The sequence below is a fragment of the Ixodes scapularis genome, unplaced genomic scaffold, assembly GCF_016920785.2.
Source record: "Ixodes scapularis isolate PalLabHiFi unplaced genomic scaffold, ASM1692078v2 PGA_scaffold6__148_contigs__length_123643588, whole genome shotgun sequence".
NCBI lineage: Eukaryota > Metazoa > Arthropoda > Arachnida > Ixodida > Ixodidae > Ixodes > Ixodes scapularis.
The window spans coordinates 116751890-116894292 of NW_024609881.1; the positions used below are offsets into that span (position 1 = coordinate 116751890).

General features: G+C 45.6%; 7 protein-coding genes, 1 long non-coding RNA gene and 1 pseudogene across 11 annotated transcripts; 7 read left to right on the forward strand and 2 right to left on the reverse strand.

The window, feature by feature from the left end:
* Window positions 1-704: 704 nt before the first annotated feature.
* LOC115332909 lies at window positions 705-15691 on the reverse strand. Its single transcript, XM_042294542.1, has 6 exons — window positions 15650-15691; window positions 14349-14364; window positions 13150-13200; window positions 10503-10635; window positions 2476-2860; window positions 705-932 (listed from the first exon to the last, which is right to left on the reverse strand). The coding sequence occupies exons 1-6, from the start codon at window positions 15689-15691 to the stop codon at window positions 705-707; spliced, it is 855 nt and encodes a 284-aa protein (XP_042150476.1).
* A 10152-nt stretch (window positions 15692-25843) lies between these two features.
* On the forward strand, window positions 25844-27851 carry LOC121838385 (annotated as a pseudogene).
* A 3743-nt stretch (window positions 27852-31594) lies between these two features.
* Window positions 31595-41510, forward strand: LOC121838335 (venom peptide Pc-like). The gene is made up of 3 exons (XM_042294526.1): window positions 31595-31757; window positions 36086-36197; window positions 41336-41510. The coding sequence occupies exons 1-3, from the start codon at window positions 31652-31654 to the stop codon at window positions 41433-41435; spliced, it is 318 nt and encodes a 105-aa protein (XP_042150460.1). The 5' UTR covers window positions 31595-31651; the 3' UTR covers window positions 41436-41510.
* Window positions 41511-43967: 2457 nt separating this feature from the next.
* On the forward strand, window positions 43968-53931 carry LOC8029403 (U-scoloptoxin(16)-Er6a). Its single transcript, XM_029969743.4, has 3 exons — window positions 43968-44100; window positions 51316-51427; window positions 53695-53931. The coding sequence occupies exons 1-3, from the start codon at window positions 43995-43997 to the stop codon at window positions 53894-53896; spliced, it is 420 nt and encodes a 139-aa protein (XP_029825603.2). The 5' UTR covers window positions 43968-43994; the 3' UTR covers window positions 53897-53931.
* Window positions 53932-62822: 8891 nt separating this feature from the next.
* On the forward strand, window positions 62823-63788 carry LOC8029402. The gene has a single exon (XM_002404817.5). It carries the CDS (start codon window positions 62909-62911, stop codon window positions 63395-63397), a length of 489 nt encoding a protein of 162 aa, XP_002404861.4. The 5' UTR covers window positions 62823-62908; the 3' UTR covers window positions 63398-63788.
* A 151-nt stretch (window positions 63789-63939) lies between these two features.
* Window positions 63940-75078, forward strand: LOC115311085. 2 transcript variants are annotated; one of them, XM_042294577.1, is made up of 3 exons: window positions 63940-64066; window positions 71144-71263; window positions 74804-75078. In XM_042294577.1, exons 1-3 carry the CDS (start codon window positions 63975-63977, stop codon window positions 75006-75008), a joined length of 417 nt encoding a protein of 138 aa, XP_042150511.1. In that variant the 5' UTR covers window positions 63940-63974; the 3' UTR covers window positions 75009-75078. The 2 variants fall into 2 exon arrangements, with proteins under 2 accessions (XP_042150511.1, XP_029825546.3); XM_029969686.4 differs by lacking the exon at window positions 63940-64066 and adding an exon at window positions 68558-68714.
* Window positions 75079-80450: 5372 nt separating this feature from the next.
* LOC8025862 (histone H3.3A) lies at window positions 80451-84830 on the reverse strand. 2 transcript variants are annotated; one of them, XM_029969689.4, is made up of 3 exons: window positions 84649-84830; window positions 83190-83477; window positions 80451-81482 (listed from the first exon to the last, which is right to left on the reverse strand). In XM_029969689.4, exons 2-3 carry the CDS (start codon window positions 83469-83471, stop codon window positions 81354-81356), a joined length of 411 nt encoding a protein of 136 aa, XP_029825549.1. In that variant the 5' UTR covers window positions 83472-83477; window positions 84649-84830; the 3' UTR covers window positions 80451-81353. The 2 variants fall into 2 exon arrangements, with proteins under 2 accessions (XP_029825549.1, XP_002399568.1); XM_002399526.4 differs by lacking the exon at window positions 84649-84830 and adding an exon at window positions 83961-84120.
* Window positions 84831-85014: 184 nt separating this feature from the next.
* On the forward strand, window positions 85015-85861 carry LOC121838377. 2 transcript variants are annotated; one of them, XR_006078482.1, is made up of 4 exons: window positions 85015-85123; window positions 85274-85436; window positions 85551-85625; window positions 85774-85861. It is a non-coding gene; the product is annotated as an uncharacterized LOC121838377 (long non-coding RNA). The 2 variants fall into 2 exon arrangements; XR_006078481.1 differs by having other exon boundaries at window positions 85015-85436.
* Window positions 85862-90293: 4432 nt separating this feature from the next.
* Window positions 90294-111790, forward strand: LOC8025867. Its single transcript, XM_040213507.3, has 10 exons — window positions 90294-90472; window positions 92085-92907; window positions 94447-94649; window positions 96515-96651; window positions 98466-98582; window positions 100050-100151; window positions 101625-101732; window positions 108502-108563; window positions 109673-109773; window positions 111606-111790. Exons 1-10 carry the CDS (start codon window positions 90313-90315, stop codon window positions 111647-111649), a joined length of 1857 nt encoding a protein of 618 aa, XP_040069441.2. The 5' UTR covers window positions 90294-90312; the 3' UTR covers window positions 111650-111790.
* Window positions 111791-142403: the final 30613 nt, after the last annotated feature.

Sequence of the window (142403 nt, forward strand, 5' to 3'; positions counted from 1 at the left end):
TTTTCGTGTGTAAGGTGTGAGTGCTGTTTGCTATAGTGCGCTGTGGTGTGTGTAATCATGTGCAACCAACTCGCCCAAGCTGCTACGTTAACGAGGGTAGGGGGTTGAGTGGCATACCCTTCCCTACGTACCCTTCTCTCCTCCTCCTCAAGGGCTGCGCTCTAATTCGGCATTACAAAGAATTCCAGTCGTCTTTAATTTCTTTTTTGTTTTTGTTTTAACGGAACCGGCAGAACCAATTCTCATTGCTAGTTATTGGACTATGTGCGTCAAAACAGTGCCAGGCAATATCTTTTTCTTTCTTTCTTTTTTTTTTTTACTGCTTTTCCAGGTTTGAGTAGCTTGGCGTACGATTCTGCTCGTTTACCTTCTAGTCGCACATTCCCAGAACAACTCATTTGTTACCATTAATGTAAGCTGCCTATCGTGATGTTCTACAGAAAAGAAAAAAAAAACAGTGGTGTTACAGGTGTAGTTAAGGGGGTCTCCTTTTCGTGTTTTTTAACGCCCTGGGTTTCTTATATTGACAGTGGCTATACTCACTATGTATTTGTTCTTGGTCATTTATTCGGCTGGGACTCCTAAACAATCCATTGTTTCTCCGATGATCCGCGTTTTGTAGGCGGTGTAATATGTGATCGAGTACATGTATGTATACCATAAAGTTGAACATTGAATGAAGGAACGTCACTTATGGGCTTTATTCAACGGTGATGGTGTTTTTCTCGGGTAACCGTACGACTGGTTTTGGATGTCAGACCGTGAAAAGTACCTCGAGCGCGAAACAAAATTTCGTCATGGGCTCGTGTCTCCACATCGGGATGTCGTAGCTCTCCGATACCGAAGTGCTCCCAGTATTTTCCAACACCGTGTTTCTCAAAGTACCCTGCGAAATATCCCTTAAGGGACATGGTAGCGCTCCATGGAACGTCCTGCAATCGGTAGAAAAAGTGTGCTGTTCGAAAACAGATGCAGCCAAACGCTCAACTGGGCGACAATTTCGCAAATTGCAACGCATTCCAAACTACCCAAAGCTTCCCCCTAATCAAACACAACATATCACAACGCGCGCGCGTAATCACCACCCCCCATAGAATAATCCACGCCTCTAGAATTCTGACGTCATCACAGCGAGATCGAGCGAAGACGCGGATTGGGCACGAGCGCCACGTCATCGTTGGGCTCTTCCTCGTGTCCAATGAACGCGTCGAAGGACGTTCGGCATCGGGTTCGAGTTCAGCTGACGCCATCCAACTGCGATGGCGTTGTACGGAGAAAGAGCAGGATGTTCCCAGGCCTCGATTATTCGATGGGGGGTTCATGTAAAGCACACACGACACATTCTGCGCTATCCAAGTTCATGACATTAGGGAGTTCTTGTAGATGGTTTTCGCCGTCCCGCAATGGCTCTCCGCAACCCACTATACGATACCCGGAAGTCTACAGTCAAGGCTATCGGCGCACAGGCACAGCAGCGGCTTCTTCGTTGCGGGGGGGGGGGGGGGGGGGAGGTTTAGCGGAGGGGAAAACGCGGTCTACGAAAACTCTCTAACGTTTAAAGCGTGAAATACTTTTTTAACGGAACCCTCCCCTAAAATCCTAAAATCTTGTCATTCCGTCCGCACGTGCCCGTTCAATTTACGCTATTTAACGGGGAAATTGACGTCACGTAACCTGACATCAATTCAGGCTCCACGCTAAATTTTCCAAAGAAATTGACGTCGCCTGACCTTACCAGCAATTCAGTTTTCCACTTCTAGATTTGCGGGAAAATTGACGTCAACCACTTATCCCGCAAAGTTTGTGGAGAAAACTGATTTGCGAAAAATTGACAACCTCCGATAGATTTGGCTGGGAAATTAATGTCATGACCTATGTGTGCATCAGGTAAGTTTTCTCATTATGCTTAGCGCTCAAATTGACGTCACGTGACCTATACGCAAATTTGGTTTACCCGCTATATTTAACCGGCGATCACATATCACGTGACTATGTACCGTCAGTTTGCTCGCTAAATTTAGCGGGTCAAACTGACTTGATGCATAGCTCATGTAACGTCAATTTCTCCGCAAAATTTTATACTGCATAAAATAAGGGTTACTCGGCACTCCCCGAAACGAAAGCTTAATATCTGCTGAATAAATTCTAACTATCACCCCTTAAATGCAGCATTTCATGCATTACTCGACTTCGGAGACAAAGGTCACCGCAAATATATTAAAATGTTCTTGTACATTGACTATCCACAGCATTTTTTTTTTCAGAGTTAGTTCCTGCCTTATTTATAAACATTGTGTCTAATAGACTGTCCACCCGAAAAAAAAAATTATGGCGATTGTCTAAAGTAATCTAAAGATTCAAAGACGGCATTCCCTTGGGTTTCGCTTTTGGCAAATAAAGTATGGGGAAGATTGAACCCCAAGCGTGATGCCACTTGTTCCCGGATTAAGAAAGATGGGCGTTCCAGAGACTCACCACTATATCTTCGTTTATGACCAAGAGAACTTGCACAGTCGACTCCGGCAGTATGGTGACTACCTGGTTTAGAGAGTACGTAGTTTCCGTGGTTTCAGTCTTTGTGCTTCCCCATGACGTCGAAAATTTGACCGAAATTTCGGATGATGCCCCGACCATGTCTGGTATCCCGGCGCTCCAAGTTCCCGAGAGTCCGGTGTCTATTCCCCTTTCCACCGCGTACGTGTAGGTATTGTGATGTTTAAATTGTTTGTTAATGGTCGCAGTCTCGTTGCGATCTGGCTGCCCGTTGTGGAACAGCTGGGTGTAGGCAACCAGGGGATTCGTCGAAACTGTTTCGGCTGGTTCGTAGGTCAGCGGCGACATCTTTGCTTCAACAGGAGGACTGCGTATAAAAAAACGTGTCCCTTTAAATATCTTTTCAAATTTTGCTTCCGCTCGTTCTGCCACTTGATCAAATAAATCATAAGATATGATTTCTTCACAGGCAAAACTGTGATGGTCCCTGATTTGCCTAAAGATGGTTCAACAAAGCAATAGACATGGTTAAAGTTATTGATTTTTTTTTTTTCACATTCTGTTATTTGAACTGAAAACATCTACTAGCAACACTAAAAACGTGACGACACATGACGAAATGTCTTTAAACAGCGGACGTGGAACTGACAGAAGAGCCAACTGGCTAGATCCAAAATCCAAAGTTCTGTGGTCAATCCATGCAAGCTTCTGGAGGCAACATAACGCCACCAGAGGTGAATTCGGGCGTGACTACTCATTTGGAAAAGTCACCTCTAACGGTGACCAAAACTTAAAAAAAAAAAAAAGAAACGACACTATTGGACGGAAAGGAGAGCCGATTTGGCGCCAACGGCTGTTTTAGTCACCCTCGGGGTCGTTCCCACGGTGACCGCGACTTCTACTTTCGGTTTCTCATCTGGATTTTGTCGTTTGGCTGGCTTAACCCGGTATGTCGCATCCTCTCCTTCCTACCTCCATAGGTCAATCGCTACAAAGGATAAGCCGAAGATATCCAATCCATCTCATCCAAGCCAATGATCTGGTTATGACAGTTCGATTTTTTCCTACGGTTTGTAAGAAGCTTGATGTGTGAAATGCAGTGGTGGGTAAAGTACATCTAAAAATCGTTCAGCCTTTCCACTCTCGTGAAGAAGGAAGACCAGCGGAGCTGTACTCGATACACTGTGTGCTTCTTCTTCGTCGACGTCTGTTTTTCGCGCTGTTCCCTACGATGAATTCCCACCAACGCGCCCAACTATCCATTCTTCTATTATAGCTGCAAAGGTTGGCGCCATCTACGAGCGACGGCGGAAACTATACTGGTTGTACTGAAGTACAAAGTAAATTAGAGGTCATTAACTTGAAGCAGACTTGGACGTAGTTCAACTACTCTACTCAAACTACTGTAGTTTAACTACTTTTTCGAGTAACTTGGTAACTTTCAATTACAACTTGATTTAAGTAATTAGTAGTTCAATTTAACTACTTTTTTCAGGTAACTTCTACTCAAATTACTAACTACTTTCAAAATTATATAGTGCTAATTTTGCCCATCACGAAAGTTTGAGCGCAGAAGTGAATAAGACGCCGGCAGATGAAATGGCATTCCCGAACAAGGGGCCCCCTTGTTCGGAAATGCGTCCTTGGGCCAAGGTGGCGACGAGCAGCCAAAACATAACACCGGCACGCACGAACGCAGGAAGAGATGCTTAACAAGCCTTGGTCGGGTATTGACCTAATCTGGTAATGCCCGCAGGCGCCGCGTTTCCAGCTGCAACCGTGAAAGACGGGGACACTCTGAGAGTTGCAGTTGTTTTCGTGCTGTCTGTCTTTAGTGAGTTCCGACTGGAATGACGTCGCAGCCGGGCGCGTGCTCCCATGGTCGCCTTGTCGTCAGCGCATACGCCTTTGCAAAGCCGGACTCTCCCGCGCACAAACCCTGGCACGGATAATCCGTTCATGGGATCACGTTCCCGCTTCCAGCTGCAACTGTATACGAGCGACGATGCTTGTTCACGTAATCCTTCGCGTCCTTCCGACCATCCATGCCTGGGAGACCTCCTTTTTGTTAAAAACGATTTACTTGTCAGGCGCGTCAGAATATTGTAGTCGCCGGCGAGGATTGCGAGCTACCCTTGGGAGATACTTTTGTTGGACCCGGCATCAGCGGCGAAGTATACTTCGGTTCATATTTTGTTAAACCAAAACAATTTTTTTTTTTTTAGTAGCGTAGCACTAGCACTACAACGGGACCCGCAGTCGTCCGGATGATCTCATCGTTGTGGCGCGAGACTTGAACCCTGGACGGTCTGGTGCACCCGCTCAGCGTACTCTCAGAGCGACGTCGGAATAAAGAGGGGCCATTCATAACAATCTCAACTTGACGAAGAAAATAAAAAAAAAGGAGGAAAGTTTGTTATAAAAGACCCTCCTTCCCGAGGCAAACCTCACACGTTTCGTCATGGATACCTAAGATGCCGACATTCGCTTACCCGACCCTGCACAGACTGTTTCTCAAATTCAACGCTGCCGTTCAATCCAGCCCGTCGGTGGAACGTCTATTTAGCTTGGCTGGGGACGTCTTTAGAAGGAAACGGGAAAGACTTTCCTATCAATAACTTTCAAGTCAATAGCTTCTGCGAGCGAATAAACTATTTTGGCGAAAACGCAAGCCATAAATAGACTGCATTTATTTTAGGCTCGCAGGGTTTTTCGTTGATCAAAACTGCTGTTCATTTTGTTACCACAAAAATATAAAAAAGTAACTTCGAAAGTAACTTCGAAAGTAACTCGCTACTTTTTACAGTAGTTAGTAGTTTACTCAATTACTATTACAAATGCGTAATTTCTACTCTACTCCAATTACTTTTGGCGTCGATACTCAGTAACTTAACTTAACTACCTTTTTTGAGTAACTTGTACATGTCTGACTTGAAGCAAAGTAGTATGTACACCGGGCGCAATGTATTTAGATTAAATAACTAAAAATGCAATGTACTTTCAAAGTAAACTACAAGAACTTTTTTACAAAAAATTGGTGTGTGTGTGACTGTATGTTTATACAGCCGGAAGTTAGTCTGCCTTGCCTTAGTGAACCATTTGTTTTTCACCTGTAGATGAGCAATTTAGCCAGTGCGGTACAACCGCTAGGCTGGGGTCTTTAACGTGCACCACGCAGTTTTGATCCCCGACCACACGCCGGTTCGATGCTCATCGATCCAGATCGAAACGGGCAGGGGTGGGGATTTAACCCAGTATCCTGGGTACGTTTTAACACAGTCTTTCATGGTGCCCTTTCATTCTCTTATTGGCTGCCTGCGCGAACTACAGGGGGCGCTTTCCTAGCTATCATCATCAAGAAAACTAGGTATTTTCTTATTAACTGATGGCAAGGGGGTTTTTATAGCCTCACTTTCTTTGCAGTGCGGAGTGAATATAAATTTCACATTTAAATATTCTAAGCTTAAATGGTAAAACAAAAATGGCTAGGTGGCGTAAGCTACCGCCCGATCCAAAGGGCTCAGTCGGATTCATCCATCCATCCATTGATCATCATCGTTTGTGACGTAGCGAGTAGGTGAGAGCAGACGACGGCGCAGGTTCTTGGGCTCGTCAGCTCGCTTCACGTGTGTTCGGGTAATGCTACATTACCTATATTTCACGTGTTTCTTTTTTTTTTAATTATTATTCTACAATGTTTGTTTTATGACATTTTATCATTGTTTTAAGGCGTGGCACTAGTAGTAGTCGTGACAAGCAAGCATTTTTGTTGGTGACATACTCGTCGCCAGGGATGGGCAGTATTTCAAATACAAGTATTTGAAATACGTATTTAAAATACTTTGTGTATTTTGTATTTGTATTTAATTACAAATTGGGTGATGTATTTGACGTGTGTATTTAAATACTAAAACGTGGGTATTTCAAATACACTTGTAATACAATTTTGTGGGCGAAAATACATCCCTCAAAACTACGTTCTGCACCGAATGCAGTGTCTCTCAATCAAGCACGAGCGTTTAGTGACTTTGTGATTACGGTGCTAGTCCAGGGCAACAATAGTGACGAAATCGACGTTCACAGGCAGACTGTTTAAATAAGTGCCTGTGACAAGTTGTGATGCTTTCCAGCCTGATTTCCATTAATATTTTTGTCTGGAACATTCTAAATGCGCGGGCCGTCCAGATTTTCGTAACTGGTGCGAGTTGCAACAATAAAAAATTCTCTAGCTAGTGCAGCGCGTCTTGGTCGTCTCGGTTCTTTGTTGGTCTTTACCAAAATGTAATCGACAAAAAAAGCTGCTTGAAGCTCTGTACTTTTTTCACCTATTACGTCCAAGCTGATTAAATTTTTTGTGATTATATTTCGATTACGTTACTAGAGCCTCGCACACTAACTCCCGAGTGTGCGATTCAAAATTAAAATGAGATACCCAGGAACCCGTTGCAGGTGCCCTGAAGTCGCTGACGCAAATTTCGAGGAATGTTTTCGGAAAAGTATTTGGAGTAGACCAAATACATTTGGTTGTATTTGTATCTTGTACTCAAATGCTTTTTTGGAAATGTAATTAGATTTGTTATTAAATACATTTTGACGAAGTATTTTGTATTTGTATTTCGATACATATTTGCATGTATTTTGCCCATCCCTGCGAGTCGTCGCTATGAAAGAACGGAAGCGCTGGATAAGGAAGAAAATCTATCCAGCGTTTTACCACAGTCCAACACCTACCAGGGTAAGCAGGCTGTAATTTGCATTATTATCTCAATGAGGAAACAATCTACCTAAAAATGGGCAAGCCGTCGACGAGGGTAAGATAAACTCGCATTTTTAGAGCGACCTCCCCCACCCCGCTCCCCCCTCCGCCGTTCAAAATGGCCGCTGCTCAAACTTGACAAGCCCACCAACGCCTCAGCCAAGTGATCTTTCCGACGTAGAAATAACACCTGACACAGACCGGGCGAAATTATGCGTACCACGGCGCCCATGTCGCAAATAACGAAGACGTCCGCGTTCGGCACCGTCACATACCTTTCGGCCGCGTCGAAGCAGCGGGGCACGGACAGCGATTGCCAGCGGTGGAGTTCGCATTTCTGGTACGACTTTAATAAACACAGAGGCAACAAAGCATAACTTGCACGGTTGTTGCCTAATCTCTTCTTGCTTTATTGCGCGGGAAAACGCCGGAAATATGCAGTGTAAAAATGTAAACAATCATTGGCTGCAGAATGAACAGGCCTAACCTTGCGTCTGCCTCCGGCTTTTCTGTCGTTCTTTTTCTCGTTCTTCCTCTCACGATCACAGATGTCAGCGCGTACCGACTTACCACGCTTTACAGTCCTGGCTTTTTATCCCTGATCTACGCGAGGTAAAAGCGCTCGAGCCGTCACAATCCCACGTAAACAACCGAAGCACACGAACAGATCCAACTTGACGATCCGACCGTGGCCCGACCGGCCCGCCGCGGCGCCGACCTCGCCGCGCATGCACACTGTGGATTTAGGGGGAAATGACGTAGGCGCTCTGTCAACTTCTGGAAAAATCTGTGAAATCCCGCAGAGCAAGTTCGGCGGGGTTTGAGCAACACCTTGTAGAAGAGAAGGCCGTAGCACTCCGAGCAGGCACGTCACAATGGCGGAGGAAGGAAGGCCATGGCGCAACTACGTGAGGAAATGCGCTGTCGACGCGTATCGGCGCATTAATGTTCGTGCGCGATTATCCGACATTAATACACGTTTTAAAAGCGCAGTCTTGTACAATTTATTATATATATAATAAAAACGTAATATACAACGCGTTACCAAGGTTGAAAGTACCAAATTTATATTTATGATTATCCCCGTAACCGCGGGACTACGCGCAGTCCCGCAGCTCCCCACACTTTTCGAATGAACCGGCTCCGAATTTCCGATGCGACATCTTCCCTCGTACGGGCTGATTCTGGTAAATTCACGTTGCGTGTGAGCTGCTGACTGCATGCAAAGGTACGCTGAAACATTTCAGAAGGAAAAGGAACCGAAAAAAATCCATTCATCGCCGCTGGGAGGGAGCGCACACGAGGAAGAGATGGGTCGACCATGTTAACCCACACTGCTGCTGCTGCTCTCGCGCGTGTGTGTGTGTGTGGTTTTGTCCTACCCATCGTTTTTTTTTTTTTTTTTTTGTCGTCACCGTAGTCTCGGGTAGATTTTTTGTGTGTGTGTGTGTTCGCTTGATACTACGGCATTTACGTGGATTCGCAAAACAAGTACTGCTACGGTTTGAGTGACGTGTGTGGCAACTAGTCAACGATGACACTGGCCGATGACCTCTTTCGACAGAGAGACTTCTTAAAGTTCGTGTTAAAATTTTTTTGTAATGGATCGTGTGGGACGTATGGATACGATCGACAGGTGAGGAACAACTTATTTACGGGCTTTCTTGGTCATGTAAGACGCAAGTAAAGTGCTGCAGTCGATTTTTTTTTTTTTTTAAGATCGTGATAGAATGGAGTTGTGCTCTTCGTCATTATCCGTTTGCTATTGCGTCGACATTTATAATTATGCGTGGTAATATTCTAGTTTTTACTGGAAGGTGAATAACAAGTTTGTGTGATTATTGAAAGTGCGTTGTTTGTGCTTATGTGTTTATTTATACTAAAGTTATTTTGTTGCCTTTACCGCGTTTATACTAGAATCTTAACTGTATTAAGGTAATAGTATTATTGTATACACAATAGGTTATATTTTGTTCTTAGGCACCTCAAGCCCATAGGGAGAAGTAAATTAGTTGACTGGAAATAGTAAGTTTAGTACCCTTACACACGGAAAAGTTAATATATCTTGATTAAATAATACGGGATTTAATCAGCTCGCTGTTTTGAGTGATTATATGAGCGTCGCAAGCTGATTTGTCGACCCCATATTTTCATTCGATCGAAATTACATTACTTTTGCCATGTGGCCGGGGTATGATGAAAGAATTCAGTGACTGCGCGCGATAATATCGCTTACATGATCGTAAGTGACATTCCTCTAGCCGTGTCTGCGTTGACTACGTCTACCTGATTTTTCAATGTGACCTTTTTTTGCTCTGTCCAATCACTGCGTGTCTTGCCATTTTGTCGAAGTATTTCTGTGTAAAATATGCAATCCTGCAGCAATAATTGCGTGAATCAATGTTTTCTCTTATACGCCTTCCTCGTACCATTTCATACCGATCACTTAGCGGTGTAATATTTTGCCGGTGTAATGAAATGTTTTCGAGACCCGTTGCTATGTGCAGCTTTCAATTTAGCTAATAGGGCACGCGTATGTGACTAAAAGCACGTTACGACGATCGATCCACGCGCGTTGCCTTCGCTTCGCCGCGCGCCCCCGATGGCCTTCCCTCGCGACGTCACGAGTAGAGCGCTACGGCCTTGTCTTCTAGGAGGTGTTGGTTTGAGGCGCTCCGTGGAGCGGGCGTTGCCACAGATCTACGAGGGGAAGATGGCCAGGTCGAGCCAGATCTGCGAGCGGAATATGCTCGCTCCAAATGGAGCGCTTTTGGAGCGCTCGAGATCTGCGAGCGGAATTCACCATCGCTATCTCTGTCTCAGCGCTGGAAACCTCAGCTTTGACGGGTCTCTCATTTGATTCGCTGAATAACCCGTTCGTTTCTGGAGACAGAGATCCCTGCAACTTGGCCACTGACTCAAAACCAATGCGTATACTGGTTGTGGAGCTGTCAGGCCTAAAAACAACTTGGAACAACAAGTAAATGTAAGACCTGAGTTTCAACTAACATACTATTAGTTTTATAAACGAGAAATAAAATAGTAACGCTTCTATGTTCACTGAACGCTGAAGAAACACAGGGCATGGTCTATACGCTCCTTGCTTCGTGGATCGCTCTTCGGCGTTCTTATCGGCAAATTCTGCAATCTCGTTGGCTGCGACACGATAAGAAGGCGCACAACACTCGCCAGGTTTTGGGTTTCTTAGGCTGGCAACGACTGTACAAGCAATGAATTAATGGCAGGTGCATACTACTTATTCTTTTCCGGACGCGCGGAGTTCGCTCCCATTACATCCAAATCCCATACGTTGGCTCCTATTTTCTCGGCATGCTTGTACAAAAAGTCCAACGCCACATCATCTAGATTAAACTGCAGTTCCTTTCCTGAAATAAAAATTTGTGATTTGAATTAAAAATTAAACTCACATCATAAAAATGTACACAACGAAACATGCACAATAATTGTATCGTGACACTAACAGATTAGGAAACGGAATGCGTGACATATTATAAACACGCTCGTTGCTTCGTGATTTGTCACTTGATGTTCTTATCGGTTGATGTTGCAAGCTGATTCGCCGTGGGACGATAATAACATGGTTGTGACTCGCGAAGCAATGCGGTTCTTAAAGGTATGCTGAACCGAAATTTGGAGCTCATAATGCAGCGATATCTCTAACGTTTGGCCGTACTTTAGAAAAGTGCGCGATTGAACAGGGCCGACGAGGCCGACGAGACATATGCCACGCAGCGACCCCGGAACCGAAGGGGGGGGGGGGGGGGGGGGGGGGGGGGGGGGGTGGCAACGGAGGCTTGAGCATTCGCTGGCATTTTCCAGGGGGTGCTGGGCAGTATTCTGAGCCCCGTGCGTTTGGCTCATCGCCTACTGAAGAATGCTTGCATTCTCCCCCCCCCCCCCCCCCCCCCACCCTCCGCCTCCCCTTTGTGCTCCCGTTGGCACGTGACTGGCCCTTAGTCACGTATTTGGCTAAGGGGAAGCACGTAGCTATGTTTTTGTTACGGTTGTTTACCCACCAAATCACGGCACAACCTTCGCAGACGAAATTCAAAAAAATATATGAAGTAAAGCGATTAGTGTCAGTAAACCGCGGACGACGCGGCACCACCAAAAAAATGGGGAGGAAAAAAAAGCCGGCGCCTGAGGCCTGCGTAGCACAGTCAGGGAGATCTCTCTTCCACTGCTTGGTCGTTTTCCTGGGGCCCTCCTATACTGCACTAGCGGGTTGGCCGTGCGGGGGAACGCGCAGCAAGCTGTTTTTGTCCACCCAGCCAGTCGGCTTCTTCATTTTGCTTCCATTTTGAGCAGTGACGTTTCCGAAAGACCTCAAGGATTTCTTCAAGCTTTATTCTTGTTCTTGGATCTACGCGTTTCAAGTTGCTTTTGTTTTTGTTTTGGCGGTCTGAGGCAACCACAAGGGTCGTGTAATTGCTTCCGTGGGGAGCGCCGAAACGCAAGGTGGGGAGATGGTCCGCGCGAGACGAAGGCCTATCTTGAACGAGGGACTGCCTACAGATGCAGCAAGTGAAGAGAATAAAGTATCCCAACTCCCAAGGCTAGAGTAGGCCTTAGCAGGCGACACAGTTTGTCAAGCGAGAGATCGCACTGCGGTCTGTGTTGAAGCACCGCTATCATGGCGGTCGTCGGAGACATCAAACAATCGCGGCATTCTCGCCTCTATTTCTGTGTCTCGCTTTTAAAATACCATATTTCGTTTTTGGCGAGTCAGCTTGCTATGTTCAGGCAGGCACCCTATCATACACCCAGACGGTTTTACCTTCTTTTCTAAGACGACCATAATACCAGGAAACATGCTGAAATAAGAAAGGACATCGCCAGTGAAGGTTTACCACCGAAGGACGACCGCGTCACCGGTGGTGAAGTTGTTTGAAATTTTCGAGAATGCATTGTTATAACTTTCCCGAGGAACAAAGCTGCGCCAAGAAATTTCAGAGGAATGCATTCACAATTAAAATACACCTTCGTTGAAAATGTCAGCTTTCTACGCGTAGGCGCCCGATTTTCGAGAGCATTTTACATCGACACCGTAGATCGATGCCGCCTCGTAGCTACTACTATATTCGATCAGATTATGTCAACATCTCATTGCTTCGTGACAGGAATTTTGGATGAATCTATGGACACACAATAGGTAGTGGTAATAAACCTTCTACAAACAGTAAAATCTTAGTAATGTTTTTTTTTTATATTAATTTTTTCATTCCCCCTTTTTTCTTTTATTTCAACCGCCCAGCCCCCCCTACACACACATACACGTAAAATACCCTTCCGGGGTTACTGCCTCGTCACGATTCTAATTCCATTTCCTCTTCGCTTCCTTCTTTCTTATTTCTTCCAGGAGGATCGTTACGACATAGTCCTCGCTGGATCGCGCCCTTTTTTTTTTCCAAAAACACGGCCACCCGTTTGATATATCGATGTATGAGAGATCTTCTGGCGTTTGTAGCGTCCCTTTTCAAACCTCTTGCGGCCTTGTTTTGCGAAATCCAAATTTCGGTACAGCATATCCCTTTTAGCTCTCAGTATCTAGTCGGGAAATGCTTATCGTTTGCTTCGGAACATGCCTGATGATTCTTTGAATCATTAGGCACTTGAAGAGAAGCATGATCTTTACTTGCTGTTTTTAATAACAAGCTATGGAGAACCTTCGAAACAGCTTTGGCCTTTAGATGAGTTATGAACTTTTAGCTGATTGTAAATAAGACGACTGGAAAAGCATAACCTTGGAAACCTGTAGATACACTACCAGGTAAAACGTATACACTTATTCTTATTTATTACCGGAGTCGGATTGAGCGAGTTTTCACTGGCATGGTAGCAGAAAGACGGTTCCGTAAACTCCAAGAAATGACACTTACCCCGGATGGGCTCATCCTTCGTTCCCGTGGGAAAATGTGAATGTCCATAACCTGCATGAAAGGAAAACACTATACGGACAGCAAGTCGTCTGCTTCTTGCTCAGGATTGGCGGTGACGTCAAAACGACGTTGAGCTCTCATTGGCTGATTGAAAACAAATAGGGGGTAGACCTCATTGCTCGATGCCTTGAGGTCTACCCACCATTTTTTTTTTTTTTTCAATCAGCCAATAAGAGCTCGGCGTTGTTCTGACGTCACCGCCAATCCTGTGCAAGAAGCAGACGACTTGCTCTTCGCATAGCTTTTGACAGCATAAAAAAGCTCAGAGTGACGTTTATTACGTTGATGCGTCTTGCATTGTGATTGGTTCTCCTGCGTTCTTATCGGCTAATGCGGCAATGAATCTGATTGGCTGCGGAGAGATAATGAGATGCATGGGACACAACAGGCCCAAGATTTGTTAAGCCGTCACTGGCTACGGTGCTCGCGTGTATTGTTTTGAGATGTTCCCAAAGCCTGATATTTTCAAATATTAAAGAAAACCTAACGTACTGTGTAAGAATACTGAAACTAATATTTTCTCGAGCAGCCAATTAGTTGAGCCAAGATTGATACTAGAATCAAATAAGCGATTATTTTATCACTACCGCTAAGCAGTGATAAAAAAAATTGCAGTTTATCACTGCCATTAAGCAGCATCGAAAGTAAACCCGAAAGATTTGTTTTTGAGCTTTCGCAACACTTTTAGTAATTATTCTTTTTTATTTAATTTCTTTTTATATTTGATTGTTCTAAGTGGATTTTATAAGTTTCCAGCAACTTTAGGTTTGAAAATATTAAAATAAGAAGGCATTTGAAATATTTCAATTAATTATTTGAGAAAACTTTTGTAGCCAGTCGTTAGAATAGGTGGTAGCAGCGTGTTAGATGTGAGAGTGTTTAATTCTGCTACGCACGTTCCAGCGATTAATCTAAGTTTGACAAAGACCTATTCAAAAAGAGCAGCCACACGTTCAGTGGCATTTTTCAGATGTTTGTTCTTTTCTCGTTTTATTTTGCTTCCTTAATACGCGTATCTAATCTTGCTCACTTACAACCTCGCGTCTGTATTCAGACGCACTCACTCTTTTCTATAAGCAACAACTTACTTCCGGTCGCCTGTTATGATTTTATGCGGCAAGATGTCTGGACACACTTACCCTTCACACATAGAATCTAGAAAGCGGAGCAAAAAGAACAATGATGTCTAAGAACAATCATATAACCACAAAGTTAAACTAAAACCTCGGCTTTATAAGAAAACCCTGCACATGGCCAATAGGTACACGAAACACGTAGCCTACATCGACCTTGGTGCTCCCTCAGCTAGGATACGCGTCAGTAATATGGGACCCTCATCAGTCTCATCTAATAAAGAGTCTAGAATCTGTCCAAAACAAAGCCATTCGTTTCGTTTTTTTTTTTTTTTTTAAATTACAGACACAAAAACACTACAAAGTTGAAGAAAATTGGCAGGGCTCTTCTCGTGGAGAGATGGAAAATATTCAGATTTGCATTAAAGGAGTAGTAAACCAAAATTTTGATTAAAAAAAAAACAATGCAGGAGATGTAGGCGGGACGCTACAATCCCTACAACACCACTCGCAAAGCGATATCTCGAATGGACGGCCGTATTTTTGGAAAAAGAGGTCGAGATTGAACCAGGCCGACGGGGCGCGTTACGTCAAGTTACGTTGTTTCCTCCTCTCTTCGCTCGCCCCCTCAAGGAGAAGCGGAGAAGACGCGAGGCCGTTCCCTCTCCTTCTCAGAAAAACGTGACGTAAACATATCGGTCAAATGCGCCTCCTTTTTCTGAAAAATACGGTCATCCGTTCGAGATATCGCTCGATAAGTGATGTTTTAGTGTTTGTAGGACCCAGTTGCAAGCTTTTGCCGCGTGTTTTGTGGAACCCGGATTTCGGTTCAGCATCCCTTTAAAATGCCCCTAAAAAGAAAAAAAATAACAATCTATTAGGGACACGCGTGTCAAAAAAGTAATTTTTACGAGAAAAATAATTTACCGCAATATTAACGGCGAAAGATTTATTTGAAATTCATCGGGCAAAGTGCATGACGTCACGTTATGATCAATCGCTTGTTCGACCTCAACGAGATGTTCCTTCGCTTTTTCCACCTCAACGTGAAGGCGAAGCCGATCCACCTCTCCTCCACGCGCTCGAAATGCCGAGAGAGAAAACAAGTGGGAAGGAATTGACTGCCGGCTAAATCACGTCTCGCGCCGTCAATATTGCTCTTTTTTTCTTTTTTTTTTTTCGCGTCAAATTAATTTTTTAACACGCGTGGGACACGCGTGTTAAAAAATTAATTTGACGCGAATTTGACATAAAAATTTGACATAAAAATGAGTTGACCGTAAAACGTTTTCCCATAATAGTATTTATTGTCCAGACCACTTATGCATGACACGTGTAATATTGTCTAACCCTGTGAAGTGGCTTACCTGGCTTATGAAGAACGGTAACATCGAAAAGACGATTGACATCTTTGAGGTTCCCACTTCAGCTTTCAATTCGAACTAAAACTGGCAATCCAGAAAGATCTCTTTTTAGACAGACTGAGCTGCAAATGCCCCTTCTCTTTTTCAGTTAAAAATCTGAAAGGTCATCGATACTTTTAAACAAAAACTACGCGACAAACAATTTTCCCATATAGGGTACACATCGCGACACTGTTTGGGCGAACACGACATCGGCGCTTTTTCGCATTTTACTTCTAAATAGTACTAGCGAGCACAAAATGTTATCGCTTACATTATAGAACTAAATTAGCTCTTACCGTAGCAATAAAAACTTGGATGGCATCCCTTGGTTTCAAAGAGAAAAACTGCAAAAATCGGCGATCGCTTGTTCGCGCTATTAGTGTCGCGCTCTGTACATATAAATGACGGCAGTTGATATGCCCTTTAAAGTTTTAAGCACATACTCAATATATTGCCCTATCATTTTCGCGAAAAGGGGAGTAATATTGTAAAGAATGACGATTAATGAGGCAATAAAAAATGAAGCAAACTAGACGTTTAATGTGGCTAGCTTGTACCCAAAACAAAATAGATAAAGGTTAGCATCGCAGGCGTCGAAGTCGGCGAGACAGCAGGATCGAGCGCTGTGGCGAGATGACTCCCTGCTTGCCACGCGGAGCACCTTTTGTAGCCGCGTGGGTTTCTGGAACATTCGGCCTAGAAGGTTCGGCGCGTAGAACATTCGTAACTCACCAAGTAGAAAGGATAAATAAAAGAAGAATTCGCTCGCTGCAATCGAACCCAGATCCTCTGCGCGACAGCCAAGCACGCTAACCATTCGGCCACGTACGCGCTCGCTTAGCGACGAGCATGGCAATATAAGTATAGTCGAATATTTTCTACACATATTCCAAGCTTTTGAATCTCACGCAACCTACGAGCACCATTTGAATGCCACAGGCATTCAAATGGTGCTTGTACAATTATCAATATCTAATGATCAATGATATTGCCACGCGCGTCGACCAGAGCCGTCTATAAAGATAGTTTGGTCAATGGGAGGCGCGGGCAGAGTCGGGGCGTGCATTAGACTCGGAAAGAGGGCTTGGCATGCTCTCTTGACCAACCAGAAGCCGAAAAGAATCCCCTAGCGGTGGTAGCGAGAAACAGTTCTGATCAAAGGCATATGTTCGTATATGGTTTTAATAAGTGCGTAAGAGTGAAGTGTAGTAACTCTTTGGGTTTGAAAATAGGGTGCACGTGATGTTTCGAACATTGTCACGCAGAAGGTTGTAAGAAACGAATGTGCCGCTCAACTCTGTTTTGCTCGGACAGAGTGTGACCGCTCGGACGGCAGACTCCCGGCCTTCGGCACTTGGCGTAAGGATTATGTCGATCGTTCCGCTAGTCGCACTCTTCCACCATCATTTTGGATGAGCATGATTGAAACATCACGTGTACCATATTTTCAGTCACCGAGAGTTACTCCGATGCACTTATCAGGTTTGTTTCTTGCGACCACCGCCAGGGTATTATTTCCGGCTTGTGGTTGGTCACATTCGAATTTCTGAAGACGCCCTGGAACACGCCCAGTCCGCTTTCGGCCAATGGCGCCTCCTCATTTGTCTCCTATACTTCCGAACGAATGGCCAAACTCTCTACATATACGGCTCTGGCGTCGACGAGCGAGCGCGTGCGAGGGTATCGAGTGGTTATCGCGCTTGACTGGCGCGCGGAAGGTGTAGGTTCGGTTCCAGTCAGCGAACTGCCCTTTTATTTATTCTTTCAACTCGACGTTCTCGTAGGTTCGAGAACATTCTCCTCTGATCGAGTTCCGAATGTCTACGCACCGAATGTTCCAGGCTGAATGTTCCAGAGACACACGCGGGTACAAAAGGTGCTTCGCGTGGCGAGCCAAAGTCAGTCACGCCCAAGCGCTCGAACCTGCTCTTACGCTGTTATCGACGCCCACGACGCTCTATTGTTATCTTCTGTTTCCTTTTTCGTGACAATATTCACAAAATACTGGAGTAATTTACTCACCGACCAGGTCTTTGCGATCACGTATACGTAGCGGTGCCTTCAGTGCGTAGAGGAGTAAAGGTTGAAGCAGGAGTGCCTTGTTTCGGAATCCACTTATAGTGCACTCTAGTTCTACCATAATATCGGTGCTGAACCGAACAATTACAGAGGTCCGCCCGTGGCCTTGACGTAGAGACTTTGCAAAGATCAAAACACACAGATGCCACCATCCTGCTGCTGTTAATATCAAACCTCCTACAGTGAAGAAGGAAGCTGCGTTATAGGTCTCCACTATTGTAATACAATCAGTTCGGCTTCGAACTCTACGTGCTGAACTCCCGGTCGATTTTCAGAACACCCTAACTGAGAGTATCGAAACATTGACAATGTGGCCTATTTACATCCCGACAACAGATTCGCGATTGTATACGTTGTTGCACCTTCAGTGAGTAGAGGAGTGAAGCTGTAGTGCAACTGCACTTCGCGAGCGAAGACGCATGCCCGAATGATGAGTATGTGCTGGAAGCCTGCGTGGCACGACTGCTTCAATGCTCCACCTATATCAATACCACTAGTTGTGTCCGTGGTTATGACATAAAAGAGTGAACGGAGTTCGAGAACCCCCAGGTTTGAACGTCCTCGTGTCATGCATGAAATTTATATAAAAAAAATAACAAAATAAAATTTTCAATTGAAGGCTTTTTCTTTTTAGATGAGGTAGGTGTTTCTTTTGCAAAGAGCAAGTCGTTTGCATCTTACGCAGAGGTTCCGGTGACGTCAGAGCGTGGCCGAGCTTTGATTGGCTCTGATGGAGGGATAGCGGGTAGACATCAATGCTAGATGCCTTGAGGTCTACCCACTATTTTTTTTCAATCAGCCAATAAGAGCTTAGCGTTCTGACATCATGGCAGCCCATGTGCAAAAAGCAGAATAACTTGCACTCTGCATAGGCTGGACTCGAAGCACATAACGGAGGATCAGAGCTTAAAAATTGCCCTGCATGGTTGTTTTTTTTTATTTTTCTTTTGGGAACTTTGAAGTGTCTGCTTTCCCGCAACACACTTCGGAGAGCCAATCGCTGCAGTTTACAAAGGGAGGTCAGCCGATGAGGAGGCTGATTATATGTACATATTTATTCCACCCGCATGTGTATTTTACTAACATGTATCCTATTCATTGTTTTACCTTGTTTTTATGTATTTTGCTTTACTAATATTTTACGCCTTGGTTATTTAATATGTTTTTTTCGTGTTTCACGTAGTCCTTCCGCCCGTGTCACACCCTGCCTAGGAGGGCCTTTAAGGTATCTTGAAAAATGAAATAAAGAAATGTTTAGGCTTAGAGACAGCCCGCGCTGTGACACTGAGTGCAGCGTTTTACCGTAATCCGTGTCACACCATATAGTTTTCTTTTTTTAGGTCTAAACATACAAGCAGCCTCGTCATTCGCAAATATCCCCCTGTTAATGGCAGCGGCTGCCAAAAGTTTCTTCAGACACCCGATAGCGGTTTCACCTTGGCCCCACTCCGGCTCAAAAACCTAAACACACTGAACCCTAAGGGATTCACACTGTATTATTGACGAAGCCCAGAGGCATTTCGTGGATAAGTTTGAAGAAGCAAATTTTCGACGTTGCTTCAAGGGTGGTATGAACACGCAGGAACTCAAAAAAGATTCAAATTTCTTAGTGTGAATACCAGGAAAAAAAGCCTTTTAACCCGAGTCGAATTAACTGAAACGGCCATGGTATAACGATCATTTGAGGCGCCTAACATTTCCTTCAACTTGACAGGCGAATAAATGATATTCAAACCAAAAAGACTTTCGTGCATGTCGCTTCTACATGTTCTTCGACTCGACTTCAGTTGTCCGTGTTGAATCCGCGTGTTTCGCCTGTGTGCTTTGTTGTTGCTCCTTGGGGTCTTAACACTTATCCGTGGTGATCAGGCAATCAAACAAGTCGTCAGGGCTGACTTGACACAGCTGCAACATTTCCGTTGCAAATCGTTTTTTCTGAGCTTTCTTTCTTGTTTTTGTTGTTGCTTTTGTATGGGCGGGGTTAGCAGTTACAGAACCCACCGGTAAGGATCCCTCATCATGTGCCACTATTGTGGCATGTGCAAGTCATTCGACGCTGTGAGAGAAAGCTCTTGACCGTATACCGAGACTAGAGGAATATCTGCTTGTCCCAAAACGCATATATTGACTATATTCTTTTTTGTGGTTGCCAATATTACCAAAAATGTGAACGCCCGTCGCATACGAATCATAGCGGAAGAGAATCACACAACCGCGTTTAAAATATGCCTGTTTTTCCCGTGAAGTGTGTCTTTTGAGAAACACTTCCAACAGCTAATGTGACCGCCCGTACTGAAATCTCTAAACTACTAGTTCGAAAGCGTTGCAGACGGCGAGGCTGCGAACACGGCCTTAATAATTTCCGGCGTCGTATTGCGTTCGCGAAAAATCCCATAGCAGCTGCTATAGATATGGAGCGTCTCTGCACCTTTCTTTCTCACACTGAGAACTTTCGATTTCAAGCAAAAGCATACTACCACACTTTGAACTTTGCCGCGACGATTACCGAAAGCAACCCTGAGTAGAGTTGACCAGTTTATGCGAACTTTAGGGAGGATGGATGGCCTGAGCGACCTACATAAGCGTTTTCTTGGTTCGTTTATACTCAGTACATCTCGTAAATAGTCAACAAGTAGCAAACAAATATCCGGCTTCACAGTACTGGTGTTCACTTAAGAAAAATAATAGCATTTGCTCGGCAGCATCGGATGAAGAACTGCGGTGACGAAATTAAATAGTTTTCTAAACTATAAGTAGAATACCTAATAATCAATCTTTTTTTTTTTAGTTGTTACACTTCTAGTCGTAATAAAGGACAGACAATTACATAACTGAACTCATGAGATGAGCTCAGGGGAAAGGTGCCGACAAGGCCGCCTAAGAAAGTACAGCCCCGGGGCGGGGATAGGTTATAGCCGGGAAAAACTTGAGCTTCGATCTTTTGGCTAAAGGTGGCCGAATAACCGGCATTCAACTTAGATTGTACCGCTGCTGTCACGTTTAAAGTTGAGCCGGTCTCTATTCCCTTGCGGCGCGCGTCGCACCGCAAGCAACCGCTTCTGGTCGCAGGGACGCCCTCCGCGCTCAAACGCGCATGTCCGTATGGGCCTTAAACAGGACAGCGTGGTGGTGAAACATTCTTGAATATGTAGAAAACGAGAAACATAGCAGACAGGGACTGCGTACCTGTGTGCTCTCGAGGTACCAGATAAGATCGAACAGGAGGTGGCTCGTCGACACTCTCACTCTTCGGGATACTTTTATATGTCCTTGCCTATTCTATGGAATTAACTAATCCATAGAGAGTTTAGCCCATGAATAATTTTCCTAAGAATAGTTTTGGCCAGAATACTTGTGTATGAAGCTTGGTAACATTAAAAGATTATTGACATCTTTGAGGTTTCTGTTGGTGTCTCATTCCAAATAAGGATCAGCAATGCAGACACATGGTGAACAGAACAGCGTACAAAAAGGTAACGACAAAGAGAAGGAACATGCACAACGCACAACTCTTGTGTGCTGTGAATGTTCCTTTTCTCTGTCTTTGTCTTTTTGTGCGCTGTTCTGTTCATCGTGTCATCATACCAACTCGCCCAACTTACAACTCTTCTGCAAAGCAGACACGTTTATTGACGAACTGGATTGCAAGTAGTATGTTTATTTCTTCGTTTTCTTAATGGAACAGCTGAAAAAGCGTCTATTCATTAAGAAAGCTACACCTAGACAATTTTTTTGCATATAAAGTACATGAAAGACGGTGGCTGTTACACCCTTGAAGTTTTAAGCTCATGCTTAATATTTAGTATCCGTTCGTTTTCGCGAAATAAGAGTAATTAAGAGCATTCGAAAATGCTCCTTACAAATTCAAAGCTTCTTATGCTCGCGGACATACAGGCACTGGATGAGTTCACAGGCCAAAATTGGGAAAGACTACACTTGCGACTATCTAAATTTACTTACCGACGACGTCTCTGCAATCACACAATTCGGAGAACAACTGCTGTGCTTCGGAATGCGCCTCTACTTATACTTAAACACAGTATTTCTACAACTATTTTAATGATGAACTGATCAATTACAGGGGTCGTTATGTGGCCTTGACGCAGAAGCTTCACTGAATAAGCATCCTGGTTTCTTAAATATATAAAAATAAACAAATAAAACAGAACCAGTGTTGTAGACCTCAACACTAATAATTGAATGAGCTCGATTAGGAACACCACGCGAAGTGCGTCACCAGACCACACTCTGAGTAAATTATTCTAGGGTTGTTAAACACCAGGGGTAAACATACTAGCCTGGGACGACGAGCGCTTGCACAGCGGGACATTCGCACCGCTCCGCTCATTTTGGTCCTTTTTTAGCAATTTACTGGGCCTCCGGCCTCCAGCCTGGGGCCTAAACGACTACATGGACTCCCCAAGGCCTCCCGATTCACCCGTCATCACACCGCCGCCCGAGGACATGGACTTCCCGGCTCTCGAAGTCAATGAGGACAGCCCGGCAGAGCTCGACCTAGCGGGGAATACGGGCTTTGCCTTCCCGCCGCCCCTACTCCTCCTGTCACACTCCAACCCGTTTGCCCCACTGGCGACTCTTGAGAATGCTCAACAATCCGAAGGCAAGTCAGACGACCTTCTCACTGCGTCCTGCATTGTTTCTACTGCACCCGAGGGGCAAAAACGGGCGCGTAGCACAGTTCAGGCCTCTACAGCCTCAAAGCGGTCCACCCAAGCCAGGACGTCCGCTCGCTCGGTACAGACCACTTCCTCTCGGGGAATGTACGGCAAAGACTCCGACCACGGTAAAGATGGGTATACTCTGGTCACCTACAGCCGCAAAAACGTTACCCCTTGATGGCTGCAACGCCACCCACACAGACTCAGCCACCCGCACCGCGGTTGTCGCGCCTCACGGTAATCCTCAGACCCTGTCAACCGTGTAGAATCTTAGATGAGCCCTACATCAAGCTCGACGAGGCTCTTTCATCACATTTACGCACCTCCCTGGCCCTCGTACAAGGCACCAGGACCCCCGATTTCACGACACGATTCTTAACACATAGTAATCAACTTGCACTCGATGTATACGATCCCGCGGTGAGGGATGCTTTCCTCAAAATCAAATCGCTTCCTATCTGTGGTAAGGAGGCTCCTTTTCAGGCCTATGAAGCAACCGGAGAGGGCCAGATACGTGGCATAATACAAAACGCCGGTGGCCTTACCCAAGAACAACTCATGGCCAGCTTGCATTGCCGCAAATGCAGAATACTTAATGCTCGCCCACTGGGTGACAACGGAACTGCTTTGGTTACCTTCGAGAGCACACGCCTGCCCTACCGCATCGGCCTCCGCTCTTTTACGGTGAGGGTATTACCCTACAAACCCAAAGTAGCTGTCTGCACGACCTGCCATCGGATGGGCCACGTTAAGGAGCGCTGTCCCAACACCGACAACGCCCGCTGTTCTATTTGCGGACTGAAAAAACACGACGGAGACGCGTCTTGTCCGAACGCCACGCCTAAGTGTCGTAATTGCGGGGGTCCCCACCTAGCCACAGACAAGGGCTGCCTCAAGAGAGCCCAGCTGAACAAAAAGATAGCACGTCGCCGACGTCCCAAGGCCCCGCGACGCTTTGAAACTACCTTTGACAACCAAGGGCAGCCTCTACACGCGGGCGAACGTACTGAAGCGTCAAGCAACAACACCGATACGACCGTACCTCTAGTGCCTGGAAGCGCGGGAGACTTACGACGCCTACGGCTCATCGCCACTCCGACCTCAACAAGTTTCTATACAGGGCCCCGCACCTCTGCTCAGGGAACTACTACAACAGCTGCAGAGCGTAAACTCACGTTTGCGGACATCGTTCGGATGGCCAACACCGACACTGCAACCCAGACTATTAATACGACACAAAGGAGAGGTTCTAAACATGCTCAAAAATCGCGAACCCCGCGCATTCCGGAACCGGTGGCACAAGTCAGTGTGGAGACGCAGACAGAAACAGCTGTACGCATCTCAGCATCTACAACACCCAGCACACAAATCACCCTCGAGGCACAGCTCGAGCGCCGCATTGCTCAACTTGAACAACGCGTAATGGAGCACGTGCAAAAGACAATAGACCGGGCCATTGAGACATGTGTCCGCACCCTTATGGAACGACTCATGCTCTCCAGTACGAGCCCATTCGGGGCGCCCATCACACAACCGGCTCCGGCCGCCTCTATGGTAACCTCATCAATTGCTATTAACGGCCAACATGGCCCAGCGCTCCAATAGCGCACTCGCCACCGGGCACCCACCCTGGGCTACAGTCGTGCAATGGAATTGTCGAACACTTCGAAAAAAAAAGGCCGACCTAGTAGCGCAATTTCATTGTAACGGCACCACACAAGGACCATCCATACTCGCACTTCAAGAAGTAAATGGCCCAGTACTCAAACTCCCGGGTTACGAAGGGTACCCGTCTTATAGCGATCCCGGGCAGACCACATCCGTGGCTCTATACGTATTAGGAACGCTCGACCACGTCCAACTGGATACCGAACCCTGGAATACTAGCGCCACCACTACGGTAGGGTGTAGGGTCAAATTGTCGACTGACCACACCGTTTTAATTTTTTCCTTGTACGCACGCCCGGAGTACAACCGCAACAAAGGGCACAAGCCTCTTATTGACCTCGGTTTTATACAGCATTTCCATAGGCTCTATCCTCGCGACCAGGTAATCCTATGTGGAGACTTCAACGCAAGGCACACAGCACGGGGTTACGACAAATGCAGTCCCAGGGGGCGCAAAGTAATGGCTGATACCCAAAACTACCACCTTAGTTTGATCAACACCCCCGATGACCCCACACGAATTGGACAATCTATTCGCCAGGCGGACACGACCCCTGATCTGACTTGGGCATCACACCCGCGCAGCGTCACCTGGCACCTTCACGAAGACCTAATGGGAAGCGATCATTTTCCTATAGTGATCAAGATAAAAATCCGCCGCACTCTGGGATGCGCGGTAGGTGCACGCACAGCCGCGAGACCATCGTTTTTGACGCACTGGGACAAATACCGAAAGCTGCTGGAGGAGACATCTCCCAGCGGCGATATCGCACACCTAACTGGTCAAATATTAGACGCCAAGCAACAAGCCACCCGTCGAATACAAGTCCCCTATGATGGTCCGGACCCAGACAAACGCCTTCTAACGCTCTGGAATCGCAGGTTGCGCCTATTGGCCAAGTACCGCAAATCTGGGCGCAGACGCTCTATCAAACGCAAGTTGAGGATCACGCAACAGACAATAGAGGACTACACCACCGCCCTTGCATCTGAGAAATGGATGACCCTCTGTGAAGGCTTTAACGGGAATACGTCTACACCCCGAGTTTGGAGTATAGTACGGTCCCTTCTTGGACAAACCAAGACCTACAATGGGGCCAGACGGGTGGCCCTTAAAGAAGCGATAACCCCACAGGAGCTAGCCGAACGCGCCGCTTCTGAATTCTTTCCCAGCACTTCTCAACCCATCGCTACCACCTATGAAAGGGACGACCCCGTGGAGGACTTTGAATCCTGCAATCAACCATTCACCCTTTTTGAGCTTAATCACGCCCTTAACACTGCCAACACACACAGTGCACCTGGGGCAGATCAAGTCACCACGACACAACTGAGAAACCTCCCAGATACCTACAAACAAGCTCTGTTGGAGGAAATCAACAGGATCTGGGAAGAAGGAAAGCTTCCACCCACATGGCGTTTCTCTCTGGTGAAACCAATTCCCAAACCGGGGAAACCGCCACATAACCTGGCCAACCTCCGACCTATATCACTGACATCCTGCCTATGTAAAACGATGGAGAGGATGGTCAATACGCGCCTTACATGGTACTTGGAAAATAATGGCATTATCGCCCCAACGCAAATAGGTTTTAGAGCGGGGTTGTCCACACAGGACGCGCTTCTTCAACTTAAGGAGGCAGTCCTCGACCCGCACTCTACATAACCGAGAGCTGTCGTTGGGGTTGACATTAAAAAGGCATTTGACGGGGTCCCGCACAACACAATCATGTCCCAAAACAGAACTGCCGGCCTAAAAGGACGACTATATAACTTCATTGCCGCGTTTTTGGAAGGTCGCTGTTTTCAAGTGCAGGTAGACCAAGCCACTAGTACCACGCGAGCCAACAAAGTAGGGGTACCGCAGGGGTCAGTTATCTCACCGACTCTCTTCAACTTGGCGATGCACACCCTCCCACACCGTCTTGATGCAGTGCCTAAACTAGGTCATACAATATATGCCGATGACATCACGCTTTGGGCAACAGACGGGTCCATCGGCCAGCAGGAAGACATACTCCAAAATGCCCTAAACATTATCTACAGTTGTGCAACCGAAATTGGCCTCAGCACATCCCCAGAGAAGACTGAATACTTAGTCATACACGGCGGCCGTAGTACTCCCTCCAAGAGAGCCGAGAAGAACATGTACAACCTCTCTATCGGAGACCAACCCATCACCAGGAAATCTACCATTCGCATCCTGGGCATGTACCTGGACGAAAATTGCACAGCCAACACATGGTTCCAGAAAACGACTGGATCAGTAAAAAAGATCCTACACGTCCTTCGACGAATCTCAACACGCACCCGTGGTGTCCGCGAACGCGAGATGAGGCAATTCGTGCTGGCATTTGTCGTCTCACGGCTCCTGTATGGTCTTCCCTATCATCCAGTCAATCGGACTCAGATGCTAGCTCTAGAAAGACTTATCAACGAGGCCCGAAGACTCATTACTGGCCTTCCCAGGTACACACGCCTAGACGCGCTCAAGAGTTGCGGGGGCATTAACGATCTCAGCGAACTCGTATCCGCGCACTACAACATCCAGGAGGCACGGCTTCGCACAACACCAGCCGGCCTACGCCGTGCACGATCTGCCCGAACTCCCACAACAGACCCCGCCGTGGGAACACATTGTCCTCACCGACGGGACTCCTCTACCTCAGCGGATACAGAGCACCGGCAGGCGCCTCCCTCTCAAGAGACGGCACTTAAAGTACATTCGCTCGCTTGACGATTGCACCCACGTGATCTACGTCGATGCATCCCTGCCAGCTGATCACAAATGCGCTGTCTACGCCACGGCGTGGTACAATTGTAACACAGAAGCACAGGCACGATACCTGCACACAACGGCTACGCCCCCGTTCAGCACCCAAGCGGAGCTTCAAGCCACCACGGACTATGCGAGCGACGCACTCCTTACGGCAAAGGAAGACGCACCAGTCACGCACATCATTTATACTGACTCGCAAGCGGCACACCACATATGCTCGGACACCAAATATACCGGACCTACCTTACACGAGCTCAAGGTGGCCGTCTCATCTCTGAGAGCGTCCGGCCATCAATTCATCATACGATGGGTCCCTGCCCACTGTGGCATACCCGGTAATGAGAAAGCCCACAGGCTAGCGCGCGCACACCTCCTCTCCGCGCTGGCCAAGGGACCCTCCTCTTCCTCATCTCTAGGCAACCCCTCACAGGAGATTGCCAACCCTTGGCACGACTTGCGCTCTACGAAAGCCCAGCGAGCCACCTACCTCTCCATGGCCGCCAACCCGCTATCCATCCCTAAGATTCCCTCCCAACATTTCTCTCGTAGGGAAGCCGTCATGATTCGGCAAATTCAGACAGGGACCCTACTGACACCGCATCTCTTACAGCGGTTTCGCGGGAACGACGGGGCGGGACCTTCCACAGCCTCTGGCATCTGCAAGAACTGCAATTCTAAGGCAGACCTGGTTCATCTCATGTGGTCTTGCCCTTTGTATGATATTCCACGACAACAGGCTTTGGACCTCATCACAAACGCCCCAGTACCCGCATCCCTGAACGCCTGGGCATGTCCAGACACCACCATATCCCCCAAGCATGCTTTGGAGCTCTGGGAGGCACTACTCGCCTTCATAAAAGACCCAACTGCGCCTCCAGTGGGGGACCGGCTCCTTCCGGCTACAGCCAAGAGGATACGGCCTCCCCCTCCCTCGTCGACGAAGGCCTTGAAGCCATGAGATTTTGCCCTCCTCCTCCTCTCCTCTTCTTTGGCCCCCGCTTCCTAATCCCTTATCTTCCTTCTAACTGACCTCCGCAGCGCGCTCCGCGCAATATAAGGTCAATAAACGTGTTTTCAATCAATCATACTAGCCTGACCCGTGGTTGAAATCAATGTTGGGGAGTACTTCAAGTGCATTATGCTTTAAGCACTATTTTAGGTAAGTTTGGAAAACTTGTACTTCACTCGAAGTACACTGTTTGAGTATGTACTTTCATTTATTTAAAGTATATTTTCTGCTACTTTCCAAAGAAAGAAAAACTTCCGACTTCAAAGTGCATACCATAAACATGGTCGTGTTAAATCTGTATAAAAATTATGATTTGTCAACAAATAAGTGCCTCACAAGTTGATTTGTTAAATAGTTTGCCAATGAGAATAAAACTCTGCGGCTATTTGACTTTACCAAATATTCGTCGCCATTTCTGAAAAAAAAAAATGATGCACCCTTGAACGTAATTTCTTCGGCTACAAGGATCACTGCCGAGTCATCGACTTTACTTGAATGATTTATTAGAAACTTAGACGACTCGCAAACTAGATCCGGCGGAACAGTAACTGACATCAGTGATCATTAGGTATTTACATGTGTATAAAAACGCATATTAAAAAAAACTAAAGAAACTGCTGCCGAACATATCAGAATATTACGCCGGAGAGTCTAAGCGATTTTAGACAAAGACTATTTAATTTTATTGGAGCGATGTTCTTCTCAAAACAGACGCAGAGAAAGCGTATATTATTTTCTCGATCATATTTCAAAAGCTCTATCGAAGTTGTTTTCCATAAAAATCAATACCTTTGTCCAGAAAAGCACGTAAACCCTGGATTACGAAAGAATTACTAGCGAAAATACGTACAAATAACGCTCTTTATCGAAAATTTATAAAAAAAAAGATATGAATAAACCTAGTGCATTTAAACATTATCGAAACCAATTAAACAAAGAGCTCCGTAATGCTAAATGAAAGTATTTTTGTGACTTCTTTCTAGCATGTGTAAACAGAGCCGATATATCATATGGAAAAGCTTAATTCCGTGTTGAAATGTATGGACAGTCCAAAGCACTGGGTAAATGTATCCTACAATGGTCAGCAACTAGCCGGAAAGGAACTGGCGAACAAGTTCAATGAATATTTTGTTAACCTAGGTAATGAAAGCCCCGAGGATGGTGCATGCAAGATATATACAGTTTAGGAATTGTTCGTTGTTCTTTCTTAGCCCGGTTACTGAACTGAACTGAACACGGAGGTATCATCTACATTTCATTCATTAAATGACAGTAAAAGCCGTGACCCCGATGGTATACATATGAAGCACGTTAAACACGTAATTGATCTTATCTACGCTTGCCTCACCTATATCTTCAATCTTTGCTTTCAAAACGGCATATTTCCAAAACGAATGCTGTTAGCAAGAGTTTATCAGTCAAAGATAAGCAGGAAGATAAAAATGATCTTGGTAATTATAGACCGATTTTAATTTTGCCAGTGTTTTTTAAAGGTCTAGAAAAAATTCTGCTCCTTCGAATGTCAATATTTGCAGATAGTCATAACTTAATCACCCCATCTCAGTTCCAGTTTCCGCAAACAACGTCCTACTGAACTCGCTGTTCTCACTCAAAAAGAACATACACTTAGAGGCTTTGAAAATAATAAACTATTTCTCGGCTTATTCATTGACTTTACGAAGGCCTTTAATTTTCTCGATCAAAGCCTTCTAATGAAAAAACTCAAAATATATGGTTATCGGGGCCAAGTATCACTTCTTATTCATTCCTGCTTGTCTTTTCGTCAGCAGTATGTCGACATCACTGGTTAATTGTTCGATGTCAAGCCAGTTGAATCAGGCGTTCCACGAGGAAGCATATTGGGTACTTTTTTATTTAAACTTTATATAAATTATATCGCAAATATAAGTAAATCAACGAAATTTATTATCTACGCAGACGACACGGGCATGCTGTTTAATGGAGACAGCCCCACAGAAGTCATTGAAAACGCAAACGTCACGCTAGGAAAGCTGAATACATGGAGTAGGTATGATGGTTTAAAAATAAACGTGAATATAAGACCAAGGCTGTTTTGTCTCGTCCGAAGGGTAAAATTGTTAACATAGACGAGAATATTATGTTCAGTTCTTATACAATTCAAGTGGTACCGGATTTTAAAAATTTAGGTGTCTTTTTTTTTTTCAGAGAACATGTCCTAGGATGCTCATGTAAATTATGTTACATCAAAACTGCCTAGCATTGTCGGCCTGGCGTATCGTCAAAAACATGATATATTTTCATTACAAAAAAAGATACTACGAAGCATTTGCAATGTTTCACCGGAATTTCCAACGAAAAAATTCGTTAGCCAGCTCGATGTAGTAAAAATTCAACTTGCATCGATACCGCCCGTGTGTTAAATATAAAGCTGAAATTAGTATGAATGCACGACATCTTGCAAGCTTAGCTTACTTAAAACAAAAAAAAAAGTATATGCCTATCCAACGAGAATCGCACAACCCTGGGAAGTCCCTTTTTTTAAACAAATTGCGGTCTTCAAACCGCGGCGTTTACCCTGCCAACCGCCTTCAACTATTTTTGTGCGTAGCGCATAGAACTTTAAAGTAGGTCGGCTGGTAACCTAAGGAACATAATAATTCAAGGCCAAACCGATCAAATTTGAGTGGCATGTTTATGTGGTCATATTTTCTTATGCCAATACAATCGCTACTGTGACTTTTCTGTTTTGAACATCTTGTTGATGTTTAATATGATTTTTCTGAGTTCTTTTTTTTTCGCTTCTGTTACACTTCTGGGGGCTCGGGACCGGTCAAGCTGTTCTAACAGCTTTTTTCCCAAGCCCCCATCAACACTGTACCTCATTGTTGAAAATAAAAGTATTATTGTTATTATTATTACCTCTAGGGTAATCGAGGATGAAGAGCCCTCATACGAGTTTTCTTTAAAAAGACGTTGTATAGGAGAATGAAAGGGCATCATGAAAGATTGTGTTAAAAAGTACTTGTACTTTACTTTGAAAGTTCATTGTGTTTATAGTACTTTATTGCAGTTGTATTCCGCCCGGTGTACCTTACTCTTTTTACTTGGAGTACATAACCTCTCATTTAATTAGTACTTTACTCGAAGTAGTTTCAGATGTACCTTGCCCAACACCGATTGAAAGGCCAGGGGAATGTTCATTTAATGCGTCTAATATTCCCGTCGAGTTGCTACGCAAGTGTTACACAAACTGAAACTACGGTGCTTTCATGCGCCCTGTTCCTACGCAATGCTCTCGGCGGCACTCGTGACATTCCTTCTTCGTTCAATATTCAAATCGGACTACATAATAAAACAGAAATCATCGACGGCTATCGCACGTGTGAGGGTACGTGGAATCGAATAGCACATGCAACTATTGGTTAAAACTCGTTATGGAGTCGATTTCATCTTTAGAATTATATTTTTTGTTACGTATTAAATGGCTGCCCAACAAAGGGAGCTTGTTCATCTATCCAAGAATGCGTCACGTGGTGCGTATTGAGCACGGACTTGCCGCAGACGTTTTTGTAACGTTGCCCTCCAGTCGCGAAAGATAAATTGAGTGTATAATGACCTCGACCCTGAATGATTAACTAGATTCGTCGACCTGACCGCCCTCGCGATAAGGTGATAAACCCCTACAAAAGGGCTATGCGATGTCAGGTGGGAGAGTACACGTCACACCGGCATCAAGCGCAAATACGCCGACCGTCTATCCTCTAACCATGGGTACTACCGGAGCAGCGTTCATAGCATCGACCTTGTGCATCGCGCTACTGTGTAACGCGTCTAGCGCTAAAACCACGTCACTACCAACTCAAGTGCTGGATGGTAAGTAACAAGGCTGTCTCTGGCGTTTTTAATATTCATTTTTAGTTCACAAACCTGCGTTTACTTAGGGCCGGGCTCTCGTGATCTCTTAAAATGTGAGAACCCACTGGCACGCTGGTGCCATATACGAGCTTACCCTGGAACTGCATATGACTAGAGTGAAGGTTATGCGGTATATGCGTGATTAAATGTACGTACTATCTATGAGAAATAACCTTTTTAACATTGCCAAAAAATTACAAAAAAAATTATTATACAACAGTTAAAGTGTTTCACAGCCACCCTATTAAACCTCCCTGTGAAGAGAAAACACATTGTAGCTATAGCTACAGTTTGTTTTCTCTTCACAGCGAGATTTAATGGGGTGGCTGTGAAACACACTGGCGTATACGCCAGTGTTTTTTTTTTTTGTTTTTTTTTTTGTCACAGGAGATTTTAAGAGGTCTTAAGGCACATGGCCGTGAGCTGTCACTAGTGTCTGAACTGGCCTTAATGCCTAAGTGACGAGTCGTTTCGATTTGCAAGATGTTTTACTGAAACCAACGAATAGTATTTTTCTACAAATCAATAGACTAGATCGCCCAGTGCCCTTACGTTTGTAGCCGAAATGTCAGTCATCTCCCAATTCCCAATAAATACTCGGGCAGGGGGGCACTCATACGAATTAGTATCACTTTGTTAGACTGGACCGAAAATCCCCAAACATCCGCGGAATTTCAAACCGTCGAAGGGAAATCAGTAGACCGGCACTTCACTCTCATAACAACTGCAGCAATTATAAATAGTTGTAGCTTGTTGTGACAGGTGTGCATGTCCTAAATCTGTAAGTTTTGCGTAGCCCGAATATCGTGAATATTGGGCGTGACAGTTTTAGACTCCAATGCTACTTCGTCGAAGGATGGATGCAGCAGATTCCAAGTCATGTGTGCATATATTCTGAAATACCTCTATGTCCGCTCTAGTAGCCTATATTTTATAGAATGTGCGACAGGCGCCTAGCAGAAGAAAACAGAAAGGCATCTGAACGGATAATTATAATGCAATTAAATGCAAAGGGGCAAGCGAGCTGGACAAGAATGACGAAAATAAAATCTGAACGGCACCGCCTTTCGAAGATATGCATTTTATTTCTGCCACACGCCGTGAGATGGCGCTACATGACTGGAAAAAGTCGCGAGGCTCGCGGGCTCCTTCACGCGCCGTGACTACTTCCATAAAGCCCTACATGCAACACGGCGCGCGTTGCACTCTGGGAACTAGTTGGCCAGCCAGGGAGGAGGGTGGCATGGTTTCGGTTTCGATCGACACGTCGACAAGAGATTATACACAGAGCGTGGACTATTAACGGCCGTTATCTCATGTTTTCTGGTCCCGAGAGCGTCATTTGTGGTCTCTAAACTAACCTAAATGGCCAGACCTCGAAGCTTTAGACAAGCCCGAGACGTGTAGCTTGTCTTAAGTTATGCTTGTTGTATTTTTGTACTTGAGCCTTTCTGTTAGCGTTCCAATCGAGGTATATGGACGAGCCAGTGCTGGGAATCTCGACGCTGCGAAGCTCGGGGATCTTGCTTGTTTACGAATCAACAAGTATAGCAACCAATAAGTATGCATGCATCGAGCTCGCGCCTTTACATTAGTGTTGTTGATCGGGAAGTTTGTTTGTTTGGTGCGTCCATAGACGAAATGTCCCTTTTTGCAATTACTGTTTTTCTTAATACGCCTGAGTACGCGAGGTAAAACTCGGAGGCGCCATTGAAAAGCTCAATTTTAGCACATTTCTTATCTCTTATCTGTACTGACTCGCAGCACTGCACGAAGTGAGGTCCCCACCCGCTTGCATTCCACTAATGTTCAACATGGCGTGTGCGCATAAAGTTATCCTGCAATCATATAGGCACATTCGCACATACAGACCGTTTTTAGAAAGCAAAAATCGAGAACTTGTGTGAAGAATGTCGCACCGTTCGCCGGGACTGCGCCAGACGGGCATGAACCCCTATGCGGTGCGCCAAACGAACGAGATTATTCAAAGCGCGTTTGACGGTTGCTAATGGCCATAATATTTGTTATGCGTTTGCTTTCTTCCTGCCTCAGTATGTCGAGATAATTTCAAACACACCGTTCAGGCACAGATCTTGGGCGTCAGTAAAAGCTCGTCCAAAAAGGCTTAGCGAGGAGTAGGGGACGTTTGTTAGGGCCTCCGTCGTAGCTAGCCGATCTCAGCGTTTGCGAAAAGTTAATCTTCTATCAGCATACAATTTGAGTGGGAGATATATGATGACACGAGGAAGACATCATAGTAACTTTTGTGCAGTAGTGAGGTCGAATTTATTGCGTTTCCTTAAAAGTTCATCCGTCAACGCTGGGCTCAACTTTGATACTCCTGTGAGAATGCGACTTGCTTTTTGCCCAATGAAGTAACAAGAAGCGGACGTTTGGCAAACAAAATAGGTGAAAGGCTCCAGATGAACAAATTTCAGTTCTAGTTCACTGGTACTAGACGGGATTATTGAAATTGAACTCAAAGATGCACTCGTGGGGTGAGGTGACTAAGCCACGTCTTACTACGTTTGCATACGCACTCATAATATCCGATGTTTCGGGAACCAAGAAAAGTACCCCGGTCTTCGTTTTGTATCGCTCGAGAATGAGTGTATTGTACGTTCGTGAAAAGTCAGATAATCGAAAACGCAAGCAGCGCGCTCGGTCCCGGCGTGAAAGCATGAGATGAAGCTGCTCAGTCGAAACCGAAACTGAGCGGCCAACTAGTTCCCAGAGTGCACTGCGTGGTATTTCGCCGCGATGGGGCGCGTCGGTTTTGGAAGAAGTCCATTAGCTCGCTCATGAGTGGAGTGCCACTAAATAAGCTACGCTTCAGAGTAACGACACTTGGCCATATTGCGTCTTAAAATCATGGTCGCCAGTTATCTGAAGCTTTCTCTGAAATCACAAGAAACGCTTTTCCGTCCTCCACAAATGTCTAAACAGTTCGCAACAGCACAAAGCAATATTACATGACCTTCCTAACACCGAATCGCCCTTTTGAATCATGACAATCGGCAGTTGCGTCTCCTCGGCATGCAAACGATCCAAGTTGGCGGCGCATACAACAATGTTGTATGCGCCGCCCGATACTCTAAGCGCAGCTGATTTGGTGGCTCTAAGTGGTCCGTACCACTGGTCCTGAACAGCTTCTCAGTTGAGGTGTCGTAAAGTATTGTGTGAATTGAAAGTGACTGCCTTCACAGAGTATGGTGCCCCAAACGTATTGAGTACAGAGTGTGATATATATGTGACCGTTCGTTTGTTCAATCGTACGCGTATATATTGTACAATAGCCTCATATATAAACGTGTAAATAATTATTCTTGCCAAACAGTAATCCTGGATAGTTCGCAATAAAGGGAAAAAAATAATCCTGGCGAGTTCAGTCGCTTGGTTCAGAATATCAAAGTGGTGAGTTCAAACCCTGCCGGGAGGATGAAGTATTTTTATTATTAAAAAATTCGAACACCAACCAATCCCTTCTGTAGGGACCCTACAGAAGGGCTTGGTTGGTGTTCGAATTTTTTAATATTAATTACTCCCAACCAGACAGATCTCTGTCAAATGTTTACTTTAAAGTATCTTTATTAGGTTTCTTAGAAGCCTAAGGTTTTTCGGCGTCAAATTTTCGTTACAACCGACCGCTACAGCCATACCTTACAGAAAACCTTGCAAATCGGATGAAAAACACGTTTTGAGGTAATATTTATAGGATTTCTTCGGAAAAAATAAACCACAACTCGCCGAACGGTGTATTTACCGCCCACTTTAGAACTAACCGTTCCTCATTGAAAAGTCATGTTATTTTGTGAAAATTTCAATGAGAAAATGTAGCCCGCTTTCAGAGATGGGCGCCATTCAGTTCCATGTAGTTTTAGAACTAACCGTTTTTCACTGATGCGATTTTGTGAAAATTTGAAGAGAAAATGGAATTCGCTTTCAGGGACTGGCGCCATCCAGTTCCATGCATTCCAGAGCTTCGTTGGCCACCATTTTACCAATATCTTACACTTTTCGAGTAATATAACGGTTACCTCTGAAACTCTGGCGTCTGGTGCAGGCCGCTGAGGCTACATTTGTGCGGACAATGAGCGTTCAGCGATGCGTGGTTTATTTTTTATGGGGAAATAAAATCAAACTTTTTGGAGGGACACCCTGCACATGAACGAGTGAGCCATTATGAACCGATCCGTACACGTATTCTGCATATCACCATGATGTAAGTACGACCAAAGCGCTAATGAAAAAAATTTCCAGGACTCATTCCTGCTTCTTTTATATAGGCGCCTGTGTGCACAACGGTATCAGAATAGCTGACGGGGAAACACGCCACAGCACGCAACCTTGTGAAGCTTGGACATGCATGGCTGTTGACAACAAGCTGATGATCGAAGTGTAAGTATCAATCAGGAAACATTTAGGATACGTTTCGATTGATCGAGGGCGACATCTTGGAATCCGAAGCTGAAGGATCATGACCGCAGCCGTATTTCCTGCAACAGCGTCCGTTTGAGAGATGGCGATAGGAAAGCGTTTCCGGCGTTTTCTTCATAGTCCCCGATGTGTCTGAAAATCTGGTAAACACACTAACAAACATCGCTCTAACCCAAATATTAAGTCAAAATAATTTTTGGCGAAGTTATTGAATCTACAATTTTGGTCCTCAACCTGTTTTTTTTAAGTAAAAGTATCTGCTGGCAACAATGAAAAATTGACGTCAGGGGAGGAGGGGCTTTACTCTTTGAACTGTAGACTTTGTTCCCAACTGATTAAAAGCAGTTACATGGTGTCAAATAAATGCTTTGGAAGCTCGATGCAGTAACCTCCGCAGCCGCACGAAGCGAATGCTCGGCATGCTCGGCATAGTGCATTTTTAGACCTCCCGCTCGGTACGCAAGCCTGCCTTCGCCTGACGTCAAGGCACTGAAAAGCGCGGGAATATTTGAATGTTGTTTTTCGGCATCATTTTTCACTTGCCGATTTCGCAATAACTGTTCCGAATTTCCCGAGACAAAATTGCGCGCATCGGAAATGGTAAAGGCTGGTAATTCTGAACATATAATCAGTTGGGGTCACTAAAAAAGATTGTTTTTACGGGTATTTAATCTTTAGTTTTTTAGATTGCAGCGATGTTCTGTCAGCGCCAGTGCGGTACCAGGAATGCACGACTCTAGAGTAACTGTATATGCTCCGCTTGCGGAGCAGAGTACCGCAATGGTGCCATTCTGGAGCCAAGCACTGCGGGAAGCCACGGTCGGTTTTTGCAGGGGACGCGAAGGCGCAGACGCGACGCGGCGTGCTGTGGCGTGCTGCGGCGCGCTGGGTAAGGAAAATAGCGCGGCGTGCGGCGACGAGCCGCGCAGGCGCCGTCATCGTTGCCCCGTTGTTTCCTGTTTCCCTCTCGAATGCAAAAATCGCACCCGCGGATCCTGCGGGTCGCGTGTGAAGTGAAGTCGTCAATTCATTGCGGTAAACGACGCAGCGGCTGACGAAAACGCCGTCCCCTCGCTTTCGCACGAGAGCTCGCCGACTCGCCGAGATGGCCGGATGTGCCGATCGCTTATCACTCCGCGAGAGCCGCAGACGCGAGCTACGCGATCGTCGGCCGTGTCGTCTGCTCCCATACCTTGGAAACGGATGTCCTAAAACATCGCTCGCGTCATAAAAAAAAAAAACAAGATTGTATTGTACCCAGTTGACGCACATAATGTTCAATGACTTATTAAGCTTTCGGTTCGTTCGTTTTTAGTCTAAGATCTATATTTGGCGAACTCAAAGCGGAAAATATGTTCCCCCGAAACTCGGCGCTCTGGAATGCCGCTTTCCCGCACGAAGGTCGGATCCAGTTCTGCCCACGTGACCACTCCTCCGCCAATACGGAGATGGCGGCGAAAGGAAAAGGAACGCGATACTCTGGCTCTGCAAGCAGAGCCTATACAGTTACTCTACACGACTCGAGCGTCCAGCGCCCCCTACCGCCCAAGCACCGAAAGTGGTGCCGAAGCGGCGTGTCACCCTGTCGGATATCGCGATCCTGGCGGTTTATGCTCGAAGTCCTGGCAAAAAGCGGGAGTGAACACGACCGTCGCTGCCGTCGGCATATGTCTCAATAGAAAGCTTATAGATATGAGAGGGAGCAACTCAAACCATAGAAAGCCTTTGAAATTTAATCGTCGGATGCCTTCTCCGCAGGTTGGTATACGTTGCGTTGTGGAGGGGCGATGAAGAGAGCGGGTAGGGTGGCGGAGACGCTTACAGACGATAAACGCTTTTGACTTTTCCTCGCAGCTGATCATGCAAATGCGGCATTACGGCTTACGTAGGACCGTCCGGACGCTGCATAAATGATCGACTAAGAGAGCACCCACTGGCAATGAGATTGTCGCCCGCGGGAACCTTCCGGTGCACTGCAACAGATGCGATTGTGCCTTGAAGTTTCAGGAAACAATCCTCTTGAGCCGGAACCGAAACATAATAATGAAGAAATTTTCACGGTAGTATTTTATAAAGAAGGGTGGTCAAGATGCGTGCGTTAGAGCCCCATCGATTGTCCTCTATGAATCGGAGGTGGCGTATCTACAGTCTTTGGATGGGACAAGAGTAAGAATAAACGTAGATTAGTAGGTCGATGTGCGTACATGACACGGGTGTTCTGTTTATAAGGCATGTACGTTTTTGTTTTGTTCTCCTGTTTTATCAACTCAGTTTGCAAGTGCGCGCTCTTGGTGTGTGCGTGTGTCTTCTATTACTGGTCCTCGTCTTCTTTGTCGCCTTTAATCGTAACTATGTATCCCTAACTATTACAAGTTAATATTTTCACGCAAACGCGGCCCATAAACTACCTGACCCCGCTCGAGCAGCTAGAAACAATTGCTAATCTAGGCACACCACGTCTCAGCTGCTGAAGCTGCTGAAGCTGCTGAAGCTGCTGTGCGCTGTCAAACTATAGAGAGCGACAGAACAGGCACCTGCCGCATCCACCTTCGCTGTTGTGCCGCCGCCAGGATCGCGACCGGCACCAACGTGACACCTTTATGACGTCATCAGGCGGAAATCGAGCGACCACGGATGAGGATCCGGTAAACACGCCAGTCAGAGACGCGTTCAAAACACCAAAACCCAAAGATGTCGTCTGCTATTTTTTTTTTTTTTTCAATGTTGTTTAAACAAAAGCAAAATTCGGTATCAAATACATATTGAGTCTATCCGTTTCGGTTTGAACAGGCTGTCATATAAATAAGCACGATGTCAGTGATTGTCCGCCATCGTTGCGTGCGCTGTGTGGGTGTCGAGAGAGATTTTTTCATTTAATTTTTCAGACAATGTAGAGGGCGGTTAAGCAGAATCTCTGCGCATCCGCAAGCGATGTCATAAGAGTGACCTCGGTCCCCCATATCACCTAGAAGACAAGGCCTGGAAGTGACGTCATCGTATGCGGATCTCGACTCGCCCCCAGCGCACAGCCGCCGCAAGGCGGCAGGCGCGTTCGTCTTGGCGACGCAGCTCCACCAGCAATTACGTCAGGGGGGAAAAGGCACCGGCCTTATATCTTCTTGGGGGCATTGGTTCACCGCAGACAGCGATTGATCGTGCGGTTCGTCCGATGACTCCTCGCTGTATAGTCATCCTTTTTATACCGCTGTCAGAGACGGGAGGAGATGGCGCGAATATTGATTCGAAAGGGCTTAGCACAGATTACGCGTCTCTGAAACGTAAGGATGGGGGATGGGAATGAGCGATTGTACCGCTTCAGGGTTTCAAACGGGTAAAAATGGCGACTTTTACCGCGAACCTTGTGACGTCGTCACCGCGGACCAGTCACCTCCCTGGATCTTGGTCGTCCGTCTGTGCTTATATTAAAATCGGCTGCCTCGATGAGTTGATAAGCATTGAGGATATCAGAGCTTACAGAATGTTTGAATAAAGGCACCTCCGAGAATTGCGCATAAGTACTTTAAAAAGATTGGCACCGACCTCTATCTACGAACTTACTGCGAGCAATGCAGTATTTAAGGAGCAATCCTTTAAAATTGGTTAGAAGACATTAAACGGGTGTTTTGGGGAGTGAACGAAAGCGTATTGTCCGTTAATTTCCCCGTTAATTTTGGGGGAGATGGACGTGACACACCCCGGCACCCGACGGCAATCGGCGTCAGGTTATGTGACACCTTAGTACCGAATCACACCATGACCTCACGTCACGTCACCACATTGTACGTTGTCAGTCACGTGGCAAGTCGTCGCGTGAAGTGACGTCACAGTTTTAAGTGGTTTCACGTGATTGCGTGACGTCACGCGAAGTCCATTTAACGCTAAATTTAGCGTCAAAATGCACGTAAGGAGGGCAGAACATATGTCTGGGAGTGGGGAATTTCCGTCAAAAAGCATTTAAAGCTTTATCAAGAAAAAAAAAACAAAAAAACTTGCGGGTGTGTAGAATCATTTCCTTCTGATATTCGTTGCCAGACTGATCGGCAGATGTTCTTTAACCGGCTGCTATTTCTGGGATCTGCGTATGAGGAACTTTAACGTCGTAGACTGCAGACGACGCTACCGCCATAATTCAGTACTCTAAACGAGTTTATTTTGGCGGGCACAATACTTCGCTGTTGGGAGCGGTATGCTGTGCTCATCACCATAAGGTAATACATTCGCGGGAACTATATTTTCGCCATAATAAATGTGACGGAATTCGCGAGAATGAAGCCCTCGCAAATTCTGAGTCCCTTACAGCAGTCTCTTGCAACACAAGAACTCCAAGAAAAGTTCCACCCATAAAAAAAAGCGCACGTGTCTTAATGAATGCGCATTGAACACTGCGCAGAGCTTTGTTTCCTTGAGTGCCGATCTCGAAAAAAAAAAAGGGGGGGGGGGGATGTTGACGGATGCCCCTCCCTTTTCGTGACGTCAGAAGAATGGTGCGTTTGCGTTGGGAGTCGCACTGATGTCATTTCTTTCTGGGAACTCGGGTGCAGAGCCTGCCTTTGCAGTTCTTATGGTGCTTGAAGCTATTTTTGCGTGACTTTTTATTTGAGCTCCACGTATGATGTTTCAGGCTGTAGTTTATTGTGGTGATGATGTAACCCTGCTCCACTTGATTTGACATTTAGTCCAACCGCGTGTACCTAAGCTGTGTGCGAAATCACAGGGTTTTGGTTTGAATTTAAACTTACTCAAACTAGTACTTAACAAGTTAAAAAATTAAATTAGGTGTCTCCGGTCATAACGTTTCTCAAACTTATCCTGGAGAAGTAAATAGCACTGTGAATGATCATCAATTAGTTATTTATTTTTTTTAAATGAAACGAAGAATGGTTTACGTTTATAAAAAATTAATGAATTATTTTAATTGTATAATTAAATAACTACTTATCATACATGGTTTTACAAAAAAAAAATTACTGAAATTTTTGAATGCATAAATGAATTAGTTCATGTAACACTTTTTTCACAAAATAAATAATTTGATTGTTCGAAGGAATTAATCAGGAAATAAATAAATTAACGAATTAGCTCATCTCTTTTGATTGCAGGTGTCCCCAGAAATCGGTTCAAAAAGGGTGCAAACTGGCGGCTGGTGCAGTGGAGCCCTTCCCAGGCTGCTGCCCTACGATGATGTGCGCCGGCGTCTAAAGAGGAACCCGTCCCACCGACACGGCATGACAATTCTTAATAAACCTGCTGGCCATACCTCCAGGGAGCACAGCTTTACATCATTTCACATTAAAAAAGTACGGAAACGAAACGTTTGCGTCGATTTCTTTCTTTATCGTTGGTCTATGCTGTGCCGGCAGCCCAGAAACACTAACCTACACTGTACACTCTAAGAAATGCCTGCGTCTACTTAACCGCAAAACACTTAGAGCCCATCATTCCAATCTACGAAATCAGCTCAACGAATGATGAGGCGGAACATCTGTTTAGACCTAAAAATGAAGTTTGGGCTGTGGTATTACGCAATGCAAGCATGACGCTTTGCATTGCATAATGTCACAGCGCACACTTCATTTTTAGGTCTAAACGGATGTTCCGCCTCATCATTCGTTGAGCTGATTTCGTAGATTGGAGTGATTGGCTCTTTTAGTGTTTTCAGGGTAAGTAGATGCGCAGGTATTTTTAGAGTGTAGAGTAGTGCGTCTGGACTGCAGGCAGAGATGTCAATAAAACGAATTGTAAAACGAATGAACAGATTGGAAAATTGCGTCTGGTGGCGGTCTATGGAGCTCCGTTGGAATGCCGCCACGTCACGAGTTCCTAAGAAGCACCGCCAGTTTGCGGCAGTATGACTAGCTCGGGGAGTTACTTTACTTTTATTTATTTACCCATACTGCGGCTTTCTATTGAGAGCCATTGCGGGAGTGGAATCGGTGGCGATCATACAGAGAAAATAAAAATGAGCTTTTAAAAAGCGGTTTAGGCAAATGTGTTGTTAAGTGCAGCGGTGAGATGTTCGATGGAAGGCAGCATTACCATATCAATTTCAAGTGAATTCGAATCTTGTATTGCCCGAGGGAAAAATGAATATTTGAAAACTTTGTTTTTAAATTTGTGTTGTTTTATAGTTCTGGCGTGATTGATCCTGGTCGATCAGGGGAATGAAAAGGTGATATAATCTTCAAAATTAATACATTAAATTTGACATGGAGGAATAAATACAAATATTTTAATATATTTATCGTTGCCCTAGTTACTAACGGCTGAATGTTGGGTTGCTTACTAAAGTGCGGTACAGAAATGCGGTTACTAAATGCGCTAAAAATAAATCTAAGAGCTTTTTTTTTTTAATGCTTTCCAGTTCGTTCAATTCTTCCACCGTATGGGGAAACCAAATGGTGTTGGTGTATTCCAGCACAAGTCTAATTAGAGTCTTATAGACTATATTTTTTGTATCGGAGTCTGGAAATTTAAGGATTCGTTTAAGAATAAAAAGCGCATTTTTAGCCTTGTACACAACATTGCCAATATTTTGGTGGACACGATGAGCAAATACAAATAAATACGCGACAAATAAGTACACGAAATGTGACTGACCGCCTGCGTGTCAGAAGGCCATCGTGTAATAAATTAACGTGACGTCATTCAAAAAGTGCTCCGATGACCACCAGAGAAGAGGTGAAGAGATAGCTCCCCTCTTATCAGGGCCCCCTTTTGTGCCTCCCGCATTTGCACAGGCGTCGCCATTCTCCTCCCAAAAGATTATAGAAGATTAACCTGTCACTCAAAATTCTTACAAAAGCAGCTGCCCTCTCCTCCTTTTACATGGCGGTCAAAAGTATGCGATGTGACGTCAGTATAACCCATGTAAAGGTGATTACGCAGGTACGTACAGAAATGTCGAGGTTGCTTCAGCAGTTTTCTAAAACAAAACTAACGTTTTGCAAACATCAACAGCTTTCGCTTTTTGGCTGGAGCAGACCTTAGATCCTGCACTAAGGCATCGATATTACCCTTGCACACATTCTTCATGAGAATGTTACTGGACGGGGTGAGGATGCTCCTTCGCCATTTCTGCGCACGTGCATATCGTTTTGTTTTCGGGGGTGCGCCCACGGCCCGGTGTTTGTCGCCCGAGTGATTAGCCCTGAAAAGTTGCACAGGAGCCAATCACAACCTAATCCCGACGCAAGTTTGCTGATCCGCGCCAAAGCCACAACCAAGTGTGTTGCGCAAGCCAGGCGGGACTTTACCCGCCATTGCGGATGTCAGATAGAAAACAGTGCCATAGGTCTTCATCGCGTCGACAATTGAAGCGTGCGGACAACACGAAAGCTGCTGCTCTGAGACGAGCCCCATGCTGAGAGATAGACTGCTATCAATCGCCATCTTGTTTTTCTTTGTTCCGCTATTTTATTTCCCAGTTACGAGACTACGCTTTATTACAACAGACAGAAGAGAAAGCTTCCAAGAAAAAGCGGGCTTTCCACAGACGACGATGTCTGCGTATCAAGTTCAAGGTTGCGAGGTGCAAGCACGAACTTTTAAAAAGAAACTTGAAACAACTACCCCCCTCTCTCCCTCCTCCCACCCCAAGTCCTATAGCCGATCGTCGTCTTCAATGAATAACAAAAAGAGAAACAGGAACTTGGCAAACGACTTTGCGAACGTCCCCAGCTCTTGTCTGTGCTAGAGGTATAAGATCTGCCTGGAGGTACACTGCCTGGTACTTCTCGCGTTGAGGACTGGATTGCGAAGATGGCCGGATTTGCTTTCCTGAGTTGCTGCCTCGCTTTTGCATTGGTGATGCTGTGCCGTCACTCGGATGCCTACATTGCCATTTCGCCGGCTAAGGTCAAGGATGGTCTGTATTTCTTTGTATGATTTTCTTCTTCTTAGTTACTACTTTCACGGTAGACATGTCAGTGACACTTTAAGAAACGCATGATCAACAGGAGCAAAACTCGACCGAAAGAAAAACTTTTTTTTTCTTATTCGGTACACTGTTCGCATGTAAAGATGAAATTATCACACTAATGTATGACACATTATTTGTGCACAAAGAAGCTTATACAGAAATCATGTCCAATACAATCATTCACAAGATTCGTCACGTCTCCTCAAAACGAACCACCTTTAAAACAATCCTCGTATACTCCGCACCGCGTAAAATTTTATATTTTAGACCTATATACTTAGTTCAAGAACCGCAGCAATTCAGCTAATTTGTGCAAAGACTTAAAAAAAAAAACATTGAAAAAAAGCTGTAGCGCTGTAGGCGTGCTTAACCAACGCAGTATTGTTCACAATCCGATTGGGTAAGAGAACATATATATCTTTTTGCGATTTGTAAAATTGGCTAATTATCCCAGAATAAATAGCTGACTTTTTAAATATTGTTTTGCGCGCCAACCCTCCAATGCAAATAATTGAAGAGCGCGCTGAGAAAGATCCCATCGTGTCACTTCCATCAAGACAACCTTCGCGTACCTAAGCTTTTCTATCTTTAAAGAAAGCGCGCGAAATTTTTAAGGAAATGAAGCGGTTCTGTGTTTAAATAAAAACATTTAAATCGTCTTTATTAGGCCTCCAGGATCACGAATATCAAAATTATTATTTTTTTCCCCAATTTAGTGCAGGAAAATTACAGACAATCATTTGCAAAGTACCGCTGAAGCCCCTCCTTCCCGGAGCGTTGTCGTAACAGAAATTTTCGGAACCTCCACTCGTGCTTCTTCAGCGCCTATGAAAGCTATGTACGCGTCTCTCGCTATTCTCAAAAAGGTAAAAAAAAAACAAAAAAAAAACAAGACGTTACGACTGATGTCAGTGCGGGGAAATATCCCTGGCAACACGAGCGACACGCGTTGGCGGCCGATACTTTTATGGCGCAACGGCTGGTCGGAGGTTTGTCGTGTTTTCTAGAGTTGAGTTACATCTTCGGGAAAAACAAACGTGATTATCAGATTCAAGGGATAGAAATACTCTAAAATTCACCTCCAACTCGTTTTTTTTTTTTAGAACTTTTTTAGCTATTCTTTATGAAATCCCAAGTGACTACACCGCCCGTAGTCACGTATGTATGCGTGTGTGTGTGTGTGTTAATTCTTGCGCGTTTTTTTTTTTTAATATATTTTAGAAAATAAGACACACGGAGGTGATCCTGATGGAAACGACAGGACCGGGAATGTTTATCAACGGGCTTTACGACTTTTGTATAGGAGAGTTGGCGCACAAATTTATATCTCAAAGAGGCCCCTCAACGATATTCGCTTGGAATATGTTGAACATTACACGAGCTTATTGCCACTACAGTCGATGACAAGTCAAGAGGGAAATGGAAGCTCCTCCTACCCCTTTCCACTTTAGCAGGGCGACAGTTGAAGAGGCGGTCGCCCCCTCTCCAGCATTCGCCCTGCTAAGATGGAAAGAGGTGGGAGGAGCTTCCATTTCACTTATGACCTGTCATCGATTATAGTGAGACCCAAGTACACTTTTACGCAATGGCACTGTCGAAAAAACTTTTTTGTTGCGGTGTAATTTCGAGAACAAAAACGAGCGTTTTCTTGCAATTTCTCCTTCGCAAAACTTGATGGCGTAGCTGGGGTAACGATGTTTGAATGCGGTTCGTAAATGAGACCCGAGCATTGCGTGAGCACTCGATTTGGGCTCGTGACAATAAATAGCTCGACAAGCATTCGGGTAGTGGTCCGTGTCCAATCGTTGCAGTAAGGACAGTCAGCGCCGAGATATTTCAGTGGCGCCCTCTAATGGTTTCCATCCGTAACGTCACGACTGGGATTTGCCTCGCCGTGACGTCCACCAGTTGTTACCCTGGCTACTTACCACCAGGTGCGACGACGAGTTCGATGGTGTGTTTAGAAAGCACAGTGGAAGTTAGGAACCATCGCAACCGGAACTAACACCGTCAAAGTTGACAATCTGACAATGCTCATATGTCCATGGTCTGGCCAATCGTGGAAAGCTGACCGCAGCGACGCTTTTGGTCGCGCACATCGCTAATAGCCGAAGCTTGAAAGACTATATACTGTACATAGCGCGTTCTCGGGTTTTGGTTTTGTTATGGGCATGACACCACTGTTGTAAATAAAATTTTCTAAACACCATAATGATGTCTGGAACTCGGCGCGTGTCCTGTGCTTCGCCAACCAAAGCCCGTGGATATTTGATCAACACTGGGGGCATATAATCGGCTCAAGATCACGTGGCCGCTTGTTGTGGCTGCGTGTTAGAAAAGTAAACGCTGCTTGTTTTTGCATTTGCACACGAAGTACAAAAATCGTTGCATCGGCCATTTAATACGTACTGCTCATTAATCTGAGCTAATTAGCTAGTTCTACAAATTGCAAAAAGAAAAACAACCTTATCACGCAGTCCTGATAGAATTGTGAACAATACACCGTTGATTGAGTTCGCGTAGGGTGCATCAGCCTATATTAAGTCTATGCATGAGTTATCTCAAACACCCTGTGCTCCGCGAACTAAGTACGGAAAATGCGCTAATCTCCCTGTCAGGTACGCTGTTATCTCTATTATCCCTATTGAAACGATAACAAGTTTCCATGTGATCGGTCTGTCGAACGTACCAGACCTTCTAGAAATTGTACAAGTCGTATATGCACATAATTACGCCGTCCTCTGTGTTCTTTTACGTTTATCGGGCGCGTTAAAACATATATATTCCTTTTTCCTACTAGATCTCACAAAAAAATATAAAATGACACGCTGGCTGCTTACTGTATAGAGTACATCCGGGTCCGATTAAATGTACACCGCGTTATGTGTAACCTTTGGCCTGGAAAGAAAGAGAAAAACATTTTCTTGCCCGAGGCTTTTTGAGACTCTCGCGACCTGCGGAAGAAACGCTTAGGAAACGTGCCTCGAATATCTGGACGGAGGGGAGAAATACAACACACGGAATGTGATCAGCGGCTGAAGACTCTATCCTACCACGAAGCGAGACATTCGTGGACAAGAAGGTCACGGTCACGAAGGTCGCTAATTTAGAAGAGCGAAAACGTTGGAGATGAGGTCACCTTCCTCCCAACGTTCGCCCTGCTAAAGTGAAAAGAGACTGTAATTAAACTAACGTTCTTTTTTTTTTTTCTTTTTTTTTTAGGCTGTGTAACGAGAATGTATGTTTAGTCATGTTTTGATCGAGTAACGAGTAACGATTCATTTTAATTTAACTTCGGACGCCAAAAAACGAGACATTTTTAAGTTGCAACAATGTAAAACCCGAGACGTAGGACAAAAGGAGAAGAAAAAAGGGGACAACACAACACAGGTCTCAACCTGTGTCTGTGTTGCCCCCTTTTTTCTTCTGCTTTTGTCCTGCGTCTCGGGTTTTACAATGTTGAAAGTTCACCAGCTCGCTTGCATCTTCTCTGTAATTTCCATTTTTAAGTGCCTAGATAGAACACGCGTCACAAAATCATGTTTCCCGAGAGAAAAAATATATTTGTCGCAATATGTAGGTCCACAGACTCTCGTGAAGAGCAGTTCGGAAACGTGATTATACAGCTTGCTCCCCTCTTCCCCCCCCCCCTCCCCACTCCCCCCTCCCCCCCCCCCCCCCCCCCCGAAAAAAAAACGTTTCAAAAGTTTGTTTGTTGTTTTGCAGATTTAAACTGTGCATTACCAAACATTTATTCTCCTCCCAGATGTAATGCTAACGGTCCGAACCATGCCAAAATTTCAGAAACAACCGTTAAAAAAATAAAACCCTTTTTTTTTCTTTTTTTTTTATGGGGGGGCGGTAATTAGTGACACTCGGCTCTATGTATTCGAGAGCACCGTCGGCTCCCATTTTGTCGACGAAAATTTCAGAAAAGCTAGCGCTACATGGTCCGCTAGCGCTACATTTGATAGGAAAATGTAGCGCTAGCGTAGTGCGTAGTTTATTTTGCGTAGTTCATTTTTGCGGTGAAAACTGTATATCATGATGAGGGAGGCCTTGTATTTCCAGAAAACGACCCCGAAATAAAAGTATGTGTCACAATCGTTCAAAATTAGTCTCACGTTATAAATATAGCGCTAAACATTTATTTTTTTGGAGGAGCGTTCATTTTGCGATATACTTCAATCCGAGCACTATCGATCGTCTCAAATGGCGGCCAGCCTTTTTAAATCGTCCGCAAAAATCGGTTTCTTAGCCTATAGCGCTACCATTTTGTGCAGCGTTGCCCTTAGGTGCATGCTGCATTTTTCTATAAAATTTGCAAAGGGCGAACTTACCTGAGGAAAAAGTAAAGAAAGAAAGAGGCTTAACTTCTATGGAAGCACAGCAAAGCCTCCGGTCTTCAATCAATAGGGCGGCCTAATGTTTAAAGACCGGTGACTTCGCTGCGTTTCCATAGGAGCTAAGCCTTTTTATTTTTTTTACTTTTTCCTCAGGTAAGTTAACTCTTTGTAAATTTGATAGAAAAAATGCACCACCTGTGGGCAACACTGCAGAAAATTCGGAGCGCGGTAGGTTAAGAAACCGAATTTCGCAGTCGATTTAAAGAGCCTGGCCTCTCCTTGAATCACCCTGTATAAAATAAAATTTAAAAAAAAACATTGTTTTGGGAGTTTATGGTTTTATTGAGTGCACATTGCGTGATACTCCTATCGCGAAAACGACTTCGGCGCTTTTTTGCACTTTACGTCGAAAGGTTACTGGCGGGCATCAAACTTCACCTCATGGGCTAAACCCGTTTAACCGTGGTAAAAAAAAAAAAGTCCGGCTTTTTGTGGAGCATTAGTGATTTACCTCTTTATGTGAATAATTAAGATATATGTAGGTGAATTTTAGATTAGATCTACGTTATCATTATCAAGCTTTACATGTTTCAAACACCAAAAGCATCGTTTTTTCCTCTGACAACCATATCTTGTGAGAACTACTTCGCGTGACGTATGAACATTGCACAAAACTTCCTTTTTTCTTCGGGTGGAAAACGAGCATATATATACATGGCATTCCAAGGAAAACATAAACGAGTAATGGCGGAACTTTCTGTGGCAGATATAACTTCCGGTTGCCCAGCTTCTTGTATCTGTTTGAATGAGCAAGAATGAGCAGCGCATCGTTTTTTTTTTTTTTTTTTTTTTTTTTTTTTTTTGTTTTCCTTGGCGGAAAATTAAAAACGGTATGTCCAAAAACCGGATATAAGATAGATCCGTGTGCACTTCTGGACTTACGGCGCCAAGAAAAAGCACCGCATCTCGTTTTATTTGGCCTCCGTGGCGAAAGTTGCGTGGCAGTACGTGACGCCCGGCCCAGTGGAAACCTGTGTCTACACGTATGGGGCATTCAACGAAGTTCCACGCAGTATGTATTTGTTTCGTGTTTTTCCTGCACGGGGGAGCGTGTGTGAGAACACCACTTCATCAACTGCGTGGCGTCGCCGTCGTGAGTGTTCGAGCTTCCCAAAGCGAAACCACACTAAGCCTGTCGAGCGTAATTGAAGGAGGGTGCGCAAGACTGTGCCATTCGCGCTCGATCGTGCCCTAAAAAAAGCGAGCGGTGCGTTTTCGACAACGAGTAGAGATATCGTGATTGTGACAACGTCGACCTACCGCGGAGATCACGTGAGACGCGGACGTCAAAAGGCTATTTTGGATTCTAGAACCCATGCATAAGTTAAGAAAACTAGTTTCGCGTCCGACTTGTTACGATCGCGCGACACTCGCATGGGGACGTATCGCATTTGTTCGAATTGTTCTGTGTGGGCAGACACAAACGCTGGCAGGCACACACTGTGCTGTTGTTTTATGATTTGGGCGAGTAATAAAACCGAAAGGATGGCACCAGTGGTTTGTGCTTCACGTCTTGTTTTGATTGTGTCACGAAGAAACGCTTGATTGCACGCCGAAAAGAAGGAATTCTGGCTCTCTATAGCTTCGAAATTGACGTACCTGAAATTGACGTGGAATCGAATCCCCCATTCTGAAGTCCTCCACTAACATAAACTCTCAAACTTTATTATTTTTTTTTTTTTTTAGTTTGGTGTGGGTTTTCCTGGAGTTTTTTTCAGGACTCTCGCATACACCGTCTGTTCACAAGCTCGCTTGCATACGAAAGTTTACGTCAGCAAGTAATTCTGGTCTAAGTTTTACAAAAAAACGATAAGACTCATTTTGTGTATTTATGCAGTACCAAGTTGGTCTGTGTTATGAAAACCTGCGCTGCTAAAATAAAAATGTTATAATTGGACGAATTCGAATTAATCTTGATTTGCATAAGCACTCAAGTGTAATTCGTTCGATCGAGTAAGTGTCTTCGCTGTCCGGAAGAGTCGTATGCCCAGATTTCATAATTATTGAACATATCATATCATACTTTACCCCATATACTTTACCCCATATCATACTTTACCCCAGTGAAGTTGTCGGCCCCCAAATGGTGGGGCTAAAATCTTCATATCATTAAATAAACATTAGTCGGATGTGTGCATCTTTGGTTTCAAAATTAAGCGATCCTAGCGTTGAGCTTGTAATCGACGCGCGCGTGAGAGACACTGTTCGCGATCGACGGCCGCTGCTCACTTAATTTTGCGGAGATCTGCCACAGCGAGGTTGCCCAGTCATTTGCAAAATATTACAGCATTTCATGAAGCCAGTAGGCGCGGAGACTATAACAGAGGATTGATTTAATTGCAGAACACACGAAACATAGTTGTGATGTTGTCTTCAAAAGCATGCAACCGAAACCAAACCGGAAGTGTTCTTGGCTCCCTGTCATGGCGGCCGGAAGTGGCCCGAATACCATGTTTAGTACTACCCCAACTGAGCCCTTTGTACCACTGTAGTAGTTTTGATGAGATCTTCAATACCGATAGAGGGAGAGAAAGCAGTGAAAACCGACGATGGCTTGTTTGCTGTACCAGTGTCGCGGTGTGTAAACACCTTTGGGTGTTGCGAACGCCTTTGGAGAAGGTGCACACAGAAACCTCCTCGGAAAGAACTGTTACATAAAGCTACATAAAATTGTAGATAACCTACAAGCACGTCCTTCCGGAGTGTGTTGCTTGTACCGTATACGAGCGCTCAGATACTTGCGATCATGTTACAGGGAAGTGCCTCTACGAGAACTTCACGATCGGCGACCACGAGTCGGTGCACGATGACAGGCACTGCCACACCCTGACCTGCAACCTGAAGAGGAAGATCGTCACGTTGGAAGGGTGAGGTCCGCCTTCGTTCGTTACGGATAGAGCTACTTAACATGATGAAAATCAGCGAACAACGAAACTGTTGAAGAATACACAAAGCAGGAAAGACAGAAGACAGGAAAGACGCAGTGTCTTTCCTGGCTTCTGTTTTCTTCAACAGTCTCCTAACGTTGTTCGCTGATTTTAATCATGTTGAACCGGTACCAACTAGCCCAGCTAACAAGCGTTCTAGAGCTACTCATTTAAGTCATCGATGGATGGATGGATGCTAATGGCTGTATCCTTATAAAGGGCTGTAACTTTCGTCACCTAGCGGAGAAACCAAAAGTATGATTTATTCCTTCGCCTTTCTAAGCCAATTTGCTCCCCCTCGGCATTTTTCTAACTATCACCAGGCGGTGTGGGATGTCACCAGGATGACCTTTGGGGGATTCAGAAAAAAAAAAAAACTAAAATCTTCACCCCCTGCCTTTTCCTCCCGGCGAGGGAGTCCCAATTTCCCTCTGTCCCGCTTGTCCCCAGCTGTCTCAGCTAGTTGTGAGTCATTCAGTTCCCTTTAGATAATTTCCAGCAGTCTTCCAATCTCCTCTTTGTTATTAAAATGCACTTATCAGCCATTCTTCCATACTCGTCTGCAAACACCAGCGCTCCGGCTAAATCCGTCGCCCCCTCCGGGAAGGCGGGAGTGAGCCCTGTGCACCTCAACACCGTTCTATTACCTCGTCTTCCCCTTGGCATACGGCACACCGCGTAATCATTTCCTCACACTTTGTCCTATATGTCCTAGTCCTTAAAGGCCGACGACCAGTTCGCGCTTTCCACTTTTCCCCCGCTTCCTCCTCTCCCTCCTCCTACTCTGTCCATCGTTGCCTGTTTCCTCCTCCCCCATGGTGAGGAGGATGTTCTGCCTTGCAGAATCTTGAGTCTGGTCGTCGGCCTTTAAAGACTCGTTCACACACATATAACTGAGAACGACCGAGAGAAACAAGACCGGTTTTTAAGCCTCTTGCGACGTCTTAGGACCGGGTGCGCTGCTGCGGAGCGGGTCTTAAGACGTCGTCAGAGGCTTAAAAACCGGTCTTGTCTCTATTTATCGTTCTCGGTTACATGTGTGTGAACGAGCCTTAATACTCCTGTTTTAGCCTCGAATAACAACGAGCTTCCCCGTGAATTATCGTACCAATGTTCCTTCCTCATTTCCTGTTTTCGTCCCCTATTCATAGCTAAAGCTGGTTCTCCCTGCATTGTTTCCTCTTACATATTTCTCTCGGCTTCTTTTACTTCCTTTTTCACAGAGGTAGTCTGTCCTGCCCCCGCTTTTGACTGTTGGTATTTGAATTTTAGTTTTCTGGTTCAGTTTGTCCATTTAGTGTTCAAACATTTCATGTGTACCTTTCTCGCCCATCGTGTATCCTCAACTGTGTCCAGTCTTTGTTCGAATTTTAACTTACTGATCGCCTCTCTAGTCTCGAAAGATGCTCAGCCGATGTATCCCTGCACTCCTTCATTTGGTGTATTCCCATGCCCACCCACCCAGTACCAGTCTGCCCACGCTCCACTGCCGGGTCTCTAAGCTCGGCTGGACGTCAGATTTCACGCATAATACCGCATTGCCAAAGCCCTACCCCAGCACCATGACTCCTTTCTATATTCCCCTAACAATTTCGTATCTATCGTGATTCCCTAGCGCTTCATAATTGCTCTATAATTGCTGCAATCCTTTTTCCTTTCTTTAGCATATTTTCTTCCTGTTCTTGTAAATATTGTCGCACTCGTCGCTTGAAATCATTGTTGCCAGTAGAGGCTCGTTTACACACTTGCGTTTGGTCACGGCAGAGTTCTCGTGATCCCACTCGTGAAGCAGGCGAAGGATGGCAATGCGAGATTCCGGATCATTTGCGTTCTCGCGTTGCCAGTCTTCCACCTGCAGCACACGGCGAGCGGAAGCTTTAGCGCACCTCCGCGAGCTTCGAGTCTTCCTATAATTGACCGATTTAGGGGTTTTCGATGACGCTCAGCAACCTTCTAATTAAAACCGTATGTTTATTTCCACCGTCAAAATTTAATGACCTAATTTGAGGTAATCATTTTGCTAATTATTATGTTTCCTGCAATCCCTGGCGTCCGCCGTGGCCGGCAGTTTGTTCACGAAAAAATTTTTCTTTTTCTCTCAATCACCCCATTTGTAGACATTTTTAAAAGTATAGCCGCAGGAACACCAGGTACATACGCTCCAGCTTTTTTAGAGTCTATAGACCAGAGCCTCTGTCTTTCTTCAGATGCCCAAGCGTCGTGCCACACTCCCACTGCTGGCTGGACGAAGGACCACACAACGGGTCCTACCCGGACTGCTGCCCGAAGATCATGTGCGACCCCGTAGCACCAGCAGCAGTACCAGTGGTACCTGGAGTACCTCTAGCACCAGCAGCACTACCAGTAGTACCTGGAGGTCCTCTAGTACCAGCGGAGCACGGCGTTTAGAAAATAAAGTAAAAAAAAAAAATCAGATGCTAAAACACATTCATGCGTACGTTTCCATAATGCGCAGGACATTCCCCAATCTCATTGCCCCAATCTCATTGGAAAGGCCCCAATCTGATTGGCTGCGAGACGATAATGAGATGCAAGGAAATCTCTGACGTCACGACACTGCAGTTGCGCTGCTGCTGTGGGCACTGCACATGCGCAGAAGCTTCACTTGACGCGAATCTTGTTTCTGCGCTCCCGCAATGCTCACCTCCGGTGTGGGCAAATGCCGGCTCGTCTTTAAAGAGTGTGTTGGTGTATAGTTGGACTAGAACCAGGGTCTATATAGACCATCTATCGGTTACTCTCGTCCCCAGCCGCCTAATAGGTGTATCCTCCATGGGCGACTAAAAAATAATAAAACATTTCAACCTGTAGATTGCAAAAGAAAGTAGAGGGAAGGCAAAACGAGAATGACTGGCGGTTACGCTTATATCCTAAATGTCTTCTCTTGGCGTGGAGACGGGACCGTGCAAGCTGCAGAAAGACCAGCGAACGGAGTCACTTGTCTGCTGCCTTCAATAAATGCGACTGTAAAAAAAAAGTGTTTGTGCAGTTGCACTGAGTATGGTGAAAGGTGATGCAATGCCACAGCGCAGACAGTATTTTTTTTTTAGCCCTAAACATATTAGCCTTGTCATTCGCCGATATTGCAGCGATTGAATTTCGCCGGTGCTTAGTGGGAAACAGGGATGGGCAGTATTTCAAATACAAGTATTTGAAATACGTATTTCAAATACTTTGTGTATTTTGCATTTGTATTTAATTACAAATTGGGTAATGTATTTGACGTGTGTATTTAAATACTAGAACGTGGGTATTTCAAATACAATTATAATTAAATACAATTTTGTGCGCGAAAATACATTCCCCAAATTTATCGTCACTGCCCAGAGCAGGAAGAAAACTACGTTCTGCACCGAATGCAGTGTCTCTCAATCAAGCACAAGCGTTTAGCGACTTTGTGATTACGGTGCTAGTCCAGGGCGAGAATAGTGACGAAATAGACGTTCACAGACAGACTGGCTAAATAAGTGCCTCTGACAACTTGTGATGCTTTCCAGCCTGATTTCCATCCATATTTTTGCCTGGAACATTCTAAATGCACGGGTCGTCCAGATTTTCGTAACTGATGCGAGTTGCAACAATAAAACAATTCTCTAGCTAGTGCTGCCCGTCTTGGTCGTCTCGGTTCTTTGATGGTCTATACGAAAATGTAATCGACAAAAAAAAAAAAGCTGCTCCAAGCTTTGTACTTTTTTCACCTATTACGTCCAAGCCGATGACATTTTTTTGTGATTATATTTCTACTACGTTACCAGAGCCTCGCACACTAACTCCCGAGTGTGCGTTGCAAAATTAAAATGAGATACCCAGAAACCCGTTGCAGGTGCCCTGAAGTCGCTGACGCAAATTTTGACGAATGTATTTGGAAAAGTATTTGGAGGAGACCAAATACATTTGGTTGTATTTGTATCTTGTATTTAGATGCTTTTTTGGAGATGTAATTAGTTTTGTAATTAAATACATTTTGGACGGAGTATTTCGTATTTGTATTTCGATACATATTTGCATGTATTTTGCCCATCCCTGCCCCCACCAAATTGCAATCATTTGTGACTAGGGCTGGGCGTCGAATATTAATTTTAACTCAATGAATTGTTTGCCTATAGTCGATTAATTAATCAATTGATCAGTTGCGTTCACCTCCAGATGTAAAAGCTAAAACCAGTATCAAAACTATATATTTTCTTTTCACTATCCCTCTTGTAACATGACCACGTATCGTACCCAAAAAGAGAACAGGGGTAAACCAATTTAACGATGGATATTTTTAGAATGCTTTTTAAAACCAGGTAATTTCTCCGCATTACAATAGACCCTTTCACAAATTCAGCGCCATCTATACTGTCACTGCTTGCGTGCAGTACAGGCGAAGGCAACGCCAGGCGAGGGGAGAAAGGGCAAGCACCAGGAAGGCTGAGGTGTAACGTTTCCAATGCTCTCCCTTTTTCCCCTTGCCCTTCTCTGCACTCCTCTCCCGTTTCGCTCCCTGGTGCTTGCTGGTGCTCACCCTTTCTCTTTTCGCCTGGCGTTGCCTTCGCCTGCACTGCGCACAACTAAATGTCAGTCTCAATTGCTGTAAGCTAATGGTGGTTAAAATTCAGTACGTCTATTCATCAATGGCAGACGAACGAAAAGTTGCGGTGTGATCCACTGTGCAGTTATTCCTCCATATGTTTAGGTTTCGATAGTGTCAAGAAACTACCACTCCGTACGAGACGCGCAGTTGAATAAAACTCTATAAAATTCTCCACATTTCATAGTCATACGAGCCGTCTGGGCGTGCCAAAGCCATTCCAAGGATTTATACGACACCCTCAAATGCTTGGAGCGCATAGAAGCTTGTAAGTCTCGTCATAGTGACACTGAACAACAATGCAGCGAACAAACGTCTGGAATGTTAAGGCTCAGCATCGGTACCTGCCCTCCAATCCTTCCTTCACTAGCCAAGGCCGCCATTAGCATGTATACAGATGATATACACATAAATTATAATAGTTATTTTTTTTTAATTTTGGAAAGAATTGATTGTCAACGATAGTGTCTACCATGGGGTGGAACACAACAGTGCTGCCTGCTAAAATACATAAATGTTCGCCAAATATAGAAGAACAAGCATTTTTACTTTCTCCCACAAATTTCAAGCTAAATATTCAGCCGATTAACCGGTAAAAGCATTATTTGAATAATCGGAAAGTTAATAGATCGATTGTCCATTCACAACCCAACTGTACTTTTAAAAGATGCGCTTAGGTTCCTCAGAGCAAAAAAAAACAAAACATATGTTTATTATGCATTTATGTAATGTGGTATGACCTTGAGGTTAAATATATAAAGAGATAAATAAAGAAGTAGCCCAAGAGGAGAACAATAGCAGAAATAGCGAGTGAGAGAAACATTTAGTGAGAGTATGAAGGATATCGTAAAAATTGTCGCGCCTATTTATGTTTGCACTTTTCACGCCTCCTTGCCACATTCATCAAGTGTCCAGCCTAACCGCACACTTGGTCCACTACTGGCATTTCAGCACACAAAGCGTACAAAAACCAAGCAACCGTGCCTAGTCACGCCATCCATTTGTATGCTGTTATGCACGCCCGAACCTTTTCGAATATTCGATCCGAAATCTGCCTGGCGTGCGAACCGCGCCGTCGACCATGCATCGATCCAGCTAACGTGACTGTCTTCTACGCAGTTCGCGTGCAGCCAGTTTCGCTCTCCTCAGTTTCATGAACAACGACGGCAGATAGGTGGTGCGCCAGCCCACAGACCGTGCGTCGTTTCACATCAAGGACTCTCTAAGTGCTCCTCCTGCATTCGCACACTACGAGGCTGTCACCTGGATCCATTGTTAACGATCTCATTCGCACATTTTCCCTTCAGAAACGTCACTATACAGTGTGGTGCGAGCCCTCACACCGCGAGCAAACTCATTCGCCTTCTGCCAGGTCACCACTTGAATTCCGTGCTACCGATCTCATCACCAATACTACTTCCCTTCTCACTCTACACAAATGTCGCCACGACGTGTCACGTGGCCTTAGCCACCTGATCGCAAGACCTGTCTCTTTACTGCAATAGCGTCTACCCTACCAGAGTGTCCCTGACTACGAAGATGAGATCTTCTGGAGAGCCCGAGGAACTGAATCCAACGGTCAGGGACTTTCAGCCGGTCTTCTTGGACATGGCGGCCCTGGGTCTGTGGCTGGGAAAATCGAGCCGCAGTCTCATCCTCTGGAAGGTGGTGGTGTGGTGTCTGCTCCTGGGCTACATGGTCATCTGGGGTCTACAGGTGTCCCACCAAGAGAAGGTGGTCGTCAACGTTCGCTTCGTCGACGACGTGCTTACTCTGCTGGCTGCGTTCGTCGTTCAGGTCAGCTGGCACGCTGGCAGCACACAAGGTTTCGCGGGTGTCCTTAGAATGTCCTCATGGTCTATAAATATCCTGGGTGCGTTCCTTAGCCACCAGTGCGAAGGGTATCTAAATTACTCGATTGGTATGCACTGGAAAACAAATAAGATATTGCCAAGTTATTCCCGAGGGTAAGTGATCGCTGATTATCACATTACTAGGCATTAGCGCAATCGGCCATGGTGAATCATTCATACAGAATTACTTTGGCAATCTGTGTGACCGTGAACGTCCCCTGAAAACATTACGAGTAGACATGCGCAGCATTATTTATAAGAAAGCGGCACCTAGATTATTTCAGTTTTATGGGTATACGTTTCTCGTTTGGAAGTAAAGCAAAACTATGTATGCAAACCGTGCCAAATTTAGTAGCGAGTCAGTTGAAGATCCTCTCCGCATGTAAATAAAAACTCAATGTACAACTAGACCCACAATATTGGGATCGGTAAATACGCTATATTTGGTGACGCCCAGGATGATGTATGAAATTATGAAGGGAACAACGGATGAAACTATCCAGCTGGTGTCATGCAGTCAGAGGGGGCAAGCGTTAAGATCAAATCTATATACAGGGTGTCCCCCCAAAAAAATGTAAAGGCTTTTTGTTTGTTTTTCTCAAAAATGAACTACGCATCGGCGAACGCTTATTTTCAGCCCAAAATGTAGCCCTAGAAGTCCGGATCAGGTGCCAAAGTTTCAGCACTAACCGTTACCATATTCAAAACTTATAAGTGATTTTCTGGAATTTTCATTGGGAAAATGACGGCCGACAGAGCTTTCGAATACCTGGAGCTCTTTGGCGCCAGTTACCGAAAACGGGGAAAAGATTCACCCAGTCTTCCCACTGAAAATCTTAGAAAATCACTAATAATGTTTGAATGAGATAACGGTTAGTGTTGAAACCTTTGCATGGTTCGGACCTCTATAGCGCTACGTATGGGTAGAGAATGGCGTTCGTACGATGCATAGTGTATATTTGCGGTGGAAACAAATGTATAACTATTTGGGAGGGACACCCTGTACATGCAGTGTTTTTTTTTTTTTTTCTTACTTTTTTTTAGGTTGAAGAATTTAAAAATGTCACTTAAAAAAAGGAGACAATTCCTTTGAACAGTTATCAGTCGTGGCAGAGTCTTTAGGGCACGAGCGTAATGGTAATTAGGAGGTTAATTAACTGAAACTTAACAATTACCTTTCTTTAAGGTTCCAGTTCCACGGTGGCCATCTCCAACAAGCCTATGTGAAACACAAATTCGTCTGCTTCTTTTGCAGGGGTTGCTGTGACGTCAGAAGGCCGAGCTCTGATTGGCTCTGATTGGCCACTAAATTTAGCGGGGAAATTGTGGTCTCACGTGCCTACATCATTGGACCTCGAGCCACGTGACATCAATTTTCCCGGTAAATTTAGTGAGGGGATTGATGTCATGTGTCCACGTCATCATTATATGACATCAAATGACGTGACGTCAACTTCTGCGAGGTGGTAGTTGGCGCTCAACACGTTTCGCGCCTTGTTTCGTTTTGCTTGTTTTTGTTTGTTTGTCTTGTGCATTGCAGTTTACGTGTTCGCGCTGCAGTTGACATGAGCAGTGCAACGCGAGCGCACATCGGAAAGGTCGATGTCACAGGCGCGCTTTGTCGGCTAAGTTTCGGTTTCAAGCCTTGTACACGGATGAAAACATCTCGCCCCTTAGCGCTTACGATTTTTTCACGTCACGGTTACATTATAGTGAGCTCGAGCGTCAATCTCCCAACTACATTTCCACAAGAATAAATTGTTTAACTGGTGCAATGAAAACATTTTAGTTGATTAGTTAACTGATTAACCCATTTAGCCTATTTGCTAGTGGCCCGGTGCCCAACTTAGGCACAGTACAACGTTACTAGAGCACTCAGTTCGGAAACCCACCCTTGAAACCCGGCCCGCTCGCATCCACCGGGACCGAACTTGATACGATTACAGCGCCGCCCTTTAGCGTTGAGTCAAAACATGAAAGTTGATTTATATGAGGGCGCCGCCATCTTGAATTGTCCCCTCAGTATGGGCGAAAACATTGTTTTGCCGTCGCCACGTTTCACCTCTCATTTATTTTATTTTTTTTACTATTACAGGTTGGAACGTTTTATTTTTTTTTTTCGTCGCCCGTACGGGATGCGCCTATTAAACACCGTGTCACTAGTTGCGTGCAGTTCAGGCGAAGGCAACGCCAGGCGAGGGGAGAAAGAGCAAGCACTAGAAAGGCTGGAGACGAGGACAAAAACCTCCTCTCCTCACTAACGTTCCTAGTGCTCACCCTTGCTTCCCTCACCCTCCACAGCCCCCTCTCCCGTCCCACCTTCCCAGTGCTCGCCCCTTCTCTCTTCGCCTGGCGTTGCCTTCGCCTGCAGTGCACACAACTAGTGACGCGGAGGACGAGGGTACACGAAAAAGGTATATAGCTACTGCGAGATGGCACTGCGAGATGGCGCCACAGGCCCTCGCGCAACTCACTTGGACCGGTACGTGCACATGGTGTACCGGATCTTTTGTGTGTATGTTGACTCGAGTGACTGTTTCCCGGGTGCGCTGATCCCCCTGTACATCCTAAGCAACCAACTCGCCCGAACATATGTGTAAGGGGTACGTGCAGCCGTGCAGTTCCCGGAGTTGCCGCTGAGGGAGAAATGGCGGCGTTGCGATCTCCCAATAGATAGAGTGCCTTCATACACACGCGCGCTTTTGCTTGAGTGGTGACATCTCAGCCATTTTTCCGCCCAATCGTTTTTTTGTGCATTTTCAAGTGCGCGCAATCTGGTGTCACCCAGCTCGAGCGCGTAGCTTTGGCTAATGCATAGACGCCATTTTACCGCCCAAGTCACGCATCGAGTGCGCGAGAGCGCCACGCGCAGGGTCATTCAGGGCAACAATGAATGTCTTCACCCTGAGACAGACAGGCATGCAGGCACCCTACCAATAGACCGATCTCACCAAGCGTTCCACGCATGCGTGACGCCGCCATGACTGTAGTTCGTAGGAGGCAGACGCCAGTTCACGAGACAGCTCATGCCGCCTCGTGCTCTGCTCGCGCAGACCTCCAGCAGGGTTATCGCGCGTGCAGAAGGACTACAGCTCCTACGATGCATGTTGGCAGCGGTGGCGTACTCAAACTAGCTGGTGAGATCGGTCGATTGAGCTGCTCAAGTTGCGTTTGCACAAGTTAAAAAAAAAAAAAAAAAAAAAAACATAATGCAGGTTCACTTTTTTCTTAACTCTGGTTTCTCTAAAAAACATCTTGTATGCACCAACCCGCTGCTTACAAACAAACGCGCATTCGCACACCATGTGTGGGCACTGCACGTGGGCAGAAACAAAAATCGCGTGAGGAAGCAACTACGCATGAGCAGTGCTGACAGCAGCGCCACCGTGGTGGCATGACGTCAACCTTGTCAGCTCAGCGCAAACTGAACAAGGACGAAGGGGCACACATACGACAGGACTTACGCTTCAGTTTGTTATTAATGTCATAGCGTCAGTCCCGTCGTATATGTACCTCCTCGTCCTTGTTCAGTTTGCGCTAAATATGAACCAAATGGCCCAACCAAAAGTCGTGTTGCTCTAATCTCAGTGCAGGGTCACTGACAAAAACTGCCCGCGTCGATGCCTCCCGATTCAGGTTCAGCTGCAGAAGCACTCGGAAGGCCTCGCAGCCGTCCTGAAGGCCCTGGGCCCGCGACGTCTTATGGGAACTAAGAGGACCGCCGTCCTCGTCCTCGCCTTCGTCCCGTGGATTGCGCAGGCATCCATGACCGCCGCGCACCTGTGCTCGTCAACCACCACCGCCGCCTCCTTCGTCATTCCAGTGACGTGTCTCCGCTTCATATTGGTTCGGAACCACATCTGGCTGGGAGCCGTGCTCACATCCTGCCTGTGCCTCGGCGTCGGCTCCCGACTACGCCACCTCAACTCCGCCGTATTCCTAGACGGTCTCTTGAGCCCGAGGGCCATCGAAGGCGCAAGACAGGCATACGGTCTTCTCTGCAGCATGACTAGCGTTCTGGACAACGCGCTGGGACCCGTCATGTTCCTCTGGCACACCGTCTTTGCGGCCGACCTGGTGGCCCTAGTACTGGAGGCCAGCTCTGCAGCTCTCATTCCTTGCTGTCTTATCGTCGCTAACCTGGTCCTTCTGCTGGTCCTCTGGATGTTTTGCTCGGAGGCCTGTTCTAGGCTGCGGTTCGAAGCCCTCGAGACCATCGACACACTGGCGTATAAGTTGAGCGAGCAGCCGGAGCTCAGCCTTTCCGGCACACTGGCCTGCGCTGCCGCCCAGCATCAGGATCTGGGGCTGACGTGCTGGGGCGTTGCGCGTCTCGACAGAGCGCTGTCGCTGGTCGTTTTGGGCGGAGCGACAGCGGTGTCGGGATGTGCGCTTTACTTCAGCGCAGCGATTCAGAGAGCCCATGAGCGTCGGCAAGAGCGTTGACGGATGCTTTGGATCAACCGATTTAGGGATCGACCGATTCCTTTCTTTTTATAGATTTTAAGCAGTGTCTTCTGGTGAATCCATGGAACGCGGACATGTGTGTTTATGCAAGAACCTCTGCAAATATGATTTCAAAAAAGGTGGTTTTTGTAGCCCAAAATTCGGTAACTCTGCAAACCCACCAGCGCTCCATCTGCGACAAAGCTGAAACCGAAACCGAAACAAATGCGAGGTTCAGCGTTGCCCGTTCATGAGCAAAACTATCAAAGTGTTGAAGTTAAAAACAAAAAAAACTCCAGGCTCATACTTCTTTCGTTCCTGCTTCTTTTTTTTTTCTTTTTCTTTTTTTCACGGAAGGTTTACTGGAGTTGGTTGCACCTAGCATAACAACAAAAGTAACATTGGCAACGCTGCACCTCCAAGCCCGCCGAAATATGATGCGGGTATCACGAGTTCACTTTCTTTTGTGGTGAACGCACGGGCAGGTGGGGCACTGCTTTAGGCCACCGTAACTGCAGTCAGGCGCACATGTGGCTTGAACTGTCTTGTATCGTTTGTGTGTCCGCCGTCATCTACGCGCTTTACTGCAAGTCATCTCCTAGCGTTCCCAATTCGAGCCTTTCGCTCATCATGACCCTGAGCTCAATGACAAGTGACGACGGGGGACTAGCGCCACGTGGGGTGCATCCGGCAAGACCAGGACAGGTCCGATCAGCAGAAAACCCTTCCCTGGAGCGCGGCCGACCGGCGCAGAACCGCTCGAATTTGTCGACGATGGTACGCGGCACTAGAAGGCGTCGGCAGCAGCGGCCCAGTCCGCCGCCCTACCCGCCTCCCGAAGACGCCGTTGGAAGGCTGGAGAGGGTGCACAGGGACTTGCGAGACATGTACGTCCGTGGCATGCTCCCGGATGCCGCTGTCAGGGACTTGCCGAACCTCTTCCGAGCACTTGGAATCAATATGGAACTGGACGTGGAAGCCATACTTGGTACCAGAAGCAACAATCTTCCGGACTGATACCCTGGTCAGTTTCGGTTCACGGTATCGCCCGAGTCCTCTGTTTTTAGAGATCTTAAGCAATGTTGTCTGGTGTCGTGATCTTGCTGTGTATCATCATCTGTTCATGTTCTTGAGACGGCCGCCTGTTATGCACCAGTAGGTGGCTCTTGTGTGCAAGTGTGGAATCATAAAGTGAACGTGTCATTTTGTCGGGGGACATTTCCGAAAATATTGGCCAGTCATTTCGCTCGGCTAACTTGTGCCCCGAGTCAGATCGTGTTGTTGATGCAGGTCAAGATGATTATATTTTAAAAGAACTACATAATGCCGCGTGTATGTATGTTTTCTAAGCTGACCCTTGTTTTCCGACGGCGGACACTGCTTTGAAATAAAGGTAGAATCGACTTTTCAGGTTTCCCGGTGTTGTTTTACGCTGGAAGCACAAGTTCATTGCCTGGCTTCAACGTTACTAAAACACTCGGTGGGGAAGCTCTCCCTTGAACCTGGGCCGCTGGCATCCACCGAGACCGTGCTAAATACAATAACAACTCCACCTTCTAGCGATAAGCTGAATGAAACATGAAAGTTGCTTTATATGGCTAAATTGTTTATTGATGACCATTCCTCAATCTGCAAGGTGGCCCTGCGAGATTGCACCACTGGCCCTTCCGTGACTCGACGGAACCAGTAAGTGCAGCCGTGCAGTTCACGGAGTGGCCGCTGCGGAAGAAATTGCAGCGTTGCGATCACCATTAGCTCAGTACTGGGATAAGGATCAGCGCCACTTTTTCAGAGCAGGCTCTATGGCAGTTTCCCTACTGAGTGGTTCTAGTTACATTGCCTGGCTTTTATCAGGTAAGAAGTCTTATTTTCATCGGTTGTGCCCACTGATCTCTATGACAATTGCTGGATTGTGCTTCTCCGCTTGTTCCCTGCAGTGCAAGTGAAGCCACCGGACGGCCATCTTGCTGGTAGACTATTTGCGATTTTGCTAGTGTTGCAGAGGCTGGCGGAAGCGTGCTATAGACACGTTTTCTAAACGTTAGTCATCATTCGCCGAAGAAGCTTTTTAAGTCCCTGTGAAACTGTTGAGACTCGCCGTTGTGAACACGTGGAAAATTTTACGAAAGCGCAGTGCCGCAGGAAAAAGGCAACTCATCGAAAGCAAGTTTCACCTGTCTCGCGGCGGTATCAAAGGTTCCTTGGCACGCCGAAGTACTGCATCTCAGTGCCTTAAAGGGACCATGAAATGACTTTTTTACTTTTTCCAGATAACTTTTACATTAAACCGTCAATGTTCACTGAATGCCAAACAGGCATCCGTTTTCGTCTCGGTTTATTAACTTCTACACAAAAAATTAATGAAATATCGACTTTTTCTTGACCGCAAAACAAGCCGTGACGTACGCTGTTTCCGGAACCGGAAGTTCTCTCGGCAGTAGGAGATGGGAGCGTTAGCGGCGACGAGCTGGGGTGCGCCGGTAGGTTTTACTGCGCCGATGTCACCGACGTATTTTCTGAATCGGCGCCTCTCATCGCCGCATCGCAGCTGAGCGTAATTCAATGAGATGTGTTGCGCTACAGCGACAGCATGGGCCTAGTCCCATACGCCGGTATGCCTTTTGGGAAGTGCAGCGAGTCTTCCGGTGAAGACTCCAGAAGTCAACCCAACTGTCATTGTTGGTAAAAGGCGGCCATGCGCACGCGCAGTAGTTGCTTCGTTTACCACACGATAGATGGCGCTTGGCTCTCAGCATTTTTAGAGTAACTGTATAGGCAAGCAGAGCATATACAGTTACTCTAAGCATTATTAGAGTGCCTCAATGTTGCTTGCCGGCTGCGCCGGGAGCCAGCAACATTGAGGCACTCTAAGCATTATCAAATTTGGCAATTTTCGCCACACATCTCTAATTATGCTACAAAATGTGGATCTGAATATTATTTAACAAAACTTTTAGGAAACATTCGCCGGCTATTTATTGTTTACGATCGCGGTCCTGGTGAGGTAGGCTCTTACCCAATAGGCGACATGGATTCGGCTGACGTGCTCCGTTTCCGCGGATGCATCGTAGTGAAAAGGCAGAGCTTTCGAAGGAAAGAAGTCGCAAAAGAGTCCAGTTTTCTTTTAAAAGTTCTATAGCAAATAATTTTTTTGGCTCCCTAGTTTTGTGTTTTTGTGTTTCTTTTCACACCTTTTACGACGTGCGGTGGATGAAATTCGATTTTAAAATCATTTCATGGTCCCTTTAACATGCTTGGATATCGATCAAGAATCGACGCCATGTGAATGTTTTGCGAGTGCAATGTGCGTGAAGGCATATGTAGAGGCACAACTCGTCGAAAGCAAGTGTCGCCGGTCTCGCGGCCTAATCAAAGCTTCCTTGGCATTCCGAAGTGCTGCGTCTCTGTGCCTTCGCACCCTTGGATACCGATCAAGATTCGTTTCAACGCCGTGTGTATGTGTTTTGCGAGTGCAATGTGTGAAGCCGTATGTACCTCTGGGCAGAGACGTCGTCCTGTCTGTTTTCTGTCCCTTCTACGTTTTGATGTTGCTTCTCTACCCCAGTCTCGGGTTAATTCGACGTGGTTAATATTCACCAGCTCGCCTGCACCCTTACAACTTTTTCTCTGGGCAGTGTTTTACTTTTACTCTGATTACTGTATTTGTAATTTGCAGCACTCGCGGTCCAGAAACGAGCTTGATCCAGTGTCCAGTGGTGATGGAAGAATGGGTATCAGTGGCGCTTTTTATTGTTTTTTTACTAGACGCTTATGGCAATCAAATCAGTAGTACAAAATCTTACAGAGACGGAGTACTTTGGCGTGCCAAGGAAGCTTTGATCTTGCCGCAAGACCGGCGAAACTTGCTTTCGACGAGTTGTGGCTTTTTCCTACTGCACTGCGCTTTTGTGAAAATGTCCAAATTCTTAAAGGAGCCCTGCAATTATATTTAAAGGGGCCCTGGAAGGTCTTTTTTCTGGTTTTTATTTGCACCAAACCTGAGCGCACTGAACGTAGTAACTTAGTGAAACTTTTCTTTTCTTGAAATTCACTTTATTTCAAAAGTTATAGGCAAATTAGAATTACAAAAACAAGCAAAAAATAGCCTCCCTCATGACGTCCTTGGTTGCTTGAGTGGCCGTGAGCTAGAGGAGAGGTAGTGAGCTCATGGAGCGCTCACGGCTGCCGCACTCCGTGTTGACGGCACGAGAGGGCGCCACTAAAGCATGTTCTGGATAGGCTGTATGCAGCGGGCTGCCAGAGCGGCTTTCATATCATTTGCTGCGCGAGTAAACACTAATTTGGCATGACACTTCATTGGCCACAAACGACAGCAAACACGGGGTAAAGATCAGTTCAGAATGGGAGCCACTTCGCGCTGCCATACCGCGAAATGGCAAGACCGCAAGACAGAGCTTCTCGCCGAAGGCCCTCGGAGCCGGTCGAATCCTCCTGTCCATATGACTGCAGCGCCGCCGCGTACACCCGAGACCTTTTCGTGTCGGCACCTGATCCTACTACTCCTTTCTAGTATGCGCCACCTTTTCCACCGCTAGGTGGCGGGTATGTTGACGGGTCATTTTTTGTTTCCGTACCTTATAAACCGCATTCGTTTCTTTTCTGATCTAAAATACTGAACGAAAACTACTTTTATAAATAATTGAAACGATTCGCGCCACTTATATTTTGTATTTCGCCTAAAAAGAAGCTTTTAGTGGCTCTGACCAGTAGTAAGCCCAGGACCAAAGACGTCACATATTGCGCGCTTTTGGCACCGTGGGTTGCCCCCGTAGGTGGAGGAGGTTTTCGCGTCGTCCGGCTAAAATATGTGACGTCTTTGGTCCTGATCTTAATACTGGTCAGAGCCACTAAAAGCTTCTTTTCAGTCGAAATACAAGTGGCGCGAATCGTTTCAATTATTTATAAAAGTAGTTTTTGTTCAGTATTTTAGATCAGAAAAGAAACAAATGCAGTTTAGAAAGTATGGAAACAAGAAATGACCCGCCACCAAGCGGTGGAAAAGGTGGCGCATACTAGAAAGCTGTAGTGGGATCAGGCACCAACGAGCGGCGAGCGTAGAAAAGTCCCGGATGTATGCGGCGGCACTGCGGTTCTATGGACTGGAGGATCCGACTGGTTCTGAGTGTTCCCAAGGCCTTCGGCGAGCAGCTTTGGCTTGCAGTTTGGCCTTTTGGCAGTATGGCAGCGCGAAGTGGTTCCCGTTCTGAACTGATCTTTACCCCGTGTTTGCTGTCGTTTGTGGCCAATGAAGTGTCATGCCGAATTAGTGTTTAATCGCGCAGCAAATGCAATGCGAGCCGCCCTGGCAGCCTGCTTCATCAGCCTAGCCAGAACATGCTTTAGTGGCGCCCTCTTAAGCTGTCGACACAAAGTGCGGCAGCCGTGACCGCTCGCTGAGCTCACTACCCCTCCTCTAGTTCACGGCCACCAAAGCAACTAAGGACGTCATGAAGGAGGTTATTTTTTGCATGTTTTTTGTAATTTTAATTTGCCTATAACTTTTAAAATAAAACAAATTCGAGAAAAGTGTCACTAAGTTAATACGTTCAGTGCGGTCACGTTCGGTGCAAATTAAAAACCAGTTAAAAAGTCCTTGCGGGGCCCCTTTAACGGCAAGTCTCAATCCTTACACAAGGTCTTAAAAATCATTTTCGACGGATGACAACGAACGAGTCAAAAACAAGTCTTCAGCACGCTGCCGCGAGCGTCTATAACGCTAGCAAAAGCCGCAACTCGTCTATGAGCAAGATGGCCGTCCGGTGGCTTCACTCGCGGGAGTTGGAAGCAGTGGGAAGCGCGATCCAGCAATTGTCTTTGATAACAGTGGTTGTGGCCTAAATTGAGCAAGTTTCGATGCACTTTTCATCTTTAAAAGTCTTACATGCTTGGCGGACGTGTGGCAGCGCTGGGGGATTCGGGCAAGGCAGCGGCGAGGATGTTCCAGACTGCTCGGTACAAAGACAAGTGCTAAAAATAAAAAAATAAAAAAATAAAAAAAATACATACTCGCTAGATAGCATCGATGTGTTCTCTGTTCACCTTTTCACCCATTCCCAGCATAGATTCCCAGGATTCCCAGAGTAAGTAGGGTAGCAAGAGTTTTATAAATGAACGCCTCTGGATAAGGGGGTCGAATCAACACCGGAGCAGCAACGTGAATGCGCCCCAGTTGCCCCAGTCGTCGGCATGGTGGTCTGAGACGCAGTTGAATCATGACGATAGTTTCCTTCGCAAACTTTGCGCTGTGCAGCCGATGTCTGCACCGATCTCAGCTTTCCACATGTTTAAGACTAATCGGAGATTCCTCACGCAGGTAAGATATGAGTTTGCAATCTTTCCTTTCACCATATTCAGGTGTTTTCAGTCGACGATAACACATGAAAGCCAAGCTCTCCCCCTCACTGAAAAAGAAACTACGCACAATTTTTCATCGCTTTTTTTCTTTTAGTGCGTGTGTAGATACTTTGAAGTCATTTTAAACGATCCGCCAGAATCGATTAATCAAGGTATCGTGCTGCGATTTAGTACAGAAGCGCTCGGAATTGATGTCGCAGGCCGTCTTTCAAAAGAGAAAAATCTGTTTCGGCCAGTCTGCGACGGCATAATCCAAATTGGCTCGTACAGTTTGCCCGGTCTGCGAACGAAATGGCAACATAAATTTTCTAAAACTTTTTTTTTTTTTTTTTACTTTTACTTAAGCTTCCACCGGCTAGCCACACCTTTGTAGTAAATCACAGCGCGATGCGGTGAAAAATCTATTTTCTCGGACCACTTCCAAGTAACAGATTGTCCACTTTTCAAGCTGCATTAGAGCAGTTGCTGGTTCAAACATTAGCAAATAAAAATTGCCACTGGGTTCGGTGCTCGAGAAAAACTGCAGATACTGGTTTTCCAGACATCTTATGGTTTAACAAGTTGTTAGCATTGTGCAAACAAGCACGCCGTTGCGGTTTCCAACCATGCTCTTGAGTGCTAGATTAGCTCAGTTACGGAACTGCTCATCGACGCTGGTTTCACGAGCAGTACTCCCCCTCTCAGCACGGCTCGCCTCCCGTCGTCCGATGGGCCGGACGGCTGCTTTGGTAGCTGCAGTGTATTCTATGGGATATGTACGCTTAGAAGCGCAGCATCTAGATGGCGTTGCATCATACTCTATGAAACAAACCGTTTTAAAACGAAAATCCAGATGGCGCTTCAAACGACGGGCGGCGAACTGGAGTGAGTGCGGGGGGGGGACCCCCCTCCGCGGAAGTTCCACAACTGAGGTGATCTAGTAACGTTGGTGCTAGCGCTCCCAAATGCCCCGCACAAAATTACTCACGTAAAGCATAGACAAAACCACCTTGCAAAACACGTCCACCTGACTATCACTGCAGCTCTTCAAAATCGCACCACATATTATCGTCCTGAATATGTGCGAGACACGTGCTTGCGTACACGCGAGGTAGCCGCCTCGGTGGCTCCGAGGCGAGAGCGCTGGCCTACGGATCCCCATGTGGCGGGTTCAAATCCCGGCCGAGGTGCCCGCAATCTGACGGAGGCTTATTGCACAGGAGGCTCCGTGTAACCGAGCTTTCGGCTGCACGTCAAAAGATCCCCATGTGGTCCAAATTAATCCTCAGTCCTCCGCTGGGGCATGCCAGATGCTTGTTGGTTTGGCACGTAAAACCCCCAAATTTGACTTTTGCGTACACACGATGTAATGTTTCACTATAGTTTAGCCGCAGGTTTAGGAGAGCAGGACACTTGCCGAAAAAGTCGGTGAAGAATTCGGCGGCTGTGGTTGGCTGGCACTGCGCTTGACCTTGGCACCGACCAATCATGGCGACCGAAATCCTCGCCAAGTGTGCATATTGGAGCCCTGGGTCAAGTACCTCCCACTAAGTTCTCCGTTTGCTATTATTGTTGGCTTCCCCCCCCACCGTTCACTCTGCTAAAGTGGTGGGCCCTGCGAGAGGAGGTGGTCCCGCTATTCTAAACTAGCAACAGACTACAATATTTTCGGCATCTGCACCGTGTCCATGCGGAGAGCAAGTCGTCTGCTTCTTGTGCAGGAGTTGCACAAGAAGAAACGTCTGCAAAACATCTGCGATTAAGGTCTTTATATCCAAGGCCATCGGGCATTTAATTCTGTGCAAGTTCGTTGAAAAAAACACATTGTGCTGTTGGTTCATACCTGGTGAGCATGTTTTCTTTTTTTACTATTTAAATCTAGCCTCGCCACACATAGTTGCTGAAGGCTTAAATCAGTGCGGGCTCGATCTTGAGAAAAAAGCTACTGCAACTACATCCACTTTTCGCCGCAGACGACGGACCAACCGCTCTGTTTACAAAGTTGTATTCACTTTTGTTTTTTACTTGCGTGGCAGGTGACTGTAGGATTGCGCCCGATTAGTCTCTTTATCGTGTAGAACATTGTATGATAATTCGCACATCTAAATCCGCATTTTTGTGCCCGATTAATCCCGAAACGGTGTGTTTTTTCACCGCGTTTGCACGCCGGCCGGAGCAATCGACGCACCGGGGTGGGAGGGGGGGAGAGAGCATTTCCCTCTCGGTTCTTTTTAGCGAAATGGTCTGTAGCCGGCATCCGTAGATAGTCCGCACTGCATCCACGGACTGTAATCCGGAAAATGTGGTGTATCATCTTTTTTTTTTTTAAGGTAAAACTATTTTCAGATGTTTGTGATATTATTTTCTTTTTCCCGTGGCACCTCCACGTATACACTTGGTTGCATTCAGGTGGGCTTCGTCTAGCAAGGGCAGCACTCCTGAAGACATAGAACACGAAGAGGACAAGCCGGTGGTGTACAGTACCAGCAAGGCGGCACAGTGGAAAGCGCAGCACAGCTTCAGGCCGATGTGAGTTCCTCCACGGCAAAAGCCCGGCACAAAGACTCCGGGCGCCACCTTGGCACCAGGAAAAAAAATGAGCGGTCCTGCGCTAACCCACAGTGCAGTCGCAGCGAAATCGTTGGGCATCGGCATCGCGTCCAAGCACCGTGGGGAACGAAAGCGTTCGGAACAAAATGAAGATCTGACCGTCTTGTTCCCAATGCTTTCGTTTCCTTTTTGTTCTGGAGTGCGTGAAAGTGTGTCCTCCGGCACAAGCTTGTGGCATTGATAGTGCTACAACGGGATTTTGTTATTGGTTACTTCTTTTCCTGAGAGCGCGTGCAGTGGGCATCGGGTGCTACAAAAACCTCGAGCTTAGAGCGGGTCGTCAATGTTGTAATCTAGGTTTGTGGTAACGTCTCCGCTTTGCACGTGGCGGACCTAAAGCCCTTTCACATTTTAAAAGTAGTGCAAGGTGCGTCGACATAAGAGGCACGTGCACGTGCAACCCTTGGGAAGATCATGACGACACAGTGCAGCACTGAGCTAGATTTCAGACGCCTTGTCCTTCCCAGAAGTGGCGCACAACACCTGTCTCGAGCATTCCCACCACAACGAATGACACCACCTTTCCCAGAATAGAGGGGCTTTATGCGGACCCAGGTTCGATTCTCGCTAACGGCGTGCAATCTTTTTCGAGGATTTGACAACATTAACGATGTTGCCAAATCTTTACTGCGCCAACTATGGTAGTGTGGACACGGGAGGTCAGTGCAGCAGACTCCTGTTCTGCGGGTCCCTCGCCATTTTTGTCGGTACTTCTATGACCAAGACCGCCCGGACCGTGGTATCCTACAGTCCAACGCACCAGCTCCCTCGACTCTGTCCTTTGCCGCTTGGAGACCGCTTTCGATGCGCGGGCATGGTAGAACGGCAAACCGATGCCTCGAAGACCGGGCAAGCGTAAAGCACGCAAAAGCTCCGCGAGAGTCGCTGCAAAGTGGCGGACATGTGCGTCTTGTCAGGGTTCCAGGCACCCATCGACGCTGCGTCTTTAAATGTGGGAGAAGCCGTAAAGCCTTCTTATGATCGAACACCAGACGAGATTTTGAGACCAGATTGATCTGCTTCTCGACCAGTTCTCCCTCGCCGTCAGCGGCATTTTTTCGGCGCTTCGATTTGTCCTTGGGGAAAGCCCTCTTGCAGATGCAGAGTCGAGGTCCAGAAAAAGCCCGAGGACTTTCTACGTCGCTGAGAACCCTCGGTAACTCGTGGTTAATGCAGCGTTAATTGTTCGTACCTGTTAGCTTGGCTTGCAGCGACTGTTTAGCCGCATGTAGTCATTCCCGCCCGAACCAACACCGCGTCGAAGCCGATGGGACGCGAAAGCAAACGGCGTGATTGCGCGGAGCAGTTCGAGATGTTGTACGGGATTGGCTGTCGCGACGCACCTGCCCCTTTCTATTCGGACGAGCGTCGGAGCAGTATATTGCATGGGATGTACATCTGACTGCTGCATCGGCATTTTTGGTCCCTCTATCGTCACATATTCAGCTGGAGACATCGCACCTGTGTCATGCTACGGACTGCCACTATTCTGGCAGCAGCACACCAGCAATAGTGGATGTGGGAGGCACCTGTAGTTTGGTGACTTTTTCGAACAAACAAAGAATGCAACAGCAAAAAAAAAAAACACTTTTCAAATTGTGTTTTTAAATTATCTAGGCAGTTTTTCTGTTATCCTCAAGTACTTTCATAAAGTCATGTTTTTTTTTACATGTTTTGATATTGCAGTAAAATGGGCCTGCGAGCACTTTTCCTGTTATTTCACGGTAAACCTTTCATACACTTTGCAATTTGATGGGAGCCATTCTCCACATGTATGCAACTACTCATTGTCATTTTTTCCTTCCTGGTTGAAGTGATACCAAGGAATCCAATAAGGGGTAAAAATATGTTAAATGCAGTTTAAAGGCCAACGTACGCTCTGTGCTTCCCGCTTTTGCCCGCCTCCTCCTTTCCTATATCCTCTCCACTTTTTACCTTGCTCCAACCTGGCTTCTCTCGCAGCTTAGGATAGGGGAGCCCCAAGAAGGTTATCTTCTCTGCAGAAAACCGAGGTTGCACGTCAGCCCTCAAGTATATTATTATATGCTTCCAACATTTCTTGGACAATTAGTTTCAAAAATAAAGAAAATGTTTGAAGTGTCATTATGAACTCGTAAACACGCGTTTGAAGCACATCTGGGAAGCGGAAAAAAGGCGTTTAGCTACTCCAACTACATCGTAAGAGGTTACTGTTGATCCATTACAAACTGCGTTGTCACAATTTCTTACCTGAATAGGTGATTATTAGAACGTGCGCAAGCAATATGTTAAAATTACCATAGCAAGCGCACCAGCCTCTGCAGCATTACAAAAACAAAAAGTAACGAGAAAAATGACCGTGCAAACACTTTCCGAACTTTGCAGAAGAGATGGAATCCCCATCCCAGACGAAAACAAAAAGAAATGGGGAACAGTTGCGAACAATGGCGAATGAAACAATGAAGTTAGCAGACGATACAAAGGTACAAATCGCCCAGCAAAGACCTCTTTCAACGACAACGATTACACAAGGCGTTGGTAGGAGCATTCAAAATTAGCAGGTGGTGCTCACCGCTGGTGTTGAGTCCACAACAAACAAAGCAAGAGCAACACGACGAAACTAGTAAAAAAAAATAAAAAAGGGCTTCACTTTCTTTTTTTTTTAGCTGCACCTTACACGTTTGTTTTCTTGCTTTCGTGACGTTGGTAGGAACTAAGAACAAAAGAGAGGAAAGGAATAATGTAGTCCAGCTCACACTGCCCGGTAAATAAGAGTTGCACGCTGCCATCGGCTTTGTTCTAGCAGTGTGTGACCTGTTTTTGCTTTCGCATTTCTTTTCCCATTGACTTTGGCAGGTTGCTTGTTTGCTCCCTTGGCGCAGCAGTTCAAAAGTATATTCCAGTATTCCGCTGCAACATATCCGTCCGCCAGAATAGCGAGCACTTTGGGAACAGTTCACAAGACAACCACACGCTCAATTTAGCCACGAATCTGTGACGGGTGCTAACGCCAGGGCACAGTGCAATGTTTTGAGCGCAAACGGCCGATTACACGGCTGCAGTCGCCAGCGATCACCAACAGCCACGGCGCTACAAGGCGAAAAAAACCGAGCGGATACGGATGTGGCGTCAGTTTCTTGGTTTAAACATAATTTAAACTCATAAATTTGTGATTATTTATTCTTTATTCGTCATATCTTCTCGTTATAGAGGGAATCACATGAGTTAAAATGCTGTTAAAAGAAAAAGAAGCCTGGAACTACCTACTGAGAAGCCGACGTCGCACCCTGGCGTCTGCTCCGAGATGCAGAAAGACTGGCGCTTCGCAATCTTTGATTAAATTTTTTAATAGGGAAATTGGCCGCCCACGTGTGTAATTTCGGGTCTTTCAGGATGCATGGAGCCCATAGATTGAGTTATCACCATAAGTAGGCGATCACAGAATTCCGTATTGACATGGTGCGCCCGATTCCTCCGCAGAATGGACCACGACCCGCCCGCCCTGCAGCGCTACTCGGTGATCCTGAGCACGGCTGCGTTCCTCATCTACTTCTGCATCCTGAGGGAGGAGAACGACCTGGACGAGATCCTGGACCGACCGCTGTCGGCCACCGTCCCCGACATAGAGAAGATCATAGCCAAGCCGCCGGAACCGCCCGAGAACAAGAAGTCGGGCTTCTTTTAGCTTCGGGCGAGGCCAGTAGTGCGCTACTTCTTGCGTGGATAGCGTAGATAAAGAAGACGGATTGTGTTGTGTCTCAGTGGGCGTTTCGTGGCACCGCCCGGGGTGCAAGCTGATTACCTGCACAACTTGCAGCAGCATGGCAGGGTGCTTCGGTCAGTGTTATTACCAGGTACCGCTGAGTGCTGTTTGGGCATAAAGAGATTTGTATATATATATATATATATATATATATATATATATATATATATATATATATACACACACACCAACAAACAGAATGCATTCAAACATTCCACGGAGGTGTCGTTAGGTGGTCCAATTATCATACTTAAATTTTATCAGTGTAGGCTTACAAAAAAACATTTAAGCCTGAAGAAATCTGTTATTTCCTATATGTGCAAGAGGGAAAACAGCAAATACCGTCTACTGTAATATCTCGAGACAGCCCACCTGAAATAGAAAGCGAATCGAGTGAAAATAATGAATGGGCTAACTTTCGGTTTAAAGAACAGTAATATTAGATTTTGCGACCTGCGAAACTTCTGACAGCAGCGAGGGGCAAACTAATAAAACGGCTGCCCTTTCCAGTCGGTAATGTTCGCATATCTCCCGCTGTGGCTAAATAACACCATTGGCCAGGGCCCTGTAATTGCTAGAAGTGGGCTGTCTTTCGGTGTTATTGAAAAAAAAAAAAAATATGAAATCATGCCAAAACTAGGGATGGGTGCTTATTTTTTGGGGGATGGGCCATCTCTCGGGGTGTTATGGCAGTTGTTGCTGCTACTTTTGGATGGTTCTACGCATGCTCGGATACGTTGCATCTGATTTCGGCTGTTCATCTCGTAGGTTTTCACGATTTTGCTTTATGTTGTGCCATCTGTGAGTGGCAACGTCAACCAGAAGGTTTGTGCTGTCTTCCTTGCTGTGATATGAAAAGAACTTGTTTTTTAAGGCTTAAATATTTTTTTATATAACATATTCACACTATTTGTGTATCACAAATGCACCACCTAAAGACACCTTTCTAAAAGGTTTTATTGCACTCAGTTGGTGGATTTATTAATAAAACAAAAATGTGTATGCACAAACAGCGCTTGGATACGCCTTGTAGATGAACTCGGTTTTGGAACTGCCCATAAACACTGCATTGCTTCCACGTACAGCACCCCCTCTCCCTCTAAGGTGTGCCTCCCGTCGTTGGACGTGTCGTTTCTTGGAGGGACGGCTGCTATGGCAACTACGGTCGTGCAGGTTTTGTTGCACAGCGTTTAGGCGGCGCTTCGCCGTTGCATCTCCGAAAAATAGAGTTTTGAAACGCAGCCGCTAGATGGCGCTTCGAACAACGGGTGGCAGGCTTGAGGGGTAGAGGAGGGATGCCCCCCTTCGAGGGAGTTCAACAAGCGGGTCGATCTAATAACATCGGCTTCCACCGACGACTGCAAACACTCTCCAATGTTGCCTACTTGGAAATTCGAGTAGGCCAAACACCCCAGGTTGCACTGCAGAGCATTTCACCGAACCGTTGGTGTTGAACTGTCCGGCTTAAAAGGGTTCGCAATTGTGAAGCGCAAGGGACAGACACTGACATGAAGTAGACGGGACTCGCGGGCGAAACATTGCAGGAAGCGTACGCGGATGATGCGCTCCCCAACTACCGGCACGCGTCGTAGGGTATGGAATAAATGGTGCTAGATGTATTGTTGTCTCAGAGTGTCCAAAACCGCTTCTCTCTTTGTGGCGGTGGAAGATGGCCGCTCGACACACACCTTTCGGCTGGTCCAGCGCCATCACCCGGGAGAAAATGCCGAGACGCTCCGTCGTGGACACCCGTAGCGTTCGATAGTCCGCAGGAGCGACTGGGCACGCATGGAACTTGTTCCACAGCCCGGTTCACGAAGGTGGCAGCGTGAAGAAGACGATTCCGGTTCAAAATCTCTCCGGACGCCATGTTGGTGAACTTTCACCCCACGTCTTCCTACGCGCAGAGGCCGCATTTTCCGACTTGCTGGAGTTCCTTTGCGTTGCAACTGACTGTGTCAGCCACAGCAGCCTGAAACATAAGAGAGCATCGGCTGGTACTCCATGTTTACGCATAGCGGGCCTTCTTAGGACTTGAGACGTGCCGGCCACAAAGAAGTTGACCCGTCGGTCACAGGAACATGAGCCAGTCGTGGCACTTTTGACCGCGTGCGCCTCTGTGGAGTGAGAAGGCCTGCCCCCGAGATAGGTGGGTGGTACGGCCCCATTCCCGCCTGGTGGCATTCAACCGGTAGTGTAGTCACGTATGGTCACAAGTCGCTTCCCGCAGCACCAGGAACAACATCTTGTCCACCTAGAATTATTCAGTTTTGGTTGCTTCACTGAGGGAGCCACTTTTATCCTCGAAGGAGCAAGAGCCGATCAGATAATTAGAGCTTCGGTCACATAAATGCAACGATGCTGTTTCAGAATCCATCCCCACTCCATTCGGGGCAAAATGAATCTGCTAATTCTATTCCCAAAATTGTTCCAACTCCAGAGTGGCAACTCCGCAACATTGCCACCCATCCCTGTAACTAAGGTGGTTGCTGGATATGCACAACGGATAGTTTCTAGGCAAAATGGTAAGCTACCGCTCACTACGTTCATCCATCCGTGGTTCTGGAAGGCTCTGCAGCATGTGAAGCCTTACTCCATGTCACTAGTTGCATGCAGTACAGATGAAGGCAACACCAGGAGAGGGGGAAAAAGGGCAAGCACTAGAAAGACTGAGGAGGAGGGGAGTAGCCTCCTCTCCTAACGTTTCTAGTGCTCTCCCTTTCCCCCCCCCCCTCTCTCATCCCACCTTCCTAGCGCTTGCCCTTCTCTCTTCGCCTGGCGTTGCCTTCGCCTGCACTGCACACAACTAGTGATACAGGAGATAAGTCATTATTTCTTTTCCTGCCTGCTAACTGGACACAAATGGATCCAAACATACAGACAACCAAAATCCCGCAAGGCAATTGGCGGATAGGTCTCTGTTGCCATGGCAATCGTCATTTCAGTCCTTTCATACTTTGGAAAGTGTCGTCCTGAACCAGCCGTGCTCAGATCGTTATGATGCGTCATCATACTAAATGCACTCCACGCCAATGTAAGTGCCCTTGGCACAGAGTCTCGAATCAATTTATTAATTGCACGTAATCTTCGCAGATATATTTCAATGAAATTGTTCTTGCATGTCAAGACGGGAAAATATTTCGATCCCACCAAGCACCAACGCCGCATGTGGTGGCAGTGCGAAGATGTGTGGTTGTTTCACTGGTGTGTTGCTAGCAAAATCTTGTACAAAAAATGTCTTCATAGAGCTAGCCATAAATTTGTATCGGCTTGCCTAGAGCAGAGGTCATTGTGTAAATGCACGTTCCGTGGACCAAACAGGGAGCTTGTCATTTCTTTATCAAGATTCAGTGGCTTTATGTGAAACAACCCTGCTCCTGTCCATTTTGATGTGAACCAGCATCAATGTGTGTGATCACTATTGCATGGTGCATGTTGAATGCTGTTTCAATATCGCCTCAACCTTGACTTAAGTGATTTACCAACGATGTCCATTACAGTGTAGTGCTAGATAGCCTCCTCCAGCAGGATCAAGTGGAAAAGAGAATACAGAGAGCAAGTCATCCTCTTCTTGCACAGGCGTTGCAGCGACACCGGTCCGATTGGCTTCGATTGAAAGGATGGTGGGTAGACTTCGATGCTAGATGCCTCGATTTTTACCCACGATTTTTTTTCAATCGTCCAATAAAAGTTTGGTGTTCCGACATCATCGCAACCATGGAGGTAGGAAACTTTTGGAGGCAACATGACGCCACTAGAGATGAAGCCAGAAGCGTGGAGGGACATGCCCTCGACGATGACCAAAACCGAGACGCAATTGGACGAAAAGAGCTCTCTCCTTTATGTCTAATAGCGTCTCTGGATTTAGGTCATCGTTGAGGACATGTCTTTCCACAAGCTTCCCGCCTCCCTGATCGCAACCCGTGGAAGCCGCAGACGGAACTTGCGCTTTGCATACCTGCTTTTCAGACAACAACGGATAGCCGAGGTGCCTGTATAACGAAGCAGTGTTGTGGAGAAAGCACCGCAACATGAACGTTACATGCTACATTGTTGCATCGTACATGTGCAATGTACTATACATCGAATGCATCTGGACAGATATGGCTGAACCAAGAAATTGGGCGACGGCTTGTTCCACTTGGCAATGGAATAGCCACAGTTGTCAATTGAGCTTTTACCTTTCGCTGAATCTAGTGCTGCCGTCATCTTAGGCCCAGAAAATTGTGAATGCATCAAAATGGCGCAATTGGCACAGCTGTCCCACCCCTGGTCTCTAGTTTGCACGAACCACACTATCCTGGCATTGAATACTTCGTTGGAAGTGTCCATTGACCCAGAGTTGCACAAGGCTGCTAAGTTATAAACACTGTCCACCACTACAAGAAAACATTCAAGCAGAGACATTCCACCACTCTATAGGTTTTTATACAGTGCTCGGAATGTGGCACTCTTCCAACTTGAAATCAGCTCGATAGGGTGAGGGAAAGGAAGGTTGGGGAGGGGGATGCAGACAGAACTCTTGAGAGGGGGAAACATCCTCCTCTCCCTCACCCTACCTTTTTGAGTTGCAACGGACTATAACGAATTGGCGACTGGCCGCCATTCCATAGTTTTGCTCTGCTAAAGTGAGAGGTAGGAGGAGCTTCCACTGTACTCTTAAAACCGGTCACCACCTATAGCTAATTTAATCTTGCAGTCAATGCAGGAGCTTTTTTCAATTCTGGAGCTATGCACCACAAACCATCCCCAGACAGTCGAAAAAACAGGAGCATTGCTGGTGCCGGATCATGAAACTCCAACTATAATTTAGAGTAGAGACAAACTGGCACCCAGCCTTTACGACCATCAAAGCTCACCAAGTGGCCAGCAGCCTAAACTTGGTCATTTTTTGTCTTCATTGTTTGAGGTATTGCATTTAAATTAACTCCACAAACAGTACATATTGCAATCTACAGAATGCAAAATGATGTATTTGTTTTTTTACGTTGAAGAATAAATTAACTCGTGGGATAAGATTTCTAATATTGTTCAAATTCAACAAATCGCCGAGAAAAAAAAAACAAAAAAAACTAACATTGAGATGTTCTTTTAGCCTGAACCCTTTGGTAGGAGAAACTTGTTTGGAAGTTCCGAGCCTCTGAATATGCAAAAATAAAACACTCCCATGGTCCTAGTAGTTTTTTTTTTTTAGCTTTTTATCTTTGCATTCATTGGCATGCTTAATTTTTTTCCCTCAATGGGACAGTTATTTAGGACGAAAAGACGTAGCTTTGAACTTCCGAACCACTAAGCATCCTACTAACCCGCCAAACAAAATAAAGGAAAGACACTGAGCAGAAACGACAACCTGCGGACCACAGCTTTGGAATGTAATGCTTTATTCCTTTTTCTTAAGACCAAATCGGAGAGACTCTTGCCTACAAACCATGGCTTACGAAACTACGGCTATTTGAGATGTGGTGGAGGTACAATACACATTTAAAAACGCAGGTAGGGAGGAAAAAGAAACATGATGTAGACACGCCCCTCTCGCACTTTGAGACAACCACAATGTATGTGATGAGGGAAGGGAATACGCAGCACAAGTCAGAGGGGCAAAGAAAAACGAAAAGCTGCACACACAGCCTATTTCTGGCAGTGGTATTTCATACACCGAGGGCAATGAAATTTTTTTTTAAAAGTTCTTTTAATGTGTGGAAGTTTTCCTACAGAATGCCAAGCGTGCCAATCGATTCCGGCCAAAGATGGACCCGGGTTGTGCAAAGCGGGACGTCTCTTTAAGTACACGGTTGTCGCTGGACAAATCTCGAGCCGGGATATGAAGGCGGCCGAAACGTGAGTAAACAATCGTAAAGACGCTTCCATTGTCAAACCCAATTTCTCAAGAGAAAAAAAAAAAAGCACCAAATGTTGAACCTGCCCAGCCGTCAAAACAAAACGCGAGAGCCGATGCCCGACTCACGCCCGCACCGACGTCAAGGTTCGCCTTCAACGCACCAAAACACACCACGCAATACACCCTCGGCAAGAGAAAAAAAAAATTGAGAATGCGAGAGCTTCGAACAGAAAAGAACTGGACTTTCACCGTGAAGGAGGGAGATTATGCATAAAATAAAAAAAATGCACGCAAAGGAACGCTTCTTTTTGGACGACACCACGGCGAACGATGATGATGTGCGGCGGAAGTGAAGCGGACGACGACCGACAGACAACGGTGGAAGAGGGGGGAGAGGGGGTGCACGCAGGGGCCGGGGATGGCAGCGTCTACGCACGCTCCCCGCGGATCCGTCTGGCCAGCTGGATGTCCTTCGGCATGATGGTCACGCGCTTGGCGTGGATAGCGCACAGGTTGGTGTCCTCAAACAGACCCACCAGGTACGCTTCACTGGCCTCCTGCGCAAGAGAGAGGGAAGCCAGGTTGCAGGGAAGGCACGCCAGAAAATGGCAACACACAGCTTGAAGAGAGGGTCCTAGTGCTCCCTTTTTGCGTCGCGTCGAAGCCGACCCGGTGCCACAGAACCGTGGGAAAGGGGCGCAACTAAAGAGCTTCGAGGCATATGCGCTCGTGGAAAGCGTATCCTCCTTAACGGGTAGCGTACCTCTGAGAAACTCTAGTTTACTGAGGGTTATTGCAGCAATGTGCGGAATAGTCCCTCAACACATTCGCAGTGCTGGACTGGCCAGTCCAGCACTGTGATCAAGGGGATCTGCGACGACTCAGTCACAGATCCCCTCAACCGACCCTGTCTAAAACCAAAGTTTCCCCCATTTGAGCACAGTTTTGATGGGTATAAGTCACCTGTGGACAGTCAATTACGAGCTAAAGGCCCCCCTATTGTACATGAATGTTCCGTGGTACAAACAGACAATTTCCATACACACCCCTAAAACTGAAGACTGCAAATGAGAAACATTGGATTGGGTGGATGTTAACGACTGCACCCTTTATAACAAACGGGCGGTGATCGCAGCACCTAGCCTAGAAACCAAGTGTCGGACGATTACCCATTTAGCTAAACAGCTAGATATTGATACTTCTCCACACTATGAAAGTGCTGTATTTCTGTGGCTCCTGTTTTTCATCGTTGGAAGACAATTTCCTACTTGTGGCTACTGAATTTGAGGCCCAGAGTGGCCTTCCTCTCCATGGATATTAATAAAATTTTCTAATCCAACCAAACTATCGGCTAGATGTATAAGGCCGTCAGCACAGAACAATCCTGGTATAACTTTGTTTACTTTTTTCCCACTTGCTTAACCCTGCGACGCCACGAACATGAAATACTGGAGACTTACAAACCCTTAAGTGGTTGTGCATGTTTTGAAACTTTGCTCACGAGCAACGTTCGGCTGTTGCAGCACTACTTCATGTCGAACAAATGAAACGAGTAGAGACTTGGGAGAAGGCACAGGTCCATTTCGAATTCTGCACGGTGGAGAAAGGTAAAACTGGATTTGTAATGTTTGCACCCTTATGAGTGCTCAGAGACTAGTGTTGCACAATGTCATCGTGGTCCTTGCTACAGACGGCTGTAAACCAGACTATAATCCCTGGAGGAGGGACAAAGGACAAGCACAGCTAAGCAACTGGCGAGACCAAAAAAAAAAAAAAAAAATCCGCATGGTCGTGGTATTGAACCAGGCATCTCTCCACTTCCTACGAGCTGAGCGAACCAGGAGTTGGAAATCAGTAGAGCAAACTGGTTTTATTCAGTTGCACACCATCCACCAAGCAGTGTTCCGCGATTGTGTTTGTCCTTTTTGTTTCCTTCTCCAGGGATTATGATTACTAAACCTGAGTGTTCTACTAACTTCTGGTTAGTTCAGTCGGTAGAGTGCTCCACTGGAGATAGAGAGGTCCCTGGTTCGACACCAGAACAAGGCAGATTTTTTCCCGTCGCGCACCAGGAAACTAGCTATGTCTGGAGTTTTGCACTTGTCCTTATTTCACTAGGGATTATAATCAATCTTGTCCAGATCGCTTGCACCATTGCATTAAATGAAGCTAAATTTACTTTGAAGCGCACTTGACGCGGGAAAGGATCGCAGAAAAGGGGTAAAAAAAAAATAAAGGCGGGAAAAAAAAAAGTGACACCGCACCTGCAGTGCACCAATGGCAGCACTCTGGAAACGGAGGTCCGTCTTGAAGTCTTGAGCAATCTCACGGACGAGTCGTTGAAAGGGCAGTTTGCGGATGAGCAGTTCCGTCGACTTCTGGTAACGACGGATTTCACGAAGGGCCACGGTACCGGGCCTGTAACGATGGGGCTTCTTCACTCCGCCCGTGGAAGGGGCGCTCTTGCGCGCGGCCTTCGTGGCCAGCTGCTTGCGAGGCGCCTTGCCTCCGGTCGACTTACGGGCGGTCTGCTTAGTACGGGCCATTGTTCACTGCGAGAAACCAACAAGGGGTGCGCGGACCGAAAACGGTCAGCACCGAACGCCTCTGGGCAGCAAAACAACAGTAATAAAATGCGGTCTGTGCGGAAGGGCCGGTTAGGCTTAGCGAGCGTCCCCGTCTTCGGCGTTGGGAAGAGAAATGCGCCGACGTGTCGGCTTCGTACGGTCAAAATTTAGTTCAGGGTTAACGCTAAACGTGTTCAGTGACGCTAGAACCACGAGGATGAACAACAAAGCGGCCCGAAGGAATTGAATTACATAAATTCGTTGGAAGAGGGGGTCGGCATTTGTTTTAAAATGGCGGCCATCAGAGTATTTTGAGTAGACAATAAGCCTCATGCATTTTGGGTATTCGCCGGCTTCGCAGAGCTAAATAAACGGATAGGTCGAGCGGTGAGACTACCCAGCATGACATTGCGGGTTCGGCTACCTTCACGAACAGGTAACACGTTGGTAAACAAAACGGGCACGAACCTGGAAGGTCCCAAAAAGTCTGGAGCACACAACTGTCGGTCACACCACAAAACAATAAACTGGCAAGCAAGCGGGATCAAGAAACGGCGAGAACGATAGTAGAAAAAAAAAAAGAAAATGGGAAGGGCGACGTCACCAACGGTTCAAATTATCATTGGACAGCCCTGACGTCACGTCTCTTTCTATTGGCGCTAAGAAGCTCGGCTGTGATTGGTCGGAGGCAATGGACGAGCGGCTGTTGTGATTGGACGTTCCCAGGGTCGTGTGGATGCTGAATCTGGTCGCTTTTGCACATCGGCTGGGTTGGAAATGACCGAAACCTGTATTTTGGGGTGAAGATCGTGGTTTTTACGACGTGGTACCTATGCCCGTGTTGTGCTAAAAACAGACGACGCAGAATGACCGGTGTCAGTAGCGGCTGTAAAGAGCTTTACAGCGAATGTGTTATCACTTCCGTGAATGTCGCCGACAGAAACATGTGCCAAGTTTTCATTGCCGCCTCAGAGAGCACGTGTACCAGTTAAATAAACCGAAATATTTGCGGCCCAGAATCAAAGTTTCCATGAAGAACAGCGCAAACGCTGTTAAATGTGTGCAGGGACGGGTGATTTGGAAAATAAAGCGGTGTCCCAAAGGGTTGCACGACATAAGCTTTCCAAAGCACAGCGCATCAAAATTGTTTGCTCACCTTTGAGTGAAGGAAGTCTTCGGGCTATGAGAAGGCGAAAATGTTGAAAATCCTTACAGCTTTCGCTAACGAGGTTTGATTTACGGCTAGCACTCGATTGAAGCCACTATCAACCACAACAAACTCTTATGTAGGTCAAATCGACACTGCCGCCACCTACACCAAACAAAAGAGTTATATTTGTTTAGTTAATTTTTCAAAATTTTGTAACTCTTCAACGTAACAAATATATTTAATATAAGTTGTTAAATATACTTAAATTTTATATTATCATCAGAATAATTTATTTTATTGTGTTCTAATGCTTGTATGGAGATTTAGCTGTCATGGTAACCAACTGTAAACAAACCGACTTGCTTGCGAGTGTACTGCGTGTGCTTATGAGTCATATTTGATCTGATTTCCGACTGACTGCTTTATTGGCGTTGTGATGATAAACCGCGTAGGAACGGATGTTAATGCCTGAGATTCATTGGTGCGTAATGTCGCACGTTGGTTGCAGCGATTTATCTTTGTTTTTATCTTGATGCGCGCACTACATGGGGCTGCGGATGTTGGCAGGGGCGTTTTATGGTTTTGGGGCGGCCATGTTTTTAAACATATTCCTGCGCTTTTTCGTTTGTAGCGCGAAAAACTGAACTCCGGTCATGAACGTGAAAACTCGGTAGCTATCGTTTGTCGTTTGGAAACGGACGCACCGCAGAACGACGCCAGCAAAGATGACTTCGACCGAGCAGTCGTACGTTTCCTGCATTCGGAGCTTTGGAAAGCCCATTCTGCCACCGCTGGTAATTATCCCTTTTTTACGTTGTTCAACTTACTTCCAGTTCTTTGGGAGCTGTTATCACCGGTTACTACGTGACATGCTTCTTGTTTTTTTGTTGTTGTTTCTTGTTGCACAGATGACGGAAGAGAAACGGCGACTAATGAGAAATTTCAAAGCGCTGGCCTGCGAACGCGAAGCAAGGCGTGAAAAGGTGTGTTCTAGCCATGCACGACGTTAAAGAAAACATAGTTTCGCGCTTGCCCAAGCGATGTTCGACTGTGTGATTTAGTGAATTTACACTTGTTGGATTATATAGTGTTACTAATCTTGACATGTTTTTATTCATTTCTTTCTTGCAGAGAAAAGAAACTTCTCGTGGCGAAAACGCACAGCAGGGCGGAGAGAATAGCCCCAAAGGCTCGGTATTTGCGTCTTCTGTGCACGAAGGTAGGTTAAACAAATGGTTGAGCCGCACGGGAAAGTCATATTCCGCCCACTTTTAAGCTGACAGGGCGGTAAGAGCCAACGTGGGGAGGAAGTGGCCAAGTGGGCTAACACGTCTCAGCTCTGAGCGTGGAGCGAAAGCTTGCGCTGGGAACCTCCTGGGTTCGAACCCCGCCACCGATGAGTTTCGTACCGTCACGCGTTCGTGTGATCACTACTGCGTCATGCACGTTAAAAACCCCAGGTTAGCGGTTGTACTGCACTGGCTAAATTTCTCATCTACAGCTAAGAGACCGATTACCCGTTGAGGCTTATCTCCATCAAGGCTCTATAAACATACAGAGCAAACCAATTTTTTTTTTTTTAAGAGCCAACGTTACTGGATTGGGAAAGTTGACAAGCTTTGAGAAAAAAGTGACGCACTGCCATTCACTGCTGCCGTAGCGGCGCTCGTGTTCAAGCCCGCCCGACCTGTTCGGTCTGACTGGTCTCGGCACCCGTGGATACGCCGTAGAACATTGTTTTTGTGTGGGTTCACAAAGTGTATTACTAAGGACTGTTGCCAGTGTGATAATGGCCAGGTCAAGACAACATTTCCTGGGACTTTTGAGGTACATTTACGCCCACCGGGCCTTCTTAATTTTGGCAGTTTTCCGACATTCGACACCGAGGCAAGCAGCTCGGAGAAATGTCTGCTTCTATAGACCGACACGCTGTTTACAAACACGCCAGCGTTTGCCCACACCAGCTGTGGGCACTGCGCATGCGCAGAAACCGAATTCGGAAGGAGTGAAGCGTGTGCGCACGCGCCGTGCCGTCGACAGCGCCACCGCAGCTGCGTGACATGGGGGCCGCGTGTTGGTCTATAGGGAGAGGGGGAGGGCGGAAGCAAGGTCACGGTGCAAAAGGTTGGCGTACGGTCGGTCCAACGAGCACATAGCTTCCACTAGCCTCTCAGGTTTGCCGTGAACAGTGTACGATAATGTGGTATTGTAATCCACTAAGGCCCGCTTCAGGCGGGGCAATTTCTCCCAGCAACTTGACGTCGCAACACCAGCAACACAGGCCGCCCGCATTCACACACAGCGACGAATTGCTGCGATTTGCTATTACCGTAAAGCCTCGTTATAACAAAGTTGAAGGAGCGGTCATAATTATTTCGATATTAACCAGTGTGTCGAACCGAAAAAAATACGGGTTCGGTTACGGTTCAGGTTCAGGTAAATTTATTTTGTTCCGGTTCAGTTCCGGTTCGATTAATTCGATCCGCGAACCGGTTCGGGGCGCTGAACCGGTTTGCGAACCGGTTCGGAAATTATAAATGACAAATTGCAACATCAAAATAAATTACAAATAAAACATCTGAAATCAGCACATACGAAACGGGATACATCGTATTGTTAGGCTCAGGGATTTCTACCAGGAATGGTTTCTTTATGTGCACTCAAAGGTTACCTCATCGACGTTTACGCATTCGGACTTCATCTGATTGGGTCCGACGCAGTAGCTGTAAAATCCGTGACCTCCTTACAAACCCACTTACAAGTAGAACTCGCTAACTATTCCGCCACCTCGGCGTGTAAGCAATTGAAGGAACAGTGGGGAGAAAATACAGCTTTCTTTATTTGAACTAGCCTTCGGTAACTCAAATTAGACCCTTAAAGAAATTTTCATTAAACAAGATACGGAATATGAAAAACACTTCACCGAACGCAACGTCAGAAGGACGTAATAGGATAAATATTAAAATAGAAGAGTTCGCCGTCTCACAAATATGTTAGCTTCTAAGTGCCTATACGAAACCGGATGCATTATTATCAAACTCCACAGCCTTTTCTTTTCTCATTCCGATGGAAGCAAGCTTCAAGAACTTGCGCGTTCTAGAAACGTGTTATGAAATGAGCACACAGCAGCATTTAGGATTTACGAGATTGTAGGAAAATAAAATCCCGTGACGCAATTTTTTATTTTTTTTTGCACAGTCTTTTAATTCTGTTTCTTCCGTGCAAGCCGCGACCAGCGCAATACTGGTTCCTATGTCAAGATTCATGAATGCAGCGTTTGTCAAGATTCATGGATGCAGCGTTTATATTCCTAAGACTGAGTGGAGAAGAAAAATATGTTAGCGAGGTGTGTGTCAGTTGACGGCACTTAAAAAACAAATGGCATTGATAGCACATTCATTGTCAACAGCGCGTGGCCGAACCGTTTTGACATCAGCCGGTAACCGTTATTTTTTTTACGGTTCAGTTCCGGTTCGGTTTCTTCGCAATAACAATATAAAGGTTCGGGTTCGGGTTCAGTTCCGGAAAAATATGGGTTCGGTTCCGGTTTTCGGTTCGGTTCCGGTTCGACACCCTGGTTATAACCATTAGTTTGTTATAGCTACTGTTCATTTCTTCCCACTATTAGCAAGCAAGGGTAATTATGATTGCTTTGTTATATCCATTAGTTTGTTATATCCCTTTTTTGTTATAACGAGGTTTTACTGTATCATTGGGGGATCGGTGGCCGAGTGGGCTAGCGCACACTAGCTCGGAGCACGTGGAGCGAAAGCTTGCACTGCAGAACCCAGGATCCTGGGTTCAATTCGCGCCCCTGCCCGCTTCGATCTGGATGAGCATTGTACCGGCGTGTGGTCGTGTATCACTACTGCATGGTGCACGTTAAAGACCCCAGGTTTGCAGTTGTACTGCACTGGCTAAATTGCTCGTCTACAGCTGAGACACCAGACGCCCACTGAGGCAGACTAACTTCCGGCTGTATAAATATACAACAATTTGCAATGCTTTTTGCTATTATCATCATTAAATTTTATTTCTCTTGCACTATATAGACACAGTTACACGCTAGAAACGTTTCTTTACATCTTTAAATGCCGTTGAGAATGCTAGCTCGTTTTTCTGACATGGTTTATTTCCATAAACGATCAATTTCAAACCAGAACCAAATCTTCTGTTGTCATCATCACCGGCACGGGGTATCGCGTGATAATATTGTGTCCCTGATTGGCCTGCTGTTGCTTCAAACGTCTTCGAGTTGCTCCGAGTTGCTCGCTTGTTTTGAGCCGAACCCGATCTGAGAAATTGATGTCGATCTATGAAAAGCTAGAGAGCAACCTTCCAGCAACCCCAGAATTGCCGAGAAAGTTGCCCCGTCTGAAGTGGGCCTAAAAAATTCTGCGTATAACTTTGGTCCACGAACAGGAAAAATCTGCTATTGATGTTTTTTACAGTGTAGTAATCATAGTTTTAAAAGTAAAACAAGCAAAACGACCAGATGTGCCCTCTATAGAGTGGGACCTCCAACCATCGCTGCAGTCATTTACCGAATTTCATCAGGCCCACTGATGTGGACTTTTTCCAGCAATGTTTGGCGGCCTTTTTAAATGTTTTAACCGGCGATTATTTCTGTACCGTTGTTTTCAAAGAAAACGGAAACAAAAATTGTGATGCTCAGTTACACAGTTGTACACTGCCGATATTGCCCTGTAAGCGCCGCAAAAAATGGCACTCAGTCTGCTGCCAATACACGTGCACATGACGACCTTGGAAGACTTGTCGAGTGAAACGCAGTGCATTTCAGTACCGTGCCTGGAACGCAGTGCATTTCACTACCGTGCCTGGAACCCAGTGCATTTCAGTCTCGTGCCTGGAACGCAGTGCATTTCAGTCCTGTGCCTGGAACACAGTGCATTTCAGTACCGTGCCTGGAATGCAGTGCATTTCAGTGCTGTGCCTGGAACACAGTGCATTTCAGTGCTGTGCCTGGAACACAGTGCATTTCAGTACCGTGCCTGGAATGCAGTGCATTTCAGTATCGTGCCTGGAATGCAGTGCAATTCAGTACCGTGCTTGGAATGCAGTGCAATTCAGTACCGTGCCTGGAACGCAGTGTATTTCACTACCGTGTCTGGAACGCGGTGCATTTCACTACCGTGCCTGGAACGCAGTGCATTTCAGTACCGTGCCTGGGACGCCTCTCCAACCGGTGCGTCTGGCGTCCCATTCCGCCCATGCATCGAAAGTGGTCTCGAAGCAGCCACACGTGATATCGGAGAAGTCATGCTGTCAGATGTTACAATCCTAATGCTTGGGCATAGGAGCTCTAAAAAAAAGCACTAGAAAACCCCAAGTGTCGCTGTCATTGCGGCGTCCCTACTCTTGGCTGCCAAAGCTTCCGCTGGAAAGCGACCTGCGATAAAACAAGCGCCTACCGCTACTGCTGCCATACCATCACCAGGGCCGCGGTTGGCGACGGCGTGGCACTTGTGTGACATATCAGACGGAAATGGAGGGACCACTTTTTTGGAGTTCGAAGACACGAGTGGGAGATACGTTCTGAGCTCCGTAATTTCAGGAGCGGCGATGAAATGGCGGTCCGTATATCGTAAGAGCCTTCATGAATCTGACTCTCGTGTTCTCCCCACAGAACCCGACACGACACCGACGGTGATGTCTGGAGCGCTTTCAAGCGGGTTCCTTGGGTGGCCCCCGAGTCCGTCTGCTTCCACGCCGGACAATGCGTCGTCTGCGACCCTCATTCCGACCAGCTCGGAATCGGACCACGACGACCCCCGCGACAAGACCTTCGATTCCTTTCATACCCCATCCGGTAAAATGGCTTCTATTATTGTTTTGGCAATTTGTCTTTTCTTTTGACGTGCATTTATGCCCCGGACTTGGAGGAGTTTTGGCTTCATGTTACATTATGTGGCCTTTTATATTCCCTGCTAAATCTGGAGGGGTATTTTTCTGCTACCATATTTTCCGGACTATAAGTCACACCTTTGTATAAGTCGCATCTCTTTGCACAGTTCACACTATGAGTTTTTTTAGTTTACGTGCATCGGTATCTTGAAATTGGAGTTTCGCACAATTGGCTAGATCGCGCATACCGTTTGATGTGCAACTTTGATGTTTCGACTAGCAACAAATGCCCATAGCACGGCGCTGTCTGGCGGGTGCAATCGAGTGTTTTGCAGCAGAAGGACATAAAACTCACAAAATGAGAAGGTAGTCGGCTTTATTCGAGCAAATGCACGCCAAGCGAACGAAAGTTTAACGAGCTAGACACTTGTGAACCAAGCTTTGGACCATTAGGCCTAGTCTAGGCCGTGTCCCGTAGGCGACGCGAGCATCGATGCGCAGGCAGAAAGATAAACCTTGACATACTTTTTTCGGTACCTCTAGAAGATAGGGTTGGCACAATCCTTTCTTTTTAAATGTAGCAACAAGGCTGGAGCATGGCAGAAAAAAACTGCTCATCAAACGGAAACTAAGAAAGACGCGAGAAAATATTCTGCAATGCGTGTAAACCAGCTCGCTTACCTTTCAGTGTTACTGGAGGGAAGCAAAAGAATACAGAATCGTGGTTAAAATAGGCAATGTTGATAACATGCTGTGAAAGCTTTATTTTCACTGTCGTGCCTATCCAGATTGAGCCGCTTCGGGGAAACCGTAAAATTTCTTGCTTTTTGAGTCGGTTATGGAAGCTGTAGGAGAGTGTGGTGACAGCAGTGCCTTCTGGAGGGGGCGACACCACCTATGGATATGTAGTTACAGTGCCCTACAAAGGATGGCGCAGAGCATTAAATAAAGAAGCGTCGCTTCGTGAATGAAAAAAAAAAATGCATATAAGTCACACCAAGAAAAATATATGAAAAAAAATGTGACTTATACCCTGGAAAATACGATAAATCTAGCTAAAAAGGTTAGACGACATGTGTACGATCGTCACTCAGTTGATGACACTGTGAGTCACGGGCCGTCGCAGTGTCTGGTTGTGGAGTCGCATGATACTGTCACGTGACCTGACATTGCATGATGTGACATCACTTTATGTCACAACTTGGCACCTAACATTGTTAGATATAGTAATGTTGACACCGTGATGTTTCATGAGCTGATGTCATGTTACGTGTGACCACATGACTACATAAGCCATAATGGCATCCCGCTAAGTTTAGCAGGATGTAACTCAACTCGGTGGATTCAGAGGGTGGTCCGGATGTCCTAACCCCCCCCCCCCACCCCTTTCTGGAAATACTTGCATCCAAATTGGCATCTGCTAATCATTTTTGCTAATATATAACACTTGGCCATCTATTTTTTAACTAAAAAAAAGTCTCACCTTTTTTATGTTATTCTTTTTATGACCTTGGGGACTCTGTTATAATAAAATAAATATTTTAATAAATGCTGTACTTTTTTTTTTTTTTTGGCAGGTGGGGACATGTCGTCTGCTTGTGCAGAACTTTCCATTGCAGACGACTGCCCATTGGAGATGGAACCGGTAGCAGACAAAAAACCCGGCGACGAGGATGTAACTTCACGCCCTCCGCTGCTCCGCTCTCTATCGTTCACGGTTGAGAAACCGTCGCTCGCCCTTCTTCTTTGGGGAAGCAAGACGCCTAAGGAAGCAGACGACGACGTACAGAAACCAGACAGCACTGATAAGTCATTCTCGCCTACTGCAACGCCACAAAAAACGGAAAGCAATGACTCGCTGTCAGGCACGTCGCCCGCGTCGACAGACCTGTCGAGTTCCCAGCCGAGTTTGGTGTCTTCTAAAACAGACGGCGAAGATTCCATGGCAGACGGCATTGTCGACAACGGAGCAGACGACATGTTTGCAGACACCGACACCAGTTTCGAAGCATGCAACAGTTCGGCCTGCAGCGATTCTAAGGGGCCCAATGACGATCTGCAGCTGTCTGGTGTCAAGGCTATAGGCGAAACCTTCAGCATTTCTAACGGCGCTGAAGACAAGTTGCCGACACCGTTTGCGAGGCCTGGTGTTACGCCCCTGAAGCGTGGAGATACATTTGTGCTTTCGTCGAGGCAGATTGATGGACATGCATCTGAATCGGCTGCTGGGGACAGAAGGTACTTCCCTTCGACGGGGAGCGTGGAGTGTTCAGCAGCTGAATTGTCTGCGGTGTCGTCGAGCCAGCCAATCTCTTCAAACGATGCTGAACAAGCTGCAGATGACGCCGACCAGGACAGTGATGGTGAGACATCGAGTGTTTCCTCGGACGATTCTTTCAGGTAAGAACTATGGAAGCTTGAAAGTGTATTGGTTACCCTAACCCTTCTATGCCGATATTACTCTTCCTTTTGTTGAAGAGTGGTCACGGTTCCTCTCGTTAAGAACTACAAACTATGTAGAGCCACTTAATATGGTATGCTTGAGAGTAATGATACTTCAGCCGTGGATGGATGAGTGGATGCTAATGGCTGTAGCCTTTATAACTAGCCGTAGCTTGCACCACCTGGCCTAGTCATCTTGGTGCCTAAAATCATGGTTGCCAGTTTTCCGAGGAAACAGGAGACAACAGTTGGTAGGCATAGTGCTGCTGAAAGCTATAACATGACATTATAATCACATATATCGCATATCTTTTTTCTATTACATACTGCTGACCTTGGAACAGTCCAAGCAGGAAGGGCAGTAAATATAAAAAAGGAAGAAAAACTATATGGCACCACAAACAAACCAGCAATCAACAGTATACCTTGCAAGAAAAATAAAAGGCAAGCAAACCTTTGAAGGAATACAAGTACACACACACACCATTACTATAATCCTAAATAGATTACAGGGCTGAAACATGCACAAAAAAAGAAGAACTCTTCTAGAATTCAATTTGAAGTGATGCAAAATTACTCGATGGTACAATATCTCAGGGAAGAGAATTCAATCTGTTCATTATGCAAGGAAAAAAGGAAAATTTCTACAGATTAGTCTGAGTGAAGTATAGTGTTAAAGAATGTTGATGATGGCGTCGAGTATGTGTTGTTGCGCTCTCGCTGGGACGGGGAGAAAAAACGGCTTTTTGAATGAGGCCTAGCCGCTCATTCACACTGGAAGCGCATCCGGGTTCGCAAAACGGTTGTGAACGCGGTTGTATAAAGGTCCAGTACAATTGCGCGTGCAATTGTACTGTATCTTTATAGAACCGCGTTCGCTACCGCTTTACGAACGCGGATCCGCTTCCAGGGCTAATGAGCAGTTAGAGAAAGTTTCGATTTGTCTTCCGTTCCAGCATCGGGCAGGGGGATTAGCTTCAGAGCCACTCGAAAAAATCTCTGAAAGCCTCCCGCGTTAATTAACCTGTACTAAATACAAACGAGATAATTATGTTCTCACGCTGTTCTGTCTACTGCACGGAGTATGTACGCCACAGCTTGAAGCACATGGGGCAAAAGTTTGAGTCGCAGAACTCTGCAGGGATCCTGGGCTCAATCCACACCCCTGCATGTTTCGATCTGGACGAGCATCGTACCGGCGTGCGGTCGTGTGTCACTACTGCGTGGTGTACGCTAATGACCCCAAGCTAGCGATGGTAGTGCACTGGCTAAATTTCTTGTGTGCAGCGAAGACATCAGACGCCCATTAGGGCGGACTAACTCCCTGCTGTTAAACAAAAACACGACGCAATGAATTCATTTTTTTCGGTTTGGTGACTCAAATGTATTGTACTACAATGCTAGGAATGCGTCTCCGACTGGTATGTTTAGGATCCAGTTTCCGCATGCATCAAAAGCAATTCCAAAACAACAAAATCTTTTTTTGTTTTTTTTTAGGTCTACAAAGGGCCTCGACTTCATGGAGGAGATGCTGGCAGAACACAACAAGGCGATGGACACCCTCAGCCGTAACCTGGCTCTCGAGTTTGTGAAAGACGGAAGCGCTTCGCTGGCCACCTTCTCGCCTAACGGCAACGAGCAGACCTCGTGGGAGACCCCGGAGACGACGCCTCCTGGGTCCCGCACCGCTTCGTTTTCTGGTAATAGTGATCGGTTCATATTAACACTGAATCCGTTATAGGGCTAATTTCATGAGAAAAGCGCAGTGGTATGTTCAACTGACATGCAGGGGCTACATTGCTCATATCGTCGAGGGTGAAAAGGGATAGACAACGTACAACTAAAATTAAAGGTGTAATCGGCAAACTTGAGCTAGAAACGAAAGAAAGAATGAGCGCCGAGGTGTCGGCGTGACGGCTGGCCAGTTTGCGAGTCTTGCTCGACAAAGCCATGTTGGCCTTCTTATCTGTTATTCGGCCTAGAATGTACGATCGTTGAATATTTGGTAGGAGAGTAAACACGATTCTTCTCGAAGTATAGAGTAGCCTTTCCTCTCGGCCGTGCACGTGGCACAATGACCTTCACGTCGGAGTGTTGCGTTACTTTGTGACGCCATGAGGTCATGTAATCTCGGGGTCACGTGATATCACAACGTCAGTCTCGTGACATCACTCAAACACACACATAGCCTGTGCCCAACCCATTTGCAACACTTTTCGTGTGTTTCAGAGTGTCAGATGTGATTGAGACATATACTTAAATTTTATCAGTTTGTCTGTAGCAGTCGTGAAATACTCATTTGGTAAACCATAGAGCAGGCACCGTGTTGGGAGAGCGAATGCTAGGTTTCTGGTTCTTTTTTAACATGACATACAATATTTTCCAGGCTATAGTAGTTTGCAGACTACACGTCTAAAGGTTCAAATTCTATGAGGTGCGACTGTCTGCGTACCATGCAAGGAAGTGTTTTTCCGAGATCGTTCATTATTAGGAGACACAATAAATTTTATGAACGTCGAAGGATTGTTGTGCATAGAAAGGGATTGATTATTGTAAAACTAAAAATAAAGGTTTAATCGGCGAACTTGTCCCAGAAACAAAAGAAAGAACAAGCGTCGAGAAAGAAGCTGCAAGCATCGAGGCATCAAGCATTTGTCAAGGTTCGCTGTGTAGCTAAGTTTTTTTACATGCGGACCTGTCACCAAATGCATGTTGTCTAAGGAAAAAAAAAATTTTTTTTCAGCCGAATTTTGGTTTTGCGGGTTATAGTTTGGGAAATACGGTATGTGGCCTTGACGTGAGGCTGTCACGTGGCATACACAGCACGCGCGCCCAACTCATTCACAACTCATTTTGTGCATTTTGAGTTTATCGGGTATGATGAAGACGTTGTTTTTTTCAGTTCGTCCAGTAGTGCTTCGGACAAACTGTTCACATTCTTAAACCGTGGAGCAGACACCATGTAAGGACAATGTGTAATAGGTTTCTTTTTTGTTTCTTTTTAACACAATGTGTTATACGATTGACTTCTAGAAATTTCTCTTAATGCATTTCCTGTAACAGTAAAACTTTGCACGGAAATTATAAGTGGACAAGGATCCCAATGCAGCCTGCTGCATTTTGAATTGAGTGGTATATTGATTGTTTCTTTGTGGTTAGAACATCCTGAAGTTTTTACGGAACAAGGGTTATTTCGCGAGAATAGGATGGTCTTAGCAGTGAATAGATTTCGTGCCAATTGAAGGGTGGGATGCGTCGTAATCAAGCGAGGCGTCTGTTTTTGCATGGTCCCTTTTCAGAAATGCACTCCCTCTGGTGGTTGTCTCGCCGATCATCCGAGTTTGCCGTTGTTTTGGCACCTACCCCGAGCTCGTATTGGACACACGGGTTGCGTCAACGTAAACTCGGATTCAATTGCGCGCTTTGTGGCCAAAAAATGGCAGCCGCCAATGCTGCTCGACAGACTTTTAAAAGGGGTCAATTGGAGGCGGGGCAGCAGGAATGGAACTTAAAAACACAGCCAGTTATCCATTGTGTGTAAAAATGTTTTTATTTTTACTTTTAGACGAGGTCCGAAGCGACGTAGAACAGCGCAACTCGGAACGGTGCGAAGACAGCCCAAAATCTCGTCTGCAATGCGCCGACGTCTCGCCGTCGGCCACCGGAAGTACGAACCGGGACCTTCTCGCGGAGACGAAAGAGGTTGGTAGTCGTACTGTGGTGCCTGAAACGTGTCTCCGCCTGGTGTGTCTAACGTCCCATTTCACCCGTGCATCGCGAGTGGTCTCGAAGTGGCAACCAATGGCGTCGCAAAAGCCGAAGCGTCGTGGTGTCGGATGTCGTAATCCTGGCAGTTGGTTGTAGAAGTTCCGGCGTAAAGCACGAGCGAATGAGTGTTGCCGTCGTCGCGGCGTTCCAATTTCTGGATGGCGAAGCTTCCGTGGACTTTCAAGACGGAAAGGGACCTGCAACAGAGCAGTCGTCTGCCGCATTCGCCTTGCTGCTGGGACATTGCCAGGATAACAACCGGAGACATTGAGGCGCTTTAATGACATCATGGGGGCAGAAATCGAGGAAACGCTCTTTCGGATGTGCTAAACGGACCAGTGGGAGACACATGCCAGGCACCGTAGTTGTACTGGACGAGTTCTCGGTCTGGGATCCGCAGATTATTTTGAGGCGATCCAGGGAATATGGTTCTGCGTTTACGGGGTTTCCGCACAGATGCAGAACCTTCCTTTATAACTAGGCCGTCAATTTTCAGTTTTTTTTATTTATAAAGGAAACCGGTGGATGTTTTCCCTGGCGTTTATTTATTTTTGAAAAGTCCGTGCGTTTCGGCGATTTCTTTTGGACGGACGCTAGAAACAACGTTTTTTGGAGAGAGAACTTCCATGAAAAAAATATGAGTTCCAGTCTTGGACGGAGGAGGGTTTCGAGAAAAACAGTCTTTGGTAAAAAAAACAATTTCTAGAAATCTGTATTTTTCGGTTTTATCCCATTATGCATTTTTAAAACCTATGGATGTTTATTAGTGTGTCTCATTTTCAACCGATTTCTTAATTTTGGCATTGACGAACGTTTCTCGGATAAAACCGGAAAGTCTATGGCCTGTTTATAGCTAGTTTTTTTTTTTTGTCATACAAGTATGATGAGATCCTAAAAAATGCTTGCCGGTGAAATTTTTACCAATTCGGATTTATCCCAACAAAATGTCAAAATTATGATGGCGAAAAGAAAAAACGTGCTAAGTTCGTTGAGAGTGCAGGTTCAGTGGTCCCATGGATACGCGGGCTGCGTCGTTTGAAATCTTTGACTACTGACTAAAGGGGGTTTACCGTATAGTATTTTGTCGAGGTTTGTTCAGGACAATCGGTCACTGCACTTCTGAGTCACGACAAAAGCCGCTCCTCTGGTTTCCAGTTTGTACCAAATAGTGCTTGTGCTTTTGAGAGAAGGATGCGTGGTGTTTTTATAACGGGGAATGATATGAACTTATAAATTTCATAGGAGAGGGGAAGGGCAGTGGAGCTTTCACACTTCTCAGCGACTACACCCAGGTGCTTAGTGGTTTTAACCCAGGTGCTTAGTGGTTTTAAAGTATCGATATTTGTTCAACCAAGACTTGTTTTCAAGTTTTGTCATGGGACAGTTAGTATTTACAATGGCAAGGGTGCCAATTCCATATCCAGCTGAATAAATATTGTTCGATACAGGTGAACGGTATGTTTGTGTTTAGAGATTATTTCATTTTACTTTACATATTGGAAAGTTTTGGAGCGGAGCAAAATTAAACTCTGAACATTAGGATGTTGGGAATCTAGCGAAAATAAATCCGAAAATCATCCTCCTGATTTTACGAAACGTAAACTCCGGAAGCACGGAAACCCTACTGATAACCACCTATGGTCATCTCTTGCTTTCTAAATTTACCTCGAGAGATATTTTAAAAACCCGCGAGAGTCTAAACAAATTCTCCCGACGACTGTCAAGCGATGCTTTCTGCCCATCTCCAGACGCTGGACCCAAGATGGCGTCGCGGTTTTGCCCGTCTGACGGCGTTGATCAGGGGTCACCTAACCCGGAGGCTCATGAAGACTGACCGCGTGCAGACCATCATTCAGACCATCAAGGTAGGAAGGCCTCGGAGTTTACCATCTTCTGATTGGCCAGTTTGAAAGCTTGTAGACCAATTCCGTATTCGAAAACACGAGCAGCCTTTCGCATCCCAAGCAACTTCCGGTCGGTCCGTTTCGCCAAGCCTTTCGGGCCTGCTCGTGCCACAATAAACCCTTTTCAAAATTCAGCATCCCCTAAGAGCTCAAAAAGCAGCTCACTTTCAGTCGCGAAACTGTATTTCGCCGGACACCGTCACATTTGCACGTCATTGGCGGATGAGAATTGGTTCTCCAATAACCTCGTAATTCTTCCTTGATTCGTTTCAGTTTTGATGGTGTGAACGTCAGAACTATGAGCACAAAGTGGAGACCCATATGTCCCTTGATTAAATTTCCCCCGTCAAAAGGCTTTAGAGCCAAACTTGTGCCTAGAGATTGATTGGACTACTCTCGAAATAAACGCTTACGGAGCCGTTGTGTCTAATTTGTGTGTCGTGTTGTATATAACGTCTCAAACCTACAGGCCTCAAGAGTTCTCCGCATTTCTACTTTCATGAGCCTCAAGAAGGCTGCCATTAGAATGATACACTGAGATGGTGATGGTGATCGAAGTTGCCAGACTGACTTTTGAAAAGGGTTTATTGCTAAGACACTTAAGTGCTACAGAAACAGTGGCATCACTAGGGGCAGCTTTGGCAGTGAAAAGGGAGGGTGGGGGGTTGTCACAGTTACTGCCCCAGGTGCTGCTTACCCTGGGACGACACTGTCCAGAAAAGACTGGTTTGGAGATTTAGCAAGGTTCTTCTATCATGCTGTTTAACCCATATGAGGCAATTGGCCTGTCTTAGCGGAAGTATTAAAAAAATCTCTAACGAAGCTCTCACTAGCTGATCCTTTAGCTTTGCACCAGGAGAGTTGCAAATTAAATATTGGATGGTTGTTGAAAGGGGCAGTGTTATGGTGGAGATTGCTGCTTCCCATTATTTACTGTCATTGAAAACAGCTTTTTTTCCCAAATATTTTAATTGCAAGTTTGCGGGAACGCAAAATGCAACAGCGCTGCCTTGGTGTGAAAGGAGCCTCTAGGTAGGAGCCTGCTTACTTTTAACTTCGTCCATACTACACTCGCGGACGGCTCATAGCAAAACTTCCCAATCCATAAATTTCCGAAGGTGGTGGATTGGCTCAGGTCGTCGTCCATGGATCGGATTGGGTTTGAGTGGGCGAAACTCTTGCATTGGACAACCGTCGGATTTGGTTTTGGATCAGTCCGAGTTGGCCAGCTCAGAAACCTGGCTCTAAAGTAGAAAAGATTGACCGGACGAGCGAGTGATTTGCCTCGTGGCTTGTTTGCTAGTGGATGCAATCAAGCAGGTCAATGCCCTCTCCTTTACGGGTTCTGCCTCCTTGCCACGGGAGGGTGAACCCGTCTCCCCCTAGGTGACGCCGATCGTCGACGTCGGGTCCGACGTTTTCCCGCAGGACACGCTGGAGTGCGCCCTTGCGCTTCACCAGGAGCCCCACATCCGGTGTGGCACTATCACCTCCCAGGACCTGGAGCTCCACCAGAGGCTCATCACCCAGGTGACTCCCCCCCCCGCTGCCCTGGGACTCAAAGAAACCGTGAAACAATCTTAACGTAGCTCGGGGAGTGATTGTGGAAAGAGATGTAACGTTACGGAGGATATGTGATGCCACGGACAGGTGTAACATTGTGGGCAGGTCGGTTTCTACCGGTTTCTGCAGAGAGTGCACTTGTGATCCTTGCTTTCGTTTTTCTCTCTAAAAAAAAAAAAAAAAAAATTTGAGGTCTGTAGTAATGTTTAGGGGACGGCCAAGCGCCTAAGTCGTGACTGAGGCTAAGAACTGCTCAGCATTCAAGAAAGTGGGAACAGCGCCCGTAGCCAACCACCCTGGGGCATGGTAGACTAGGGCCCACCTAGCCACGGCGTGGTCCCTGAGAGGAACTGGCGAAGGCTGTAGAAGGCTGCGCCAGGACGAAGTGAATGAGACGACCGATCGGGACGAATTCTGAGACAGCGACTAGGCAGGCGCCCTGAGCGTGCGCCCTCTTTTACCATATAATCTCGTGTAAGAGCCACCCTCTTTTTTCAAATTTCGGGGCAGATTTTTTTGGATGCGGCCCGGACACAATTAAAAAACAAAATAGTTCTGACGTGCATCATGAAATGGATGGACGTACTTGCCATCGCGTGCAGTGGTCTTGAGTGCCTCTATTTCGGTCTCAATCGTTGTAACCTGCGATATCCTCGGTGCCCGAGTCTGATCGGCGCCAACAGTGGCCAGAGTTGCTCTTTTGAGCCATCCAGTAAGTGCCTTTTCGGGGTGCGCTTTAGCCACTTGTTCCATAGAAATCCATTCTACCTCGACGTTCGTTTCCATGTTAACGTCGAGCAACTGCAGCGTACTGCACGGTTTGTTCAGCACCATATTCGTGACCTGTTTTATGTCTGCGGCACTCCAGGGCATAAGTAACAGTTTCAAAGTTCCTGCCCACTGCTCTCGGGTTCTGGGGCCCGCACAAGCCGAATTATCAGAACGATACACTCGCGAAGCCTGACGGCGACGGTTGGAAACCCAATTGTCTGATTTCACAGCAGCTATCGTCACACAAGCGGAAGGCGACCATGGATGATGTGAAAACCGTAGAAAGGACGGCTTTTCGAAGCTTTACTCCCGTAACTTTTCTTATCTGTGCTTCAAAACGCAGCAAAAAGCACGAGCAGAGACGCGTACATGACACGATATAGACCGCGGAGCGCGCACCACACTGCGGAAGCAGTCGGCGCGCCTCAGGAAAAAAAGGGGTGCGGCTAATACGCAAATAATCTTTTTAAGTCTTCTTTTTTTTAAGATTTCTATTTAAACAGGTAGTGCGGCCCTTACATGAGTGCAGCCAATACACGCAATTATATGGTATATACAAGCGTGAGGTTGTATGCTTGAGCCCCTGCACAACTGTATGTTGGCATCACCTAGGAAAAAATCCCAATATCGGATTACTACAACATTGTCAATGTGTGTCGGTGCCTGCAGTTGACGGCGGCGTGCCACGAACTTCACGACGTGTTCTTCAGGATTCCCTGCGGCGACCGGATGCGCCTGATCGAGCAACTTCGGTCTAAGAAGACGTCGGATGCGACGGTGAGTTGCCGCACTTGCATTCCCACGCAGTTTGCCACTTTCCGACGAACTGCTGCCGTCGGAGACTGGGTTCAGAGATTTCTGGGTAGGAAACTCGTGGAAACTAAAGGGCGTCTTTGAGAAAAGGAGGAACCAAAAGACCCGAGACTGGGGTTTTTGCTGCAGGACGACACAAACACAATGTGTTTTTAAATGAAAGTGTACTTGTGGAAATATTTTTTTTTCGTGTCACCCTTTCTGTTTTTGTTGATGGTGCGTATTTTAAGGGCCTCTTCTGTAAAAGAAAGTTTAGCTGTGTTTGATACTCCTGTGCGTTTGTGTCGTCCTGGGGCTCTAAGTTGAACAGTTGGCGAAAAGGTCGGCGAGTCCGTCGACCACCACGATTGGCCAGCACTGCGCATGACCTCGGCCGTGGCCAATCACAGTGCGGCGCTGGCTATCGCAGTGGTCCGGCGATCTTGCCAGGGGCGGATTTATGGGTCAGGCGGGGGGGGGGGGGGGGGGGGGGGGTTGGGTCTGTTGAGATTTAACATTACGGCCAAAACATTGCTCACATCTATTTTGTTGACCCAATTTTTGCTATGTCACCAAAAACTGAAATCTTAAACGGTGTATATCAATCTTTTCATTAAAGGGACCATGAAGGCAATTTAATTTTTTTTAAAAAGAACGTGTTTTCGGAAGCATTGGGGTCCTGGCATGCCACACAATTTTTTCTAGATCGTTGTGACTCTTATTTCTGTTCCTGCAAATAAATTTGCGAAACCGAAACAAACATTCAGATTTCTTCCCTTTTTCGCCTCTGGAAAGAGAAGTGACAACAAGGAGCACTGTCGGCATCAGTAGGATTTAGTGCGCACTCAGTGTGGTTCCCGTGGTTCGCTCTAGTGCACGGCGGTCTGTGAAGAAAACCTGGAAGAAATGGACGACAACGCTGCGCTCGCAAACGAGTTTGAGCTCCCGTTCAGCGACCTCAAGCCGACTGAACGGGAGATGCTGCTAAGGACGCAGAACTCTGGATTGGCGCTTTACGAGGGCGCCCCAGACCTACCACCAACTCCTCGGTCGCCGCCTCCAGAGCGACTCCCCGCCCCACTTTTACCCAGACTCCGGCTGACGTGAAGGTGCTGCTCAAAGTCTTCTGGTCGGAAATGCAACGAACAAATCCTGACACCGCTGTCCACAGCTCTACGCAAAACGACGGCGCGCAACCAAATGCTGCGCATTGCTGCATCGGTCGGCAGTTTATGCAGACTAACGTCGCCCGATCGACCGCACGTCTTTAGCCGACCTTTCGCGCAACCTACTACTGCACATAAACGCGGCACGATTGGTGAGACACCAGTTCGCAAAGCGAACACGAGATGACGCACGAAACCAAAACCAAAAGTCCGGCGCTCGTACCTTTTCCCTTTTTTTGTCCATGGTTGCTCGATGCTTGTTATAGGTGCCCGAGGTAGCAGTGCGGGATGCGTTCAACCAGTGACAAACGGAAGGATCGCTTCAGATTATGCTTTTATAGACGGTATGAAACCTATTAATTCCCAACTACAACTTCAAAAGATTATCCAACGTTCAAATAAAAATTTTTCATCACATCTCACCACCGAAATTGAAACCAAGAGCGCGTCTATCGTTTGAACCAATCGCCAGATGAGGAGCCCGTTGTCGTCACGCTTCGACGGCGCACTTTAGTCCACCTTTCTGCCGCCGCCTCGGTAGGGTCTCGGGCATCGTTCTCGGCGCTATTATTACCGCGCCTGTTTGCTCGATTGGTGCAGCACCCAAACATCTGTTCGGGCTAGAACTTGGTCAACAGTATCTGAGACGTGCCTGACATCCATTTCAATCGTCGAATAAAACTTCGAAACTGCCTTCATGGTCCCTTTAAGCAAAAGTTGACCCCAAAGGGGGGGGGGGTGTTCTCGCCCCCCCCCCCCCCTCCCCCCTTTAAATCTGCCCCTGGATCTTGCTGACTTTCTCAATGGGTGTTCAACTTCGAGCCCCTGTAGTAAAAGCCCCCGTAAAGGGTGAAGTCGCCATGTTTAACCCATTCGCTACCAAGGCCGTCGAATCGGCGGGTGCGCCATCAGGGGCCATATTGTTAAAACCGGCGATTCGCCTGGCTCTATGTATTTGTTCTAAAAAGCCATTCATAGATGGTGCGGCATGTAGACGTGGTGTAGTGTAGTTGGATACATTGCCAACAGATGGAAAAAGTTGTTCTGTTCGCTGTGTTTGTTCAAACTTGTTCTTGTGGGTGTCGCCTTTCCAGCTCAATCGCTGTTTGCTTGGAGAAGATGGCAGCGTAGAGTAGTCGACGTGGCCTTTCTGACGAAATCAAAGATATCCTCTTTGACAGCAATGATGACGGGACGTCTGGTGAGGATAGTGACTTCTCGGAACCTTCTGCCGACGACGAAAGCGATTCCGACAGCAGTTCTGAGTGAGAATCACGACAAGATAGCCCTGGTGGTGCGACGCCCGAGAGACTGAGAAGGGAGGATTGGACCTGGGCTGATGACGACACTGCCGAAAAAGTTAGGAAAATTTCAGAAAAGAAGAAAATTCCAGGAAAATTTTATTTTCTGGATCTGCAGTACCTAAGCGGCGAATGAGCTCAGCCCTAGATGACAACTGCTCGCCTTTGGAAATGCTGAATGCGCTCCTTGGGAAGTTGTTTGGGAACTGGTGATGGACTACACAAATGCCTTCGCAAGGAAAAAGCAGCGCACTGAGCCAGACCCAGCGTGGTTTCCTACTACCGTATTTACACGAATGTAGGTCGACCCATTTTTCAATTTTTGAAAATCTAAACTGGGGGAGTCGACTTATAATCGAACCAAAGCCTTCCACCGCCGACGAAAACGATACAATCGCGATATCAAGAGCACCTCGGCTTGTTACGAGTTCAGCTGGCTGTACTCATAGCATTGTGCTATCCTGTACGCTCATTTTACAAGTTCTCTTTTTTTTTTCTTTAATTTGCGCGAACGAGTATTTGTGGTAGTGATTCGCAAATTAGCCCGATAGTACGGCTGTGAACGGCGCGTGGCGCACCCGCCTCCCGGTGGTGATGGCACTCCTTGTAAGAGCCACTCTGGATTCCGCTGGAAGAGCCTCGCGCCCTCCTCCCCGCATCTTTTCGTAGTTTTTCGCACGACGCGTGGTTGCACGTCGTTTGATCGATTCTCGAGATTATGCTGGAGCGCCAACTACATTGTTTTGTATTGACATGCATGATCTGGATAGTTGAGGTTTTTGTGCTCGTTTTTGGCCATTCTTCATCCAGAAGCAACCAACAACACCGCTGCTGGATGCAAGTTCGACCCGTCAGAGCGGGTGGTGCTCCAGTGAAGTCTGCAATGGCGCGGTTAACTGTGACGGCAAGCGAAGAGACTTCTGCGGGCAAAAGTCTGGATAGGTGGGGAAGCCTTCCGGAGTTGGAGGTCAGGCTTGCAACGTATGCCGCAAAAGTGTGCAATCGGTCCCTACCCGTGACGTGCAACGCAATCACTGAGCAAGCGCAGAAGATGCAGTTGATACTGTCATTTGCGAAGTGCCAGATTTCGTTGGATGACGCCGACGACGTGCTTTGAGAGTGAGAACCAGTGTTGCGGAGTTGCCACTCCGGAGTTGGAATGATTCCGGAATCGTTCCGCATTTTCGCGACCCCGGAATGGAATGGGAATGGAATGGCGGCAACGTTCAGGGGAATGGAATGGGAATGGAATTAGTTGCCTTTTGCCCGGAATGGAATGGGAATGGAATGGGCCAGGTTCTTTGTATTTTATTTATTTATTTATTAGGTTCAGCTATACCGAGCCAGTCAGGGAGTCGCTTGTTCAGAAATAAAATGAGCGGGAAACTGCGAACCTGCGTGAGGCCCTAGCAGACTATGCGCAAAAGAAAAAAATGCAATACAAAAAACAAGCGTCAAAGCAACGAACAGAGGGGAGGGGGGGGGGGGGGGCGGCGGTGGCGCCTTTCACCAGTGAAGTTCAACACATATCCGAATGCGTCTGCGCCTGTAATATTGCACGGCTGGTACGTCATCAGCCGACGTGAACGTGACCTGCTGCTCTGGTGATCTGATCCCAGGAAGGAGGCCAGACGTGGCCTCGCTGTGCGGACCCAGACTTCGTACACTTTTGACTCGTCTCGAGCGCGCTGCTTCTCGAAGAGCTCGCACCTGTGCCGACCATCTCGGGTCGCAATCCACGAGGTCCCTGTTTGAATGATGCTAGGCGAAACTTGAAGACTGCCATTCATGCGTTGGAGGCGGAGAGTCGGCAGGAAGGACCGTCACAACAGGGATGCCACTGTACCGATTTTTCAACCGTAACAGAAGATAATACATGTGCTTCAGGATGCTTCAGGTGGTCCACTTTTTTCGAAAATTCCAAATGCAACTGCCTGCATGGTCTTCAACGAGGTCAGCTACAACGAAAGTATGTATTGTCCTTTCATACAGCAGCGTGGGTAAAGTTTCATGTTCAAGGCAACACCTACAGATTCAAGAATACTGGTTCATCCCACCGTGACGTCATGCAGTGCTGACAGGGGCGCCCTTATTGGACAGGGAAGTGGTGATTTTTTGATGGAATTTATTTTAGGGTTCGGTCTTTGCGCATCACTGGTCAGTCAGACAGGATGCCAGGGAAGGGACCGCGGTCAATCCTTGATGGGACGTTTTTTAAACCCATTTAGGACTCTTCGTCCGGAACCACTACCTTCAAGCCGAAGTGCCAAGCCTGCGGAAAAGTAATTTCGGGACCAAAAAATAAAAAAGAAAAAAGAAACTTCCACTTCAAACTTAAAGCCTCATCTCAGTTGGCGTCTGAAAGAAATTTGCAAAATGTATTTATATTTGTGCCCTCCCTAAAATGTATTCTTGTATTTGTATTTCCAAAGACTTTTTGCCTCTTTTTAAAATGTATTTCCGATACGTATCACGATACATTTTTATGGATATATTTGAGACTTGAGTATCAGTATCTCAGCAACTATTTTCATCTATCCCAGTATTTGTATTTCCAAATACATTTCTGAATATTTCTGCCCAACCCTGCAACGTAATGCAGCTGTCAAGTGACACTTTTAACGTCTAGGAATTAGAGGAATGGAATGGAACGATTCAGCCATTCCAGGAGTGGGAATGGGCCCAGTGTCCCCATTCCTAGGAGTTGAAAGGAATGGAATTATCGAAAACCCTAATTCCCAGGAATGGAATTGGAATGGAATGGGGGTGCCCATTCCGCAACACTGGTGAGAACGGCAGGGAGCAGCTTCAGTTGTCCCACCTCCAGCATGAGCCAAAGCACACCAGAAGGCATCGATCGCGTGCTGGAGGCTGGCAGTACCTCGGAGACTGTCTCAATGACGGACGTACCATTTACTTAGACAACTGGTACTCATCGCCGCATCTCTTCCTAGTGATAAAAAACGGTGGATGCAACACTGTTGGAACAAACGGGAAGAATATGCCCAAAAGATCCAAGAGCATCAAAGCTGGCCAGGGGTGAATGCGACGCTTCCTTTTCCCGTGGTATCATGACTTTTCAGTGGCAGGATTGAGAGCCTGTCATCGTGCTTTCGCCGTGCCTGCCATGCTGCTGCTAACATCACTGACACTGGAAAGGGATGACACAGGGGAAACGAACCAGTGAGAACTCTAGTCGTGCAAGAGTACAATGGAGGGATGGGAGGTGTCGACCGGCAAGACCAGCAGCTTGCATCATTTCTGATCATGCGTCGCTACGCAAAAGGATACGGGAAGATTTTCTTTTACGTTCTCGATGTGACTGTGTACGATGCCTGCCCGCATTCTTCGCGCAAAGAAAACAGGAAAACGGGGAAGCTATACCGACTGGAAAGTGCACCTCTCCGAAGAAATTATCGAGGAGACGACCCTTTTCGGAAACCGGAGTCGAGGAAAGCAGCCCGTCGGATCGTCCCCTCTGTTTTTCCAGGCCGCAGACGGGGCACACTTCCTTCGTCAGATTCCGCCGAATCATGTCGAGCAAAACTTGTTGAGGCAGTGCCAAGTGTCTGAGGCATGAGGCAAGAAAAGTGAAAGTCGATGGGAGTGCGACAAGTTGCAGCGCAGCTCTGCACATGCCCGAGTGCTTCAAGATCTTTCGTACGAGGAAGAATCTGAATGTCTAGTGATTTGTAGACTCAAACAAACCACTTAAGCATGTAGATAAACATGTTTCCTTGTTTTCTGCAGCGAGGTTTACTGTAAAAACTTGTTAAACAAGCAGTGGTCCTGTTTTAAAGGGAAAAATGTGTGGTAAGGACGGCCCGGCAGCGCACGGCGCGCATGGTAGCCAATCAGTTCATCTTTATTGGCTCACACTCACCCTTGTTTTATTTTTTTGGGAGGATTCTAGCTTCTTTGTATAAACTTGGGGGCAACAGATAAACTACAGTGGGTACAAAAGCAATGTTTGGGGGGCTCAATTTAGGTTATTGTAGCTCAGTAGAATCAACGAGACTTAGCTTTGTTGCTCAAAAGAATCCTTGCACTTGGTTCTGTCACGCCCTCCTTGCAACTTCTTACTGAAGAACTTTGAAACCGGGAATTCAGAAAATGGTGGATTACTGACCTAGAGGAGTTGTGAGGCATTTTTTCATTGTCGTTGGATGGTCTCAATGTGGGCTCGACATGCCTATTAGACGCAGTGTAAATGTGTTGTGTTTAATCCTTAGTCACCCAAATGCCTTCAGTCAAGCGTGAAACGCAAGTTTGCGAATTTCTTTTCAGAACAATCTTCCCAAACGAATATCGGCAGCCACACAAAAGGCCCTGCGAAGGCGCTTGTCAAGGTGAGCTTTCTTAATTGCACACTGTGTCAAGCATGCGTTGGTTGCAAAATGTTGCTGCGCCCTTTTTCTTTTTTTTTATGGTTACTATTTTGGGATATTATAAACGACTTAATTTTTGTGACCTGAAAACTATTGCAAACAGTTGACCTTGTAAATATTTCACCCCATGCTAATGACTTCACTCACAGTTGCAAAATTTCGTGCCCTCAAAATATTCTGAAAGCAGCACTTCGCAAAATTTCCGAAATGGCGAGCTTGCAAAAATAATCATTTACAGTGTACATGATGGGGAATAAACCACTCAAAAACGCAGGAAGGGGGAAATAAATGCACGACGGGACAAAGCTGTAATATTTCCAACTGTATAATTTCATGGTAGAAACAGCATAAAGAAAACATACATAGTAACACACACATGGCCACACCCGCCAGCCAAGCAACACGTCGTAATCTAGATTGTTCACCCTTGCAGAACATGAAAGCTCTAGATTATGACTTGCTGCTTGGTTGCCGGGTGTTGTCATGTGTGTTCTAGTCTACTCAGATACTAGTATGTTTTTTTTTATGCTGTTTCTGCCTTTAAATTCTACAGTTGCATGTGCAGTTTTGTCCTGTTGTGCGTGTTCATTTTTTCCTGTCCGCACTTTTGAGCTGTTTTTCCCCATCATGTACAATGACTACCACTGGGCCAAATCACCACCTTACTGCAGTCATTTACAGTATTACCTGCCTGTAATTGCAACCAGTGGAGTAGCCATGAATTATTTTTGGGGTGGGGGGGGGTGGGGGGGGGGGGGGGGGAGAGAGGGGAGGAAAGGGGAGGGAGAGGAGTTTTTGTCTTATCTTCGCATGTCGTAGTCAAAATACTGTACAATTCACGGGTATGGACACGGCCGTCCCCAAAGGAAGACAAAGATTGATTGACTACTTAATTGTTCCAGCCACCGGAAGGGGGCTGGAATAGTCCTTAATTAAAAAAAGAAAAGACGTGATGATTTCGAGGAGGGTTTTGCCCCCACAAATCACCCCCCTGCCTACACCTGTGATTAAAACAGATGTCCCTTAAAATGGAAATGACAGACTGTGGTTCCTTTTTTAACTCCCAACAGGGACGATGTCAGGCCCCGTGCTGGCGGATGCAGGGAAGCAGTTTTGGCTGTGCAGCGTGCACCTCTCCATCCAGCGACGGAAACCCGCCTTGCCCCCTCAGGTGGGTTCTGCCGAATCGACAGGCTTTCTGCCGTAATCACAAGTTACGGTAGTGCACCTAGTCTTCCGTAAAGGCATTTTTACTGTCTTCTGTAAAGTAATTTTTTTGTGACATGGTGATTGAGGAATCGGGCAATGGCTTCATGGATATTGTGAAGAAAAGTTTTTTTTTTTTGTCCTTTCAGGTTCAATCGTGGGCTTTCTGATCCCCATTCTCTTGTCTCGCGCTTTGGCCACCAGATGGCTAGGCCATCTGTTGCTGGATATGTCAGTTGGGGGCAGGACAGCTGCGCGAATTGTGCCATTTTGATACATTCGCAATTTCCTGTGCCTAGCAGTGCCAAAAGCATGAAGTCCACCAGAATTGACGGCGCTGCGCCATAGATCACAGTGATGCTACATTTAGCAGAAAGTGGAAGCTCGGTTGACAACCATGACTATTTCATTACCTGGTGGCGCGAGACGCTGTCCGGTTCTTTGGTTCAGTCATGTCTGTCCATTCATCCATCCATCCAATGGATTGTAAATGCTGCGATGTATGTATGGTGCGACGTAGCATCTAGCATTAATCTTCCCGAGTCGTGCCCCCTTCATTTTTAATCGAAATTTGTTCCTAAAATAAAATATTTTTCTGCGTGCAGTTCAAGTATTTCACAGTTCTATTCATAACTTTCCAACATTGTAGTACAAACCTAGTTTGCTTGAATTGTAACTCATAATACGACTGGCAAAGTCTGTTTCTTAAAATGATGTCACAGTTAGTCCTAATGTGCTTTAAAATACAAATTTTTTATCCTTAGTGGTCCAAAATGCAAATTTTTCTGCTCCAAAAATTGCTCCAAAACCAGTTTGATCCGTCCCACCCCTGGCTAATGAGCGTAAGCTCCCAGGTTCTCTGCTTCCTTTGTTTGTCGCTAGAGGTGGCATGGCCTCATTTGGAGTTGCAAATCGTGGGAGTTAGCTACTCTCACATGTGTAGCCACGGAGCAGTCAAAGGGTTGCATGCAGTTCACAAGTAGGAAAAGGAACTCCTTAGGGGAACAAACTGCCAGTCACGGCAGAAGTCGGGGATTGCAAAAATATATTAATTAGCCGAATAATTAATGTAAAATACCGGGAGAGTGGCCCACCCCACTTTCACTGAAAACTGGGTTAATCTGGGCACGGGCACTTGTCCGGTCAAGTCGGGCGCTTAACATATAATATGCAGAATTCCCAGGCTTGGGAAATGTCAATAGTGGGCGCTTGAACCAAGTGGTCTTTCTGCGGTATTTTGCGGTAATCATTACTATTTTTTTTAGTAAACATAAATGAATGGCTCCACTTCGAAACTCGCTGGGCATCGTCTAAATCCAGTAAATCGACCAATTCTTAAAGACGTGCGCCGCGTACAGCGTTTTGTTTATTGTAAAAATAAACTATGCGTCGTCCAAAGCTCGTTCACTGCTCAAATGTGGCGCTAGTGGTTCGAACCAGACGCCAAAGTTTCAGAACAAACTGTTGGCTTATTCAAAAGTTAGGAGCGATTTCACGAAAATTTCAAAGGGAAAATAAGGCCCATTGTTGGTAACTGGCACCATTCAGCTCCACATATTGGAGGGCGTCCGTTACCATTTTCACACTAGAAAATTTGAGAAGATCAAGACTTTTGAATAAGGTGACGGTTACTTCTGAAACTTTGGGATTTGGTTTGGGCAGAGGCTAAGCTTCCGGCAATGCGTCGTTTATTTTTGCGGTAAAAAAACAACAACATTTAAATCATTTGTGGGGCACCTTGTAGGTGCATTCTATCTTTTTGGATTGGTGAATTGTTAACTGTGGTCTCTTCTGCAGGCGCTACGCGCAAGATCTGCCGACTCCCCATGTCCAAGGTGTGAGCAGCGCACACGCGTCCACAACTTAAAAGCAAACAGACGTGCCTTTATCCTCGATTTTATTTTGGTATTTATTTCCAGCTCGGCTCTTTTTTTTTTTTTATCTCTGAAGAATGACCACAATAAAAGTTTGCACAGTAATAATATGCATTGGTTTGTCCTTTCTTTTGGTAAGTAAGGTGGTTTCCCTTTTAGGGAAAGAAGGCATATGGTGTAAGAAGGAAATTTTAGCCTATGCTTCCAACGAGGCATGGAAGGAAGACATGAATATGTTAAAAGTGACAATACTTCTGTTGTACTCATGTGTTGCAACTGTAGTGTTTCTTTATTTTTAGATTTCGGGTGGAGTCCAAGTACCAAAATGAAATGGGAATTCTGTATCACTTGAATAAGAGCAAGAAGTAAAAAAAAAGTGCTGCATCAGTGTGCTACTTTTGCGCAAAGCTAAAAGTTATCAGAACATGTAAGATGAAAATCGCACTAGACGGAAAATATTAAATATAGGCGCAGGATTTGTAAACTTGCTGTTTAACCTTGCCAAGCATACGACACACCTCAATTCAACGTCTTCGTGACGAGAGTACAGTAAAACGGTACTAGCATTCAATAATATAAATAATTTCTGGAATATATGGCTATTTGATATCCATTAGATAGCAGATCGGTGGCCGAGCTTTTTCCGGCATTTCCCAAGAAGTGAAGACTGCTCGAGCACAGCTGTGTTTGGCGCTCGATGCGCGCAAGCCATTGCCGAAGAAAGTTGTCTGGCGGCGTGCGCGGACTACAGGGGGCGCTTCTCTAGTTATCATCATCATCGTTTGTGACGTCGCGGGTGGGACGGACTGCGTAGGTCTGCCTTGGATCCCTCGGCTCGTCAGCTCGCTTCATGCGGTGTCTGGGTAATGCGCGGCAAAGCCTGTTTTACGCGTTGTGTTTTCTTGTTGAAGTGATATTTGTAGTAGGACATTTTACCAAAGCTTGAAAACGTGGCACATATAGTCGTGCCTTCAAACACTTAGGGCGCTGAGGTGTCGAAGCACTGGGATGGCGGTGTGCTGTTCTCTACCCCAGTACAAAAAGCAGGATGATAAAATTGAATATCCAGCGCTTTACCCCACTTCAGCATCTACCGTGGGAAATAGCGAATAGGGTGTATATTTTTTTTCATGATTCGAACAAAAAAAAAAATGAGAAAGGAATATCACATAAAATTGAAAATATGAAAGGGAAATTTGGGAACCTCGCGTGTGTAGTAAACACTTCAGCGAAGGCGACTCCGTGTATACTGTTGGTTCATTATGTTCTGTAAAGGCTCTTATTAGTTCCAAGATGATTCCTTCTTTTTTTTTAAATTTTGTAAACAGGTACATTTTTTTTCTTCTTTAAAACAACTTGCAGGAAACAGGTGGTTTGCTTCCGGAGTCGTTTCAATCAAATCTCTGCTTATTCGCCGGTTGACGCGAAACTTGTCATGACCCCCGCGATCGAGGTCTATTAGGTAAATCGTATAGGTCTGTGACACCCGAAAAATTACGATATATAATCTGCTGTGAATTACCACCGTTTGAATGTTTAATCCTGCGGACCCAAAGATTGGCGCATAATGCGTGATGCGCTTCTCAGCCGAGCGATTTTAAATTTGTAAACAATTCTTAGTAAATATTGGATAGAACAAATTAATAAATCACCTGAATTTAAGAAGTTATGAAACTTTCTGTTTTTCGTTTAAGCAGAAGTGACGATGCGATAAACTTCTTTGCCACGTATTCGATAGCGTCGTTTGCTGACGAGCATTTGCTCGTCAGCAACTGTCTCGTCACACTTAGATAGAAGCGTCGGTCGGCAAGCTGAATGTAGCTAAAACAAGTGTGCGGTGCTTTGCAACAAAACTGCGCGCATGCACAGCTATGATGACAGGACCCCATTTACTTTGCTAAATGCGAAACCTTTGTTTCCACGGGAGCCTCCACAGATCCGAAAAAGCACTAATCAGAGACTTTGAATATAGCCCCTTAGGCGCTCCGCGCAAGCTGTAGTGTGAAACCTCATGCTTGTTTTTAAACACATTTAAAGTTTTTTTGTTGTTTAAAAAGAAAAACATTTTTGGGCGCCTTTATTTTTTAGAAAGATCCTGGACAAAAACATTGTGTCACGTTTCTTTAATAAATAAACTGTTTTTAATTGGCATAGATGCGAACTAACCTAGCCACTCCGTGCTATTACATAGCGCGTCTGCTCGCATCCTGCCCACTACGTCACAGGAGCGCGCCCACGAGGTGGCGCCACCAAAACATCTCGTCGCCATACCAAAGACTGGGTTCAATCTCCATCCTTGCCCATTTCGATTTGGATGAGCATCGTACCGGCGTGCGGTCGTGTTTCACTACTGCGTAAGGCTAGCGGTAGTACTGCATTGGCTAAATTTCTCATCTACAGCTGAGTCACCAGACGCCGATTCAGGCTGACTAACTTCCGGCTTTATAAACATATACACAGCAACATTATTATTATTATTATTATTATGTCCATTCAAAAGGACCGTAGAGTTAAATACTGACTAGAACCGGGCATACCAAAATCGTAAAAACATACATACAAAAATTGGAGGAAACACACACACACACAAAAAAAAAAGAACGATATCTTAAAAAAGATGCCACGCAACATTCGGTCTTGAAGAGCCTCATGTAGCGAACAGCATGCAAATATATGCACTTCCGCATTTATTTTCTTGTAGCACCATAGAGTTTCGAAAACGTAAAACCAGTTTCTAAATTTCTGTTGCTTGTTTCTAGCCTTAGATGCACTTCAAGCTGCGGCATGTCGGAACTGTCATATCCCATAAACGCAAGGCGTAACAAACAAACGAAACAAGTTTCTTTGCAGCTGTAGCGGCAACTACGCTGTATTGTCTTTATGTGTATCGTACGTGTGGCGTCTTGGTTTTATTTTGGTGCGGTCCTTCGTATCAAGACGGGTCACGCTATGTCGCGAAGGAACAAACGCGCAAACATCGGCGCACGAGCTCAACGAAACTAAAGATGCAAAAGAGCGTCTGCAACGGCGTGATCGTCTGCTATTGCGAGTCTTGACAGCTAGGCTTCCAGGAGCTGCCAAAGGAAAGTTAAGAAAGCGTAGCTGTTGGTAAACCGTATGAGAAAGTGTTCGTGTCGGCTGTACACGCTTGACAGAGTAAAGGAAAAGTAAGCAATGGTTAGCGTTCATCGCGTCAGCGGTGTAGTCTGCGTATCAGGTGCGTATGTACCGCGTGGGCGAAATGGATTGAACGTACTTTAAACTGACCGCATAAATCTGCTTCTTAACTTATCGCGTTGGGATTTACTACAGAGGTGCCTGAAGTTGGTGGAAGCTTTCGCTAAAATTGTGGAAAGATTGGCTCACCTGAGTAAATCAAGAAAAATCAAAAACTATGTTTTCCATATACCTTGCATGTCCACTAAAAACAAAAATACTATGTGTTTCTCTGGCGCTTACTTGGGCCAAATGAAGAGAGGAATAGGTAAGCCAGTTCTGTTTTCTTTCCATTGCACAAAATTTTCAATCGTAGTAAACGCTAGAATAGCCCACAACGATTTTCCGACGAGTTTGAGATAAAAGGCTTAGCCATAATTTTTCCACCGACAAAACCAGTTTTTATTTTCGTTCTTTTGACTCCGGAGGTTTCATGTATTCATACTCTGAATTAATGAATGCACCAGCTTCGAGTACCTCTGTTGTAAATCCCAGCAGGAAAAGTTAAGAAACCGATTTTAGCGTTCAGTTTAGAGTGCGTTCAATCCATTTCGCCCACGCTGTATATTACGAACCTCTTCTCATATCATATGCTAGCAAGGAAAAGATAAAATATTTTCTTGTGTACTTTTTTTGTATTGTCTTGGTCTAGCCTAACTTATCTTCGGCGTATCCATCGGCGTCATAAAAGCGATATATGATTATCCCTGGATAACTCCCTCAGGCATGGTGTGTAAAACGTAAACAAGATCCCTCGGAGGGTCATAAAAGCATTTTACACCCGTTTAGGAGTGAATCTTGCTGATGTTTTTCCGCTCATAGTACTGACAGAAAAGTCGGTACGCCAGGTTGTTTGTCACGGTGAACGGAGCTTAAAGCATTTCTTTTTTACCTCGAAAATATGACAGCTGTCGAATGTACTCCAAACCTTTTTGCACAAGCAGCTTACTTCTAGTTACCGGATCGTGTAGAAAAGATTAGTTTTTTATTCAATCTTGATCAGTAATATTGCTATATAAAGATCAAATAGATATCGTGATGTATGCTTTGAAAGCGGATGCAACGCGAAGAACAAAGATCACCGCAAACGCCGAACCTAACCTTGCCTGGCATAACAATGGCGGGGCGCCGAAGAGTTGTCCACACCCTCCGAAGAAAAGGGAGCGTCTCTAAACGGAGCATCACCTAGCGGTAGAAACGGGCACCTTTCCGGCGAGCAGACGACGCCAGTCAGCGTCTACGCGCGAACGTCTGCAGGATGAAATCCCGTTTTTCGACGTGCCGTGGCCGTGCGAGCGCCGTCGTTCCGTACCGGCTCGTCGGGAGGACATGACTAGCGTGCTGCTCCCCGATCAGCTCTACGACGAAGACGCCGAACAGTCGGACTGGATCAGCGAATACCGTCGGGAGCTGCGGCGAATACGCGATAACCTGCGCGTCATCGAAGAGCTCAAACGACGGCTGCCGCAGCACTCTGCGGCAGACCGATCGTCTGCTACCATTGATTCAAATTACGTGCCCAGGTTGTCTGCTGTCAACGGTTCAGCGGCAGGATCGTCTGCTATCAAACCTTCGGCAACATCGTCTGCTGTGGGTGTCGCTGCTGGTGCTACCAAAGGTGCTGCTAAGGGTGCTAGTAAATGTGATACCAGAAGTGCCAGTAAGTGCGATACTTGTGCTTGTGGTGCTGTAACAAGTGGTGCTTCCGTTAGCCCCGTGAATGGTGGTTCCAAGCAACTCAAGTCTGTCAAGGGTGTTTCTTCGGTGTCTCGTAGGATACTGTCGCGTCATTCAGGTGAGCTTTGGTGTCTTTATTTTGTTTCTCAGTTTTCGGAGTAGAAGATTTATATCCAAATTGTCTCAGTCGACGTTGACTCTTGAGAACTGTAGATGCGTCTGAACGTTTCTTGTTGGAATGGGTCAGGCCAACTTGTTATAGGGCAACTCGTCGAAGAGGCCGTGTGGTACCACTTTTTAAAGATTTCATTTAGCTTCTGTACCCCAATAAGAATACAATACATATATGGCCGATTCGTGTGGGCCACAATTTGTATTACCAGACTGTTCTTTCCTCAATGCCTGCGTTGAATCATTCGTGTGTGGAACAAATTAATAGCGGTTTTTGTTTTAAGTGCTATTCCCCGTTAATGTTTTTTTAAAACTAATATAAAGCCGAAAGATAAAAAAAAAGGAGCGACAACAACTGAAAAAGACATTCACTTGGAACACCCATTCGACAAATTGCCCTTCGACAGGTTGACCCTTTCGACGACTAGCCCTTTCTTCAAACGAACGTATGACGAGTTGGCTTCTGACCAGATGACCTTCGACGAATTGGCCCCAATACAGAGTGACCGCCATATAAATGTACGGTGTTTTTTTCGCCGCAAAAATTAACTGGGCATCGCCAAACGCCCATTCTCCGCCCAAGTGTAGCGCTAATGCTCCGAACCAAACGCCAGAATTTCAGAACCAACCGTTACCTAATCGAATAAGTTACAAATGATTTCCTAAAAATTTCAAAGGGGAAAATGGGGCCTGTTTTCGGCCGTTTTCGGTAACTGGCGCTATTCAGCTCCACGCATTCGTGAGGTGCATCGGCCGCTATTTTCCCATTTGAAGTTTCAGAAAATCACTTGTAACCTTTTGTATAAGATAACGGTTAGTTCCGAAACTATGGACTGCGCATGCGTGAACGCTTTGCTTCACACGAACCTTTCTTCTGCGTATGCCAAATTGCCAAGTGCCCACACGTGGTCTGAGCAAACAAGGGCTTGTTTGTTAACGAACAGGTTGTTTGCTTTGCGTACTGGCATTCATATAGCGGTATATCCTAAGTTAACAAGACCCAACTTAATCTGGCTAACTTGGATACTACCAAGAACGTTGGGCAAGGGTCCAAGGGTGATCGAAGTTCCCTTGGTGCAACTCAACGAAGGAAACTTGGTGTCAGTGGCAGATATCTTGCAAAGCTGTCAGATGGTATACAACACCGACAACGGGAAACATGAGATTGAAATTTTTCAATAGAAACAAACACACACACACAAAAAGTCGGAAGCATTAAACACGTCAACTCATAAACAACGCGTGTGCTGTGATTTGAAGAACAAAATCGATGAGGCTGCTGCACAGAAATACATAAGGCGACAACGTAGCAGTCATAGACGAGTTATGAAAGTGCTACAGGTGGTTTGGACATTGTAAATCGGTGACTTTTGACCACTTTTGACTGGTGTAGAAAGCCAATTTACTTTGTTTTCTTATTACCTTCAAAACTGAGGTTAAAAGCGCTCGATTAATTCATTCTGCTTAAAAATGTACACACTTTTTTTTTACTGCAAACATAAATTACGCATTACGGTACGCTCATTCTCCACCCGAATGTAGTGCTAGCATTCCCAACCAGTTAGCAAAGTCCCAGAAATAACCATTATGTCATAAAAAAAAATCTTATAAGTGATTTTTTTTACCTTTTTAATGGGAACATTTTGGCCGACGGAGCCCTCGCGAATATACATAGAACTGAATGGCTTCGGTTACCAAAAACCATCCCCCTTTTCCAACTGAAATTTTGAGAACATCACTTATAACTTACGAATGAGATGACGGTTAGTTCTAAAACTTTAGTACTTGAGGCCAGATTCCCGAAACTTTCTTACGACAAAGAAAGTTCGTAAATTTATCTTACGACAAAGTTAGAAACTTTTGAGTATTCCCGAAGCAAAGACGTTTGTAAGTTTTGCGTAAGTTAATTACGACGAAATCACTCCTGTCGTAGGATTTCGTCGTAACTTACGCGAAAAATCACGGACATTTTGTTTCGGGAATGTTCAAAAGTTCCTAACTTTGTCGTAAGATAAATTTACGAACTTTCTTTGTCGCAAGAAAGTTTCGGTAACCTGGCCTCTTTGTTTCGAACGCTCGGGCTACCTTCGTGGAAAGACCGAGTGTTCGGTGATTCATCGTTCAATATTTCCAGTAAAAAAAAAAAAAAGTATGTTATTTTGCATTTATATATCGCTATATATAGGTGTTATTATTACATGTCTACCGTTACAGTCTTACATCCTCTGCCATCTCTTTATGCACACTTAAAGAAGCGAGGGTGTATTTGCTTGCCAGACAAACCCATCTTCCTTAGTCTGTCATTCACCACATGAGGGATTCTTGCACATTTGCTTATTTTTTATATTTAATTATTTTTGCAAAATTAGAGGTGAAAAAATTAGAACTGTGCTATACAAATAGAAATCGCATTTTTTTTAAACAAAAATGTATTGGGTCGATTGGCTCAACATTGTTTATGCCATCGGATGCTACTAATCATATTATGCACATTACTTATTTTTTTGTCATTTTGAGTAGATATAATGCCGCATAATTTGTCGTTTGGACCACACTTTTTTAAGGGGTGAAAAAGTCATTGTTGCCCTTGGTTGTTTGTTGTTCAGTCTGTGTGACTCGCAAGCCGGGGACCACCTATGCGGTCGTAGGTCGTGGTCGTGTTTTCATTCTTTGTTTATTTTGTTTAGTTGTTTGTTTTATTTTATTTTCCATTTCTGAACTCGTATACTACGAGGAAGTTTGTCGAATGTGATTTATTTTTCTTAAAGCACCGCACATGCGCACGCACGCACGCACGAAGGATCCCTTAATAGACCTCGAACACGCGAGGATTAGATATCCCTTCCGTCCTACGGTTTATCTTTAATTTAGTTTTTACTTTTCTTTTTACTTTTTAATTTTTTTTGTGTGTGTATTATAGCATTCCTGCTAAAACCCCACGAAAAAGCACCGTGAAATCGCCCCCCCCCCCTCCCCACTTCCATCCTCTTCACCAACAACTTCTCCTATTTTCTTAAAAACCTGCCTCTTTAAACTCTTACATTTTTCCTCTGACCCCTAGCTACATTTTTGTATGTCCGTCAAGTATTTCGCCATAAAAGCAAAACAAAAATACAATAAAAAATGTATAGCCAACTAAAGAAGATCACGGATCAATTACGTAAACCAAAAAGTATTCGCTACTCAAACTCAATAAAATAAGCAAAAAAAATTTTTTTTTTTCCAACGCGCGCAGAATGTTTATACTATGAGCACGCACGACTTATTGAGAAACGATTAAAAGCTAAAATAACAAACTTAAAAAAAAAAATCCGCTCCACCCGAATAATCTAATCCTAAGGTACCGCCGTTTTTTTTTTTTTTTCTGTGGACTTTTGAGCGAGACAGGAGCGGCAAACATTCGAACAATAAAACATTCTATTGAAAAAACAAACGACGAAGGAAGTCAACTTTGGGGTGGATATAGTACATCGGAGAAAGAGAGCGTTACAGGCATATAAAACGCACCACCACGTAACACACAGTTTGCAGCCGGTAAAATAGCCGGTGCGACTCGAGAGAGGGCGTGTGGGGATTTTAATCTGGTAGGGGACATTAGTAGCGACGATAACAGGCCAATGGGAGGGGGATATCGCTCGAAGGAGGGGGAGGAAGAAGGCATGGTAAGACGACTTGGAGCCCCCAAAAAAGCCCTATAGATGGCACGTTTGTTTGTTTCGTGTGATATGTGCACCTTGTCGTTTGAAAATGCGTGTCGCCCGCGGGTCGTTGCGGGAGTGTGTGTTGAGAGAGACTCTGCGGTGTGGCATTTAGTGCATGTTTTTACTTTTGGAAGTACGTGAATATCATCGTGAGAAAAGGATCCGGGGATTTATGTACGTGGTGAATTTTTGGTGCTGTTTTTAGGCGGTGTAGCACGTGAAACTGCGACGTGTTTTTTTTAACTGGTGCGTTTAGTTTACAAGGCACGCCCGTGCGTGCGTTGGGTGTGTTTGTGGTTTGGTGCGCACTTTGCGTGTTTGTGTTTGTGGTCCTTATATGTGTTTCTGGTTGTGTGTGTGTGTGCGTACGGTATTTGGGGGGGGGTTGTATGTGTGTGTGTTTGCGGTTATCCGTGTGTGCGTGCGTATATATACGAGGATGTTACTTGTATAGTAAGTTGTTTTGTTTGTTCTGTTCTCAATAGATATGTTTTCATTGCGCCCCGTGCAACAAACTTTTTGGCTCGTCTGACATAACTGTTTCTCTTCTTTTTTTTTTTCGTGCCCAGGCACGCATCTATGGAGGTGAGCGTTTCTACTTTCAATACAGGTTGGCGCACACAAATGTAAAAAAAGAAAAGAAAAAAAAATATTTGTTATGATTGGTCTTTGATTGAATCGTAACTGCTTCCGGCAGTGCGTGTTTGCAGATATGATTGTTTGGCGTCCGCTACGATAGATTCCACACCGAAAGTTGCGCCTGGAAAACAACCCCCCCCCCCCTTTCCCAAACGTTATTACAGTAAACCCACTTCGCTTTGCGTGCCTTGGGGGTCCACTAACGATGACGTAGTCTGCATGGCCTCGTCTCCTAGGTGCTATCGACTTTGAAATCAAAAACACGAGTACGAAGAAAAACAAACCAAAAAAACTTTTGATCGCACCATCGCGTATGCCACAAAAACACTTCTTTGTGGGTTTTCTAAGCTGCTAAGACAGGCTACATACAACTTTTTTTTTTATGGAAATGTTTTCTGAAAGTTTGCGGTGCTTTTTCGACATCTATACAGGGTGTCGATCCCCCCAAAAAATATTCCCGAAGTTTTCTCTTTTTTCTTTAGCGCAAAAATATACTCCGCGCATCACCGAACGCTCTTTCTCTCCCCCCAATTGTAACCCTATATCTTTTTTTTCTTCATTAACCAATCGTTACCCTATATTGGTTCAAACCAGATATGAACTAACCGTTATCTTATTCAAAAACTGTAACCGATTTTCTGAAAATTTGCATGGGAAACTGGCGGCCGATGGGCCTCTTATGTTACATGGAGCACAATGGCGCCGGTCGCCGAAAACGGGCTAAAAAGAGGCCCCATTTTTTTCAACCAAATTTTCGGAAAAAGTTTATATAACTCTTGTTTGAGATAACGTGGTGAGTTCCGAAACTTTGGCATCTGGTTTGTTCCGCAATAGGGCTACATTTGGCCGGAAAATGTGCGTTCGGTAGAACGTAATTTATGTTTGAAATAAAAAAAAAATGTTAAAACACTTTTTACATTTTCTTCTTTTTTTCTTTTTTTTTCTTTTTACGGCGCTGTAGGATTTCGCATTTCAGGAGACAGACTCGAAAATTAAATCTGGAATGACTTGCATTTAAGAAAATAATTCTTTTATTTATTTATTTATTTATTTATTTACCCTAAGGGCCCTTTCGGGCATTACATAGGGGGGAATTTTTAACACTAATATGAGAAGCAATACAAACAATGAGCAAATAGCCGTAACACACGGCGAGCAACGAAAAGAAAAAAAATAATAATAAAAGATAAAAAGCCACGAAGCTACAATTCAAAGTTGTCATGGCAAAGCAAAGCATACAGAGTGATAATGACTTAGACTTTTTCTGAGATAAAAGAAATCAAGAAGCCTAAAAATGTTTGGTAATCTTGCATGACTGCAATGTTACTTGGTAATGCGTTCCATTCATTTATTGCAAGGTTCAGCGGGGAGTATTTGTATAAGTTAGTACGTGCAAATACTGAATTTACTTTGTTAGGATGATCAAAGCGGGGAAAAATGCGAGTAGCGGACATAATGTGCGTTTGACGGAAAGATGATGAACTATGGTAGATTTTATGAAATAACGAAAAACGTGCGATTCGCCTTCTGGTCGCGAGGGGCATTAAATCTAATGATTCTTTGATACGGGTGATGCTACTAGTAGGAGAGTAATCGCGTGCTATAAACCGGGCTGCTTTATTTTGTAGTGACTCCAGACTGTTAATTAAGAAAGCATGGTGTGGATTCCATATCACTGAGGTGTATTCCAGTTTGCTTCTTACAAGAGATGTATATGCCATAAGTTTCGTGTTAGTGTCAGCCAGAAATAAGTGCCTTCTCAAGAAACCTAATATTTTAGAAGCATCACTTAAAGTTATTTCAATGTGGAGGTTCCATGAGAGGTTAGGTGTTAAATGAATTCCTAGATATTTATATGATTGAACCCTTTCAATATCTGTATTGTTAATTTTATAAGTATGTTCGGTTATCTGTTTTTTTGTAGTGAAAGTCATGCATTTAGTTTTCTTTGTGTTAATCTGCATTTGCCAATGAGAACACCACCTTGAAAGTTTCTCGAGGTCAGCTTGAAGTAAAGCACTGTCAGAGGGAGAGGTTATGGTCCGATAAATGACGCAGTCGTCTGCGAAAAGCCGAATGGTAGAAGTAATGTTGGTATGAATGTCGTTAATATAAAGGAGAAAGAGTAAAGGCCCGAGGACAGAGCCCTGAGGAACACCAGATTTAACGGAGACAGGAGGAGAGACAATGTTATCTATAACAACACACTGGTATCTATTTGAAAGAAAGCCTGAAATCCATTTAACGATGCCTGCTTCTATCTTTGCTCCTCTTAGTTTATGTATTAGTCGTTTGTGAGGGACACGGTCGAAAGCTTTTGAAAAGTCAATAAATACTGCATCAGTGCTGAGGGATGAGTGAATACTAGAATGAAGGTCAGTAACTAGTTCAAAAAGTTGAAGTTCACAGGAGCGTCCTCGTTGAAATCCATGCTGATTTTGAAAAAGAAGATTGTTAGTCACTAGGTGATTCATTATCTGAGAATATATAATATGTTCAAGCAATTTACAAGATACGCAAGTTAACGAAATAGGCCTGTAGTTTGTGAGAGAACTAGGGTTACCGGATTTAAAGATTTCTTTTCATGGGCTACCTAATATTAATATTAAAAAAATATGGCTTACTTTTTTTTTAAGTGGAGTTTAGTGAAGGATGCCGGGTCAGTCAAAAACCAAAACTGACTTGTGCGACTGAAACCCAGCCGCGAACGAGGGCTGGAACATAAATGCGGAATATTATCAAAGTACAAGCGTGCAGTTACACAGAGCTCGAATTTTCACTGAACAGTTATAATATCGTAAGGCTGGGTCGCACACTCGCGTTTGCTCACGACCGACATCTTGGAATCTCTTACAACGAAAGAACAAAATGGCACACTGGCGCCATGTAGGAGTTGGCCCTGATACTGCCCTTGCACCAGAGCGAAAGGGTTTCTAGTTATTCACGGGATCAAATGCACGTAATATTTATGAAAAAAAAAAAAAAAAAGTCATTTATAGCGTCGTGAAAAGTGTTTCAAGACGATAAAAGAAAGAATGGTGGGCGATAGAAGTAGGAAATATTCGGAACTCACGAGCGTTCCACGGTCACCCGATAGATGGCGCCACGTGTTTACTCCCGTCGTACGAGATCACAAGAAGTTTTAAAGCACTCGGTACTAAGTGTGTGAACCAGCCTTCGTACGTCGCAGTAGATGAAAAAAAAAAAAGGAAACACAAAATATACATTGACATATTTTGCAGTGCACGGCACGAGCTTGGGGCACTGTGGCTCAGGTCGAAATACTGTCGTCAAAATGAGGCCTCCGAATTCTCAGTGTACTGTACTCCGTTTCACTTTAGGGCCGAGCACAGCGGACGCTACGAGACGATAGGGCCGACCAAGCAGCGACAAAAGCGCGCTTTTTGCACCTGATCGGGTTCCCCCGGTGTTGCCCTTCGTGACGTTGCACCTTTGCCGCTATTTGATTGGCTCTGTCGTTTCGTAGCGTAGAGTACAAGGCTATTCAAAAAGGAAGAGCAGATTTGAAGTGATTATTACGGAATTAAATGCAAACGTGCAAGCGAGCTGGACAAGATTGACATGTCACTCGCTTTACTGCACTAAAAATAAGATATCTTTAATGATCAAATGACTGCTTATTTCGACCAAACTGTGAAATCAGAAACACATACCGCACATCACTGGGAAGGTTCGAAGCTCTGTGGTCCTTAAGGTTCGTTTTACTCAACAGGAGCACCGCGTGTGCTTGCGCAACGATCATCAAGACTGTATAGTCCATTCCTTGCCACACGCGAATCAACTGTCATTGATTTCGCAGCTTCGAACATTCGATGTTTCAGGCTTGGAAGAGTCGCAGCCGTATATGGGAGGGCTTTTTAAAAGATTTAACAACTTTCCTCTATCCAGATTTAACAACCTTCCTCTATCCAGTTTCAAAGCTTTTTTTTTTTTTTTCTCCAGCACATACAATGTGTTAATTTCTCTAGCAAAACATAAATAATGATAATCTTTGAAGACAGCTTGACGAGGCCAGGATGCCTTACAAGGCGACGACAATGACAAAATAAAAAATAAAAAAATACATAAGACAATGAGCATGTCACTCGCTTTACTGCACTAAAAATAAAATGGTATATTCAATGATCAAACGACTGCTTCAATGAGAGTCAGAAGTTTGCTCCATTGTACCACAAACTTCGGTGATTATCATAAGAATACTAAAACATGAAACATTCGAGTTTTAAACTGAGCGATATTTAAATTGACGCTTATACTTCAAACATGCGTGTGAACTCTAGCTTGTTTAGTAAGGTTGGAACGTGGTATGGGGGGTAATAGTTCGGTCGATGACGCAGTATTAGCCATTTTTCAGTTCCGCGGGCAGGGCACGTATTAATTTTTTTAGTGTCCGTCCTGACTCCTGAGTCTTCAAAGATTTATGGTACCTTTTCGTCTAAAAAATGTAATTGATATAAAAAAATATATATCGAAAATCTTAAATGTGATGTATGCTATTTATTCTACTTTGCGGAAGTAATGTGCAAAAAGCGTTTCTCTGTTGTTTTCATTTTTTTTTGTGTGTTATTTTTTACAGTTTGTTCGAAATAAAAGCTTGAAATCTCGTTCCTTTTTAATAGCCCCGTGTATCTGCCCCAACTGTATGAGAAATTGCGTCACACTCTCGCTTCCTTGAATAACGAAAGTACAAGTGTATGTTGCTTGCGAGCTCTCCAAGCGTCATAAGCGGTAATTGGAATTAATGCAAAGCAACGAGTTAATGGAGACGACAGTCATTTGTCATCTTGAAGGGACCACGAAAAAAAAGAAAGAAAGGGCGGGGTGCATGATTGCAAATTTCATTCCTCGTATGCCGTCCTCTGAACACCCCCCCCCCCCCCTCTTTTTTTTTTTTTTACTGAGATTTTTGGTTTCCAGACGAAATGGAATGCAATTTCTCTGTTCTGCTGAGAAAATGAAAGTAGCATCATTTAGTCAGCGTGTTTGCTCCCTTCTTCCTCTTTTTGGTTGTCTGCCATTTTGTGTTGGAAACTTTTTTTTTTTTTTGTCAGTTTAAGCTGTGTGGATTGCGATCATCCTTAGCTTCTTGTCTTCTTTTTTTGTGTGTGTGTCTTAATCAAACTATATATTTTGTGTTCATTTGGATACCGGACTAAAGTGACTACGGGAACCACTAGGACGCCAATTGCGAAACTTTGTAAGCACTAATTTATCTAGAGACGACTATATGCAGTATACAAACTAGAGATGCCGCCGACTTTTTGAGAACCTGACGTTTCTAAGATCGATCTAGGAAGTTCGAAGGGTTCGCAAAGTTTTGAAACTTCGAACTTACTACATACAAAAATTCGACGATTTTTGAACTAATCAAGCTAGGAAATTCGACAATCTACGAACTTTCGAACCTGATAAGTTCAGAAGTTCGACGACCTTTGAATTTCTGAACGAAAGATCGACAAAGTTCGAACCATGTTCGGCCCTATAGGTTCCAGGCAGCAACATATATAAATAACACGAGACTGATATTTTGAACTATTCAACCCATAATCCTTTCAGCGCTCTCTTCTCGTATTCATTAAGCGCCTCATCCTACCTTTCCATCCCTTAATCCTTTCCCCTGTACAGAGTAGCCAGCTAGGACAGAAGTCCAGGATTATCTCTCTGCCTTCCACTCATCACTTTAATAAAAAAAAAAGAAAAACACATGATGTCAATGTTGAAGTGGAGTGTAAACTGCGTTCAAAGTCTTACCGTTAGCTGAGCGTGCTTCAAGCGACGCGCTTGTGAAGCGCTGAATGATCGCTTTGGGGTGGCCTCGCGGCTTCGTATACGTCACACTTTCTTCTTTCGACTTCCGCACAGAGCCTCTCCCGCGCACAACAGGCAATCAATCAATCAATCAATACTTTATTTTATTTCACAAGAAAGATGGCAGCTGGGACAAAAAGCTGCAACAAAGGCAGCTTGACGAGGCCCCATGGCTCCGAGATGGCAGTTAGCATTCGACATCAGTTAAACACGCAGTAATACACAGCCATACAAGCAAAACATATATATATATATATATATATATATATATATATATATATATATATATATATATATATATATATATATATATATATATATATATATATATACAGAGGCGTACTTTTTACTCAAGGTACACAACAAAACAAAAATTTGCAAAATACCAAACATTCTAGTTACTTAGTTCACCAGTTAACAATGCACGCCTGAAAAGCAATGGCAGATAACTAACATCCACAAGGTTAGATAGAATATGCATTAATACTTCAAATGGAAAATTACAAGAAAAATGTCCCCTATGATGAAACGTGTTTAGTAAGGATGGTAGAGTGTACCTGGGGGGGAAAGGGGGGGGGGGGGGTTTATAACTTCATTTAAACGCTGCGATATACCTTTGTATTCCTAATTAAGTTGAATATTTGGAGAACAGGGCTACGTTTATTCTTTTTGCAACATTGTACGAAGCTAGGAGGTGGTTTTATATACATGTTTGTTATTCTAACAATCTTGAATCGTGTGAAAAGTGGATCTGTGTGAAAATATAAGATACGATAGGAAGTGTATTCACATTCTGTGAGGAATTGGTGTCCCATACCAGATGGCAATGCACAAAGTATGACTGGACAAGACCGTGGTAGATGCTTTGCTTCTTACCCCGAGAAAACCTGTAGGCCAACAGATCCCCGATCTGCAGGCTTGAAATTCAGCCGGAGCGCTTCGCTGGGAGCGTCCTTCGTAGCATTAGTTGTTTTTGAACGCGAGTTTCTCGATTTCCTCGCGTCAAGGAAAGGAGCGCGCGGAGAGTGACGCCGATGCGCTAGAGGGAACGCTGATTCGGCACTTACCTCATTATCATTAGTCACCGGCTGCATTTTAGAATGGCGAATATCTCCATTCGTCGAAAAAGAAGAGTTCCAGGCATGCAGCGGGCAGTATGGTTAGCCCGATAACAACCGACGGTCGTGACCTGATCAGCTGTATTATAGGCCGGGTAGTCCCCTAATTTAGTTTGGTTGCATTCTCCTCGAGCCTGTGTCCGGTGCTGTGCCTGTGTAGAAATGTTTCTCCACCCCACGCGTCATCCAGCCGAAAATAAACGCCCAGAGGAACTAAATTTTTTTGGGAATCCTGGATGCCTTTATGTGAATGCGCTGTCCCTCATATTTAGTTGTCTTATGCTAGCGTTCCATTTTTAGGCGGCGTTTGATCGGATTGGCTACTAGGTTCGCAAATAAGTAGGAATCGTTCAACCAGTTCAATGCTTGTTTCGTAAGTTACGCCGAATAGCGAGTAATACAGGTAGTACCGTCAGTACCACAGCAGTGAGAAGGAAGGAGCATTAGCGAACAAAACGTGAGGCGCAAGTGAGCTGGTGTAGGGTTATAATAGTATCGGGTAATTATACAATTATGAAGGAGTGTATTCAAGGCATAAGAGAAATGGGAAACGTTTTCTAGTAAAAATTGTAGCACATTTCGCGATTTTGTTTTAGATGAATTCACAAAAACTTAGTTTGAAACTGCGGAATTTGATTTCCATCCGTGAAACTCAGACTTGGAAGTTATAATCGAAACTTTCAAACTTTTCGACTTGTACCTCCAAAATATTCTAAATAATCAAATTTTTCAAACTTGAATTCTAAATAAATTCTAAATGTTCCAATATTTCGAACTATCTGTCAAGAAATTCGAGATATCCGGATTCGACCTTTCAGAAACTTTAACATTTTCGAATTATTCGAATTCGAACCTCAGCGGGTTTCTAAAGTTCCGGACTTTACAAACTCGAACCTTAGCGAAGTTTCAAAAAATTTCGAACCTTTCGAACTCGCTAAGAAAACCCCAAAAAGTCTGGTCTCGTCGACTAACTTTGCCTATCATTCTGAAAAAAAGTCTGTTCAATCTGTAAATATAACTACGACTCGACGCCAACTGTCACCTGTGTACTAAGTATATGCTGTACAAAGTATCCCTCGTCACGGACAGTCGCATGCTACCGCAGCTGCTGAGCCTTAGCGACAGGTCATACATCTACGCGAAGAACAAGTGGCGCAAATTCGTCTGCTTCGTTTACGAGGGTTGTGGTGACGTCAGAATGCCGATCTCTGATTGGCTCCACTATCCTTCCAATTACAGCCAATCAGAGCTCGGCGTTCTGACGTCACCACAACCGCCGCAAAAGAAGCAGACGACCTTGCGCTCCGAATACAGCAGCTTGTGCTATCTTCCATTTGGTCTTTGTGACGATGGACTGAGGATCGCATGGTCCGGGGGTCCGACTGCCGCTGAGCTCCAATTGGTGGATCTCGCTGGGTGCGGTTAATTGTGACTAGTTATGATTATGAATGTGGAATTATGCCTTATACATATATGGTTTAGATGCTTACGCATTGCCTGCTACGGTCTGTGCATGCTTGTTTGCTTGGCATGCGTGTAAAGGCGCGTTCACACTCTTGCAACCGAGTACGACCGAGAAAGACTTATTGAGACCGGATGCGCTGAGCGGAGCTGGTCCTAAGAGATCGCAAGAGGCTTAAAAACCGGTTTGGTCTCTCTCGGTCGTACTCGGTTGCAAGAGTGTGAACGGGCCTTAACGCTTTCTCCTCACATTCGAGCGTTACACCTTTCGCGTGAAATGGAGCTCATAAACAGATTCTGTGCTAAGCTGGTGCACAACGCGTGTTGAACTGACGCAGTATTGTTCACTGTCGTATTGAACGAGTCAAGTTTGTTTGTTTTTTGCGATGTTCTAAACTGGTTAACTAACGTAGATTATTTAATTAGCTAATTTTTTTTAAACACTAATTTTTGCGCAGACCCTTCAATACAAATGTTGCAGTGCGTCTTGAGAAACGTGCATATATATATACATATGGTGTCGATTTCATCAAAGTTGCTTTCCTACGTCTAACTTCTTTTTTAGCATTAAAAACAAAACGCGCGAAATGTAAAAAAAGAAAAGAAAAGAATTTCCGTCTGACCGTTTTTTATTGGCGAACTGTGACGTAAATAACCTTAGTCACGTGGGATTTTTCTTTTTTTTTTTTGTTTCCACGGGAAATTTTGCTAAGGAAACTGTATTTTGATATCAAGAATTCAAGATGATGAAAGACAGTGATGATAATGCAATTAACGCAAAGGAACAAGCGAGCTGGACACGAAATTGAATAATGATAATAATCCCCGGAGAAGGGGGACAAAGGACCAACGCAAATCTTGGAGATTTAATTGTGTTTGTCCTTTGTTCCCCTTCTCCATGGATTATTATCACGAACAACAAGCAGCCAGGTCCCGCTCGTAGTTGCATCATAACAGCCGATTAAACAAAAACACGTACAAAACGGGGACGAATTCACTCCCAGGGAAGACAAAGAAGAACGCGTCGACTGCCCGCTCGTGCCTCCAGTATGGTGCCTGGAAAGCATCTCCGACCGCGGCGTGTTTACCGCGGGTTGTCAATCCGTTTCCTCCCGATGACGGTGCAGAAGTGTCCCGGCGGTGCCTCATCAGGTCGCCCCATGCACAGCTAGACAGTCGACGAAAAGCATATTAGACGCCATGTTGGGACGCCACCAGTCCGCTAGCCCCTTCAGTCAGAATGTGTACGACCATAGCCTGGCAGATCGTCACGAGAAGTGGCCGCCGAAATGGAAAAAAGGTGGAGCGGCAGACAATAGATGAGAGAGCCACGTGACTGGCGCCCCGCTGCGGCGAGACGCCGAAACACACTTCTCCCGTGCGAACAAGTGTGCTTCGGGTCCTCGCCGCTGCAAAAGCTGGGCGCTGACGTCCAGGTTCCCCTAGAGTTCCTGTATAGCTACCTATAGGCTCCCCTAGGGAGCCTATACAGGAACTCTAGGTTCCCCTAAAGCTCCTCTATCCTGGGGAAAGTGGCGCCATTCACTGTTGTGGAAATGCTCGAGGCACGTGCCGCGCGCCACTTCTGGGAAGAATATGGCGTCTCAAGTCGAGCTTAGTGCTGCGCTGTGTTGCCATGATCTTCCCTAGGGCTGCACGTGTCTCGTGTACGAATGCACCTTGCGCTGCTTTTGAAACATGACGGGGCTTTAGGTTCCCGGAGAAATGGCTCTTTGGTGCTCTATATGCTACCAGATCCTCGCGCTCCAAATCTGCGACAGGAGCCTCTATGGCTCCGTCATCGAACCGCCTAGCTTTGTGAGTGTAGAGGAGGCAATGGTACGACCAAACATCATGGACTGCGACATGCGTCGAACTGCCAGGCTTTGTAAGTATAGAGGAGGCTATGGTACGACTAACCACCATGGACTGTGACATCCGACAGCGTGCCCGATAAGGTTTTAAAGCCTGAAATGCGTTTTAATCGTACCCCCAATACCAAAGTGTTCTCCGTCCGTGCATTTTCCGCTAAATTTAGCGGGGAAATCGATATCACGAAACCCTTACGCGAATCAGTTTCCCAGCTGAATTTAGCGGGAAAATTTATGTCACGTGACCTATCTACCAATTCAGTTTCCCCGCTAAATTTGGCGGGAAAGTACGTCCCGGGACCTATGCACCTATAGATGAAATAGAGTGTACGTGACCTATGCGTCAACTCAGTTTCCCCGCTAAATTTAGCGGGAAATTAACGCCACGTGACCTATAGACGAATTCAGTTACCGGCTAAATTTAGCGGGAAAATTCCTTTCTTGTGATATATAGAGCACCAATTCAGTTTTCCCGCTAAATTCAGCGGGGGAAATCGGCGTCGCGTGACCTCACATCACGTGATCCATACAATCATTCAGTTTTCCCTCTAAATTTATAAGGAAAATATGCATGCCGTGACACAGGAAATCCCTCACCAATTCCCGTGCATTAGAGGACTTTAAAAGTAAAGGTCGATGGTCGTTTATTTTTTTTTCCATACAGGCAATAATTAGAAACAAAGTATTTCCATTTTTTTTTTTTAGTTCTTTGGTTTTTTACGTAATTGCCAAACTGCTCGACATTAGCAGAAAAGGCCACGTATACATCAAACAACCTGCAGGGAATTAAGCCTAACTCTCGCACTAGTAGTTTGGCAATTTAGAACGAAGCCAGCCACAGTCGGGCCAGCAAAGGATATCAAGTTAGGTTATATACGTTGACTTCTCGGAGCTTTCAGGACCGCCGGACAAAAGACAGATTTTGGTCCGAAACACCGTGGTGGCTGGGTCCGGCACTATGACGACGTAATTACGCAACAGGCACCGCGCGTGCAACACTCTAACAACTCAGAGACGGACGGCAGAAAGCGGCATGGACAGTAAACGCCGGCAAAGCTCCGCACACTGGCGCGCACGATCCATCCGGGTGTAATGAGGAAGGTTGGCGCAGACGCATCGGGCTGGGCACGGACGCAGCCGACTTTAATGAGCTCCTAATGACTGCACTGCCTCTCTGGTCCAGTCAGGCTGTCCAGCGGAACGCGTAAAGGCGACTCGGAAAAAAAATAAAATGTAAGGGTAAAGAAGAAACGAAAGAAAAATCGGCGCGTGAATTCTACTGAAGGCGGCATTCCTAGTTGAAGGAGTATAAGGATTTCGCGATGCAAATGCATCGCGAAATCTGCCGCCTGCTGCCGACCCTCCAAATGTCATCATGGTGATATCACTCACTGCCTGGTGATAGTTAAGGGGAGACAATTAGTTTAGAAGGGCGGGCGAAATCATATGTTTGCCTTTTTTTTTTTTTAAAGCTTAGGGTAGGTGGCGCAAGCTACCGCCCGTGACAAAGGGTATAGCGATTAACGTCCATCCATCCGCCTCACTATGGTGCCCGCAACGCGTCTCCGACTGGTGTGTTTAGCGCGTCCAAGAAAAGTGGTCCCTCGTTTTCCGCCTGGTGAAGCCATACAACTGACAGGCTCGCGACATACGACACTTCCAAAGGCACCAATAGTTTTGATGGCAACCTTTTGATTCTATAAGATAAACAGCAGAAACCGATGATCGCTTGTTCGCTCTAACAGTGTCGCACTCTGTGCAATAAGCGAGTCAATGATATCGTAAGCAAGCACTTTGGGTAAGCCAGTATTAGCGCCGCCATATAGGTTTTATATCCCGATGCTATTTTTATAGGTACCCAAAGCGCTGGTGTACGCTATTCTAAAACTCCCTAATAGTGAACTGCATATTTTGGAGAGCGATAAATCAGACATCTTGACACTCATTTGATTGCGACTTTATAATTTTTGACAATTTCAAACACTCAACCCTCGCCCACACAGGAAAAAAAAAAATCATACACCAGAAAATGCCTTCACCTTGTTGAGGAAATCTGACAGGGAAATCGTGCCATGAGGAAGGCGACGCTCCAATTCTGATAGTTTGCGGTCCATTCCTACCCATTCTTGCCCCCTGGGACCACACGGCACCCTGCTGCAAAGATATCCTCGTCAAGGCCTCATTACGTTTGATCAGATCGATGAAGCTGTAAATAGACATGGTTGATAAAAGGGGACGAAGGAAGGAACAAACGCAACAGGACGGAACTGCTCTGTCTTGTCGTGCTTGTTCCTTCCTTCGTCCCCGTTTTTTTTTTTCTTTTTTTTTTTTTGAGCTGATTTTTATCAACCATGTTTGATAATTACCAACTGGTCCAGTTTACTACTTTGTTGAAGCTGTAAATGTTTGCCTGAGCCCTCCCGACACCACGTTTATCTTATGGCACCAGGATCAGTCCTTGTGGTTGTCGGTCCGTGATTCTCGGTTTCCGTTGTGGTTCCACTGTTGTATAGAAAAAAATGGCCATTCATTTAGGTGCCATCAAAACCGTCAGGCACGAACGGAGACATCCTGCGCCAGTGATGGCGATAACTGCTATGCTAGTTTGCAGCACTGCAGGTACCACAAAAACGCCAGAAAAGCTTCCTAAAAGTGACTGCTGGTGAATAAATCTCCAAGGTTGTTCGGTGGGAGCGCCAAATGCACTCTAAAAAAAAAAAAGGGGGTGTAGTCTTACACCCTTTGTCCCGTATAATGCGCCCCCAAAACTTCAGTTTGACGTACAGCGTAGTGACGTCGAACTGACGACCCGAACTTTTACCGGCCGGGGGCTTTATAATGGTGCGATTTGACATATTAAATAGCTAAAGTACGTATCAAAGACCACATAAAGAAAACACAGAGTTTTTGCAGTAGAACCAAAAAAAAACCGATAATTTTTTTTTTTTTTGCAGTCAGTTACACGTACAATAGCTATTTTAATAAGTTATATCACATGACTATCAAGACGCCAGTGAAAGTCGGTACCGTCGGTTCAGCATCAGTGCGCTGTAATACGTTGAACCGAAGTTGTGGGGTGTATTATGTGTGACAAGGGGTGTAAGAATACACCCTTTTATTTCTTTGAGTGTGAGATCACCAAGGAGGACAGACGTTTGGACACTTCAGCCGACTCAACGGATAACGAACACTGGTCCAAGCGGGAAGGTTCCTTCGGGATAGGGCGAATGATGGGGAAAAAAAGATGAAACGAGAAGGGTCGTTTTGGAGCCGGGTCGAAACGGGAAGGTAAAAACGGGAAGGTTGAAACGGGTATCGGTCGAAACGGCAACAGCCCTAATCTCACGACGTCACGGGTCCTGAATAAAGGTAATCCTGTCTCGATCATTCTGACAACCCAGTGTGGTACAACACCTTTCCAAAAAAACACTCGACCCCAGGAGCAACAAACCGTTTTCGAGCCCAGTCACTGAGTTTGAGGCTAGACTCTCACCGGCGTCCCTCCTAACCCTAACCGAGGGGACTGTGATTTCAATAGGCGCAGCCTGCGTAGGCGCAGTTTTAAACGCTGCTGGCGGCTATATTCTCGTCTTTTCCCGCTATATTTTGTGTTTCATTGTACATGTATCTTCCCGAGGACATTGAGAAAGCATTGTGCCACATTTGAAAAAAAAAAAAAAAAAGAAAACTGTAAACTATTTTTGTTGGGTACGCGCGCGACAGACCGAATGTGACTGGAATATATAGTTCTAGTAGTTATTTGTGTTTTTTTCTTACGGTAAGTTTTGACGGCGCCGCGGGATTCGCCGCATGTGAAACGACAGAGCGCTTTGTCGTCAAAAATAAATCGCAACAGAAGACGGCCGAAAGGCATGCATTTTTCACGCTCACAAATAACGTGTTTACCGATGGACAGGACACGGACAAACAATTGAGGAAGTGTTAACATTCGAACAATGTATCGTACGTACCACACGGTGCAGCGTTATCCAGAAAGAATTTATTTGAGAAAGATCTCAAATAACACAGTCACAGTCGTCGACAGTCACACCTTGACGATCGGACAGAATCCGAGACGACTTCGTTTTGGGGCACGTCTTGGGGAGAGCTTCCTTTTTTCACAACCGCACCAAGGCAAAGCAACGAACGCGACTGACCCGTTTCTCACCCCAACCCGGACAACTATTTTTGGATATGACTGAGGATTCTGCGCGGATTATCTCTGGGAGGGGGGAGAACAATGTTCGCAAAATCGCGTCGAGGGTCGTTCGACGTCCTTCACCTCCTTCGTTTCCCGCGAATGTCGAGCAGAAAAGCTTGAATGGCAGGCACTTAACAGCCTTATTTCTCACAATGGAAGATAACACAAAAAGGGTACGCAGCACGCATAAAAAAAAATTAAGTGGAATCTTTCAAGAGGTGCGAGAAAACGTCGAATGCAAAACTGCAAAAACGTAGGCAGAGAACCGCGCTGAGCGGGTCTTCACAGTCCCAGAGAGTGGCAGAAAATTTCTAGCTGATAGAGGGCGCGAGAGTAGCACCAGCCGCATCAACATCAGCAACATGGCGGCGGCCTAGGAGCGTTTTTTGGAAAGGTGTATACGACGCATTCGGAACCACCTCAAGCATCCCGTAACCAAGCGTTACAAATCATTACGGTGGCACGGCTAATAGCGAGTTTTAGTGGACCGTGTTTCCCTCTCCGCTAAGCCCCTCCGCTACCCGAAACTCTACAGCCAAGGCCATTGGCTCGGAGGCGCATTGGCGGTTTTTTCGTAGCGGAGGGTTAGCGGAGGGGGAAATACGGTCTACTAAAACTCGCTAATACTTCAACGTCCGATACGGTACGACGGCCTTCCGGTATACGAACTGCGCATATGGGAGACTTTTGTGGCAGCGCATGCGCAGTTCGTACCGGAGGGCCCATCGTATACCGTATCGGGCGTGCAGAAACGGTTCCCTAAAACTCCCTCCTGTCATGAGGCGTGTTTCCTGCTTGTGTGACACTCCTGTGACATTTGTCATACAAAAAAAGAAATGGCAGCGATTTTTACTTTTAAGGTACTATAATGCATCAAATGCATTATAGGGAATCGAAGTGTCATGTGTCGTATATTATCCCGCTAAATTTAGCGGGGAAACTGAATGGTTGTATAGGTCGCGTGACTTCAGGTCAAGTGACGTCGATTTCCTCCGCTAAATTTAGCGGGGAAACTGGATGAGTGTCTGGGTAGTGAGACGTGAATGTTCCCGCTAAATTTAGCGTGTGACCGAATTGGTGTGTGGATCACGTGCCGTCAATTTCCCGCTAAATGTAGCGGAGGAAACTGAAATGTTCCGGCCACAAGACGTGAATTTTCCCGCTAATTTTAGCGGGGAAACTGAGTTGACCTATAGGTCGCGTGCCGTCAAGTTCCCCCAAGGTGTACGTATACTGCATCAGCTCATCTTTACAAATAGAGTGCCTCAATGTTGCTGGCAGCCGGCAAGCAACATTGAGGCACTCTATTTACAAACAGACCGGAGCGCCCCTAGCGGCGCGCCACCGCGGCGGCGCGCAGGAGCAATAGGGGTGTGGGCAAGAATTAAGCGCCGCATCCCAAATCAACCAACCATTGGAATTGGATTGTTGACGGTGTCGGTGCGATTCCCCGTGTCCTTTTGCACGTTGGAATTGTTAATTCTACGTCTTCGTACCAATGTCGGACTACTTTAGTGAACTGCGCGAAAGTAACGATGCTCGTTACACTGGAAAATTCCGTGTAAATAATGTCGCGTGCTGCGATTCACTCCTCGTGAACGCCGCATGCAGAATGGACGCTAAAGCCCGATTCGCATAATGAGGTATTCTGGTCGCTATATTTTCAGTCGCGAGGTCGCTTAGGCTGCCAAAACGTAGACAGTATATCCGCGACGCTCGGCGTCGATAGGGAAGATCGCAAGCAGAATCGGATCAAGTCGGAATAAGCACTTTAAAAAGAAGAGGGTGTCGTCTTACACCCTTTTGTTCCATAGAATGCACCCCCCCGAAGCTTTAGTTGGATGTCCCCAACTTTTAGGAAGGGCTTGATAACGGCTTGACATAAAGTTCGTCTTACACCCTTTTTGTCCCATAGATGCACCCCCCGAAGCTTTAGTTCGACCTCCCCAACTTTTAGGAAGGTCTTGATAACGGCTTGACATAAAGTTATCTCACAGCTAAAATACGTTACCATGTCTGCTGCCAGCACTGTCTCTTTTGTATGATCTATGAAAAGTTTAACTGGGGCAAGTTCTCTTTTTACACTGCGAGTTGGGATAGCTGGTACTTATCCATAATGGTGAATACGCAAAAAAAAAAAAAAAAAAACTAAACAAAGGGATTCAGAAAGAAGTACACAGGACGAAACGCCTCGTCGTCCTGTGTATACTTCTTTCTCTGTCCCTGTGTTTTTTCGGCGTATATACCGCCATGCAAGTTTTCTTTGTTTGTTCGGTTTGAATTTATTTTTAGAGTCTCGGTGGAAGGTGTTTAGGGCTGTACCATGCAGTACCGGGCCGCCGGCAGACGCGAAGCGCAAACGGAACAGTTTAAGACTGGTCAGTCCGTTAATTGTGGTTGTGTGGCCCGTATAAGATGGGACGCAGGCGGGAGCGGGGCTCTAATGACACGCACGGCTGCGTTTGTCACGAGACCCTCTTCGAGGCAATCACCGCGTGATCGGTCATGCTGTTTCCTTCTTTGATGTCGCGGGAGATTATGCTGTGTCTCTTGTTTAATCACGCGGCTGGTTGGACGCACGACCGAGCTGATTTTGTTCGATATACTGGGCAATTGATTTTCAGTTCAGACATATGTATATATATATATACATATATATATATATTTTTAAAAGGGGTAAGTGTTTTTTTGGTGCCGTCTTCACCGTGCGTGTGTCACGCTTGGCGGAGAATAAAGGAGGTAAAAATTTACGTGGTAACTATACTACAACATATTGTTTGTCTGTTTGTTTTGTGCTTTCTTACTGTTACATCTGTCCCAACACGCTCGTCAAAGTCTTCAACTATACTAATTGACTAAAATTTGTGAATTAACATTTTAATAAATAGGTGTTAGGGGCCTTGTTGCAATAGTAGTATTGAGAGCAATTACTGTTAAAAACCTCGACAATGTAAAGAAAAAAATATAAAAATAATAATGTTTTCAAGATATCAATCGATACTTTTTTTTTTTTTTTTTTTGCCGGATGTAAAATTTGTGCGAAAAAAGGCCTCAAGCCCGCCAGGGCTTGAGGCCTTTTTTCGTGAAGACTTATAAATATATAATAAATGTCCGCCGAGACTAATAAATATATGGTGAAGACGGCAATCGACTAACTACTACCTCCTTTTTTTTTCTTTGTTTAATTTGTTTGAATTAAGAAGAAACATGCGGGTGCTCCAGCAAATACCTCGAAAAAAATTCCAACAATTAAGGTGGGTGAAAAAAAACTTTTTTCCGTAACAAATTGCCAACCACAGCGGACATCAGAGATAAAAAAACATGAATTAGCAAAATAATTAGCTAAAACGTATTAACTTTTTTAAATTGCGAAATTAATCATAGGGCCCTAATTAGAAACTTGCTGAGCTTCATCGAAAACCCCCGAATCGGTCAATTTTAGGAAGACGTGGGGGGCTGTGCATTCACTCGTGCAGCAGCTGATAAAGGTTGTCGATGCGCAAACCCGAATGACAAGAAAATCCTCCTCCCTTCCGCATCGCCAGCCCTCCGCTTGCTGCACCAGTGGAAACATTTAAACCACTTCACTAATTAAAACAAATGTAATGAATGCATTTCAGGTAATTATTTTGCTTGTCAGCCTGGTACTTACAATCGTTGACGTCCGCGCCGTCACTGGCAGTTCCTTTCCGGAAAAAGTATTTCTTTTCCTCTCTTTCTCTCGACCGCCCCATTTGGTGAAATTTTTGATAATAATAGCAGAAGCAAACATATCTTCCTTTTTTTTTAGTTTAAACACGACATTAAGGAGGTAAGAGATTCGCTGAACTTTCGCCGTGTATAGAAGAAAAGTGTTGAGTCGACAGCAGAAACACGGAGATCTCTTGATGTCGTTTTGCTTCCAGATGATGATGATGATGATGATTATGACGACGATGATGATGATGATAATGATGATGATGATGATAAGTAGTAGTAGTAATGATGATGAGTTTGATTTCATGTTTAATTGTGGAGCAGAGGGTAAAAGCCATAGGTAGGCTCGACTATACCCTTAGCACCTTACATTTTCTTTTAATGCGCTGTTCACACTCTTGCGACTGCTTGCGACCTCTTAAACCTGGATTCCTTAAAACTTCTTAAACCAGAGAACACACTGGCGCCATCTATTGGGAAGCACTGTAAACTCGGCGGTCCGGCATATTTTTTTTTTATTTCTCGCGCAATATCCTCTCTTTTTTGGCTCGAAAATCTTTTGTCAATGTTATAAACGAGCTTTTCTATGGGTATTACGCACATTTGACCTCGGAAATCCCGCAAAACCTTCGCTTTTGTGAAATGCAGTTCTAGGGTCACTGCATAGATGGCGCCACAATGTCAGTGTGTTCCCTCATTCTAGAAACATTTAAGAAGTTGTAAGAGATCTCGTCTCTCTCAGTCGTACTCGGTCGCAAGAGTGTGAACGGGCCTTAACTTTACAGCGAAAAATATTGAAAAAATATTGTTACGCAGTGACAATATCAGATACGTGCACTGTCATCTCAAACAAGAAATCAGAAAAGCACAGGAAGAATACACTTTATCTAACAGGCAGCACTAGCATAATAAAGCATACACAAAAAGGTTAAAATTAGCTGCCAAAATCGCTAATACAAAGAGAAAAACGAACGCAAGGTTTTGTAGAAAATAGTGTCTAACCGAAGTTATTTTTTTCTGTCATGAAGTTTTTACAGTTTAGTATATTGTAGCATGTGAGTACCATATTAAGTACGACAAGGTACGGCCCTCCAATACTCCATATTTAAATGGCGGGTTGATTTGGTGTCAGTACCGCAAAGTTCGAGAGGGATTTATAGTGTTTTCTTTTTATTTATAGTTTTAAACTCGGGGATAATCTGTATCCGTGGAGGTTATGTGTTTCTTTAGCACAGTGTGCTTGATCATTTTTTGCCGCGACAAAAATAATCTTTGCAAGTTCGTCCTCATTCACAAGTTCGCCCAAGTCACGCTTCTAGCTTTCTGATTGACTCTTTGGAATTCTCATCGGCTAATGCTGCACTCTCATTGGCTGCGGAAGGACAAGATGTTTCGGAATCGACACACCCTCAGTTTATTAAACTATCATTATAACGGAACACGGTTCGTAAACAACGTGAAATGCCCGGTTACCGCTAGTCACCCAGATAGCCATGAGTGCTCGCACGCGGAACTATTTGGAAACGTTTGAATAACATTCTCGTAGACTTATTAATGCTACGAATAAAATTTTCTGAACATATGAATTAACTAACCGAGTTTGAAAATATCAGGACTGGAAACTATAGATAGACCTTTTTTTTGTATTTGAATTCTTGCTATTGTTTTACCCCTCTGTACCCCTGGGTCATGAGATAGAAGTATTGTCAAAAAAAAAAAAAAAAAAACAACAACATAAATATTATTATTTATTTGACACTGTCAAAATGTTATCTCTAAATGATTGTTGCTTCCGTAGCTTAGTGGAATAGTAGCCAGTTCGGTCCAGTAGAACTATAGGTCAATACTGAGTAATTACCTATCTTGTTTCGCTTGGCTAAGAAGCAACTAATCAATAATAATCTACGCCGTCCCGAATTATTTTGTTTTCCTTTTTTTCATTTTTTTTTTTGGTTTCCCGGGGGGGGGGGGGGGGGGGGTTGCTAGAAGTGGAGTTTCAATAAGTTATGTACTAACCCAACCCTCTACCCCTTTAAATTGAAGCTATAGTCGACTTTTTAATAATTCTGCAGAGGTTTTTCTGCGTATAAAATTCATTCATTTCTATAGAGATTCGCAAGTTCTCGCGTAGGTTCCTCTTGTCTCTCTAGAACTTCGCATGGATCAAGAACACTGTTTAGGGTAACGCATTAGGTGAGAGATAGACACCGCCATCGAAACCTTTCGTACTGGGAGGGCTAATCGACACCGCGGAAGATATCCGTTATCAGCGTAGAGTAGACCATTTGGTTCCTCCCCTGAAGACGCTGGACATAAACAAATAATCATTAACGGCAATCACGACGCCATCAGCGCAGAAACCGCGTTCTACAGGGACGTCCCTGATGAGCTGCTTATGACGGGCCTTCCGACCTCATTAGACAGTTCGTAATTGGACTTGAATTTGCCCGTGGCTTCGGGCCCTAAATAAATCCCCGTTACACGGAACGTATGGCCGCCATCTTCGGCTTGTGGTGGACTGGAAGGGACGCTACGAGCCACATCCTAGCCAATCCAGCTCCGTTACGAGTAGCACGTGACCTTGGGAAAGATGGCAGCATGTTTGCTTCTAGCCTTGTCGATCGAATCAGATATTCGCGTGCATCTAGCGGTCAGCGTAAATGGTCACGTGACAGGTGTATGGCTTGGGATTGGCTGGGGGGCGGCTCGTAGCATCCGCTGCGATCCATTGCAGGGCGACCACGACGACCGCCGACGTCTCCGGCGCTGATGACAGTCGGCGAATATAGCGGGCCTCGGGGAGGTGGCGCGGCGCGCTAACTCGGGCGACTGCTGCGTCATCATCGATCAACGCGCGGGGACGGTGATCAGCGCTGCGGCTTCTTCACGATTAGCCGTCCCGTGTAATTAGCCGGGAGGGGCGTGCGGGGCTTGACGTGACCGTTATCCCCGCGTGGTCGTCGCCACCGCGACGTTCCCCTTGTGCACACAGCTCCGGGGGCTCTTCTTTCGGCTGAGGGTCTTCTTCCTGCAAGCGGAGCGGATCCCCGCGTGCGAGCCACATGATGTGGCGCGTGACGTCACAAAGTGGCGTGACGTCATCGCGGCGGGCAACGTTGCGCGAGACCGTGACGTTAAGCG

What these genes read in the sequence shown, in the direction of transcription:
- LOC115332909 (XM_042294542.1), bottom strand. Translation starts at nt 15,691, where the DNA reads ATGTCAATCGTCTTTTCGATGTTACCGTTCTTCATAAGCCAG. An exon ending in CGTCCGGAAAAGAATAAGTA is followed by an intron (nt 2,861 to 10,502) that starts GTATGCACCTGC and finishes TTTTATACGCAG; the next exon opens with TCCTCCTGTTGAAGCAAAGA. An exon ending in TCATAAACGAAGATATAGTG is followed by an intron (nt 933 to 2,475) that starts GTGAGTCTCTGG and finishes TACCGATTGCAG; the next exon opens with GACGTTCCATGGAGCGCTAC.
- LOC121838335 (XM_042294526.1), top strand. Translation starts at nt 31,652, where the DNA reads ATGGGTACTACCGGAGCAGCGTTCATAGCATCGACCTTGTGCATCGCG. An exon ending in ACCAACTCAAGTGCTGGATG is followed by an intron (nt 31,758 to 36,085) that starts GTAAGTAACAAG and finishes TCTTTTATATAG; the next exon opens with GCGCCTGTGTGCACAACGGT. An exon ending in AACAAGCTGATGATCGAAGT is followed by an intron (nt 36,198 to 41,335) that starts GTAAGTATCAAT and finishes TTTTGATTGCAG; the next exon opens with GTGTCCCCAGAAATCGGTTC.
- LOC8029403 (XM_029969743.4), top strand. Translation starts at nt 43,995, where the DNA reads ATGGCCGGATTTGCTTTCCTGAGTTGCTGCCTCGCTTTTGCATTGGTG. An exon ending in GCCGGCTAAGGTCAAGGATG is followed by an intron (nt 44,101 to 51,315) that starts GTCTGTATTTCT and finishes ATCATGTTACAG; the next exon opens with GGAAGTGCCTCTACGAGAAC. An exon ending in AAGATCGTCACGTTGGAAGG is followed by an intron (nt 51,428 to 53,694) that starts GTGAGGTCCGCC and finishes GTCTTTCTTCAG; the next exon opens with ATGCCCAAGCGTCGTGCCAC.
- LOC8029402 (XM_002404817.5), top strand. Translation starts at nt 62,909, where the DNA reads ATGTGGCTTGAACTGTCTTGTATCGTTTGTGTGTCCGCCGTCATCTAC.
- LOC115311085 (XM_029969686.4), top strand. Translation starts at nt 68,614, where the DNA reads ATGACGATAGTTTCCTTCGCAAACTTTGCGCTGTGCAGCCGATGTCTG. An exon ending in ATCGGAGATTCCTCACGCAG is followed by an intron (nt 68,715 to 71,143) that starts GTAAGATATGAG and finishes GGTTGCATTCAG; the next exon opens with GTGGGCTTCGTCTAGCAAGG. An exon ending in CAGCACAGCTTCAGGCCGAT is followed by an intron (nt 71,264 to 74,803) that starts GTGAGTTCCTCC and finishes ATTCCTCCGCAG; the next exon opens with AATGGACCACGACCCGCCCG.
- LOC8025862 (XM_029969689.4), bottom strand. Translation starts at nt 83,471, where the DNA reads ATGGCCCGTACTAAGCAGACCGCCCGTAAGTCGACCGGAGGCAAGGCG. An exon ending in CTGCCATTGGTGCACTGCAG is followed by an intron (nt 81,483 to 83,189) that starts GTGCGGTGTCAC and finishes TCTCTTGCGCAG; the next exon opens with GAGGCCAGTGAAGCGTACCT.
- LOC8025867 (XM_040213507.3), top strand. Translation starts at nt 90,313, where the DNA reads ATGTCTGGAGCGCTTTCAAGCGGGTTCCTTGGGTGGCCCCCGAGTCCG. An exon ending in TTCTCGCGGAGACGAAAGAG is followed by an intron (nt 96,652 to 98,465) that starts GTTGGTAGTCGT and finishes GCCCATCTCCAG; the next exon opens with ACGCTGGACCCAAGATGGCG. An exon ending in CTGCGAAGGCGCTTGTCAAG is followed by an intron (nt 108,564 to 109,672) that starts GTGAGCTTTCTT and finishes AACTCCCAACAG; the next exon opens with GGACGATGTCAGGCCCCGTG.